We start from the raw sequence: 144,179 nt of genomic DNA on the forward strand, positions 1-144,179 counted from the left end.
CCACCAGGCTTAATGTTGCCAAGGTTGGAAACCCCTGCTTTAGAGCTCATCCTCCTTCTCTCTTGCACTATGTCACAACTATTGGAAAAGTGCATGGTTGCAAATTCCCTGGCATGCTGTCATGCTACCTTCACAAGTTACAGGGTTATTTTAATTGTCAGGTTTGAGAATACGTTGAGACCCATAGAAGTTTGAGAAAACATCCAAGTCACAATGAGCCAAACATGAGACTTAAACGGAGGCTTGAATAACAATCAGCATTTAATCTTTGATCAAGGTTTAAAGACATGATGGTCAGTTGTTCCCAACATACCCCAAGGATATGCAGGGAAGAACGACTCTTCAGAGAAAGTGTAGCTCCTTTTTATACAGTTAGAGACATCATAGAATAACATCCTCGCTTTACGATACTCCTCACTAGCTGTCAGCGTTCTAAGTATCATGTAGAATTAAATCAGAGTCCAAGGCAAAACGATCCTTAAAGTTCCAATTTAATAAATCAGACATCTTAGCACATCTGTGAAATCCCAATTCTGGAAATTATATCGGATTCCCATCCAGTTGAAAGTTCATGATCTTGTCCCCACACCCACAAATCCATCACATGGTCCAATCTTCTCCTTCCATGCTGGCATTTCCACCCAGCTGCTTCCGGTCAGGTGCAGAGGTGCGGAGACAAAAGCTGACCTTGGGCTTCTATAAAAGAATGACAACAACACATTCCACAATTCTACTCCTTTCTATTCCCCCCTCCCAACTACTACACTAATGAAACAGCATAACGAAATAAGAGAGAGTGTGGCAGGCCAAAGATCCTAAAAGGGATATAACTGCAGGCCTGACAGGCGGCATCTCCTCAGAAGAAAAACGTTTCCAGAAAAGAGAATAACATAAAAGTTAATTAAACACAATTAACCACCTCTTCCCCCCCCCCCCCAGGAGACCCTTTGGCTGATCAGGAACTTCTCATGGAATTGTTCTACTAACTTCTCCACTTTTAAGTTCCAGCTTTTCACCCAAGTGGCTTCAGACAAAGGGTAACCCTTCCATTGCACTAAATACTGTAAGCGACCGGTGTTCAGCCTGGAGTCTACAATCTTTTCCACCTCAGATTGTGGTTCCCCTTCTATCACTACAGGAGGAGGGGAAGCTTGGGTGGATGGTCTTATGCTAGACCCAATTACTGGTTTCAACAAGCTACAAAGAAATTCTGAGCCAATTTTCCCTAGACCTCTGGGTAGACTGAGTTGAACTGTAACTGGGTTAACTATCTTCACTATTGGGAATGGACCTAGACATTTTGGACCAAATTCCTTGCTAGGCATTCTTAATCTTATGTATTTGGTAGACACAAAAACTTTGTCCCCCACACGGAAGGGGGTTTGGAGCGAGTGGTGTTTATCAGCTTGCTTCTTGTAGGCTTCTGCCGCATCTGCTAGAGCCTTCTTCGTATTCTCCCATTCTTTCTTTAGCGTATCCATTCATTCATTACAAGACATGGAGGAGGGAGGTTCTCTAGGCAGCTCAGGCATGGCAACAAATTTCATGTCACTGGTAATCTGGAAAACCGTTAATCCCATGCTGCTATGGACCGCATCATTGTACGCCACTTCAGCGAAGGGTAGCAAGTCTGACCAGTTGTCTTGCTGATAGTCCACATAACACCGGATGTATTGTTCCACCACCGCATTGGCTCTCTCTGCAGCGCAATTCATGCTGGGATGAACCTCTGAGCTCAGTTCTTGTGTGGACCCAATGGATCTCAGGACCTCTCTCCAGAACTTGGCTGTGAACTGGACATTTGCCAGATATCTACAGACCCTAATAACAGGGCCACAGAAAGTCAATTGCAGGGAACAAAAGGCACTTGCAGCATGTAAGCATATACGTTACAAATACAAGGCATAATATATGTGTGTTACAGAAAACAAATATTTCTACTAAAACCAACAAGTTTGTATCCTTACTACTATTCCCCTTCAAAATGTAGCAGTGAATGTCACCATGTGAGTGGGAAGTTTTGGGGAATTGTTAATGGATTGGTTTTATTTATTTTTTTAACCTCTATCTTCCACCACATAATTTTCCTCGTAGCAAGCTGTCAGCTACATCTGACATGTATAATAAGTACAGGATTATAAGTAGGCAAAAATATAGTTTAGCCTAGGATTCTGCTTCATTTCACTTTGGGTACTTCATGGATTCTTTACCCAGGGTTCTCTGAAGAACTGTAGGAAGTTAAAACCCACCCCTCTCCCAGAAAAATGAAATATCCTAGGAAATATTGAAAAGGCAGAATATTATGTTTCCCTGGATGTGAAAAAGGAGAAAAGTTTTAAAGAGAAACTTCCTGCAGCTTCCTGCCTCCCGCCTTTTTGTCAATGGGCCATTAAGATGCCAAGCCAGTCTATTCACATAACAAAGACCCCAACCCATCAACTCCGGGGTGAGGGAATCAAGGCATGTTAGTATAAGCCCTTCACCCAACTGACCACATGGCATCTGAGAATTCAACTAAACCTGGACTCAGCCTAGAGAGTTGCCCCTGCATGGCCCCATGTGAGTCTGACAACCAATCAGAATACATTTCTTGCACAGGAGCAAGAGGCAGATAGGTGGGGCCAAACAGATTATAAAAAGCCCCGCAAGCCCCTCCCTCAGCCCTTCTTCTTCACCCAACACCTGGAAGCATGTGATCACCTTTTCCTCCAAGGACCTCAAGCCATGTGGTCCTGTGTACCATTAAACCATCTTTCTAAGCAGCCTCCATGTTTCCAGTGTCCTTTTCTTGGCATCCAGGTTCTGTTGTCAAAAAATGTTTGCAATGTCTACTGGTCTGTCTCAGGGTTTTTCCTCAATTTGATCGTTGGAATTGAATATGTCAGTGCTGACGGTGGGCTGTGGTCTACAACTGCAGGTTTGGCATATGTCCAATGAATCCAGGAATCCTTCTCAGCAACCCTGATGGCTGTTTGTGTGGTCAGCAAGACTTGGTAGGGCTCTTTCCACTTAGGTTGTAGGGCCGAGGTCCTCGTGAAGAATTTGATCCACACCCAATCTCCTGGTTCAAATGGGTGCAGGGCTTCCTCCAAGGGCAAGGTCTGTGTCAAGGCAGTTTGAGTCCATAGGATCTGCAATCTTTTGTGTAATGCTGAAAGATAAGAAGAGAGAACCATATCTCCCTTTTCTAAACAGAGGGAATGTGGGTCCAGGCCTTTTAATGTATCTCTGGGGGTCGGCCAAAAAGGATCCCAAAGGGGGAGACTCCTATATCTCATCTGGGCCTAGTTCTAATGTAAAAGAGTGTACCTGTGGCCAGGAAAGGTGTGTCTCCTGGCAGAGTTTGCCCAGCAGGGTCTTCACCTCCCTGTTGGCCCACTTGGAACTGAACCCAGAAGGATATTTCTTCCAACAGAACTAAATTTGCAAATATACGTTTTTTTACAAAAACTGGCAAGACCTCGAAGGGACACAGACAACAACAACTGAAATTGTATCTTATTGTACTTAAAAAAAACACAATAGCCATAAGAGCCAATTGGTAGCTTCTCGGTCAGCAGGAATCATAGTTCTGTGAAGTTCTTGGTGTGCTTTGAATTTAATTGTTTGGTTGCAGCTATTTCATTACCTAATTAGGTAACAACCTCAGGTGGAGTGGTGTTGGAAAGAAGTGGTGTTTGCTCTCTATTTAGGTACAGTACCTTACCCTGTCAGTGTTGATGAGGATGCTGCTTTCTTCTGAGCAATTCCAAGTTTGGCTGTTGTTCTTTTATTGCTCAGTTGTTTGTCTTCTGTTGATCGTGGTGTTAATCCCTAATCCCTTCTGAATGGTTGTTCAGAATGTACAGCTAATCTGATCTCGAAGCTTCCTGCTCTCTTGCAGTGTTGCCTTCTTGGAAGGGGAGATTTGGATTCCCTCTTATCTCTAGACCTCGTAGTGTCCACTGATGACATGTTTATTTATGTCCTCTGAATTCCTGCTCTCCCATTTAACGAAGTCTGGCAGGTTAAGGTGGAATCTTCTGGCCACTAACTGCTTTGATATCTGGCATGTGTATCAATGCCAGTGGAGAAGTTCAAAAACAGAGAGCGTTTCAGGTCGTATTCAACTGTTTTGTGAAGATTTTACAAGGTGGAAATGCTGTGGTGTAGAAGCGCCCTTTCTTTTTGTTAATCACTCAGTGATTGAGTTCATACTTTCACAGAGGGTTAGAGACTAAGTGGTCCAAAATACTGGGAATTGCCATTGATAAACTGATGCACATTAACTGATGGAAGTAATAAAAATATTGTTTCTGTGGATGGAAGTCAAAAGTATAGTGGTTTGTGGGACAGATCAAGTATAGTGGTATGTGGCAGACAAAGAGGGACAGCTGACATGTAAAAGATATGTCAGTCTAGGATGGGGGGGGTCTGGGAAAATTTTCAGAAAGGACCCTCTCTAGTTTTCCACAGAACAAAACAAAAGGAAGAAGAAATACTTTCAGTCTTGCAAGATTGTGTTAATATAACCTTACAAAAAAGACAGTTAATACTCAGAGTTGTGTTCCTAGCTTGAGCTATCTCCAAGGGCTACACAAAGAGATACAAGCTGCTTTGTGAATAATCGTGGGGAGTTATGGCAGAATCCGAGAGCAGAGAAATTCTGTCTGTAATAACAGCCAAAATGTGAACTTTCAGAAAACAGCTCAGGAGACCCAAAGAATCTGAAATGCAACCATAATAAAAGTGGAGCTTCAAGATAACATCCTTGAAGAAATATAAATATATAAGAAAATCGATGCTGGTGAAAAGAAATATTACAGATTCTGTAATAAAATCTGGCTGTCCAACAGTCAAGAGTGTAATAATGATACAGAATAGATAAAAAGATAATGAGATTCAATAAGCAATTTGCAGCTAAAAGCGTAATATTCCCTTAATTGCTCACCTCTGTTAAAGGTGATATTTGGATATCAGAGTGAACATAGCACTTTATAAGGATAAAGATTTAGGATAAATCACCAAGGGAAAATGATATTAATTGCACGTTAAAAATTGTTGACCCATTTTAAAAGGTCTTACGGGCTGAGGTTAGCAATGAAATAATTTCTTTGAAAAAGTAAACAGGAATTGAATACATTCAGACCAGATCTTGTTGCTGGTTTTTTTGTTTTTTTAGAAAAGGCAAACGAGAAGAGAAATCTTGCTACATTGGTGAAAGTCAATTACAATAAACCTACATAATATTATGCTGGCCTGTGAATCTAATCCTTTGGTACTAATACGATATGACTGATCTTGGAATACTTTTATGCTCAGTAGAATGGGAACAGAAACTTTATTTTACTTCAGAGAAACATTTAAATTTATATTGTCACTTAAATACTCCACAAGGCCCTTGTTTCAAAGATTTGTAATGATATTTTTTTAAAACAAAATGTGTCCCATCACTTATAAATTCATGACTTAGCTGAAACAGAACAACTGTAAATCATTTTATTGATTAATTAATTGAATTTATATGGCCACTCATCTCACTTGTATGTGACTCTGGGCAGCATATGCAATTAAAACACAACTAACTATCATAAAACTCAATCATTAAAGTCAATTAAAAACAGTCAAAAGCTATAATAACAAAAAGAGGGGGGAGTGCAGTCTGAACTTATAAACAGTACAATTGTTTAGAGTGTTTCACGCTTCCCAGGCCTGATGGCAAAATCAAGTTTTGATGGCCTTCTGGAGATCAACAGTTCAAATTCTCTTTATCTTTAATATAGATAAATAGTTCCCAATGTTTCCTTGACCATGGTGGTATGCCAATGATTTACTGAATAAGCTACAATACAAAATCACATGTAATTATAAACCAAGGTTTACAAACCCCAAAAGTCATATACAATATTATGATAAAACCAAACAAACTGCATTATGGATTACCATGATGGTTTTATATTCAACACAATTTACTAATAGGTGCTGGTACACAAAAGAGAAAGTGCAATGCAGTTTCATGATCAATAGGATTCTCAGAATTTGGCTAGTGTCTTTTATTTAAAATTTAGCAATTATAGCATCACATAATAGTGGTCATATCTAATTGCAACCAGAATGAATTCTTTGCACCTTGCACTACTTCCCCCTTTCCTCTCTGAATTTTATTTCCACTTTTATTTTATACATTACAACAAACTCTAATAAAAACTGTAGTGTGTATGTGTGTCTTATTAGAGTTTATTGCTTATATGACTGTATATTGTATTCAGGTTTGCAGTAGTTTATTGTGTATGGTGGTGAGATCTGTTCCTCCTAGTGGTACTGCTGGATACTGCCCACCTGCCAGGTGGTGTTGAGCTCAATACAGACCCTACCAACAGGCGACAAGCCAGTCGGGCAGGTTTTTTTGTCGCCACCCATGTATCTATGATCAAAATGCAGACATGACCTGGATGCTGTGTTTGATCATGCAAAATCTTATTCCTTGATCCAAAAAGTAGCTCCTGGGGGAAAAAGTAGCTCCTGGGGGAAAAATTCTAGGAAGGAGGAGGAGGAGGAGGAGGAATGATTTTATTGCATACATAATGATCTTGCTTTCATTTACTCAAAAGTAACTATCTGGAGTTCTACCCATTCCAGTTCAGAACTATTTTACTATTGAGATTGTAAAATTTAACTCTGGATACCATTGCTCAGGGTCTTTCAACCTATCAATTAAAATTAAAATTATAAAACAAAATTTTGATGCCAACAGGGTTGGTTGCTGGTTTGTTGGTTTGTTTTTGCTATTTTAATCCTATGTGAGAGAGTACATTTCAGAAACAAAATGACCGGGCTGGGAGGCAAGTTGCAACTTCCCATCATTGCAGATGATGGACCTAGCATCGCACTTGCTTTAGAATATAGTGGAACATCATGGGAAGGCTAACCTTCCATTAACCCCAGGAATTACAGCTAGGTATGTGTACTGATTTCCATCCAATCTAAACTTTCCATTTCGTTCTTAACTGTCAGTGGGAAAAAAATGAATATGAGTAGGTGATAAAGGATGGCAAAGGAAAGAATGCATTCCAGACAGCTGAAATTTACACCATTTTTGCCTTTGTCCTTAAATCCCCACTTTAGCTGGGCAGGAATAGCAAAAACATGCCACTATCACTTCAATGAGTTTTCCTCTGAGAGTAATTTTTAATTCCTTTCTCTCAGACTTTTAAAAAAAACATCCCAAAACCAAACAAAACTGAAGCCAAGTAAGGATATAATTCATTCCAACAATAAATAAAATTTTAAGTTATTAGCTATGTATCTGTCTTGAAGTGATTTTTTAAAATTTATTCATTTAAAATAGTGACAAAAAACAGTCAGAAAAACAAAATAAAGCACAAAAATAAAAACACATAATTGGCAAACAACAACAACCACTACATAGAAAGTGCTTTTTTAAAAAAAGAATTTAAAAATGTATAAACTGCCAGAATGCTTTCTTTGTATAATAAAAATGTTAATGCTTTTCCATGAAAAAAGTGACTTACACATACAGTATAACAATAGAAAAAAAAACATTTCAAATGCTATTCTTCTACTGCATGGAAATATGCTGATAGGTCTACTAAGATAAAAAAAAATCTACAAAAATTAATAAATAATGACTTCCACAGAAGACATGACAAACTGAAGACATCTCCACAAAAGCAGAGCTGACAAGCATGGAAAAGATTACAGAAACTATGGGTAGACTGGTTCTTCAGAACCTCTCTGAACAAGGAAAGGACAGGAGCTCACTCATATATCCTCCAGATGGCGGCTGCTCATGAGGAGACCACAAAAGAGTAGTTTTCCGTGAGTTTGAGCATCAAGAAACAAAGGGAATCATCCATCTTGCTCGCAACCACAATGAAAATTTTTAAAGAACGTCAAAATCACAAGGCTCCATTTCTAAGCACTTCATCTTAAAGCTATTAAAGACTTTTGGAACAATAGGTTTGAAAAGTCTTCATTGGCTGAATTTAGCTTCAATTCTAACAAAAGAAATTTCTATTATAAGCTTAAGAATTGAAAGAATTTGAAATAAACAGGTAAAAATGAAATAAGATTTTGATCAAAGAAAGGTATAAAAGATATAAGGGACTAGGTAAATTTGGAATGTTGACTTTTGTTACAAGATTTTGGAATATGTATTTGTGTGTGTGTGTGTGTGTGTGTGTGTGTGTGTGTGTGTTCCAACATAACTCTGGAATGCCTCAAGCAATTTCAACCAAACTTGGTACACAGATGACTTACTCTCTGGAAAAAAACATTGTGGGGATAAGACATTCCTAACACCCCTCGGGGTATGTGTTCTGTTAAGATATAGCCTGTTGTGCCTTAAAATGACTTCTACTGTACTGCCGTAAAATGGCTTCTACTGTACAGCACAGCGGAGTTGCCACATACTGTGTACATGAACCCACCAATTGTTCTCTCAACAAATTGCAGCTAGATAAAGCATGGATTAGCACGACAAAGAAACTCAGTCAAGATCTCCATGCCCTTAGAACCTTTGTGTTGTTTAGCTGCTGCAAACTTTCCATGCCATGCTACTCACGGTGCTAGTATCCAAAAGTACAGTAAAAAGCAGTTTGGTGACCCATGAGAGAAAACCACAGGCTGATTAAACAAACCTGACATTTACTGTCTGGCTATTAAGCATGCTGGGAAGCAAACAGCCTCTCCAGTGGCACTGAAAGTTGCATTTTGTTTCCTTCCTGACTGATTTTAAAAATAAGTCTGGAGGGATTGGGGAATATAAGTTGGTTTTTGTTTCCACATTCTTGAATGTAGCAGAAAAATGCAGGGTAAGTCGCTGATTAATCTTCGAACGTAGCATTTTAATGTTCTGGAAAAGAAAATGCATTAGTGATAAATATAGATTAAAAAGGGAGAAATTATGTGGAAGATAGAGGCTGCTATGGCAATTGAGGTGGGGGAAGGAGGAGTGATTTAATTTGTGAATAGCAGGATATCATACTATAGAAACAGGCTGCAACTGAAGAAGTAAAAATCCTGTGCTTTCCCAGGCTACTATCTGCACATACCATCTCCAAAATAATTGGAGGAAATTCTGTCTAATTTTTACACTGTTGCATTTCAGTGTCAGAACTTCATGACATAGATCCAGATTGAGTTCAGTCATAATTTCATTGTGTTTTACTGAATGGACTACAATTGACCATGTACCACTGAACCATAAACCACTGGTTAAAGGCTGTAGTTGCGCGGATCAAATATTGAATTAACCCAAAACGTTGCATTGGGCCAACAAACCATGTTGCTGTGGAGTGATCATGAACCCTTGACTTCAAAGGTACTACCCAGGAATTGAGGTTAGGCTGCAGGAGCTAACAATCTGCAACTTAAAGCCATTTGTAGCCCCTCGTCCCATTTAAGAGCACCTTCCATAGCCTTACTAAAGAAGCTCTTTGTAATTATTTAGACCTCTTGCAAGAGATTCTTCCTAGCAGGCTGTAGAGGACAGGGAGAGAGAAGGGACAAATAATGTTAACAAATAAAATGATAACAATAAAATAAGATGTCCAAAAGCAAAAAATAATAATCTGGGTTTTGATAGTGCATTAAAACTATAAATCACGCTTTACAAGCTACAGTAGCCAGCATTGTTTATCTCACTAAAATCAATTCAAATATTCTTACTTTAGTATGTGAGCCAAGCCCTAGTGTTGAAATATTCTGGAAATTTGCAAACTGGGCCTGATCAGGTACAGAAGTGCAGTGATATTATACTAAAGTCCCTGCCCCCCCCCCTAAAATCTTTGGAAAGGTGTTTGGCAGAGGCACTTGTAACCAGAGAGGTTGGGGATGACTAGCGAGTTACAGAAAGAAACCCGAGATTCCCCAAAGATGTAGAAAACCTTCTGAAGTGTGTTCTTCCCAGTCTCTTGAGTATTCAGGAATGGGGAATGAAAACAAAAACAGACTCTTAGGAGCTTCAGCCATCCAAACCAAGTACTCAAAGGTATGTTCCAAATAAAGTGCCCAACCACAGAGGTAAATGTCTATGGTGCGCCTCAGTCATGGTTGTCCCAAAGGTGCTTTTTCAAGAGGCAACTGGACTTTCTGGTTTTTCTTTGAAGATGTTTCGTTTCTCATCCAGGAAGCTTCTTACTCTCTGGTAGCTTCTTTTTTCTCAGAACTAAAGAGGCTTCTTGGATGAGAAGCAAAACGCCTTCAAAGAAAAAAGCACCTTTGGAACACAGAGGTAAAGTGACTTGGAGTACAAGGAAGCGCAAGTGGAGCATCTATCTAGAATGTTCCAAAGCAACCACATCTTTTCCAGATCTCATACCAAACATACCAAACTCAATTGCAGAAAATACAACTTCAGCAACAGAGTGGTCAACGCCTGGAATGCTCTATCCAACTCCACGCCCACAGAACCAGTAGTAAAAAAAATTGAATCCCATCACTGCGTTAAGCCAGAATCACTATTACTACATGACGGCTTAGTTTACTATAAAAAAATCAGCCATAATCACTTTTTTAAAAAGTCATCGGGTAAACATTTGGGTTTGTCTCACCAAAACCATGATTTTCTAGACACTAAAATCAATCTAGCATCAGGCAGAGAACAAGCCTTTTGTTAAATTCAGCTGCATAATTTTTGATATAGAATAAGAAGACCTTTTTTTTCAAGGCAGACAAATTGCTGTGATATCCTGGCCAAGAGCTCATCCACCAAATATAAATTTATAATGATAAAATAATTCTGATGACCTACTAGTAGAACACTAAGGTCTGTGGCATATCTGATATGATAGGCAGCAGCCCTTATTTAAAAATCAAGTTGTCTTTCTCTGCAATGCCCTTTTTCAAGTGCTAAAATGCTAAACAATCGAATTCTGCTTCCCATTAGACTGTGAGACTCCCAGAAGACTGTGGCGACAAACTAAGGTATTAGTTCTAATGCACTTTAACATCATGGTAGGTGCACATTATGAGAAAACAGGATGCATTTATTAAAGACACCTAGAGGTTCATTTTAATAGAATTCAATGGGAACCAGTTTGCACGTTCTGCCTCCCCTTTAGCATTCCAGGAAGGAAATGCGGATGTTAAAATGTTGACGTTAAAATGTTTCAGCATGTTCTGAAGCAGGTAGTATTAAATTACATTTAACTGCCCTTTCAAATGCCATAATGACAGGTCTTGGTTTCCATTGGATGTTTTGTTCCCAAGAGGTTAAGGAATCCCAAACCTTCTGCAAAATGTGATGAACTCTACTTCCAGTGCACTTGCTGGTAAGGGGATTGTGATCTGACAGCTGTGAGTTTGAATAGGAAAGAATTAGAATGGGCCGGAATCAGGCTTAAATTCAGCAGCTAAATATATGAGCCATATCCTTTTCCAGGCAAATGGTTTTCACCTATGGGAGGTTTCTGTCTGCGTTTGGGATGAAAAGACAACCTATGCTAAAATTAAACAATCCAACAGTGTCCACATGCTTCTGGATGAGCATAATGTAAAAAACTGACTTTAGCTACCACAGTCCTTAGCTCTCATCTGTCACAAATCCCATATTCTCTCTATGTATAGTTTTATTAGTTTATAATGTAACATAGAAAGAGAATACAAAAGCATATATTAGGAAAATTAGGGAGGGAAAATGGGAAATGAATAGTGGGGGAAAGGGAGGGAAAAAGAAAAAAAAAGGCATTGGCTTCCAACTCCTATGGTGCAGTTAAATAAGGCATTAAGATCTACAGTACATTCAACTTTTTGCTTTTTCATAATAATACAAACTAGCCATTTCTGTAATAGCAAATCTATCTAATCGGTAAAACCCAAGATCAAAGTTTCATCTTTTTCCACCTCAAGCACAAAGTCCAGAAGTGGTTTCCAAGTCGAAGTAGAGGTATTTGTGTTTTTTTTTCTTTAATCAGAGCAGTCAATTTAGCCATCTCTGCTAACTCCATCAGTTTTTGCAGCCATTCATCCATTGCGGGGGACAAATCCTATATTCTCAACTTCCAACTAACACAGATAGTAATACCCTTCACCAGCCCTACCACTGTTTACGTTTATGGGCTACACAAATACCATCTGTGAAGTCCCAAATTTGATAGGAAAATGGATGACTATTAAGAGACAGAAAGATAAGAGTGTCTGTATTTATTCAGTAAAATCAGTGAATAAGTTCGTAAAACTTACCAATAAGATCTTTATATTCCTATCGTTTCTTGTAAATTAAAAAATACATAAAAACCCAAACCAAAATAGATCTTAATGCCATGTGTGAACCTCATCTCTCTCTTTCTTTTCCTGCCTGAGATTTCCCCGTTTCCATCCACCCTACTCTGATTAGTTTATCACCAAAAGTAAGAGTCAGTGCATCAGTTAATTAAAAATGTCGGAAAGTGATCTTTTATTTATTCATTAATTTTACGTAATTTTAAATCCCACTTTTCTGATAATTGGGAGAGGAGGAACAGGGGAAGGCCTTGCCCTAACTTGGCAAAATGTACAAAAAAAAAAAGTTTGGAAGAAAAAAGAAAATCAAAAGTTAGCTTTCAAGGCCACAAATGAGTAATAAGTTCATCAACAATGATAAAATATAACAATTTGCTACCCAAATTAAAGTGACAAGAAAGTGGAGAAAACTTCCTTCCTCCTTTCCTTTCTTTTCCTTTCTTTTCCTTCCCTTCCTATGCATGCCGGCATTTGTTGACTGCATAAATTATATGGATGAGCTGAGAACAAATCTCATAGGGATTATTTTTAACTTTTACAACCATGATCACTAGTATTATTTTGTTTCACATAATGAGGACTGACATCACTCTAAATTCCAAGTTTCAGGGTAACGACTGTTTACCCAAGATGTTCATAAATTCTCAGTTGTTTCTCATCAGGCACAGCTTCCTTCATTCTTCACCGTTATTTTTTCCATTCCAATTGTCAAAAACCTAAAAGAAGGAAAAGAATAACCTAGTATATTCCTGTGGTGATACAAGTTGCAAACATCTGAGGTACTGACTTGAAATGTTTTTTAAAAAATGCCAATATTATGAATCATGGAAGAACTTCTCTCAACAAGAAAACTCTTTCATGGGAAGAAAATTTCATGGTTACATAACCTCCCCTAATTTAAACTAATTTTGGAAAGATACAGCAGTCACAGGTCCTTTCAATTGTAGACCTTGTATCTGTTTATTGCACGGGGAAAGAGGAAATCTGCAAATTTGGGACCACATTTTTATTAAACATGTCATGTAACTAAGGCCTCAATGTAAAGAAGCCAAGATAAGAATCTTTAAAAAACCAATACTGCAATGGTATTCCAACTGTATCATAATAGCCTTCATAGCAATGTTCCACTTGTGCTATAAAAGTCACATTTCACAGAATAGTAGAATTGGAAGTGATCAGATAGGTGATTTGTCCAATCCATTTATGTTATGAAGGTTTTCTTAAGCTATCCTTCCTCAACTGAGGTTGTCTAGATCCACGAGACTACAACTTCCATAATCCAGGGAATATTATCCAAAACTGAAAGTGTAGGGAACATTGGTGTGACATATTTGGACTGTATTAGCCCGAGGAAGGCTGCCTTACTCAGATCCATCTCATTCCCAGCAGTGAAAGGAAGGGGTGACTACTTATTCCTAAGATCAGAGGTGGGTTGCTCCCAGTTTGGCTGAACCGGTAGTGGTGATCTGGCCTGGGTCGCAGAACCAGCAGCAACCCAGGTTGGCCATGCCCCTGAATCGGTTCCCTGGTCTCTTCTGCCATTGCCAGCATGTTTCTGCGCATGCACAGAACAATTTTCAACTACACATGCACGAGCAACGCAAACTGGTACCAATCAGTACAGGAACCCACCTCTGCCTAAGATGGCCATATGGCTTCTGCTGCAAATAATATGTCTGTGGGAGTTACCATCATCCTTACAAAGCTATCACTAGCTGGGGATAATGGGTATTATTGGACAGACCAAGGTAGAGAAGTAATATTGTAGCTAGACAGAGCTACAATTTCCTTTGGTTGAAGCAAATTGTTGTAGTATCTTTATAGCATTGATTTTCAGAATTTCCACTCTCTTTTTTTCTTTTTCTGCTTTGATTGTTTAATGAGGTTCTCTATATTTAGTGTTGCTTGCCTGCCAAGAGCCATGTCAGTTGAGAAGCTGATTAGAACTGAATTCCAACACTTATAAAAAGAACCAGATTGAGAAAGGCTCTGCTGCAGAGCAAAAGTGGAGCCCTGTTTGCAACCAGAAGCCCAGGTGTGCTCCAGACAAACAGTAGGGTTTGTCTGTAATTATAGATCTGTGCAGTTCCCAGTGGAATCTCCCTGTGGTTGCACCGTGGGTAGCTTTTGGCACTGAACGCAATGGTAATCAGTCAAGAAAGAAGTCAACATAAGGTCATCCCATTTCACCTTCCTCCATCTTGGGGCCCAGTAGAAAGGAGACCATGTTGCTCTTGCTTCAAATACAACAAACTATCAGGGTCCCACCACCACAACAAAATATCTTAAATCTATACTGTTTTGTGGCCTTTATTCTAGACAACTGCTGCAAAGTTTAAAAAAGGAAGGCAAGTAGTGGCTACAATAAATCTCTGATGGGAGGGTTGGAAAAAATATTATTAAAGCTCTTGTTTATTATATTCGTGGCATATGTGCACTGCATATAAAACAGCCCTAACTATCTTGATATTTTTCTTCACCATAGTCCATGAACATCTATGCAAGGTATAGAGGGATGGAATCAAGATCCTGTGAAGTGTTAGTACCACTTTATAATGTCTTGGTAAGGCCACACTTGGAATACTGCATTCAGTTTTGTTGCCATGATATAAAAAAGATGTGGAGACTCTAGAAAGAATGCAGAGAAGAGAACAAAGATGATTAGGGGTCTGGAGGCTAAAACATATGAAGAACGGTTGCAGGATTGGTTATGTCCAGTTTAATGAAAAGATGCACTAGAGGTGACATGATAGCAGTGTTCCAATATTTCAGGGGTTGCCCCAAAGAAGAGCGAGTCAAGCTTCAAAGCACCTGAGGGCAGAACAAGAAGCAATGAGTGGAAACTAATCAAGGAGAGAAGCAACTTAGAACTGAAGAGAAATTTCCTGACAGTTAGAACAATTAATCAGTGGAACAACTTGCCTCCAGAAGTTGTGAATGCTCCAACACTGGAAGTTTTTAAGAAGATGTTGGATAACCATTTGTCTGAAGTGGTGTAGGGTTTCCTGCCTAGGCAGGGGGTTGGACTAGAAGACTTCCAAAGTCCCTTCCAAATTTGTTATTCTATTCTAAGGTAAAAGGAGGCCCCGCACAGTTTCATTTCCTCTTTTTTTTTTACAGCACCAGGGCATCCACAGCTACCGGTGCATGTAAAAAAAAAGTGGCAGGGTTTCAGTTGCATAGTTATGACTGCCATCTTAACTTTTCCAACTCTCCTGAGAATTCCATACAGCATTTTAATTTGTGTTTCCAGCAGATGAGACAGAGAAAGGAGAAATATGACAACATCAGAAAAGATGCAATGGAAAAGGCAGACATACAAGTAGTCATGCATTCACCATGAGGATAGCACAATTTAGTTGCTATAGAACCGAAATGGAATTTTAAAAATTTGAATAGCCAAATGTATGGTTTTTGATGACAGAACAAGCAGTGAGTGGTGCTTTAAGCTACAACTAGGAAAGTGATTGGGCTGGAAGTTCTTTGGAGGTCAATTTTTTAAATCAATTTTTTAATACAGAGAAATGAAAACCAAACATAATAAACCAATTTGTTTGCTCACCTGACTAGAAAACAGAATTCCATTTAATGCACTATGCCTGCACTCCAATAATACAAGTTTTCTTTTCTGAGTCATTCTGATATTATTTTATTCATGAACTCAGGGGGGGAAATTATCATAGTGGAAAGCGCAGACAAAAGATCGTTTAAATAATTTAATCACTGGTCATTGTATCAACAAAGGCATGGTCAGCTGAGAGATCAGAGTTCATAAATATATTATAAAAATGAGTGATTCTTTAACTTTAAGTAACAGTTTTCTGGGTTGGATTTCATATGTAAAATATTGTGCAAACACAGTTTCTGAAAACAAAATGGAATTATCATAGTCCAAATTCTGGCACACTGATGCTTTCTAAGTTTGTTCTAAGGGGTCAACAATTCTGGGACAAGATGAAATAAAGAATAGTTAAGCCATTCTATACAAAATATAGCCTTATTTTTTTCCCCCCTTTTAGAGCTCCTTCCTAGGTAGTTGGAGAGCAATTTTCTAAGGTATAAGCCTTTGGAAGTAGATCCCACAAGTAGACCACAGAAAGATCTCATACTTTGAGAATACACTCTAGGGCTTTCTAAACCTTTGTTAACATAGGTGCTAACCCATTTACAAAACGGCTGCTGTTATCAAACCTTGTACTAGGCACTGCAATGAAATGATACTCCAGATGCTCAACTTTGTGTTCAGATAAAGCAGACATTTCACATTTCACATAACATGGCTAGATAAATTCCTTTATTGCAGATAAGAAAGAAGACCTATGTGTGTAGAAGATCTGCCTACTACAATATCCCTATAATATGTCTGTTACAAGGTTTAAATTCTAGCCCTTTCCGCCTCTGGCTTCAAGTCAAGAGATTTTAACTTTCCCTTGGCCGTGAAAGACAGTGTTTCAATGTTGATGTAATCTTGGCTGAGAATCACTGGTTCATACCTCATCAGTTTCAGCCTTACGCCATATTTCTATATATTATCCCCTCTCCTTTAAATCTGCTGATCACAGATCCATAAAACTTCTATAAAACTTCTTCCTTAAGGATGAAAGACTATATTGGTCATAATGATGCAGATCTATCCATTCCCAAGAAAAAGAGAGCATGAGAAAGAGATGGGGTTTCTCCATTAAAGTGAAATAAAATTAAGGATAGTGCTATAGATTTATAAAGGGGAAGCAGCAAGGAATGCCTGCCTAAGTACATCTAATCTGATAGACCAGACCAACATTCTCCAACCAGCAACAAAATGTGAGTATCTCCTAAAATCCAGCATCTTAGTCAAACAGATAATTCAGCTAGATTGGCTGTAATGATTTTCTTTGGAATTCTGTGCGTGGAGATATTGTTGTCTTCTTCTTCTTTTTTTTTTAAGCATTCTTTAGCATCTAGAAATTTAATTGTATTAGTTTAATTAGGCAAAGTTGTTCTCCATATGCAAGTTATCCTTACGTTTCAGAGCTGAAACATGTTTTATTAAGTTCATTATTTCTGCTTTGGGCAGGAAGGTCTGAAGCATCATCCTTTCTATTTTCTTAAAACTGGGATGAAAGGAGAAATTCTTGCTAGAAAAGCTGAGCACTCTATAACTCAGTGTTTTTCAACCTTTTTTGTGCAAAGGCACACTTTTTTCATGAAAAAAATCACGAGGCACACCACCATTAGAAAATGTTAAAATATTTTAACTCTGTGCCTATATTGACTATATATAAAGTGTTTTTCCCACCGCACACCTTACACTATGTCACGGCACACTAGTGTGCCGCGGCACAGTGGTTGAAAAACACTGCTATAACTAAATAGATTAGACTGGGGCTGGAAGTTCAGCCTTGCTACTTTATAACTGTGGAAGTATCTTTTACTGTGGAATCTTTGTAACAAAAATTAAAAAAAAGGACTTGCCCATGAGATTTTAAATGATTGCGGTGTCTGTGAACTCAATCCCAAACCAAACATGGAGTTAAATCCACCTCAATTTTTATCGTTTGCTCATGGAAAGGATATCAGGTCTAGAGATAACCAAGGAAGCAATAGCAAGCCACTTCCAAAAATCTTTCCTAAATGATTTGCAGGGACTAGTCTAGGTACTCACTAGCATTCAAAACTGACTCTAAAGATAAGAAGGGCATGTACATTAACTCTTCTCGCTACTCTCTCTCTCCACCACTCTCTCTTTTACTCACACACACATAAATACACACACACACACACACACACACACAGCAGATGGGTCAGTGTTCTCATGCAACCAAGCAAAATGCCCACAGGTTCTTGGTACTTACTGACAGCTGAGAATTCTAAGAATAAATGAGCCAAGGCATGTATTTCATTTGAAGACATCTCATGGATGTCGTGTAATCAATTTGAAAGACCTGGAACCTCAAGTGAAAGGACATCACATTTCTGAAACACACATTTCTTAGTGGTTATCTTACTGAAACACAGTATTTCCCAGCCATTGGCCCCTACACCTTATCATTCTTAGACAAGATCAGGGGTCCCCTTTCATGTGGAACATTACATCATTAAAAGCTTTCAACAACTACACCATAAAATCACTTGCTGGCAGTTTGGTAACTGTGGTTCACCCAATCACACCTATCTCCTATCTATTCTCTGCAGATCCCCAAAATTCAAGATTTTTTTTTCAACGCAGCTGAAATCTTATCATCAAGATGTTGTTTTTTGCTTAACATTTTATTTGTTTAAAAGGGATAATATCTTGAGAGATTTGACAATTTTCTGAGATTTTTCTGTTTTAATACATACATACACACAAATACATACACACACCAGAAGTGGTATTTAGTTCTGGAGAACCGGTAGCGGAAATTTTGAGTAGTTCGGAGAACCAATAAATATCACCTCTGGATGGCCCTACCTCCATCTATTCTCTGCCTCCCGAGTCCCAGCTGATCGGGAGGAAATGGGGATTTTACAGTATCCTTCCCTTGGAGTGGGTGGGAATGAAAATTTTGCAGTATCTTTCCCCTGCCACACCCACCAAGCTATGCCACACCTACAAAGCCACGCCCACAGAACCAGTAGTAAAACAATTTCTACCACTGATATGCACCCAATTTTTTGCATCCATACCAGAGGCCAGAGTTCTGCTTATTAGTAGTCAAGTACTTAACATTCCAACATGAAGTTCACTTATTACAAACTAGATTCCCTTTTTCTTTTTTTGAGTAGGGTTAACATCTGCTTTGTTTAACCTGTAGCCCATCAAACAAACTATACCACAGTGGTATGAATTTAATATATCTTTAAGACAAGCAATTGGGCAAGGCTAGTACCCAAGAACTGAAATGAGTTCTCTAGAAACATGGGTGAAGATTCTATCCAGATTTGTTATCTGGGAATATTTTCAACAGTCGTAACTGTGAAAAAATGGTCATGTCACTTTTTTCAGTGCCGTTGTAACTTCAGTCAGTAAGCGAGTTGTTGTAAGTCGAGGACTACCCGTACTTTTCGTTTACATAGAAATAGAAATTGAAAACACCTGGAATGTATACACAATGTTGCAATGCTTCAGGAGTCTTACCTAAACAATAAAGCAATTTGTACAGAAATCTGAAGAGAAACAAAATTAACAAGTCACCAGACATTTGTATTAGGAAAAAATATGACATCCTACAAATGTATTAAGGTTCCGAAAACATTTTAAGATGTCACAAGTAGTTTTAGGTTGAATCAGATTAACAGCCTTTCTAGCTCAGTAGTATCTACTAAGGCCATGCAAGGCTTTGAATCAAAAGGCATAAAGTGTGATGACCTGGGGTGTGACACAAAGGCAACACAGCCAGAGAACCAGTATGAGTCCCAACTGTGCCCCCAACGTCACTTTCAATGCTCCAACCTGGAGAAAAACTCTTCCACAAACCTGTAACAGCTTTTGGCTGAAAATATGGAGTTCCAGAAGTGAAGTAGCACGGCAGTAAAGCAAACCAGTTGGGAGGATGCCAGGAACTCAGAAAAGCAGTTAACATCACATAAATTCAGTGTTTGTTCCCGATAATCACCGCCCCCATTTGCCTCTCCTTTAAACTCCATCCCCAGGTGTGCCTTGTGAAGGGAATTGGGTCCTTTCCTTCCTCATAAGCCATGCAACCCATGTTTCTCTCTTCTCCATTCTTCCCTGCGTACCCTAGGATGAGGAGGGGGTGGGCCTTGGTCTTCATCTGAACCCCATCTCCCTTGTTCTACCTCTCCTCTGCTCTGCCCTTCCTGACTTTGCCCTTCCCCAGTTTCCTCCACAGTCAACCGAGCCACTCTCCCGCTCTCTGTCAGCTGTTTGTCTTCCCCTTTGGATTCAGACTCTGATGGGGGGTATGACACAAAGGAGCTTGGGAATATAGGGTGGTTTTCACATAACTCCTATTAGCAGGGGTGTCAAACTCACATCGTCAGAGCATCATCACATGACATATTGTGACTTTTTCCCCTTTCACTAACCAGGTGTTGGCATAGATAGCATCTGGTCTGTGGCCCATGAATTTGACAGCCCTGTGTTAGAGATTCAAAAAGGCAGCTAAGTCTTTACCTGTGATCATGTAGCTACTCTCTGGAGTTGCTAAGCAATCCTGGGAAGAAACATGTTTGGTTGAAGGAATTATCAATGGTTGCTGTGTCCAAGTCCACATATGCTCTGAAGCACATTTTGCTCTTCAGTACTACATAGTCATTTTATTTAATTGAACTAGAAGTGACTGTCTAGAATCCTAGCTGGTGATACTCTCTCTTGCTTATTATTACGTTTCTTTTTATTAGTCAAAGGCTAAGCCTTTGGTTGTGAATTTACCAAAACTATGGGTTTATTGAAAAAAAAATCACTAGTTCTCACAATATCCTGCCCAATAATTTACAAGCTGCAATAGTCACTTCATTTAGGATGCTAAGCCTAAAACCAGCCACATTATGCAATTTAAGAACTAGCCAATAATTTTTAAAATCATTGAACAATTATGTTATGCAATTATGTTATCCTACTTTATAATAGGAAAATTGTGTTTTTGAATTAAAGACATAAATTAACTGCTGAAGATTCTTTTTTTAAAAAAATATTTAACTGTCTCTTATTCTGTCAATAGGAGAGATATTTTGAGTTCATAGGTTAACTTATTTTATTCATAATGAAAACTGTTAAAATAATTAGGCCATAAAATGCTTTTATACATGAATATTGCATGAATCATGGATCATTGTGTCTTATCACCTCAGGCAATTTCTTTAAAAACAAAGCTAAGCCTGGTTTCAATGAATCTGTTAAGGGTCAGTTTAAACAGTCATTCTGAAGGTTTCCTTTGAAAGTGTGAATTGGCTATTATGCTATGATGGAAAGAACTTGACATTAGGCTGTCCTCACATCTTCACTAAGTCTTTACCATGTTCTTATCATATTCAAACTTCAGTGAACAAATATGGAGGCAAGGCCATCTTATGTTTCTTATCCATCAAACACGAAACCTTAAACATGTTTATTGTATTATCATTTCCACAGAAATTTGCTTCTTCCTTCCTTCAAACCTTCATCATTATTTTCTATTTCAATTCTCTTTGTCTCCTTTCCTTTGTTCCTCTGTTCAGTTTTCATCACCCAGTAGATATTTCGAAACCTACCCTTTGGAGCTGTATGTCATTTCATTTAAAATATATCCAGGGTGGAGGTGAATATTGGTTAATGGACAGGACATGGGGGAAGCAGGACCAAAGTCTTCCTCTCAGGGCCCTCATATCTCTTTCTTATTCCTGCAGAAGAACTGAATCATTTTCTTTTTTCAATCTGAAAACAATGCCTAAGGTATGTGGGAAGTACACCCCAAAAGGACAGTGCCAGAAAGCTCACAGCACGAGACACCTCAGAAAACAGTGCCAAGAAACTCAAGCCATCCATTCCCCCCTTAAGAAAACCAAAAAGCAGCAGCTGAAAGAAAAATTCAGAGCAGCCTTGCTAACAGAGTTGACAATGGAAACACTTAAGTAGAGCCATTAAGATAAGGAGAATCAGGCTAAAAATAACTCACCAAAACAAAACCAGAACTCCCTTTTTCCTGCCCCCTGACAAGATTAACTCCCAGGATAGGAAAGACAAAGATCCTGGGCAGTGGTGGGTTTCAAAATTCTTCTATTGCTGGTTCAGTGGGCATGGTTAGATGGGGGGCATATGACTGAGTGGGCATGGCCAACTTGGCGTCACTCATGCACACTCAGTCACATGACCCTCACACTAAGCCATGTCCAATGAGATGATGGCAAAACATTTTGATTGGGGGGGGGGGCTCCAGCCTTGCTGGAGCTAAGGGAGCACCTGCAAACTACCCAGTAATAAAAAAAGGTTTTGTCCTCCTCGCCCGGGGAGAAATTTACATTTTTTCAATGAAGATTGTTTTGTGCATGTGTAGAACAGAAAATAAAGATGGTGGTGCCCAGGATAGAACCAGTACAATCACATGTCCGACCAAGTTACTACCTATTTGGCCGAACTGGTCCGAACTGATAGAAACCCATCTCTGATCCTGGGACAGGATTAACCCATTAAGGCAGGAAGATAGGATCCAGGGCAATAGCTTTGAGGCACACAAATAAACCCATCAAGCTATAGGAGCTTCAAAGGGGAATTAAGCATAAAGGGTTCAGACTCACCTCCCCGCCCCCAATCTGCTTGCAAGCCAGGAATGCTGGAGTTGTGTCACTACTTTTCTTGCCTTCCTGAATTAAAGGATCCCCTTTCTGGCAGCTGGCTTCCATGTCTATTACTTCTCAACATCGATGACTACTTCCTAGCTGGGAAATGAAGACAGGAAATTTCTTCCAACACGTAAGTATATAATCCTTTCTGAAAGCTAATTTGTACTAACCTTGCCTTATTTGTATCTCACCTTTATTATTTTTACAAATAACTCAAGGCGGTAAACATACCCAATATACCTTCTTCCTCTTATTTTCCTCACAAGAACCCTGTGAGCTGGGCTGAAAGAGAATGACTGGTCCAAGATCACACAGTTGGGTTTCACAACTAAGGTGGGATTTGAATTCACTGTCACCTACTTTCAATTCTGGTGTCTTAACCATTAGACCAAATTACAACAATTATCTTAAGAATTTATTATAAAGGTCTGGTTGGTTTCACTTGCAAAGTGCACAAATGTGACAACAATTCTCTTTTCTATATTTTACAGGTTATTATTTATATATGTACTTTTACATTAAGTATTTTTAAAGACCATTTTCCAGTATGGCATTTGGGTTTCAACTAGTCCAGCTTTGTCAAAGCATATGGAGAATAAAAGTAGGCCATGTAGTCTATAAATTCTTAATAAAAGTCAATTTTTTAAAAGAAAAAAATTCTATCTCACAGAGGAATGTTGGATCTTATTTAGACAATCATACAAAATGTGGACTTAGATCAAACTTGAGAGACTACCCATGTTTAAGAACAAACTAATTTGCAAACAAGAACAATGATTACTTACTAGATTATTGATAATTGGCTTAGAGAGTTGTGTTAAATTCATGACAGAAAAAACAGGAAAAAAAATTGCATTTTAAATCAACACCTTTGTACCAAAAAATGACATAGAATGGTTGGGCAAACATAAGAAATATGAGCCTGTTGTCAAAAACTAAAACACTCATTCTAATGAAAATATTATAGAATATTGTTACCTGATGATAGCATTCCAGATATCAGAAGCAAACCCCTTCCAAACAGGGAGTAAAATTATAGTAATGTATAGATTTGGATTAATTGGAAATTATTGCTTAGAGCCCAACATATGGTGCAATTGAGTGATATAAGGAGCAGGAAAGGAGCTAATTAATTCAACCCTTCACTCAGCTCTCAACTTCTTCTGCAATGACACCCTAGTTCAGGAGTCTCCCCCCCACCCCCGATCCATGGATTGGTATCAGGCTGTGGCATGCCAGAAACCAGGCCACACAAACAAGCAAAGTCTCATCCGCGGGATACAGGCAGCACACAAAACTATGTCCCCTCCGGTTTGTGGAAAAACCTGTCTGCATGGAACCCTTCCCTTGTGCCCAAAAGACTGGAAGCCACTGCCCTAGCTGATAACATCTTCTCATCAGCTTTCATTTTGATTACATAAAAAATGTAAGACTTAAGAGGAACAGAAATGCTACACTTATGATGTAGATGTAAGAGCTGGATAGCCAACCTACTCTTCAACTGATAACTCATGATCTCATGAAGAAACCAAAGGAAGTCTGCCTGGAAAGTCAAGGAAAAATGCTACAATTCAATGAAAGTGTTGGAAGAAATGTCCTTCCGGGCTCAGTTCCAAGTGGGGAAAAAGACACTGGAAACATGGAGGCTGCTTGGAAAGATGGTTTAATAGTGAACAGGATCACATGGCTTGACCTCCTGAGCAGAATCACATCGCTTGAGTTCCTGAGCAGAAAAAGGGCTGAGATGCTGAGAGTGTTCTGGTTTTCTGCCCACTCTGGGCCCCATCCCAGAGTTTCCTGTTCCTGTGTAAGAAATGCATTTTGATTGGTTGTCAGACTCCCAGGGGCTGGGGCGTCTTAGCTAACTTTGGAGGCTGTCCTAAGACCAAAGTTTGTTTGCTTTGCTGGCTGATGCCTTGTGGTGAGTTTCTGTTTGCTAGATGGGTCTGCCTGAAAGGGATAGATCTTTATTATGTAGAAAAGACTGGCTCAAGCCTTAATGGCCCATTGGCAAAGGTGGGAGTAATGAGTTTCTTCCTCCCTTTTAGGAGGAAATATCTTGCCCTTTTAATATTTCCCAAAATATTTCATCTACTAGTAGAGGGGTGGATTTTAACTTCCTACAAAAGGACAGAGACACAAGTCAGCAAAATCATTAATACAATCCTTCTCCCAAGCAAGTAAACTATGAATATTTTATTTTCTCCAAGTTCATTGCTTAAAAGACTATCAGTTTTAAGTAGTGAACAGCTGAGGAAAAGAATGGAGCCCGTGTGGTTGCAACAATTATATTTAACACAACTATAGAACAGAACAGAACTTCCCCCAGCTGGCAGTTCTTTTATATGTGAGCTGTCAGGAAGGTAGCCAATAGAAAGCCTCCAATGTTCCCGCCAGCCAGCCAGCGCACCAGGACCAATAGCCTCGCATCTCCTTGATTGACAGTCTTGGTTGGAGGCGCGAGGACTTAGCACTCCTTTCCCCTATTGCGCAGATGTAGTCTTGCAGATAGGTGGACCTTCGATGGCTCCGCCCCAAACATCTCAGTTCCGTGGGGATCGCTGAAGATGCAGGTTGTTCCAGCTCCTCCTCTGCTGGTGGGCTGTGCGGTTCCAGGCCGACTCCTCCATCGCTGGATGACTGGAACATGCAGGTACGTCCTCTGACGAGAACGAGGTGTTGTAGGTAGCTGAATAGATGGTGCGGGGGTGCACACTGGTCGGCAGGTGGCAGTGTTGGAGGGACATGATGCATGTGGCCTCTGCAGGGTCTGTGGTCTGTCTGATGGTTCTAGGATCATGCTGCGACACCGCAACTGGTCCACATGGCACCGCCACTGACGACCGTCCTCTAATCGGACCCCTTAAGAACATGGTCCAGTTACCTGAACAATCTGCCCTGGAACCCATTTTGGGTCTCCAATACAATTTCTCACAACTACCTCTTCCCGCAGTTTGAAAGCGCGGACCTGGCCGCTCGGTTAAGGTGTGGTGTTTGATTGGTAGGTGGGGTGTAAATGGTCGAGCAGTGTGCGAAGGTGCCTCCCCATTAGTAGTTCGGCCAGACTCTTCCTGGAGATTGGACAGGGTGTTGTGTGTTGCGCCAACAAGTAGGTGTTAACCTTCTGTTCCCAGGGGCCGGAGACCATGCAGCCGAATGCATCTTTAGCAGAATGCACAGCTTGTTCTGCCCGGCCATTACTGGCTGGGTGATAAGGGGCGATTGGTGTGTGTCTGATGCCTAAGCTGGCTAAAAATGATTGAAAGGCTGCAGTGGTCAGCTGAGGACCATTATTGGACACTATAGTATCTGGAATGCCATGCATCGCAAACATACGCTGATAGCGTGAATAGTGGAGTCGGAGGTGGTGGTGTACATGGGGCACAACTCCACCCAACGAGAGAAAGCATCCACTACTATGAGAAAGGAGCGGCCTTGGACCGGGCCAGCAAAGTCTAAGTGGAGACGGGACCAAGCACCCCTTGCCAGGTCCTGTTCCCTTGCTGGAGCAACCGGAGGGGCTAGTCTAGACATCTGACATGGAAGGCAGGACGCTACCCAGTCTTCAATGTCAGCATCCAACTTGGGCCACCAAACATAGCCATGGCCTAATGCCTTCATTCTGGCTATGCCAGGGTGGCCCAAGTGGAGGAGTTGTAAAACAGATGTGCGTAGGGAAGATGGCACTACTGCTATGTTTCCCCACAAGAGGCAATTCCTCCGTTTGGAGAGTTCCATCCATCTGCGATAGTACGGTAGGAATTCTTCAGGTAAACTGTGACTGGGCCACCCTCTGAGGACCCAATGTAAAACTTTAGAGAGGACAGAGTCTTTAGTGGAATGCACGGCAATGTCAGTGGCAGAGAAAGGCAGCTCTAGGTCATCAATTAAGAGAACTGTAGAGGCCGGAGAAGGATCTTGGACAACTATGGGAAGGAGACAGGGCCTTAATGCGTCCACATGTCCCATATGCTTCCCCGGCTTGTATTCCAGGTGGAATGAGTATGCCGCAAGGAATTCTGTCCACCGTGACATTCGCGGAGACAGAATAGTAGGGGTTGATTTATCCTCTGCCAAAATGCCAAGAAGATGCTTATGGTCCATCTGCAATAGGAAGTGGCAGCCATAAAGGTAATGATGGAATCATTTGATTCCTGCTACAGCCGCCACCCCCCCCCCCTTGTCCAACTGGCTGTAATTTCTTTCAGCCTTGGACAAGAAGCTTGAAAAATAGGCAATAGGAGCCTCGCTGCCGTTTGGGCAACAACAGCTCAAAACAGCTCCTAGACCATAGGGAGAGGCATTGGTGGCAAGGATCAGCGGCAGAGATTCGTTGTACTGTATTAGTACAGCAGATGACGTCAGGGGAGATTTGTCAGCCGTGAATGCAGGCACTTCACGGTGCCCCATCCCCATAACGTAGAACTGTCAAGTAGTCGATGCAAAGGCTCCACTTTTACGCTATATTTTTGCCTTGTGCTTGCAGTTCTGCCTTATTAGAGGGAGCTGGTATATTCTTAATGGCCTCTAGTTTGGATTGAGCCGGGTGAATACCTTGAACATACATATACAAAACCCTAGGAAATCCACAAAACCCTAGGAAATCCACAGCTGTCACTCCAAAGTGACACTTAGACCTTTTAAATTTAAGTCCCTTGTCCCTGAAGCGCTGAAGGATGGCCCTTAGCTTGTCTAACAATTTTTCATGACTATTTGCTACTATGAGCGCATCATCGAAGTAGGGCAGAACACCTTGCAGACCATGGAGCAGCTGCTCCATGATACTCTGAAAAATTCCAGGTGCCACGCAGACTCCAAACTGGAATCTGCAGCACTGGAATGCCCCACAATGGGTGACGATTGTCTGAGCGTCAACCGTTGCATCGTCAAGTCAACTTCTGATACGCTTGCGCTAAGTCAAGTTTAGCAAAGAATTTTCCGCAGCCCAGAGTGTGCAGCAGATACTGCACCACTGGAACCAGGTAAGAATGTGCCTGCAACGCTTAGTTAATTGTTGGCTTGTAATCGGCGCAGATCCTAATGGGTTCATCCAATTTGATAGGGAGCACTATAGGGGTTTCCCATTGAGCAAAATCTATGGGCTCTAACACGCCCTGCTGTAATATTTTGTCGATTTCTGCATTCACTTTAGACTGCAGACTTTAGTCTGATAAGCATAACACTAGGGTCTAAGGTAAAAGCAATAGGTGAACCTGTATATTTACCCAGAGTATCACTAAACACATCGCTAAAATCTCTGGTGAGGGCATCGAATTCCCCCGAGGCCATCGTGGCATGGATTCCTGCAATAGAGAGGCCTAAAGCCTCAACCCAGTCTAACCCCAGTAGGGTTGCCCTCGGGCCGGCCACTACGACCATAGGCAAATAGCCCTTAAGTTGGTTATGTTCCACAAAAAGATATCCCTTGCCTACAAAGGAAATAGGGTTATTCTGGTAGTCTTTCAAAATGCAATTACACTGCACCAATTGGCGCTTAGAGAAAGATGGCACCAGACACTTGAGGGTATCCCATGCAGTAATGGATTTAGCTGACCCGTGTCAATTTCCATTTTGCATGGGGCTCCTCAATACGAACGGTCAGATACATCTTGTTGGGTCCTTCGGCAGCAGCAGACACTGTATTGATGGTGGCTTTGCTCCCCTCCATGTCAGGATCTATAGCATGGGAATCATTGTTGACTCTGAAGGGGTACCGGTTAGCAGAGCAGTTGGAAGCACAGGTAGGCAGCTTAACAGTAGAGGCTGGCAATGGTAAGGTGGCCCGGCACACGTAGGAGAGGTGTCCCATCCTTCCACAGCGCTGACAGATAGTGGACTTAAAATGGCAGGATGACCACAAATGGTTTCCTCCACAGCTTAAACAGCCTGCCTGAGGTAATTGGGCTGGTGACTTCCAGCGACTGGTAGCTGTTAACTTCAATCTGCTCACATCTTCGGACAGCCAGAATTCGTCATCTTCAGCTACTTCTTGCTGATTAACAGGGGACGAAAATGAGGTTTGGCTGTGGAAGGCTTGGTATTTTTTAATTTTGGCTGCCGACCAGTCAGATTGTTCTGCTGCACGTGCCTCATCCAGGGCTATAGCAATATTTAAATCTGACCTAGCTAATAGATGGTGTTGCAGCTGTGGGTCTTTGACTCCACAAATAAGTTGTTCTAATAAAGCCTTGTTGAGATCAGAAAATTCACAATGAATAGCTGCGTTCCTAAGTGCCGCCATATACTGGCTTACAGTTTCTGTCTCTCCTTGAATGCATTGGTGGAATGCATAACATCTGGCAAAACGAGATGGCTTCGGGGCATAATGTCCTTTAAGTTTAGCGAGTAAGGTCCCAAGGTGCTGCATGAACCTGAGACGGAGCAGCTAATGCTTGGGCCGTTGAAAACATTTCTGGCCTGCATGAACTGAGGAAATATCCCCATTTCCTTTCATCAGAAATGTCTTTGAAGTCGTTGGCAATCAAAAAGCACTCGAAATGTTTGATGAATGCTTCCCATGACTCCCTCTCAGGTGAGAACACAGCGAAAGGTGTTGTAGCCGCCATTGGAAATCTCAGTCGGTATTAATTTCATTCAGTGTGATTATTCAGGCCACGAGGTGGGTCTCTTCCTTCAGAAGCCCACCGTCACCAATTTTAAGTACTGAATGGCTGAGGGAAAGAACAGAGCCCATATGGTCGCAACAACTTTATTTAGCACAACTATAGAATGGAACAGAACTTCCCCCACCTGACAGCTCTTTTATATGCAAGCTGTCAGGATGGTAGCCAATAGAAAGCCTCCAATGTTCCCACCAGCCAGCTGGCACACCAGGACCAATAGACCTGCGTCTGCTTGATTGACAGTCTTGGTCGGAGATGCGAGGACTTAGCACTCAGCTCCCTGATTCTCACTAGCTCTGGTCCTTTCTGCTCTTAGTTCTTTCACATGGCAAATTGGAACACTCAGTAGTTGAGATTGGATTTTCTGGGGCAACTTTCAATCTGAGGTACATCATGAATAGCAGAGCAAGTGCTGCATCTCTTTGACACAAAACACAAGGCATAAGGCAATGATTTGTGACAGTCTATGCCACTCAGCATTAAATTATTGTCCCATTAGTATCTTGTTGACATTTTCCAGTCTCCAACTCTTATCTCTTCTTACTTCTTGAGATGCGGCATTCCAGCATGTTTGGTTAATGGGCAATAAAAGAAGGTCAAAGAATATCAACAAAAGAACGGCAACTATAAACCTATTTGTTTCTCTAATAAAGCAGCTATTTCATGCAATCAAGATTAACAATCAAATTTGAGGATAACAAATTACTAATGTAAGTACAACAGTACCATATTCTGAAGCTAATAGATCCTGTGAGTACAGCTGTTTTCTGTTATAGAAGGTATGTTAGCAATAATTCTTTTAACATTTCTGTCAATCAAAGTTACATACCAGTACCAGGCAAAGGCAAACAACAAGAAGGTAAAACGTTCAGGATGAAGTATATTTAGGGCATCCAAATTAAATGAAGGCTCAATATCAACAGAGTACTTGACTGTACTCCAAAATGATTTTTAATAGGGTCTCTCATCAAAAACAAGTGGCCTTTTAAAAGGTGGGATTAAATATTTAATTAAATGCATAATGATATTACTATTCCATACTACAGGGGAAGTTGGTGATCTTTACTATTGTTTAATAATTTTTGAACATCGCCTTTGACAGATTGTAAAAATAAAATAACTTATCCTTATCAAAAACTTTAACTCAGCCTGTGGGTAACAGATAATAATGCTGATAAGTAATAGAAAATGTAGTAATTTTTATCTTTTCTGTATCAAACCTACTGTTGGAAGAAATGTCCATCTAAGTTCAGTTCCAAGTGGAGAAAAAGACAATGGAAACATGAAGACTGTTTGGAAAAATGGTTTAATGGTGGACAGGATCACATGCCTTGGAGCTCCTGGGTAAAAAAGGGAAGAGATCCTGAAAGTCCCTGGGTTTTATGCCCTCTCTGGACTTTGAACTTGCTGGGGCACAGGAAGAGTATCCTGACTGGTTGCTGTCAGAGGTCACAGCTAGCTTTGTAGGTTGTCTGTGTGCTAAGTTTGGTTGAAACTTGGTGGGTGGTGCAATGAAGGGCAATGAAATGGGGTAAATCTTTGTTATGTAGAATAGACTGGCCCAGACCTTAATGGCCCATTAACAAAGGTGGAGGGGTGAGTTTCTGCCTTTCTGAGTTTCTACTTCCCTTTTTAGGGGAAATATTCTGCTCTTTTAATATTTCCTAAAATATTTCATTTTTCTAGGAGAGGGGTGAATGTTAACTTCCTACACTACTAATGTGGAGTGAGAGAAAAGACACAAACTACTCAGTATTGGTAGATAACTGGAGGATCCATTTGCTGGAAATTGGCAATTACCACATAGTTATTTGCTATTCAATAAAGTTCCTAGGATAAAAGCTCCAGTTTACCCACAGCGAAACTAATAGAAGGCAATGACTTAAAAGGCCACATATATATGAAAATCTGCAAGCTAAGCAGTAAAATGGCCACCGCTCTTGAAATCAGTTACAGGCTAAACAATAAACTCTTCTCAGAATCCATTTGAAATGATTTATTAAAGATGAGGGCATCTTGTGAATAAGTGTTACAATAATTACCTTATATTAGAGGTTTTACTATGAGCCTGCTAGGTTTATTATTACATTTGCTTTAGTCTATGAAATACTTAATGCCATATTTAGAAAAAATAACGAGACAATATTCAGAGTGATTCTTACTTATTTATTTACAACTATTATAAATTATTTGAGAGCAGAAATGACATTTCTTTAATGAAAACTTGGCAATAGAGATCAATAGCAAAATGAAGCAAAATAAAGTAAAATATTTAAAACAGCAGTTAGTAAGTTTTGATACTACATACCAGTTTCTAATAGATAGATAGATAGATGGATGGATGGGAGGGAGGGAGATCCCAGTGGTGATAGAAGCAGTCAGCCCTGTGACTCCTAAGCTGGGGGAGTGGCTCCAACAGATCCCAAGAAAAACACTAGGGCTCTCTATCCTAAAGAGTGCAATATTAGGAACAGCTAAGATCCTGCAGATTTCACACATAATCATGGCCATACCTTTAAGGTGTTTAACCACAAAGATACTACAGTGGGCTGTGCAACTAAACTCTTGGTTTGAATTAACAGGAAAATTGCCAATGTGGTTCCTACCTTAAGCAGTTATCAATGACACACACACACACAGTGCCTGGTTTAGGTGTTTGCCATTAGCTGTTTTTTTAATCAGTTCTACAAATGCAGTTAGCTATAAACACATTTGTTTTAGGTCATTGTTCCTTAAAGTATGATAAAAGGACCACTGAGGGTCCCCCAAGAATTCTCTCTTTTGCAAAATCAAAATTATTTGCCGCCTACGTTGAAAAATTAAAACCCTATTAAAATAATGAGGTGTGGTAGTGGCAACCAATGCGTCAATTTTAATTGTTAATACAATAAATCTTGGTAAGTATAACACAAACAAAAGCTTTTTAGAGGTCCTATGCAAGTTTGCAAAATGAAAACAGGTCCTGGGATAAAAAAAAGTTTAAGAAGCACATTACATACTAGCATCCCTTTTCCTAGAAAGCTAGCAATAATAATGATTTAAACAATTGTCTTTCACAGTGATTTTCTGACAGATGGCCCCAAAAATAGAAACCTGAGGAAACCCAAATACTAAAATAAGAGCATTATAAAAGCATCAGTTCATGTGATAAAGTACTGACATACTTTAGATATGGCAGCATCTGCCACAAAGGTGTGCGTGTGTTAAAAAAGCAAGAGGATAGTTGCAGCCAATGGACTGAATTCCCACGGTTTTGTATGTACATGCCACACTGATGCACATGCAAAAGATTTAGTTGTGCTGCACCAGCTCCTGTATTGCATGCCTTGACTTCCTCTGCAGATACTGATGGATAAGGAGTCGATGATATGTGAGGCCTAGGACAATTGCCAACTTCTTTGAAATAGCTCTGTGAATAAAGTGCAATTAATTTTAAAGAAACTGAATCAATTATGGAGCAGGAGCTAAATGAAATTTTTGAAGTTAACCAGAATTGACCAATTCACCACCAAGATGGATTAAAAAAAAAAAAAACTAAAGTCATCTTCACAGTCTTATCTACATTGTTTCCTTAGCAGGAGTAGACAAAATAGTTTGCTATTGCCTTCTTCAATGATGTTTCCCAGACTAACCAATTGCTTTGATGTTCTGCGGAAGTCTCTCATCCAAGGACTAAACTGGTCAATCCTGCTTAGTTTCCAAACCTAAATACAGCAATGTTGGCCAGCTGCTGCCACCTGCTGAGAATAAACCCTTTATCTGTATTTTTGAAGCTGTAGCTTGTTACAAAAGTTACAATTTTGTTAGCCTGTGAAAGGACTTTTTAAAAAATAAGAGCCACTCCCCCCTCCCCCAAGCTTCTTCCTAACACTTGTTCACAATTATTGCCAAGTAATTTCAGTTGAAGGGTATGAAGGGATAATCTGCTTGGGTATGAACAAGATTTACTTAGTGGGATTGGGATGAGAAATCGTCTGGTTTTACCTTTATGAATTTTAAATAACCCATATTCATTATTTCTATGTTTTCATAGTAATTTACCTAAGCATTGTTTGTGTGCATCTTACAGGCTTTGTGTCCCAGATCTTTCAAGGGTTTAGCAACACAGAGGACATCTTGACTAAGAAGAGTTTGGTTCTGTCCATCAAACAAAAAAGTAGCAGCTGCAAGGGGTTTGCTTTGCTGCCAAAAATAATAGACAAGCCTGGGACTCAAGAGGAGCCCATTTTTGCCACATCTGTGAGCCAGAGCAGTTGTGTATTGATACTAGTTGCCACTCTGGGCTTTACCTGCAACACTTTTCAGTCCCAAAGTAGGGAGTTGGAATAAATTCTTAAACGTCTGAGGTTAATACTGATGGTACACAGAGCGCTTCCATCAGCCCCTCAAACGCCAACTTTTGCACACCTCATTCATTGCTGCTTAAGAGGCTTTCCCATCTGGGCTGAAAACGCGGGAGCCTGCAAAAATCACGATGCGCTTCAGCTTTCTAGGAGAATCTAGGGTACCACAGAAACGCAGGTACCTCGGATTGGGCTAACACTGATTTTTTCCCCCTCCTTCGCTGCGTGAAATAAGACCTAGAAGAAGGGACGCCAACACGAAGTTAGCCGCGTGGGTCGCTCCGGCGGATGCCAGAGGACCCGGCCCCCACAAGGGCACCCCCAGCCCCGCGGATGCCGTCCAAACCCGGCAAGCTTCTCCCACCACAGCCAGCCGAGCGTTGGGCTTCCCGGATCGGGGAGTAGGCGGGAGGTGAGCGAGCTCGCGGCGCTTCTCTCCTGTCGCAGTTCAAGGGAGGCAGTGCGCCTGCGCGCCGCAAAAAACGGAGGAGGGCGGGGCCGCGTGTTTGGAGCGGCTCATTATTTGGCAGGAAGGTGCGGAGGCCTCTCTCCTGGCAGCGGCTCCAGCGCAGGCAGAGGGGAGGCTCCCAATGTGGCAAGAGAGAGGAGGGCTAAACAGCGGCGGAGAAGGAGGGGGCCAAGCGAGACAAGGGGAACCGCCGCAGCAGCCGCCGCCGCCGAGGAGCTGAGCGGCCTGGACGGGCGAACGGGGGTGGCGAAGCTTCTGCAGCTCTGGCCCCACCGCCTACGCCACCCCCCCGCCGGGCACCTCACGCCTGCCCGGGCGAAGGCGGAGGCGGCGGAGGAAGCCGCCAAGGACGAGGCTCCGGCAGCAGGTGAGGGGAGAAGGCGAGCGCGGAGGAGAAGGGAGGGGGGAAGCGGGAGTTGCCGCGCCGCCCTTGGCTCGGCCAGTCAGTACCGGTCACAACCGCAGGGAGTCGCTGTGGGGGAGGTGCCGCTCCCCTCCCTTCCCCTCTCCTGGGGCTGGAGTTAATTTATTATTCATTCGCGACGGCCATCCGCTGCCGCTCCTCCTCCCCTCCGCTTCTCCCTCGCCCCCTCCCTTCCGGAAGCTGTCCTCCCCCCCCCAAGAAAGCGGGAGCGGAGCCAGAGGGGAGCCCTGGGCGACCTGGCGGGGGAGCGGAGCAGACCCTCCGCCCCCCCCTTCGCGCGGCGGCTCTAATTGCTCCTCCTCTGGGGGAGGCGCCAGCGCTGCCTTCGGTCTCCCCCATTTCCCCCCTCCCTCCCTCCTTCCCTCGCGCCCGCCCGTCGCCTTAGTGCTCTGGTTCCTCCCTGCTATTGTGTGCCAGGCGGGGGGCCCTCGAGGGGCGCCCGGATTCCCTGCTTCTTCTGTCCCCCCTCACAGAAGAGCTGTGGGAATTGTTTCCCTCTTGCCCTCGGGAGGGTGGGAGGAAGGGGAGTGGGCAGACGGGGAAGGGTGCCTCGGGCAGGCGGGTCGTGGGGGAGCAGGAGAACTGTTGGTGGTAGTGCCCGAGAGAATGGGCTTCCTTCAATCCACCCACCCCTTTCCCGCTCCCCGAGTAAGGGAGCCGAATCTCCGTGTCAGGAAGCAAGCAGACATTTCCACAGTTCCCTGACGCTGCGGCTGTCTTGTGTGTGTGTGTGAGTGTGTCTTGTCAGGCTTTGCCGAGTTCCTTTGTCTGCTGCTTGCTGGCTTGCCCGTCTCTCCTCCCTTCGCTCTTTTCTTTCTGCCTTTCTCCCTTCCTGGTGGCTCTTCCTCTCCTTCCCCCCCCTCCTTTCTTCCCCTCCCTTCTTTTTCTTCACAGACTCCATGAGCTGCCGCAGCTGCAGGTTTGTAAATACTGGGGATGGACAGGCACATACATGCTTATGCACACACAAGCAAAAACATGGCTGACACGGCTCCCCTTCTCCTCCTCTCCATCCCCCCCCCCAAATTCCTTCCCCCCATCTGCATCTTAGTCTTTGTATTCTTTGCTTTTATCTTCTCCCCCCCCCCTCCACTGTCAAAGGGAAAGGATAGCTGTTTGTTCTCTCTCTTTCTCTCCCCCACCCCCATTTTTGTGGTTGCTTATCGGGATATAAGGATTTTTCCACTGAAGCTTTACCCCCCCCCCCTTTGGGTTGGTGTAAAAGTATGATGAACTGGAAGCCCCATCAGATTCTGGGAGCTTAAGAGAGGCCTGGGGGAGGGGTGAGTGGGGCGACCTCTGCCGAGAAGCTGGGCTGGAATGTATCTGTTTTCCTAGGTATGGGGGAAGGGAGGCCAATGCACCAAAATGTTAGTGATGGTTAAATGGGTGTTATGTTAGCAAAAATGCTCAGGGCTATTCCATTTCTTGCAGGTGGGAGGGATAGGCCTCATTATCTTATAAAAGAAACATACATAAAGCATTTTGTTAAAACAAGCTATGATTTTTTTGATTCCCCTCTTAATAGTGTAGGTGTTAATGTCTTAGCTAAGCCCTTGTGCAAAACAAAACTTTGAACTGCCACTTCTAAAATAGTCACTTCTAAAATAATTTACCACCCTTGTAGCTCTGGCCTGAAATAGGGGCCTGTAACAAAGAATTGTGCCAGGTCCACATATCTAAGCTTCTTCATTCTGTGTTGGATACAGTAAGGAAACTTTTTATCCAAACTGTTTTGCCCCTTCCCTCAAATCAAAACCTTGGGCAGATTACAGCACCCCCTTCTGGCTTATACAAAACATCATAGAACAGATTTGAGCCAAATGTTTTTTTTTTAAATCTTCTGCCTCTCCTTCTTCCCACCCCTGTACTTAGTCAACTTTTTTTTTGGGGGGGGGAATAATGAAATGACCTTGAGTATAATCGCTGTTTAGTTTTAAAGGATGACTGCAGGGATTCATTTTGTTCTTCCCGTGGGAAATTGTGACTGATAAAAAAAAACTATTTCGTTGTGTTTGTATGGATTTTTCACAATCTGTACTGTAATAGGATTTTATCCCTTTATTTTATTCAATTTTGCATAGATGATTTATAAGATGAATATTTTTAAATAAAAAGACTATAACCATTAGGAACTTACTCTGTTTTATGTATTGATTTATAAATTAAAAATTGGAAAATAACTTTGTGGGACTTTTTAACTGTTTTAGGAATTTTAAGATTTTGGATTAATTATGTTACTTAAGTGATATATTTTTTAATAAGGAGCTTAAGTATTCATATCATTTTATAAAATATTTTCATAGTGATATGATAAAATATTTCAAAGTGGGCAGACACTGTATAATGATCTAAAATGAAATAGGGCCTTAACTTTTTCCCCTTTTCTCCTTATCTTAAGTATTTTTGATAGAGCCATCAATTGTGAAGATCACAACTGTATTGTGCTTCATTTTGGGGGAAGATTGTTTATCATATTTCCTTTAATCCTTATCTATCTTCTAAAATTATAGAGTGAATAACATTAGAATGAAGTCTGTAAAATAAAATCTCATTGTAAACATGTTGTGAATCTCTGCAGATGAAGAAAAACAGAATTTCATCTAACATGGTTGTAGTGATACAACATGATTTGCAATTTCTAATTTGATTTAAGGAGTACTCTATAATGGACTGCTTTCTGTTTCTGTAAAGATTGTATCTTTTAAAAAGCTGTGACATGGCTTGATTATATAAATATTTACTATTTATGAGTTAAGGGAAACAGCAGAAGAATAGATTTAAAATTATAAAGCTTAGGTGGGTGTGTGCTGTTTCTTCAGCAATTGGGCTCAATTGAGAACCAAGCTAAAGTATTTGCTCAGTAACTATTCTGATATTTTTAGTGACATTTAGATCATTGTAAGAAATGAGACGAATTAGCAGCTTGCATTCTTGCTTTTTATAAATTTTGTTAGTGACTATATTCTTGTCTAGCAATTCTGAGGTTCTGTTTAGAAGTTGTATTTGCCCCAATAATACAAACAAAGGTGAATATGAACATGAAGCAATTAAGAGTACATCTTGGGCTGGTTGGGAGTGCAATTTTAAACTATTTTGGTCCTTCAGGTTTTGTTAAAACTACCTTTTAGGTATCACTGTGCATAAATTCCCCCTACCATCCTAAGTCACCGTTTTACCTTAACATCTTGTCACCATTTTACAATTATAAGTTAGCACAATAATTTCTTTGTCCTGTTTCTATTAACTATATTATTTCATAAATTAATGAAATAATTTCCAAGATTTACAGTATTTAATATAATCCTAAAACAAGTTTAAACCTCTGCAATGGAATACTTTTTCCTGTTCTGCTGTCTGACTGTACGCTAAAATGACCAGAAATGTACCTACTATATATCTACCAATCTATTACTTGCTCACTGGAATCCTTTTGCCCAATGGGGCTTACAGGGCAGAGCCAGGAGTGGCATAATACTAGGAGGATCCCTTTCTTGGAAAGACATTGAGAGAACAGACACATTTGCTTACCAAAAAAAAATGATTCACATATTTTAAAGGAGCAGGTATCAATCACCACAAAGCCACAACAGCCTACCTTTCACATTGCTATTCTCTGATAGTAACATTGTTTATTAATTGAGATTGTTTCATGCAATCATGAGCCAACATTGTTTTCATTAGGCCTCAAAATTATCCAAATGAGTAAGAACCAATGGTTTCCTTGGAAAAAGTAGTTGACATGGCAAAGATTTTTGTTTCCTATGAATGATTTGTAACCAGCTCTGGGATATTTCATATTTATATAATTTATATACAACTTATTGTAAGCAGTAAAAGATTTAATCTATTCTTGAACAGAAGAATACACTTTTAAGACTCTTTTGAGATTAGTTTAATGCTTTATTCATGATGCTTCAGGCAGTGTTTTTAACTCTGCTTATTATTACTTTGGTCTATATTGCTGTCATAATTTACTGCTACCTTATTTTCACACTTATCCTTATTCGCGTGCTAGACAAAACTAGCTTTAAAGAATGTTAAACAAAGCCTTGAGTGAGTTGAAACATATTACAGTACCTTTTGTTCTCAGTCCATCCTGATAAGTTGCTAGCAACATTGCAATTGTCAGATTTCATGGCTCCCAGTAAAAGATATCTCAGTCACCCTCAAAAAGCTCATCTCTTGGGTGTTTTTTCCCCTCAGTGAGGGGATGGGGATAGGGTATAATCAGAGGTATGGGAAGATGAGGACATTCAGTCTTTTGACAAAGAGAACACAAGACAATTTCTAAATCTTGGGTATAGAGCAGAGGTTCACTACACCCATGAAATCAGGTGTAAAAAACTGTGAGAATAACCTTGGGCGATAGAAGGAATAGCTACAATCTAGGCAACAGTCTGATAAGAGAAATCTGAATCCAAAGGAGGGATGATGATGGAGAAAGTGGAGAAACTAATGACTTCCCTTAGTTTTCTGAAAAGTAAAAAGGGGGGGGGGACTCTTTCGGATTTGCAATGTTTTGTTACTGTAATCTTAAAGTAAATGTAGCATTGATACTCCAAGCTTTGGTTTGTTTTCTGAACTACCTCAACAGGGCTGATACCAATCAACAAACACTTCTAAGAGACATTTTTAAATTTCGGCAGCACACACTTTCTCCTTTTTAATAAACCCTAATTCCTGAAAAGATACAGGTAGTTCTCAATTTACCACAGTTCATTTAGTGACCATTCAAAGTTACAATGGTACTGGAAAAAGTGATGACAATTTTTCACAGTTACAACTTTTGCAGCATCCCCATGATCATGTGATCAAAATTCAGATTCTTGATAACTGGTTTATACTTACGACCATTGCAGTGTCCCGGGGTCATGTGATTACCTTTTGCAACCTCCTGACAAGCAAAGCCAGAGTCACTTAACAACCAGGTTACTAACGTACCAACTGCAGTGATTCACTTAACAACTGAGGCAAGAATTGTCATAAAATGGGGCAAAACTCACTTAAATTTTCATTTAACAACAGAAATTTTGGACTCAGTTATGGTCGTAAGTTGAAGATTACCTGTAATTGTGTCACTGGGTAATGAAAAAAAGTGAGAACTATTTACAGACATGGTCAAAATCACTACTGTTTATATAGAAGGGAAGAATGGACCTCTAAGACTCCAAGGGAAATTGCCTCTCTATTAATATAGGATTATCAGACTTCTTTTTTCCTACAAAACCATAAAACCCCAGAATCCCCCTTCCTGTTCCATGCCTATTTAGATCCTTTTATGCTAAGTTGCTGTTTGAAAGAAGGATGGTAAAATCTAAAAAGTCCTTTACCTAGCTAGGTCAAGTACTTGACCTGTTGAAAAGTAGATGAAAAAGTTGTTCTTTCACAATATCACAATTGTTTAGTTTAAAAATAATGATGGGAGAAGAAAGGAAATTATAGAGTGGTTTTTATTTTTATTCCCGGATCATCCATCCATATTAGAGGGTGAGAATGGGTTGTAATGTTTATGTGCATGCCTTATACTGTATACCAACTGTTGATGTAGTAACGCAAACAATACCTGTACTTGGCACAGTACTGGCAGCCATATCCCCAAAGCTATTTTCTTCCACTATCTAAACAGTGAATTATTATATATAGGGGCAATTGGATACATAAACATTTTTACACACACACACACACACACACACACACACACACTGTTGTGGCTGGCCATCAGACCTGGCAGCAGATTCACACAGGAGGTTGGGGAGGAACATGAGCCCAGTCCTGGAGTCTGGGGAAGGCTCTGATGAGGGGTCTGTATTGGAGGCAGAGAGGGGGCCAGAGCTGTATGCCAGTTATCAGCTGCAGACATCAGTGAGGCAGATAAACAGCTGGAACCTGTTCCCAATGTGCGCATGTGCAGAGTTGCCAGACGAAGGGAACAGCTAAAGAATAGGGGTTTACTTGGAAATAAGGTCACAGGTGAACGATGAATGGCCCCTCCCAGAGGAAATAAAAGAGAAGCTAAAGGGGAGTGGGGCTGCAGGAGACAGTTCACTTCATTGGTTCATGACTCTCCGAGACTCCTTGCCAAGTTTTGCAGGTATCGGTCTGGCAGTTCTCCAAGCCAGATAAGGTCTGTGGCTGTAAATTCTCCCTTGAAAGACTTTGCTGGATGTGAATGAGCAGAATTCACAGTAAAGGGGGTTTTCTTGGGACAAAGAGTTTGCTTCATGCTCTTGGGAAGCCTAGGTTAGAAAACACACACACACGCACACGCATGCACACACGATATATCAGACTTTGAAAGAAAAAAGACAGGGACATGGCTTGGTCACCAATTCTTTTTGCAAGCTTGATTGGCTTGCAGACTAGAATGAGATCAGATTAAAAACATAACTTGATGATCCAAAAGTGGTTTTTCAAAAGTGGTTTTCATGGAGCAGAATAATAACACTTTTAGGGCTGCAGTAACATTTGTATTTGCTTATAAGACAGGACAAGGGATCTCAAGGCTACTTTTCTGAAAGAGCATTGCGCTAAATACTATGTTTTTAACCAAATAGCACCAAGATAACCTGAAGAACTAATGCAACTCTATAATTTTTTTCTAGATTTGTACAATATTTTTTGAAGTAAGAATTTCAATTGACCTTGGGAATGTATCATATTTTGTTAATAATCCTGGCAAAAACTACATGTAATTCCATTTTATAGAATAAACCTCAAAAGTAGATGTTGCATTCAATCATTTTTGTCATATGAAGCAATATTATTGGAAAGTTTTGAAAGGCCCCTCTGAAAGTAGATGGAGGTCATGTAAACATTTCAGTAACATTTTAGAGCAAGATAATTTCTCTCCTAATATATTCTAAACATCAGGGGCATCAAGTTGACATATTTGATTAGATGAGTTGATTGATCCAATGGCATTCACATATAATAGCATTGGAATTAAACTATAAATATTTTCATTTGTAGGTCAAAAAAGGGAAGCAAATCACAGGATGTCCATCTAATGGAGGTCAATAAGTGTTTTTTAAGTAAGTAAAATACTATTATTCATAATTTTCTTACCTAAGCCTTAAAATATGGGAAATTGTTACATTCTAACTAAAGTGTGATGCTCTGCGGTGGTTCTGCTTTGACTGTATGCGCTAGGAAAACCAGTCTAAAGGGGGAGACCAAGATAGTATGAAATTCTAGTACTTTGGTTGAAAAGCCATAGTATAATGTTTAAGTTATACTCCTAATACCTGGTGTCATCCTATAAATTCAGATTCATAAATCAAAGTTTGACACACTTACTCAAAGTACATGATCAATGCTAATAGTTATCTCCTTAATGTGAATTCTGGTAAGGAAATATTCCTCCTAGCAGAAAGTAAGTAGATAGAAAGTCTCCTTTTGTATTGTCTTGTCTTGTATTCCCCTCCCTATAAATTGTAAGCCGCCCTGAGTCCCCTCAGGGAAAAGGGCAGCCTATAAATAATAAACAAACAAATCCTTTTGCCAAATTCTTATTCTATAACAATGTTGCCAGTTTGTGCCTTCAGTGTGAGTCATGGTTGACTAGGCATCTCTGCATATCAGAGAAATGACAGACCACTGTGAAGAACAAAAGACTGGCAAATAGATTTGTCTTTCAAATCTCAAGGGATTCGCCATGAGTACTCTGCATGGCAGCTCCTAGTGAGGAGACCCTCAAACAATGGTGGATTTGAGCACAAGGTTCCAAGGGAGACCTCATCTTTAGCAATAGCAGTTAGACTTATATACCGCTTCATAGGGCTTTCAGCCCTCTCTAAGCGGTTTACAGAGCCAGCATATTGCCCCCAACAACAATCCGGGTCCTCATTTTACCCACCTCGGAAGGATGGAAGGCTGAGTCAACCCTGAGCCGGTGAGATTTGAACAGCCAAACTGCAGAACTGCAGTCAGCTGAAGTAGCCTGCAGTGCTGCATTTAACCACTGCGCCACCTCGGCTCTTTGCTTTCAACAGCAACGGCAAAGCCTTTCATAAGGACATTAAACTAGATACTTTCTAATCACATTTAAAAATGCTCAGTTTAAACATTAGAGATCTTCAAATAGAAGTTTAATTTGATGCCTGTTGAATTTTACGTTCTTTGGATTTATAATTTTTAAATAGAAAGAATTTAAAATAAGGTATAGTCGCAAATAAAAAATAATTTTGATTTAAGAATTGCATATATTGGACACGTATTTGGGTTATTGGTTGTTTTTACTTTAGGTCTTGAAAAACAAGTATAGAATTAAATAATATAATTATGGGAAATGTCTAAAATGAAAATAAACTTGAGTCTTAGGAACTGAGTCTTGATGAAAGTTGGAAATGGACAATAGAAGAAACTAAAGAATCAGGCAGAAAAATGTTAAAATAGCTAAGTCAGCTATAACTTTTTTCTTATTGTAAAAAAAAAAGTTTTGTCAGAGTGACTACTTTGAGACAACCCAGGAGCAAAATATAGTAAACAGAGATTTGCCTTTCAAATAGTGGTTCATCTACATACACATACTAGGCAAAGTCAGGCAATCAATCATCAACTATAGCATGGAAGCACACACAGAGAAACAGATACACGCTCATAGAGCCTCTTATATTACAGCATCTTAAAGCAGTGGCAGTCAAATAACCCTGCTGACTCACTCCTGTTCTTATATCATTGTAGCAGCTGGTTAGCTCTTAAAGTATTTCTCTGACAAGTTTTTTGATACATGGATTGAACTATTAATAATTAATGTCTCAGAATGGATGTAGATTTTAATGGATAAATTTTGAAAATGGTGAGAAAATTTTGAAATAAAAAACAATTTGCCTGACATAGATGTTATAGAGTCTGAAGGCATAGAAGACAACAAAATTGCCAAAACAATATATAAACACAAAGGATTTGGAGAGGAAATAGCTGGAATAAGAAATTCTGGATGATGGCTCCTTGTGGGATTTACAAAGTAGGCTGGTGAAAGTTTCAAAATCTTTTAAATGCTAGAGTAGTGAAGGATTGATTTCTGTGATGCCATAATAATTATTTAAAGGTCCAAGTTGTGTAGAACAAAAAAGAAGGAATATAAAGGTAGACTATTTGACCAAGGACAAAATATTTGCTATTTCTTGTAACAGGTAATTGACTTTTTGCTGAACTAGGATGATAGGATGGTTATTTTTGGTTTGCATATAGATAAAAGGCTATGGGAAGAAAAAGTATTTTTTTTTGTAATTTTATAAATGTGTTAAAAGTATTGTATATTAGCTTATGCTTAGCGTGATGAAGGTTGAAAGCCAGTTCTTTATTGTCAGAGTTATGATGATAAAATAGCTGACTAGCTGCTGTAATGTTGTAATAATGTACCGCTCTAACGATGATGCAATGGTAGCAATGGTTCAGCAAGGTTATTTGACTGCTACCTCTTTAAGAGGCTGTAATTTAAGAGGCCGTGTGAGGGCGTATCTCTCTCCGTGTGTGCTTCCGTACTATAGTTGATGATTGTTTGCCTGACTTTGCCTAGTACATGTATGTATATATTCCTTGTAGATAAATCACTATTTGAAAGACAAACCTCTGTTTACTGTATTTGCTCCTGAGTTGTCTCAAAATAGTCACACTGTCCACATACTGACATTTATTAATGTCTTTGTTGCATTTTTTTTATAGGTGGTCCCCGGGTTAAGAATGTCCAACTTACTGACAACTTGTACTTACAAACAGGCTGCCTATTACTAAAAACCAAACTGTTCTTCCTCGAGCTGATGAACTGCTGAAAGTGTGCAGTGTTTTAATACACAGTCCATTTTCAGCAATTCATGAAAGGAAGATAATTCTATCTGCCACTTTAGTAATTGTTAGTCTGTTCATGAGTTCCAACTTAACATACAAATTCAATTTAAAGACAGACTTAGGAGTGGAACTTGTTCTAAACCCAAGGACTGTCTATAATTTTTTCTTTTAGGTTTTTTCTCTTTTTTTCTGCATCTTCTGAATTTTAATTGTTCTTTTTTTCTTCTAGTTTAGTTTGTATTTGTTTTTACTACATTTCTTAAAAATCTCAATAAAATTATTAACAAAAAAGCCACACCGTTTGCCAGTGTGATATAATGGTGAAGTTGCTAGATTCACACTGAGGAGACCTTCAAACACAGAGGTTCAATGCATTACCTGGCACCAGGTATTTTGACTCAACCCAATCTATCTCACAGGGAAGTTGTGAGGAAAAATAGGGAAAAAAATATACTCACAGCCTTGAACTCAAATAAAAACAAATTTAACAAAATGGGGTTTTGGATTTTCAAAATTTTCTGCATAAATTTTAGAAGTTTGAGAAAATAAATATAACTTCTTTTTCTAATTCCAATATTGTGAGACAAATTCATTACTACATTATGCTTTAGGGAGGGAGGAAGTTTGAGAGATTGGGAATCTCTCAATGCAGTGAACATTGTGGATGTTTGATAGCTATAGATGGATGTAAAAGAAAACAGTACCAGATGGGAGAGTAAAATCAACTGTTGTTCCAGAGGACTTGACTGGCTCACTGAAATGAACGTTCTCCACAACAGGGAACAGAACTCTTGTCCAATAATTCTCTTGAGCCTGAAAGTTTGAAGTTACTCTTCATCTTTCTGTATGGGCAAAGAGACTTGACACTAGTCATTTCTGCTTTGACACTAGTCATTTCTGGCTTTGATAGGCCTGCTGGTCACATGCATGCATGTCATTGAAATAAGAATGCATAACTTACATGCATGAGTGGGTGAATGAAGTATGCAGTTAGTTCAGTACACACAGAACAATATCTTTTTCCTAGATAAAAGCTGGGTGATAGTGATATTTGCCAGCAATGGTATTTACATATGTGATTCACATGTGAGTTCTATTCCATCTACAAACTCTGTTGGGAAATTTGTAAAGTTATTTGGTGTTAATTCTGCCCCGTGGGCAGACCACACAAATCCAGTTTGTTTTCAACTATAACAATATTAACACATTCATATTTGATCCAATCTTCCTTTTGTTATTCATTTTTCATTTCTCATTTTTGGCCTTTAACCCAAACTCCCAAATTAGGAACTAAGCGTAAATGTTACGTGCATTTATTCAATGTTGATATTCTCAAGATATGTGATAGCAAATTGATTTTATTGATTACAACTATAAATATAGCTGCTCAGAGTTGCCTCAAACTGTGAGATGAGCAGCATATAAATTTAATAAATAAATGATAATATTCTTGAAATGTGTTTGAATATTAGTAGCTGGAGTACATAGTTAGGCTATTGGTTTGAGCTGCGAGCTTGACAATTTGGTTCCAAACGTTTCATCATTCAAGGAGACATCATCAGTGTCTTTTGAATTGTGCTAGTCTGTCAGAACACAGGTTTTTAACCTCCTTATGAGTTGTAAATTAGTCTGAATGTTGTTTGTTTGGATAGTTCTGACAGCCAAGCACAATTTAAAAGGCACTGACAATGTCTCCTCAAATGATAATGAAACATTTGCAACCAAATTGCCAAGCTCACAGCTGGACCCAAAAGCCTAAGATAATATTCTTATTCTAAACATTACAAAACTCAGTTTATAAAATTAAACTTTACATTTCAAATTATGCATTCCTGACAAAGGAGCTCACAAAACCAGTTCATGAAACTGGTTGAATTTAATCCTGCTAATCAAGGGAAGGGATGTTTCTGAAAGGTTAGGCAATAAGTCATTTAAAATATATTTGCCCAAAAGTGCAGTCATACTGATAAGGGTGTTTCTGAGTGTACCCCACCCCCATTTGTTAACACACATACATGCAGTGGCCATGTTGTAGTCAATTTAAAAATAATAATAGTTATGATTAGCATTATACATGCACAAGAAAAATTATTCTCTTTCTGGTGAGCAGAACCTGTTTCTGAAAAAGAATATTGGAAGGTTCTGTTTTCCATTCGATTAACTGCCATCACAGTTAACACAGAGGTACACATATATTCTGTTTTGAAATTAGAAATAATGATGTGCAAAAAAGACTGGGTAAGAGATTAAAATTATGTTAGTTGGATAAAAGGTAATCTAGCATGGATATATGTATGATTTTTATAAAACGAAAAATCTGACAGACATCTAGAGATCAGAAGGAAGTTGGAAAGGATGCTATGTTAAAGACAGCACAAGGACAAGAGAATATCTTCACCACAGACAAGTATGGAAGGGTTATATGTTATATATATCTTAACCAACAAGTCTTTGGGCAGCCAAATATCAAATATGTACAAAAATAGAACTTTTATAGAACCAAATCAAAATGTCCCAAGAGAAACAGAAAATGGATGTAGAAAAATTACCAAAAAATAAAGGATGAAATCTTAACTAGGACAGAAGAAAGCCAAGAGCAAAAGACTGAGAACAGGAAATAAAGTTGTATAATATCAAATGAGGCCCAAATTGAATCCTGATACATTATTAAATATTTCAAAAAGAAATCAAATTTCTGTAAATCTGGATTTTATTCTATGATTAATAACTTGAATTATTAGCAGGTAATATTTTGTTTTCTATAAATACCAAAGAATAAACAAAACAGAAATTGCTATACAGGTAGTTCTCGACTTATGACCATAAATGAGCCCACAATTTTAGTCATAACTTGTGACAGTGATAAAGCAGGTCATCATGTGACCACACTCAATTTTACAACCACTGATTTTTGTGGTGGTTGTCAAGAAGACACCACAGTCGTTAAACAAACCCATTGTTCGGGGACATTTCTGCCAGAAACTGGAGTAAATGCCAGTTTCTGACAAAAATGTTGTAAATTGAACTTGTGGGACATGGAAATGGCTGTAAATGCAGGCAGGCTTCCAAGTGCCCAAAATGCAGTCATGGGGGGCGGGGACGGACGGACAACTGTCAGAACTTTGAATCTGGATCATAAGTAGCTTTTATGGAATCCATCGTAACTTCAAATAGTTACTAAATGACTGGTCATAAGTCAAGGACTATACTGTACTAGATACAGATTCAATTTTTTCTTTTGACAAGAGTGCAGCATTGCCTAGAACTAAAATCAAATAACAGACACAGCTATCATGGTAAATGTTACTATCTTATTTTACTTAAATGTATTGTAATTTCCTATCTGGTGTCCTTTTAAAATCTGCTTACATGGTTCATCCTCTGCATACCAGTATTCTCAGATGTTCTGTCTTTGAAATAATTAATTTGCCTAAAGACTCATTAAGATTTATTTCTAGAATATTTCAGTGCTGAACTAATATATACGTCTTTGGCAAAAGTGTCAAACTTTGAAATGTAATTAACAATAGGTTAAATTCAATATGTGAAATGAAGAGATTTTCCCTGATAGAGGAGTGCTTCAGTTTTGTTATCTGAATAGCAATCTAACCTAAGGTTATTCTCTAAAATTATTACAATAAATATTTTCCAAAATGTACAACTGCCTGTTTCCTTTAGCATATAAGATAAAATAATGAATTAGTGAGAGTTGAATTAGGTTTTTTGTTTCCATATATGCTCCTTTGGTTTTTCTTGCTTCAAAATCACCCTTCCTTATCTTTTTCTTTAGAAAAGTTCATGTAAAACTGAACCATTGTGGTTCTAACAAGTCAATTTAGAAACCCTTGTGGTAATAAGATTTATTATTTATTTTTGTAACTGTTCAGTCATGTCCAGTTCTTGACGAATTAATACATGCTACCCTGTCAAGAACAGTTTTCAGTTGTTGGATGTTCATCTTTGTATCAGTTTTGATGTTACCAAGACGTCGTCTTTGCTTGCTCCTTTTTCTTTTCTTGTTCCATTAGCCATTCCTAGCATCATTGATTTCTCCAATGAATTGGCATGCATAACATGGCCAAAGTAAATCAGATGTACTCTTGTGATTTTGGCTTTTAGTGAAGTAATTGGTTTTATACAATTCAGCACAATCATATATCATTATAGGGAAGATTATTGCCCTAACTATCTTGCTTTCTATATTTATATCAGTATTTCTGCTTTTCCAGATCGTATTCATATTAACCATTGCAGTGTGGCCTAAGGTTATCCTGCATTTGATTTCAGGAATAGAATTGCCATCATGAACAGTTTTTGATTTAAGGAAGTTAACTTCTCGAACCAATTGCAGCTATTGTCATTATCTTTGTTTTTCCAAAGTTAAGACTCAATCCTACTTTTTCACTTTCATCCTTGATTTTCCAAAACATTTTTTCCATTATTTTCAGGCAATGGTATTATATGATCTGTGTACCTCATATTATTTATTGTTCTTCCCACAGACTTCACTCAAACATCAGGCAGTTCCAGATCTAACTTCTGCATGATCACTTCAGCATACAGATTGAACAAAATTGGTGATAAATACATCCCTGTCTAATTCACCTACTGATTCTAAAAATCAGCTTTATATATTTGTTTAAATTCTGTTTTGCTAGATATAATACAATTCATAGGTAATAGATCCTTAGCAGTATCTCATGGGGAGGGGGAGGAGCCAACATCACGACGAGATGGATATGCGGTCTCGATGCTTTGAGACCGCATCCAATACTTTTGCCGCTGGGTGGTCCAATCGGACCTCAACCGTCCCGAAGAAAGGGTGAACAGGAAGAATACGTCTTGCTGACCCTCAGGGATATCGCAAAATCCCTGAAAGAAGCAAGAGAAGTTCTTCAAGACTGCGACAAAAAAATCCAGCCAAGGCTGACAAAGTCGGGGCAGCTCCAAAACGGAAGGATACGGAAAGAGAAAGTGTTTCCAGCTGGTGAGGAACTTTTATTGTTTTAAAAAGAGACTGCCTATAAAAACCTAAAATTAATCTAAATTGGAGAAGAATCAAGCGGCGGGATTAAATTTGGAATGGTTTTGGACAGTGGTTATCTTTTTAAATGCTATTTTCATGGATGGAATTTATGCAAGCCTTTTGAAATGGATGGATTAAGTTTTCTTCTATTTTTTCTTTTATTCTCTATAACCTATGGACTAAAGTTTTTCTCTTTCATTGCTGTGGGTATTTTTCTAATTCATTTAAAGTTTCGACTCTTTTTTTCTAACTTGAAATACAAAAAGATACAAAAGGAAATTAGATTTTCAACAGTATTAACGCTGCTCAGAGGCTGGGAGGATTTGTTGATTGGAGTTTTGTGTATTGAAAATGGAACACGTTTTTTCTCTACGGATTGTTTTGACTTGGAAATACAAGGTTTTACTGCTTGGCTACAGAGAATGATAAGAAGAGAAGCACACAGATGTCCCTTTGAAGTGTATTTCTAATCAGAAAAGTGAAAACAACATTCTTTGTGAATCTATGCTTTAATTTTATTAACCTTCCAAGCTAGAGCAGCTGTATTTGTTAGAATGGCACAATTTCAAAAGAAAATAGAAGTTTCAAGTTGCAAAAGATACTTTTAGAAATACAGAAATTATCAAATACACATGAAAGAATAGAGAAAAAACTGGAATACTTAGAGCACATAATAAAATATGGTGAATGAGGATGTCTATCAAATGCAAAATGGGGTGGTTGAAACTCAAAAAAATCGAAGTGGAAAATGAATATAAAGAGATTAAACCTGCTGATATTTATCATGATTGGTTTGTCTCTGAAAATGGAAAGAATGGAATACTGAAAGAGGAATTAAATGGAGAGGACTTGAACATTGGGCACTATCTAATAAAATGAAATTCAATGGTGAAAAGAGAAAGGTTCTACATTTAGGCAAGAAAAATCAAATGTACAGATATAGGTGGTAGCTCAATAGTAACTTGAAAGAGATCTTCGAGTCCTAGTGACAATCATTTAAATATAAGCCATCCATGTGTTTCAGCTGCCAAAAAAGCAAATACTGTTCTAGGTTGCATTAACAGAGATCAAGATCATGTGCAGTTTTAATACCACTTCGGTCAACCAGCCCCAAAGGCTGTGAATCTCACCAAAGATTAACATAATAATAATAACAACAACAAACACCAACAGATATTGCTCAATTAGCTGAGAAAATAAAGCATCAAATGGAAGATGCTGTAAGAACATGTTTGCCAAAGCTGAACCAAGTGAACCGGAAAGACTTGAGAAAGGTACTTAAAAAGGTCAATGAGGCTCTGCAAACCATTCAAACTACTACATTAGCTGAAACAAACCAGCTGATGTATCTAGCAGCCGCCTTCATAACCACCAAAGAATTGGGTTTGAAAATACAAAAGAACCAAAGAGGCAAGAAGAGGAAGCCTAAATGGAAAATTTGGTTAGAATTGAAGATCAAAAAATTTAGTGGAGACTTGAGCAACTTGAAGAACCTAAGGCAAGGTCAGCTAAAGAACAAACAGGTCAAAAACAGCCTGGAAGCAAGATACAATTTGGAGAATAAAGAGATTGCGATAGTAATCGAAGAGCTGAAGCAGAGGGTTGTTGCCATTGCTGAAAAGATTAAAAGATATGAAAATCGAGTAACTCAATTCAAGGAAAACTCACAGTTCAGAGCAAATCAGCACCAGTTTTATAAGAGCTTAGAAAGTGGAGGTGGAGTAACAACAAATGAAAAGCCTGATAAAGAGAAAGCTCTGAAATTCTGGAAGAATTTGTTGGAAAGCAACAAGAAGCACAACAGAAATGCAAAATGGATCAAACAGATTGAGGATTATATTAAAGTGCATAAAATGGAAGATGTGAAAATAACAAAAGAAATGGTGCAAAGACAGTCAAGAAAAGTGAAGAACTGGAGTGCACCTGGACCAGATGTGTTACATGGCTTCTGGTTAAAGGCACTTACAAGTGTGCACAAAAGATTGGCAGCCCAAATGAACCAGATCTTAAAAACACTTGAAAATGATGAATGGATAACAACTATAAGGACATTACATCCAGAAAAATGAAGAACCAATGATTAAGGAAGTAAATAAAGGAGGCCTTTTAAAAACAACTAAGTCAAAAGCTGAATATAAGAAGTAATTGAGAAGCGAGCTGAAAATTGGAAAAACAAAGCTATGCATAGCCAATACTTGAAAAGTATTGAAGGCAAAGCTGACCAAAAGCTAACTTGGAACTGGTTAAGATCAGGAGCACTGAAAAAAGAAACAGAAGGCTTTATTTTGGCAGCTCAAGAACAAGCCTTAGCCACAAACTGCATGAAGGCAAAAATTCAACATGTTACCACCAACAACAAATGTCGCTTCTGTAATGAGAAAGACGATTCAGTCAACCACTTGATCAGTGGCTGCAGCAAAATTTCACAAACTGACTACTACAACACCATGACCGAGTTGCTAAGATCATTCACTGGAAATTGTGCCAAAAGTTTGGATTTTAGTACAGCAAAAACCACTGGGAACATCAGGTTCAGAAGGTTTTAGAGAATGAGAAGGTCAAGATCTTGTGGAACTTCAGAATTCAGCCTGACAGGCACTTGGCCCATAACACACCTGACATAACAATAGTTGAAAAGAAAAAAAGTATGGTTCATTGACATTGCAATACCTGGAGATGCATGAATTGAAGATAAACAGCAAGAAAAAATCACAAAGTACCAGGACTTGCAAATTGAAGTTGAGCGACTGTGGAAAAAGAAATCGTGTGTTGTCCCGATTGTAATTGGAGCCCTTGCAGCAATACCTAAAGGGCTACCTCACTATTTGGAAATTTTAAATTTATCAGACTTGAACATTCTGATTCTACAAAAAACCACCCTACTTGGAACAGCTTATATCCTCCGACGTTACCTTAACAGTTCCTAGGTCCTTTGTTAGGACTCGAGCTGTTGAGCTACCAACCAGCCCCAAAGGCTGTGAATCTCACCAAAGATTTACCACATAATAATAATACTACCGTATTTCTACTGAAACACGACCCACCCCCAAAAGAAGGCCCAGCACTGTTGTGCGAATGCGTTAAAATTAAGCCCTACCCCCCCCCCCCAAATGGCCTTATTTAAGCACACGAGTGGTTGGTTCATGAAAGAAGCCGGCCGGTGGCCAGGCAAGGTGCGCTGCTCACTCTTTTTGGCCATGATAGAAGCGGCCAGGCAAGCCGCACAGCTTGCTCTTTTCAGCCACAAAAGAAGAGGCCTGTCGGCCAGGGAAGGCGTGTCACTTACTCTTTTCCACCACGAAAGAAGTGGTGAGGCGCATCACTTGCTCTTTTAGGCCGCAAAAGAAGTGGCCAGGCAAGGCACGTGGGGGGGAAATTAGGACACCTCTTGAAAAGAAGTCCTAGCAGTTTTTTTTGGGGGGGGGTCAAAAGAAAATAAGACCCTGCCATATTTTTGAAGAAACACAACAATAATAATAACATAAAAATAAAATTTTATATGTAGACATCATGTTTATACTTTTCTTCCTCTAGCATTTTCATGAAAGTGTGGGTCTACATTTTTTTTATTCAACATAGTTGATCCATTGGCTGTGACAGGAATTGACCCGCAGACTTCTTACCTTTTCCTGATATTTGTGATTGGCCCAAAGTCATCCAGCTAGCTTTCATACCTAAGATGGGACATGGAACTCTCAATCCCTTGGTTTCTAGCCCAGTATCTTAACCACTATATCAAACTGATTTTCATTTTATATCTGCATCAATAATTTTAAGAAATGTTTAAATCTAGTCTAAATTTTGCAAATATGATTTAATTAAAAACATGTAGAGAGTCATTTTAACCACCTTGTAATTTTCCAGATGTTTATTATAATGGTAAGAAGCTTTTCTGTACATAAGAGTGAAGGTAAATGTAAACCTATTCTTGGATGCATATTTTAAGTTTAGACTGTTTTAGTTGACAATATGATTATTCCGCTGATTTAGAATGCTGCATGATTATGGGAAGCAAACTATTAGAGCAATTTCATCAGTTACTAGTTTGTTCTTTGCAATATTTTGAAAGTCTCTTTCCATAACCTAAATTGTAAATGTGTTATCATTAGTTTTAGCTCATTAGGATTGCTTGGATTGGTTTGGTTTGATTTTGCTTTATTCTTAAATGTATTATACTTGTGATTGTGAACCTATGGTATGTGTGCCGGAAGTGGCATGCAGAGTAGTCGCCTGTTCTTCCAGGTTCTGGCGCACCGGCCAGCTGGTCTTCACATACGCGGGACTGCCAGAAACCTAAAAAGCAACCACCTGTTGCACATGTGCACACCGGGAAGATGATCTTCCTGTTTCCGGCACACATGTGCGTGCAAAGGCCAGCTGCCAGTGCACATGCATGTGCCAGAACCCACAAGGGAGCAGAGCTGCCAACTAGGACAGGCAAGCCAGGGCTTCCTTCCCTCTCCATCTGAGCGGGCTTCCTGAGCAGCTCTAGCTGCAGCTTGTGGTCCAGAGCACCTGGCCAGCTTGGGAACACTGGGCAGTGGGGGCAGTGTTGGCTGGGTGGGTGACTGTCCTACCCACTGCTCCTGCCGCTGCAAGTAGGTGGCAGCAGTTGTTATGCTGCTACTTGCAGCTGGGATGCTGGAGCAGGAAAAACAGGATCTTGGGAGTCGCTGTTGGGGAGGCAAGGTTGCCCAGGATCATTGGAGGAGAGTGCAGCATGGAGACGCTGCTGAGGGGTAAGAGATGCACCAGCTGGGAAGTGACTGGGAAGGGGAAAGGCTGTACTGGCTTCTTCTTGGTAGTGGGCTGGTGGGGTGCTTCTCCTGCCTGCTGGCCCCACAACCCGAGTCCCAGGAACACCAACACCCCTTACCTCCAAGGCTGGGAAGGGGCTCAGGCTTTCCAGTGGAGGTGGAGGACCCCGAAAGGTCAGGCATAGCTGGCGCATGCGCACTGGACAGCTGGTGTTCATTTGCGCATGCATGTGCCAAAAACTGGAAGGTCATCTGCTTTTCTGGTTTCCGACATGCTCCCATTTGGCCAAAAAGGTTAGCCCTTACTATATTATACTGTATACTGTTTATTATTACTAGCTAATTTGGGTATTTAGCAGAAAAGGGGACTATGAAGAGAAAACAATCAAATGCAGCATAGAGACTGGGTGTTTCTGTCCAAAATAGTTGACTTATCTATATCTTGTGCAATTTATATTTAGTCTGAGAGAGATGGTATATTTTCAGAAATAATTTATAGCTTGATTTGAACTATATGTACAAAGATGTACAACCTATATCTTGTCTTTAAAAAAATCAGATAAATTTTGCTGTGCAAACTTAAAAGATTTGAGATGATGCTTGAAGTTATGAGTTATTGATCAAAGACGTTGGCTTATGTGGGCAAGTAGACTTTCAAAGAGAAAATGGACAGGCTGCTGTTAGATGGTCATCACCATATAATTTGCTTTTATATGCCATCCTTTTCATATAAAAGGAATATGAAATTAGTATTGCAATTCAAAATAAATTCATTTTGAAGCAAATTAAATCTTCATATTAGATTTTGATTTGAAAATGCTTGGTTACCTATTTATGTGGTCAGGAAGAGTCAAATTATCTAGGTTTTAGAGTCAAAATAAATGGTATATTCTAGTCTCATGAAATTATTTTTCCATGTTATTATCTCTGTAGTATTACTGGTTCATAAACCCCAAACTATATATTTCCCTGTAAATATGTCAGGGAAGAGGTTCCCTTACAAACATGTTAGGAAAGAGTAAATATACAGAGTACAGCTAATCCCCAGGTTACGAGTATTCATTTAGCGCCAATTCAAAGTTACAAGATAAGCACTCCCTAATGTTTATGAGCAAGTCCCAAAATTATGAATGTTGCAGCACCAGAGCCGTTGTTCGCCCTTACGAACAACTGCACAGATCTGCAATATTCATCCTACTCGCCCCACTCCCCACAACTGCTTTTCCCTCCCATACTGCCACGCCGGACTCACGAGACCTGCCTCCTCTCTGCCGTAGTTTCTTTGCTTTTGAAGGAGAAGACAGTTGATGGAAACTCCTGGGTGCCGTAATATCATATGAGTTCAGGCACCCATTCTCTTTTGCAGAGACTGGGTGCCTGAACTCTCACAGGCTCACAGACCCCAGAAACTTCCATTCTCGGTACAAAAAGTATTTGCAATGCCTGTCTCCTGCTCCTTTCCCCCCCTCAACTACTTTTCTCTCAGATGGAGACCTGACAGAGACTGTGCAAATGGGGCCTTTGAAACCGGAGAGATTTTACTCTGTTTTGAAAATCCCTATAGGTGTCTATGAGGCCTTTGAAAATGGAGGGAATCCTTCTGTTTTCAAAGGCCCAATTTGCATGCAGATGAAGCTTTCAGTCTCCATCAGGACTCCGTCTGGGCAAAAAGTATCCTGGTGATGATGGAAAGGAGTAGGGAACAGCCACGACAGGGAGGAGACATCTTTGCAAGGTAAGTGAGTCCGACATGGCAGGGAGTGGGAAGCATGAGATATCTTAGTGGGTTGGGGAGGTGTTGGCCTGTTCCATCACTATGCCGCACCCTGAGATGCCTTTGCCACCCTGAGATACTGCATATGCACTTAATGAACTCTACATTTGCCCACGCATTAACGAATGTATGGGTGAAAGAGGGAGTGATCTCGTCCAAAGTACGAGATTCACTTCCACGAATCCTCGAGGTACGAATGAATGGGCAGGCTCCATTACATTCATAACTCGAGGACTACCTGTATTTCAGTATGTGGAAAACCCAGGAGATTATATTTGGAGCTTAAATCTTACTGCTGTTCACCTACACTGCTATTCTCTAAGGAAAATAAAATTAGTTATTATACTGACCCCAAAAATAGGCTGTTTAATAGCGTATGTATAAATCTTGGATCATGTAAGAAAGTGGATTATTTACATACAGCATACTAGGTTATGCACTTTAGGAGGCATATAACATTAGATTATAGCATTTAAAATATCAGAAAAGATTAAATAAGTTTAAAATGTATAAAATGTGACCATGTTTAATAGTACTGCAAAAAAACAACAACATTGAAAATCACACATAGAGGCCAGAAGCCACATGTCCTGACAACCATAAAACCTTAAGGCCACAGAGACCATGAGATACTAGGAGGATCATTGTCTAAGGAATGGTAGGAGATTCCCCATTTGGAAAAGATTAGCTGATATAGCTGTAGAAAGTTGCCACAAGAGGGTGCCCAAATGCTATGTTTTAAAAGTATAGTTTGAGTCAAGTATACTGTCTTGCCTATGTATGTATTGCCTATGACTGTAAAAGGTTAAATATCCTCAAACATGCAGTATGTAATTATATGCTATCTAATGGCATTCCATGTCCCTCGCCCCTCCCTTGTGGGTTACCATAGGGATTCTCCCCCCCCCCTCCTTTTTAGTATTTATATCAAACCATTGTAGGTCACAGATCATCCACCTGTATGGAATTCTGCATCATCAGTATGCTGATGGTACTTGTGTCTTTCGACTCCAGGCTGGCCAAGTGGGGCTACTGAGATTCTGTCCTAATGCCTGGAGCCTGTATATGTTTGGCTTGGTTGGAATCACATCTGACTCCTTATGGATGGATAGATAGATGCCTTGATATTGAGCAGCTTACAAGGTTAATAGTTACAAACATAACCAAAAATAACCATATAAATCAATAAAATCATTTAAAAACTATTAAAAACCGAAAAACACAATCTGTGAGATAATACCATTTGTTTTCCTAGAAATACAGCCATTTAGAAATACGCCCATTTCCTAGAAATACAGCCATTTAGCAGGCTCTCCACCAACATCACTGATCCCCATGATGTCATTAGGTCCTCCGAAAAGCCCACAAGATCAGGGCCAGTTTCACTTGGGAGATGGTGTGGGCCCTCTCCTGGGTCTTGCCAGATGGCCCATCATAGATAGGACCCATAAATTACTTTTCTTCCATTTCTGTGTCATTTCACAGCTTGACTACTGTAATACACACTATGTGAGGTTGCCCTTGAATACCACTGAAAACTTCAAATCGTCTAGATTAGAATGCAACAGCGCAGGCAGTGATAGGCATGTCTGAGTATGCCCAAGTTAACACCTCTGCTTTGCAAGCTGCAATGGTTGCCATTTTGTTTCCAGGAGCAATCCAAGGTTGCTATTCATAATGGTATAGGTCACTGATAGCTAATCTTCTTGTTGTCGTGTGCTGAAATAACGCAATGCGTGCATGACCCTCCTGGGCTCTCCTGCGCATGTGCGCGTGACCCCCAATGCTCTCCCTTTCCCCTACGCATGCCACAGCAGAGCTCTACAAGCCAGGCCAGCCAGTGGGAGCCACATGCGCAGTGGAGCTGAGCTGAGGCAACGGCTCACGTGCCTGAAGAGGGCTCTACGTGCTCCTTGTGGCACATGTGTCATAGGTTCATCATCATGGGTGTAGGTCCTGGTTACTTGAAGTACAGAATAGATACCTTGCTTTTAGGTTATGCTTTTTATTCTGTCAGAATAGATTTCAATTATACTTTTCCCCCCACAAATGTTCCTTTTGAGCAATTTCCTTGCAAAAATCTAGAGGAATTCTATCAACTGCACCATTGTTACATTATAATAGCTTTGGGTGCCATGATTTGCTCCTCTGTTGCATCTTACTTATTTTCCAAATCATTTTCTACCCATTAAGAGCAAATGGATTACCTGGATCTTAACTTCTCATTTTGCAAGGTGGATTGAGTTGCTCATCACCTCAGAATTTAACCTAAAGAAATTCCTCATGCCTTCTCATCTGTCCTCGTAGATTCTTACATATTGATTGATTCTGTGCTATCAAGTCAGTTACTACTCTTAACAGACACATAAATAGCTTTTCTCAATGATGATATGTAGCTAAATGTAAATCCTTTGAGGACTTCATACATAAGCAGCACTGACTCTTTACAAAGCCAGATTCACTAAATTTGGGTCTGTACTGTAACATGGCTCCTCTCATATAAGAATATATCTAATACCATTTCTTCTTTCCACTCTCCAGCAGACAGTACTCATTTTTTTTCCAATAAGAATAAAGTGCTTCATAAGTTCTAACTTGCCTATTCCCATCATTCTGCCTGGAAGATCTTTCTTGTTTTCATGTTATCAAATCTTTCAAGCCTTACCTGTATGTGGTCGAAGTCCTTCAAATTGACCCGCAAGTCAATTGCCATCATAAAAGATGGCATTGTGACATCAACTAACCAGCTGAGAGTTTTATTGCCTTACATAGATGTGATCCTTCTTTAATTTTCATGGGGCAAGAGTGTCCTTCTTAAATTTGCTTTTGCATTCTACTTGGATTGGGCTATTAAATTGCCTACTGTGGTTTCCCAATTCTTCGAAACTGAAAGAGAAACAATTTTCTTGATGTCCAAATAGTGATTGACTTTCATTTGAAACTAAGATTGTGTCTCTCTTCCCAATGTTTGTCTTAAAGGATAAAGATAATGAAGCTTTAGAATTGGCAAAATAACAGTGATCCTTTTGTATTAATTGTAGGGCGAAAGCCATTTTGATCTACAGTGACAAAAAAAAAATCAGGAGCATGGTACCTTTTTTGACTAATACAAGTTTATAAAAAGGTTTTTGTAAACCTCACTTTAGTTCATCAGATGTAACTGGAACTTTTCATTGGTTTCCTGTGAATTCAAACAACCATTCTCCTACATCAGTGATGGCGAACCTATGACACGCGTGTCAGTGCTGACACGCGTAGCCATTTCGGGTGACACGCACATGCTCCCCAAACTTGTTTCAGCGGCAGCTCTCAGACTGGGCGGCAGCGTCACGCAGGCTGTGGAAGGAGGAGGAGGAGGGAACCAACCAAAGAGAGGCTTTTACCGGGTCTGCGCCCCACAGCCAGGATCGTCCTTGTGCCTCAAGCCGCGTTTCTTCCTGCAAAGCCCTTCGGGCAACCCGAGAGTTCCGCTTGACGCCAGAAGGGCTTTGCAGGAAGAAACGCGGCTTGAGGCGCCAGGACGGTCCTGGCTGTGGGGCGCAGACTCGGTAAAAGCTCTCTTTGGTTCCCTCCTCCCCCTCCTTCCACAGCCTGCGTGACGCTGCCGCCCAGGCTGAGAGCTGCCGCTGCCGCTGCTGCACAACTGAGGGAGGGAGAGGGAAAGCAGAGGTAGCCTCAAATTCCACCGTTGGGACAGGGGAAAGGGCTTGTCCCTCAAGAGTGAGGGGGGATAGAGGTGGGAAGAAGGGGCCCGGCCTGTCCCCAGCGCCCCCCACAGACGGATTACGGATCGAACGCTTCTCTCTCTGCAGCCTTTTTCTGCAAGTCCCAGCTACTCAGCGGGGCATCATCATTTCCGGGGGGTTGCAGTTTTCCAGCTCAGATATCAGGATCCGCCGGGATTAAGTGGGAGAAAACGCCGCTGGCCGAGCGGAACAAACACATCCAAAGGTTAATCTTATTTTACGAAAACACAACTTCCAAAAGTCGATCGTGGCCTCCGTCAAGAAGCTCTTCCCCCACCCCCCACCCATTCTGGGGTCTTGGTGTCCCTCGGCTAAGATCCACCCCGGAAAGCAGAACGGGGGCAGCCCTCCTGTAATTCTGGCTGGGTTAAAGAGCAGGGATGGAGGAGCCATATCACACCTTCATTCAAAGGGTGGGGAGGGGGAGGCCCGATAAAGTCCCTCCCTTGGGGTGTCTGAAGTCCCAGCTGAAGCAGCCGAAGGAAAAAGGATAAGCATCCGTCGCTGCCCAATGGCGCTTGGGGTAACCCCGCTGGGCAGAGCCAGTCGAGGCTCATCCTGCAAATGAGGGTTTCCTTCGGGGAGGGCCAGGTGGTTTCAAGCACCCCAAACAGCCAATCTCTCTCTCTCCGTCCCCCTTCCTTTGCTCCTGGGGCTGCAGAACTTTCCATGGGCTCAACAGTAATTGAGTAAAATTCTAAGCCACTGCAGTAGCTGCTTTTTGGTTTTATTTTTTTTAATATTTATCAGTCTCTCTTTTAGTTGAAGAGTTGAAGTCCACAAGGCTTAAAGCTGTCGGGTTTGAAGACCCCTGGGGTTTTTTTCCTAAAGGGTTAGGGGTGCAAGGTTCTTGTAACTTGACAGCTTTAAGACTTGCACGCTTCAATGCCAGAGTTTCTGAGCCAACATTTTGGTTGCTAAGCAGGACCGTTGGTAAGTGATACTGATAATAATATCAAGGGCAACATACGAAATCGACTGATGAACAAAGAAGTTACTAAGCAGCTATGTTAAATAATTTGTTTTTGGTTTATTAAATACAATTATATTGCAATTATATATTTTTGTAGTTTAAACTATAAATTGCGCAAAATTATGTTTTTGTCGAAGTGACACACAGCGCGAGTTATGCTCGATTTTTTGCCGATTTTTGACACACCACGCCAAAAAGGTTGCCCATCACTGTCCTACATGTTTGGTGTTCAGTTTCACTATGTTGTTCATAAAAACTGAGGAGAGTTAGCATAGTCAAATCATGCTACAAATTCATGGTACAAATGGAGCAAGATTTCTTCCAGGAATACGATAAGCTAGTGGTTCTCTCCCTGTGGTTCGCGAACATCTTAGGGACTGCCATACTGTCAGAGGGTCCACAAAGTCTTGAAGAACTGTTATGATTTAAATCTTTATTTAAGCTTGTGGTCTCTGGCCATGATGTTTGGCCATAAAAAGTATGTAAAGAGGGTCTGTGATGAAGAAATGGTTGAAAACTAAAGCTATAAGCTATATTTAATTAACTGTGCAGAGACACATGACTCGTGTGTTTGAATTCATAGATTGTCACTCCAAGAACCATCCATCATAGATGAGTAACAAGCTCTTTTGTTTTCTTTCCATATAAATTTAAAAGAAGACTTGACGGTATTTTAAGAATTACCTGGTTTTGAAAATATTAGCTAAGAAGGAGGTACTCAACAAGATGATGGGAATAAAGAATTTTTTTTGCTGGTCTAAACTTCAAGAAAAATAATAAATTGTTTTTTTAAAAGTCCAATTAGTGAGAACTGATAACTTTGTTCAATCCAAAGAAAAATAAGAATGATGACAGCCTTACTGTACTACAGTCCTTAGTGATTCAACAACATGTTGGAAAGAGGTTGTTGTGTCTAGAGGTCCTTCATCAGTGGAGTCTGAGGGAAGGAATGAGGAAACCAAGTAATGAAATGTGTCATGATGTCACAACACAAACTTTGCAACTTATGTCTTTGTCAGGCATCATAATACATATGCATAAGGATGGAATTTGCAGTGTGAAGGCATGTGCAGATTGTTTTATCATTATGACTTGGTGTGGATATCTATGCCTTTCATTGGCCCAATGGTTGCACATAATCTCTTATTCTATAGACTATTTACTAATTATTTTTTTTCATTTGCAGAATATTATAATTGAAGATCATCAAGGGAAAATAATCCCATTTTGGAGTTTGGTGTTGTTATTCCAAGACAGAGAAACCTTGCAGCTCCACACAGAACTGGATTTTCACCCTAGTTTTGCAGCTTTGCTGCTCACTTAAATACTGATGAATGAAGACCCCATTTGGAAAGGCACCAGGTCAGCGATCCAGAGCTGATGCAGGTAGGTAGCAATACTATCCTACATCCCAACAGTGGATAGCAAACATTGATGGCTGCAGATCCATATCTTGCATTATGGTGCTTCTAGGTGTTGGAGGCCAGATGCCTGTACCTGAGAGTTCTGCTAGTTTCTTGCGTTTGTCACACTAGACATCCACTGCAAATGTAGACTGGCACATTCATTCTGGAATGCTCAACATGGCAAGAGGGACGTAAGAGGGTAGGTGATGTTCCTGCTGTTCCTTTAGAACTGTTGGCTACTGAACAGGAGATTTAGATTGGTTTCTCATGAAGCCTCTTTGAAAATTCTGATCAGTTTAAAACTGATTGTCCTTCCTCTTCCTCTTTGTATATTGTCTTGCATGTGCAGGTGTCCGCCTAAATTTGCTTTGTTCTGATAAAGGTTTGGTCCTTTTTAATCAAAAACAATGTGAGAAAATATTTAGGCAGGCTTTGCTTACAGTCTGTAGAAAGCATGAATTAACTATGGTGAAGGACATAGGCCAGCTGTACAATTGCAACTCATTCCTCATGCACAGTTAAGAATGTTTGCTTATAGGTATAGAGGATTTATGCTGTCCTCATATTGACATAATTTGACAGAATGTCTTTTGCTATTTATATCAGCCCTTAAATCATTTCTGGCAGACTGCATTGTATAGTGTAATATACTGCATATAAATATTTGGTTATTTCAGAGTGTTGTTCTACAATAAGTTTAAAATGTAGGAACAGGAATGGTGCTGGATTTTTGACATATATAGGTAAGATTGTCTGTGTGTATCTCTCTGCATTACTAAAATTCTCATGTCTGTAAACTTTAAGCAGGCAAAACAAGGTGCCTCATAGGGCAACTATTTTTGAACCAAGGTACCTTAAATAGATGAACTTAAAGAGTGTGTCTGAAGGCTAGTACCTTAATTCCAGCTAATGAACGAACTTTAGTCAGAGTCATATTACAGGTTACTTCATATGGAATTATCTATTTCTGTTAAGATTTAGCAACCTGAGTCTGACAAAAAAGAAGCATGCTATGTACTAAAGTTTTAACAACTTAGATCAGATAAAAACTTGCCAGCCAAAACAAATGTTAACCACAGATAACAATTGGCATAGATCAAGGTTGGGCAATTGATCCTAACTCTCTGAGACAAATTGACAGTCCAGATCATGAAAAGGTTAAGTGCTGTTATCCAAATTCTGGATAAGGGAAGCTTCATGGAAGCAACCCACTGACTTTCAAAACGAAAGGGGTGAAGGAAAGCCTTTGGGTCCAATTTGGACCAAAGGAAAGGCCAGGACCATAGACAGTGGCATGGGTTTTGCCAGAATAAAAAAAGGAATGAAGTCCCATTTGATTGTGTGTTGAAAAACTGGATGGAGGGGACTCCCTAACAAACATTAAATTGATTCATTTTTCTTGAAGATGAGTAACTTCATTATCAATCTAGTAGATGATCACCAAAAGAAAGCCTGGACTATAATGTAATGTTGCAATTGCTACTTTATTGTAGGAAAAAAATAGTTGGAATACGTGTATGAACATGTGTTTTTAAGTTTATAAGGAAAGAAACTGATTTGCAGGATAACTGTTGTGTAATAGTGACAACAGAGAGTGAATGTAGCAAGTATGGAAAAGTTTTAGTTGATAGTGAAAATCATTTGACCATCCTGCATGATAATTTCAATCTCTCTAAGAAAACATGTCCACTTTGAAGGTGAAGACAAGTAGTCTATCACTTTCACATTCTGATTTAAGATACGTCTTTGAGACCCCCAACCAGAATAATATCAAAGGAGGGGTGAGTTAAAAAGATGAACTGGAAAATTAATGAATTAATTACTTGCCTTTAAAATAAATAAAGTCCAAAATCCCAAGCCTCATATCTACCATTTAATTGAAATTTGGCAATTTTATAAAACATTTTATGACATAATTAGCATAAAGCATAAAGCATTTTATGAGATAATACAAAATGTCATGAACCTTTTCTGTGGTCATATATAAACTACTTTCAAGGCAGATACATTACTGTATATCTCCCTGAACTTTTAAGAACTTTTTCAGAACGAATGAAGCTCTGCCATTGTTGAAGGCATTGAGGAATCTGGTAAGGAAGTATCTCTGAAACAATTAACTAATGGATGGGGTGTGTGTGTGTGTGTGTGTCTGTGTGTGTGTGTCTGTGTGTGTGTGTGGTAATGAATATTGCATGTGGCTATGGCTACATTTGAATATTAAGTTTTGATTATTACAGGTTTAAAATGTAGGACCAGAGACAGTGCTGGATATTTGACATCACTACATAATTGATCTTCAGAAGAGCAGCACTAATTAGTTTATTTCTGGGTTCAATTCAAAGTGTTAGTGATCATCTTAAAGCCATTTCACCCCATAAGGGTGTCTGAGGTTATTATCAGTTTGCCTTGCCTACTCTTACTAGCTAATTCTTATTAGAAATGTTTAAAAATACTTTTTAGATCTTTTCCATTTTTAATTTGTATGTTTTTAATGTTATAAGCCATTCAAAGCATATATACATGGGATATAAATGTTAATATAAATATTCCTTATTGATCAAGATTACTCAAGCATTAAGTTATCAGGATAGCCAAATTATTTTTGTAACTTAAACTGATTGTAACTATTGTAAGCCAGAAGGGGGAAAAAGTCACCATTAGTAAGCAATTATATTAGAGGAGATAAAGGCATTGACATTTTAAAATGAGGGAAATGTTTGTGATTTTTCATGAATATTTACTTTGATCATAGCTGCAGTATAAATCTATATAAAACAAGAACTTAAAATACAAAATTATAATATAATTTAATTAAAATATATTTTAAGAATTATCTCAAAATTATAATATTCAGAGTTTAAATCTTAGTATTAGATTTGTGTCTAGTTTCCCAGGTCCAGCAAATAAATGCACAGGATGTAGCTGTTTCTATACTACCCAATCAACTAGCTAAAAACGTTTATATAAAGATGACGGAATTGTGCAGCAGCTGTCCAGGTGAAGTCAGAGACACTGACACAAACTTGTAGTCTTTTGTATAAATATAAATATATTTAACATTCAAATTTGTAGCAGTTTTTGTCGTCATCCAGAAAAGGAAGAACATAAGATAGTCAGGAATATCATGAGGTAAATCTGAACAGTATATAGAACAGGAAGAAGAAAAAGGAGGGAAAAAAGGGAAATTCCCCCTTTGTACTTACAGCAACCAATCATTGCTTAGATTGCATCATGCATGAGTCATCACTCTAACTAATCATCTACAACTGTAAGTTAGGCCCATTGTACACTTTATTGTTCGGCTACTAAATTCATTATCCTAACAAAAGACCACTGCTTAAGAGAACTTAGTCCACTGATTTTCCTGCTCTAGAACCACAAGATAAAAGAAAAAATGCAGTAAGTTTGTCTATTTTTTCATTAATCAAAAAACTGCTATTATTTGGTTATTGTTTTTTAATTATCAGAGCACAATATAAATATATCTGGCTTGAATAAAACTAGCATGGAATAGGAATTGATAGTCATTGAAGCCCAATGGTGGAAAAGGAAATATAATTATGTTTTGTTAGATTAGCAATTAACAGGTGATAAAATAAGTTAAATTTTAAAATGTGTTAGAGGCTTAATCTGTATAGAAACTTTCTATAGTATACTGTTTTCTATTGTGTATCCACATGTTATTGCTTAGATCCATTTATAGTTTTGTGAATGAAGATAAGATGCACATTTGTGATAAATATTAATCAGAACACACATGGCATTTACTTTGTTTTCTCTATTTAGAAGATCCAAATGCTATGGCTTTTTCAAAACAGTGACACACCCCCTTCCATACTCATTTCATAAATGCTGGATGTATCACTATAAGTTGCCTTCCTAATAGTTATGTAAAGTAATGTACTGTGTTGTGTTGTGCATTAAATCAGTTGTCATCCTTATTGTAGTGACAATCTGCCAGAAGATAATCTTTGATAATTAAATGAACACTTAAACTAATGATAACACTAGATAACTATGATAGAAATTCTAACTGCTGCATATGTTGCTAGTATGAAAATATCTGGCTTTTGCCGGCCCACCCACCCAAAAAATTTAAAGGCAAGGTTTATTCTTTAAGTTGAATAATGAGAGAATCTACTAATGTCTTCAGTCGAATTATATGACAAGCTCCTTTTATAATCGAATCTTCCTTATTGTGTTGTTGCTATTAAATCTTCTAGGCTTCTTCGAAGTCTTTTTTCTATTCTACATGAATATTAATAATGTGTTTTCAGTCCTATGGCCCATCCTAAATGTCCAAGTAGCCATATGTTACTTTCCAAAGCTGTATTTTGGGCCATAGACTATATCTTAACTGGAGTGTTAAGTATTCAGCAATATGTCTGGCACAATTTTAATAAAAATGGTTTTATTAGTAGTAACTACGTTAGAATATCAAAGCCGTGGCTCTGATATCTTGCTTTGAAAAAGTTAGACAGTGAATTGTTTGCTTGCTCTTCATGATTTCATTTGATTATAAACCAGTACCTAATACTGTATATGCATTTCAGCTTTTTTGTCCTAACTGATCCTGTGTTTCGGTTTAGCCAGCCTTTGGGGATAAAAATGAAATTTCTAATATTAAAAAAATGTGATGCATATCTTAAATTGCACTGCAGCTGTTGTCCTCGATAACATTAAGGGTTTCTTTAGAAGGTTGAAGATTGTATTTTCTGAATGCAAGTCTGTTAGCTCCCAGTTTTGGTAAAGAGAAAGGATTACTATTCAAGCAGATACTTGGTCTAGCCCAAGCAGACTTAATTGTTTGTGTTTAATAGCTTGTCAGAATATGTTAATACATTTCTTGATATCACATTAATTTCTTTTAATATGCTTTTTTGCCAATTTTGAATAATTATGCTTGAGACTTTTGTGCAAAACAACTTAAATACTAGGTTATTAGTAGTGTACTGAACAAATGCCTATGAGTTGTATCAGTAGTCCTCAATTTATAACCACAATTGGGACTGAATCACTAAGCAATGCAGTTGTTAAGTAAATCAGCACATGACCAGACCCAGTTTTAAGACCATTTTTACTGTGGTCATTAAGCAGATTACATGGCTTCTCCAACTGACTTTGCTTGTCATCTGGGAAATTCGCAGATCATGATCATGGGCCCTTGTGACTCTGCAACTTTCATAAATGCAAGTTCGTTGCCAAGCACCCAAATTGTGATCATGTGACTGCAGGGATAATAGGATGGTCATAACTTCAAGGGTAGATTATAAATTACTTTTTCCAAGACTGTTATAACTTTGAATCCATTAGGCTCAAGCCCAAGAGACAGAGACCCAAGTGAGTCCAATCCTTTATTTGCTTATACCTAATAGACAGAATCTTGCCAGAGTAAAGCTATAATTTTCTAAGATTCTAAATATATCCTGAAAGATTCTAGGACACAGGTGTCAAACTCGCCACATCATGTTATGTTTCGCGATGTGTTTCCCTTTGCAGAGCTGGGGTGGGGGTGGCCTGTGCATGACACATCCTGCTCATTTTTGACAGCTCTGTTCTAGGATGAGGCACCTCTTAACCTTTTTCTTTCTCACCCCTCCATCTCAGGACTATAAAGATCTTGATCCAGATCTCAATCTGGGAAAGTTCTGAGTTGGCAAAATCTTCCCCCTCTGCTGCTGCAGGTGCACATTCCATCACAGAACCATCATAAAAGAACAGTTATAAGTGGAGAGCCACCTATCAAACTATATTTGCAACACCTGGCTAAAGAATCTAAATTATTTGTAATCACAGACTAAAACAGCAACAAATTATAATAATTCTGGAATAAAAGACAAAACTGATAGGCTTGCATTAAAAAATCTCATTTGATATAATGACGAGGTTGGTATGCCACTATGCCAGTATTTAGCTACCACATTCAGGTTACAAAGACGCACAGTATTTGTCTAAAATGGACATTGTCTTGCTCTTTTCGAATTAAGAAAACGTTTTGACAGGATAAATACTTCTGTACAGTTGACCTGTTCTTTGATAAGTCAGATTTACATTATATTTGCAGATATATTGTATGGGGTATTAACAATGCCTAGGGTTCCTAGAACATGACTAATCATTGCCATATGCAAGACAGACTTGGGATATGTTTTAAAAATAATTTCCTATAATTTCAGGTTTTATCAGATATTTTCATTGTGCTCATGGAGATAGCCCAAAATATTCTTCATCTGCAGAAATTGATATCTCTTTTACTTTTGATAATTAGCTCTGTAACAATATGAGAACCAAAACAGCTGTGTTAGAAAGTTGTCTAACCATAATATTTGCCTTAATTTGGAATATAAAATCCCAATAATGTGAAAGATTTTTTTTTCTGTGCAAGGACCTAACCAAGTCTAGTTATAGATTCTGTCTTCTGTCATTGGAGACAGACTGTATTTTAGGGAGAGACAAAAGACTAACATTATCTGGCAACATGAATGTTAAAGCACCAGAGTTTATTTGATAATTCTACAGTTTATAAAAGAGGGGAGGTTATTCATAATGGAATAGAAAATGTATGCTCTTCTGCTATATTCAGGCAGGGGTAAAATTTTAATTCACTGGGGCTGGTTTAAATTAGGATAGATTAGATCAGTGGTTCCCAAAGTGGGCGGTACCGCCCCCTGGGGGGCGGTGGGATGACTTAGGGGGGTGCTAAGAGGCAAGGGGGGTGCTAAGAGGCAGGGGGGCGGCAGGCAGAGAAGGAGCTGCGCTGAGCCTACAGCTTCAGCTGGCCAGCCTGCCATAAATGCCCCTTCTTCGTTGATCTATTCGATACTAACACTGCTGCTTCTCATTGCTGCTGCTGTCTGCCACAGCGACTTGAGCAACAGCAGAATCGATCCTAATTACCAGCAACCTCAACCACTGCCCAGCGAGAGAGAGGGAGAGAGAGAGAGAGAGGGAGGAAAAACATACAGTGAGCAACTAAATAGGAAGACACCAAGCCATTCCCACATGGCAGCTAGGCACACGCCGCTCAGGGCTTTCCCCCCCCTATCCAGACTGAGCGCCCCTCAGCCTGCCACAGACATGGGCTGCTCCCATCCTCCCCGTCCTGTCGAATGGTTGCTTCTGGCCTCTTGCATACCGCACATTCCTCAGGGTAGCCAGTCAGTCAGCGCATGCTCCGTCAATCCGTGCGCTGTGTGCCAAGGGCGGCAGTTCCGCAGGCAGGGAGCCCTGTTTTCTGCTAAGGGCGATCCTGGAACCTGGGCATCCCCATATGTGCGTGTGGCAACTAAAATCCTCCAGTGACACAAAAAAGGGAATGGTGGGTGGTGTTCCTTGGGTGGGAAGGGGGCAGCAGGGCAATGGCCAAAGGGAATTCCGACATGGGCGACGACGAAGCAAGTTTTTCATGAATTCCAGAGGAAAACTGATAGGAAACGGGCCACCCTTTTTAAGTGTCTTTTAAGATAAACCATCAACGAAAACTACTGGAAACTAGAGCCAGGAGTTATTGCCACCGAAAAGGCTCCTCTGATACCGTAATATGAGAGGAAAACAGTTCTGATGCTTTTAGAGCAGTGTCTCTCAACCTTGGCAACTTGAAGATGTCTGGACGTCAACTCCCAGAATTCACCAGCCAGGGAATACTGTATAAGTTGCCAAGGTTGGGAAACATTGCACTCTGCTAAGTGACTTAAAACCAGACATTGGGAAACTGGTATCACTTCATCAAGCCCATCCATCACATTAATAATTTACTGAACAGTGGAGTAATTACTAAGTTACTAGTTACTAAGGTTCTTGATAAATGACTATCAGACTTTGAAAACCTGGTATCACTGGATCATGTTCAACAATTTCGTTGAATTAACATTAACTAAAAAGGTTTTTAAATTGGATTTTGAATAAATGTGCAATTAATTGTTACAGTTTTGAATTTTACTGTTACTATCTTCCTTCCGTCGTGCAAACCACCCAGTCACATGACACCCCCCCCCAGCAAAACACACCAAAATACGCCCACAGAACCAGTAGTAAAAAAATTTGAATTCCACCACTGGGTGGGGGGCACTGAGGATCAGTTTGTAGCACCAATGCGGCGGTAGACTGAAAAAGTTTGGGAATCACTGGATTAGATTGATATGCTCTGTGTATAACCACAGCAAATGCTCTGTGAAATAAGAATAAAGTTTAAACCTTCCCATCATGCAACTTTGCCTCTTAGTTCTTGTTTTCTTTTTTCTTGAGGGCATGCAGGTGTCTCTGCCAACATGATGAAGAAAAGAGCTTCCCACAAGTAAGTAGTGTTGTCATTTTAATCTCATGTTTTCCCCTTTTTTGAGAGAGCTGCAATTGTAGAGTTTCGTGAAGAGTAGCTGTTCCTTGTGTGATCTGCAAATCTTCTGCTTCTCAAAAAGCTAAGTTATCTGGACATTTTCAGACTTTATCCTTTATCTAACTTAGGCATTATGAGAAGACTTATCTCTTCTTGTGTACTGTATATACTCGAGTATAAGCCTAGTTTTTCAGCCCACTTTTTGGGCTGAAAAAAGCCGCCTCGGCTTATACTCGAGTCAGTGAAAAATTTGCCCGAAATGGAGGAGAAAAAGGGGCGGGGCCATGCCGCTGGGTGACACTCGTGAATGGCCCAGTGCCCCTGTGAGTTTCCCCTCCCTCTGTGTCAGTTTGCCGCGCAGCGCGCACCGCACCATCCCCCCTCCTCACGTTCTAATGTAATGCAGGGCTGTCTTACGATTCCCCTTCCTCCCCCTCCTGCCGCTCTGCAACGATGTCCCACCTCCTCCTTGTTATGGCAAGCAGCCACATAGCGATGTCCCACCTCCTCTGGTACAGTGATCCAATGATAGGAATCACTGTGCCGTGTGTCATAGGAGGCGGGACATCGCTCCCGCGGCTGCACGGGACATCATCATCACAGCGGGACATCAGCATCATGAGGTGAGTGAAGTATTTCATTGAATACACCGCTAGTTTACTGTTTTTCTTTGAAATAAATATTCAAAAACATTATTGGTATCTATTTTTATTTTTGAAATTTACCGGTAGCTGCTGCATTTCCCACCCTAGGCTTATATTCGAGTCAATAACTTTTCCAGTTTTTTTTTTGTGGTAAAATTAGGTGCCTCGGCTTATATTCGGGTCGGCCTATACTCGAGTATATACGGTATATCAATTTTATCATGTGGTCCTTGTGAAAAAAAGTGCTAGGGAATGTAGAATATGAGATGTATAAGATGGACAACAATAAGTTAATAGAGTTGAAAAGTATTTTTATCCCATCCCAACCTACCGCTATATAATAATTTTAGCAAGAAATAAAAACTATTATATGACCTACACTAATTTGTGTTAAGTGACATTGGTTATTCATGGTAAGAGTGGTAAAGTTTTTCTGCACCTCTAAAATCAAATCTCATATATTCAAGATTAAGGTATTTTCAGCATGGAAACATAAGGCTGTTAGGTTTTTCAAAGCCTTGGCTGTAATTTCTCATATACTCAAATTGTCTCAAGTGCTTCCCAGCCCTGGGAGGCTTTTTTGAGAGAATACAAACCACCTGTCAAGTTGCAGGGTGAGAGAGAATAGGGGGGAAATGTTTTTAATAAATATGGAATCTTATGCTTTGGAGCCAAAGACTCTGGTAGAATTCATACTTTTGAAACTAGATAGGTAAAATAAATTTATATTAGGTACAAAACATATTTCTAAGAAAAGACTAGTGTTTCCTTGGCCATGATCAGAGCACTACATTAAAGTGGAAATTTTCTGGAGTTTAGCCAGAGTCCACTTCTGGGATAATTCTAGAATCACATGAAATAATTTTAGAAATATCCAAGACTTCATCTTTCAAATGAGGACATATTTGGAAGGAGATATAGCCATAGTTTCATTTACTGAATGTATTGCACATGTACTGTGGAGTTGGCTCCTTGCTGAAAATTGTGTCCATGTTTGTGTATTAAATAACTACATTTCCTAATAGGAAAGAGTAGTATGAGATGCTACATATGTTTTATTAAATTGATCTGCTGCCACTCTTGCAGTTCCAAGTGACTCTGAGCAGCTTCTACAATATAATAGAATTTTTCAATGTATTTACATCTTAATGGCTTTATATACAAATACAGAAAGCATCGAAACAACGTGGGACCAAGTAAACCCATTTCTCAACCCAGAAGAAATATTGTAGGCTGCAGAATACAACATGGATGGAAAGAAGGGAGTGGGCCTGTGACACAGTGGAAAGGCACAGTCCTAGACCAGGTTCCTGTAAACCCCTCTCTCTTCCTTATTAAATACGATGGATTTGATTGTGTCTATGGACTAGAACTGCACAAAGATGAGAGGGTTTCAGCACTTGAAGTCCTTCCAGACCGAGTTGGTAAGTATTTTGATGGAGACTAGAAGCGTTGGGTGTCAATTGTCAAATAGTTCTATAAAAGTGAATGGATAATGCTTTTTTTCTGCACCAGAATGTTAGAAAATTTACTGTTTTAAAAATAATCCCCACATATCTTTGTGAACAGCTGCCAACTGAAAATCGTACCTGTTTAAAGTGCAAATATAAACACTTTCATATCCCACAAAGCAGCAAATTAATGTATAAAAATTGTTTGGCAAATGATAGTGAACCAGTTTACTAAGAATCATAGCCTATCCCTTCTGCTGAATTCTTACCAAGTTCTTGTAGTGAACCTTTTCAAGGATAAGCTTTACATAATAAAGGCAGTACAACAGAAGTATCCTTTTTTGCCAATAAATTAGCTTCTAAGAAAGCACTTCCAAATAATATTATTATAAATGTTAATGGTTGTGGTAAAAATGAACAAACTTTAGATAAGTCATTTGTTTGATTTATTAAATTTATATCCTCTGTTCCTGCTTAATCCAGTGTTCAATGAGACTAGAAATAGATAAATTAAAGGAAGAAATATTTGTAGTATATCAGTTAAGCATGCCACACTTCCGAGTCTTTACTCACATGTAGGTATAAGTGGAGATCACATATATATTTCTTAGAACCACTTTAATATTCTGTCAACAAGGCTCTCACATTAATAAGCAGACCATTACACTTTAAATTAATTTTCAAGTACTCTTCGAAAGTTGAGATGTATATAGAATCCATACATATTTTTATCCTAGAAACTTTAAGAGACCTATTTATACTTTTATTCTTGCTGTTAAAAACATGTGAGCCCACCTGCCTTTATCTACATTATAAAAGCAAGTACTTTATATCAATTAAAATGAAGAAGTACAGAAATTTAATCAGGAAGCAATATTTTTAAAAAGAGCCAGTTTGGTATAGTGGTGAAGATACTGGCCTAAAACCAGGAGATTATGGATTCTAGGCATCCCTTATGCATGAAAGCTGGCCGGGTAACTTTTCAGTTTTAAAATCATTCTTTTTCAGCCCAATCTATCTCACAGGGCTGTTGTTGTAGGAAAAGTAGGATGCAAGAGCATTAGGTATGTTTACCATCTTGAGTTCAATATATAAAGGCGGGAAGTTGTTATTGTTATGGTGTTGGGGGGGACGACTACTTTTCAATACAGCCATGCAATTCTTTGAAAGTGTATATTGCCTTGACAAAGGCTCAGAGAAGACCCTCCCTGAAAACTATTTCACAAACAGGTTGACCTCCCATCCCAAAGAGCAAAGGGAATCAACCGTAAACACCCCCAGTTCCTAATTTTCCCCCACCCCTGCTTAGTCTGAATTTATTCTCAGTGTTCTAGAATTATTTGCCATGCAAATAATAATTGGAAATTTTGGTGGAGCAGTGGCTACAACCATAAATTGCCAAATCAAAAGCTGGGATTAGCAAATCCTATGTCTGGACACGGTATGATTATGCAGCTTCTAGTCTGATGAGCTACTCTGAGGCCTTTTATGATGAATATGATTTTCCCAAGATTTCTAGATTTATCTTTACATATGATTAAGTTCTTCAATAGAGCTGTGATAGCAATCTTCCTTCCTTCAACCAATACTAATACCCATGGCAAGAACTGTATATATAGACTGCATCCCAGTAGTCTAGAACAAGGCAGAAGAAGAGACTATGATTTATTGAAAACAGCCTATATTTGTTTATGGGAAATCACTGGCAGAAGATTTAATGATGGTATCTGCATAGAGGCCTTTAAATAAAGACACTCTGGTAAACTGTTACTTAATACAAAGCAGGCTGGAGATCTATCAGATGTGCTATATATTTATTGGATCCTGAATTCCAGTTAACGTGCTCCCTTTTTCAATTCAGTCAGTAATGACTGTTTCTAATGAAATAACTCAAAATCACATTCATCAAGCTTTACTGAATCTTAAATACTAATAATATAATTCAGTAAGCTGTTATAGATTGTTTCTTAAAACTTTTATGCAGTCTTCATTACGTTATTTGAATTTCAACCATTTTGCCCTATCTCCGCAATCTTTTTCATTCAGCAGCAAATGTTTTAATAGGCTTAAAATGTTGTAGAAAATGGGGTGAATATTTTCTAACACTAAAATTCAATATTTTTTTCTTTTTTGTTATTGAAGAAACTTTAAATTTATTTAGTGCTTAATGCAAAATTTTACTTTAATAAATGTTTTCTTCAGCTTTTAAATGTGATTGCTGAATATCCTTCTTGCCTAAATCTCATACAGAGAATTTTTAATTATGTTAATCTTGAATAAAATCTTGAATAAAATCAAGTATTTATCTAGTTTTAAGGTCAGGCAATGCTCAATTGCTGCATTTATTCTATTTTTCTGGTATCTTAAAGTAGAATGGATATAGCTTATAATGTTAACCAAGCATTGAACTGTGTCTTTCAGCTTCGTCTCGAATCAGTGATGCCCACCTGGCAGACATAATGATTGGCAAAGCAGTAGAGCATATGTTTGAGACAGAAGATGGCTCAAAAGATGAATGGAGGGGAATGGTCTTGGCTCAAGCACCTATAATGAAGACATGGTTTTATATCACCTATGAAAAGGATCCTGTCTTGTACATGTACCAGCTCTTAGATGACTATAAAGAAGGCGATCTCCGTATTATGCCTGATTCTAGTAAGTTGATCCATGTATAAAAATCAATTTAAAATTCTCAGTGTGCTAGAATACAGGAATTTTTAAAATAAATTTTATCACCAATACAAATAATAATTCTTGTGAACTGATCTGAGAACTACACAAAGTGGAGAAAAGAAAGGTTTTCAACACAATTGTTGCATATTTTGAATGTTCTGCATTCAAAATAAATCTTTAGGTTTCCATGAAACATACTTAATTGGAAGGGAAGGCAAAAGAGAATTGACTATTACAATTGGCAGAATTCACATTATGGCATGTGAATAGTTATCTAGATTGTGTTTAAACTTCTTAAATTTCTATTTTCTTTTTCCTTTATGGAATATAATGTTATCTTGTGTCCTATATTTACATCCTGCTGTAGAAAAATTCAAATCCCACTATTTGGGAATAAGGGAAGATGAAGTTTACAAAAATCATGTAAATGAATGTAGTGCATTTGTTGGGGAAGGTACAAGAGAGCCATTAAGGTAGAAGACAAATGAGGGAGCCCTTGAAAAGGACTTGCAGAAAGGTTTGCCTAGTCCAAGATAGAAAGAAGAGTAAAAAAGAAATTCAAGATAGTCTTGTCTTGATTTTATTTGGTACAAGATGGAGCAACCTTGGTCAGGCTTTGAAGATTCTGTTATTTGAACCTAGTATAATGAAGAGTTTTCCTGAAATCCGTGTAATATTTGTTTTGTTATCTGCCCTACCTTAAAGGACTGACAGAAAACGAGAATACTAGTGAGGCTATGAATATCCTAAAAGGGGCAGGGTTTAAAGAGAGGCTGTTGAAAATAATGAGAAGGTAGGGCAGCACTGTTATTGCAGTTAGCACCATTGAGGTAACCTTGGCTGATCTTCAAAAAGCAAAGCAGTTGAACATAGTACTTTACTGGAGACCAACAGAAGTTCTAGGGCTATAAACAAGATTTGGAAAATGAGAAATACTGCTAGAAGATAATGACAAACCATTCCTACGTCACTGCCAAGGAATAATACGGATGTGCCCGTCAAGTCGCCAAATGTCAAGCTTAATAAGAGATTTTGTTCAGAGAATAACACTGTGTAACCTTACCCAGGATGGGAGAGAAAAAGCAGGAAAGATACAAGCTTGACTGTGCTTTGTGTAATGGGAGCTTGTGAGAGGGAATCTCCTGAAAAAGAAAGAATATAGGCTTGAAAAGAAATGGGGACCAGGAGTCACCACTAGTTTGCCTGCAGATATTCATGATTTTTTATAATGCAGTTGTTTGTAACAGTGCCAGCAACAGTTCCTCAAATTACCACGGTTCTCAAAAAATTAGCAACAGTTCCTCAAATTACCACAGTTCTCAAAAAATTAGCCTTGTTTATAGCAGCTTTGAAGTTTTTATAGTATATGCATAATAATTGCAAAATGAATGGTTTTCTTTAGACAGTGACTTCACCATTTGTGATTTCTTAAAACAATGTTTATGTTTTTGGATTTTTCCAATAGGTATGCTGGGCTTGACTCCCAGTGTACTTTCAAAGAAAGTCACTAGCATTTAACATTCTAGGTTTCCCATCCGCTTCTGTGGCTTAATTTCCAGTGGGATATTTCAGCTTGAAGAGCATGGTGGGAAGACATCCTATTATTGCCTTCTCTTGCAACTGCATACAAATTGCCTTCCCTTATTGCAAAGTTTCCTACAGCTAAAAAAGACTACTATTCAAAGACTTCATTGTTTATTGTGTCAGTTTGAAGCTTAGAGAGAGAAAGAGAGTTATGGAAATATTGGACATACTGCCGTAATTTTTAAGCCTATTAAGCTTGAGTATTTGTTAGGTTAAGAAATTACTGTTTGGGTGAATCTTTTCAATTCAGTTTAGCTCAATTTCTTCTTTTTTTTTCAGCATCCCATTTTACATCAGTTTTCAGTCTTTTCTGGAAATATACATATGCATTTTGTGCTTTTATTTATGAATTTCATTACAAAATAAAAATTGAGACTCCAGTGAAAGTATGCATGGATGTATGTGTCTCTGTGTGAGAGAGAATGTTCATATATTTGCAGAGTAGATTTCCTCACTATCCTTGCTTGGGGTATTGGGAAATCATGTACTCATTGTTTTTAAGCAGAAGCATTTGCAAAGGTCAAATGATTATTGGCACAATGAAACAAGTTTTTTTTAAGCAAAGTCTATACTTAAAACATTACAAAGAGGTAAGACGACAGATAATTTTTTTTATGGATATTTTGTCACATGCTTAGTATATTCATAATCTTGAACTGGTAGTTTAATTTGTTTTGGTTCTTTTTATTAAATAAGATTATTAGTCCAAAAACATGTTATTTTATTTTAAGAATTATGATTTGAAAATAGTAAGTTCCTATATATTCTATTATATGTCATGCATGTTTTTTGAATATTGTGATAGTATCCCAATCTTAATAGATTTTTTATTCATTAATGTTCCATTTTTATTAGCATTTTAGACTTAGCTGAGCTATAGGCCAGTGATGGCGAACCGTTTTTTTATGGCATGCCAGAATTGGGTGCGCGCACATTATTGCACGCACCTGCGTGCTCACTCAATTCCCCACCCAATTGCGCATGTGACCCACATGCATGCGCATGCAACCATTCCCCAGGCTCCGGAAGCTTTCCTGAATCCTGAGGAGGGTGAAAACGGCCTCCCCGCCCCCCTAGAGGTCCTTTGGAAATCAGAAACAGATCGGTTCCGAACTTCCAATTGGCCAGTTGGGGCCGTTTTTTGCCCTTTCCAACCTTCAGAAGCTTTCCTGAAGCCATTTACAACTTCTGGAGGGCCTCCGGGAGGCTGGGGGAGACCGTTTTTGCTCCCTTACACACACACACACCGCTTGCTGACCCGTGAGGTGAGCGTGGCCAATATCCCTGCCTCCTTCCTCTGAGAACCACGGCAATGGGGAATCCAAGGCTTCTTTGCCAGCCTCCCTTACACAGAGAGAGAGAGCTTGCTGCCGTGTGAGGTGAGCACCGGCCAATATCGCTACCTCCTTCCTCCAAGAGCCACGGCAATGGGAAATCCAAGGTTTCTTTGCCAGCCTCTCCTTCTCACTCACCGGCAGCAAGCGGTGTGTGTGTGTGTGTGTGTGTGTGTGTGTGTGTGTAGGGAGGCTAGCAAAGAAGCCTTGGGAAGCAAGCACCGGCCAGTATCCCTGCCTCCTTCCCCCGAGAGCCACAGCAGTGGGGAAACCAAGGCTTCTTTGCCAGCCTCTCCCTCTCCTCCCGATTTCTCCCCGCCAGCCCTCAGGCGCACATGGGCCACTCCGGGTGCTTTTTGGGCACCCAGCTTGCCAGGCTGTCCCCATGCCCTTGCAGCTGCAACAGCGGCGGCTTCAGAGACGTTGGCTGGTGGGGAGGGGGAGGCTAGGTGAGCCATGTTAACCCCCCCCCCCTCCAGCCTCGGCTCCTCTGAAGAAGCACCACGGTCGCTTCCTTCTCTTTGAGAGCCACCTTGCAAAATGGTATTTTCTGACATTTTGCAAGGCGGCTCTCAGAAGAAACCAGGGGTGGGTTCCTGCCTCCACAAATCTACAGTGCCATTTAGAACCGGTTCCAGCTCCCTCCCCTGCCTGTCTGCACATCACCAAGATGAAGAACGAGAGGAGGAATTCTGGGAGTTGTAGTCCACAAGTTTTAAAGCTGTCAAGTTTGAACACCCCTGGGGTTTTTTTCTAAAGGATTAGGGATGCAAAGGTATTGTAGCTTGACAGCTTTAAGACTTGCACACTTCAATGCCAGAGTTTCTGAGCCAACATTTTAGTTGCTAAGCAAGAGCGTTGTTAAGTGAGTTTCATCACATTTTACAAGTTGGCCACACCCACTCAGTGACATAACTGCCAAGCCACTCCCACTTGGTCACATGGCCAGCAAGCCACTCCCACAAAGCAGGCCACACCTACAGAAGAGGTCCTAAAAAATTTTGAAACCCACCATTGAAAGGAACCGACCGCCAGCATTACTCTGGGAACTTGGCCCATGGAGTCTGGAGTTCCAGGGGGAAGGAGACTCCGCCATGGCCCACTCCCACAGGAGGGGCTCGCCCCATCCAACCGCGGCTTCTGCCTCTTGCTCCACTTCCTAACCAGCAGTATGCAGCGGTGCGGCCGAAGAGCAGGCAGGTGGCTGGGTGGGAAGCCAGTGGGCTGCTTTGGAGCCTGAAGCCCCAAGGAGCCGGCATGAGAGGTATGCGGTTCCGAGTGGAAGGCAGTGTCTTCCTGCAGTGGGGGGCGGGGGCCAGGCCGGGCTGGACGCTAATCTCAGAAGGCTAGCAGGCATGGGGATCAGCCGGTAAGGCCATGTGGAAGGCAGGGAAGCATGGCAGGACCGTGGGGAAGGGGGAAGGGCTAGCTAGCTAAGCCACGACTCACAGTCTTACCTAGCAGGGGCACAGCACTTCAGGCAGGCAAGCTGCAGAGTAGAGACTGGGTGGGACAAGCGAGCGGTGACCAGGTAACCAGCTTGGGGGAGAAAAGTCCTCCCCTGGTCCTTTGGAAATATGAAAAATCAGCTAGGCCGCATGCGCATCGGAGCTGACGGCTGGCATGCCACTCAATATGGCTATGTGTGCCACCTGTGGCACGCGTGCCATAGGTTCGCCATCATGGCTATAGGCTAAATGTGTTGTTATTTAGTATTTAGCATATGATGAGAATATGACAGAAGAAAAGTAAACAATATACACAGTCTGCTAATTATAAGAAAAAATTCTATGGGGATATGGCATCATAACTGGATTTCTAATTCAGCTATCCAGAGAATTACATCTGGCATTACTTCATGCAGATTTTCTAGGAACCAGAGAATGTGTGGCATGGGCTATCTTGCACAATATGTCTAATAGTTTGCATATTAGCACCACAATCTCAACAAGGGGAATCTTTGCATTCCCACTGATACAGGACACTTCTTCTGGAATTGAACCTAATTATGTTTAATTTCAACCAAAGTGAGGCAGGTCAAAACCAGGTAGAGAGATCATTAATGGCCAGGCCACAAGAAGATACTTTAGACCATTAAATGTATACAAAGTATTGATAATTGATATCTTTCTGTAAAATACTCATATAGTTTATAACATTTTAATGTGATATTATTAATAACGAACTTTGAATGTGAAGTTTAAAAAAATTTAAATGAACAACTAACAAGAAAAATTAACAAGTACCAATTTCTATTTATTTTCTATCCTAGACAATATTTAACCAATATTAAAAAAGAATTTGTTACTGTTCAACCTGAGTTTAAGGAGAAATAATTTCGACATTTGAAAATTTGGCTATACTATACTGCATAAAGTAGAATATATTTATTCTACTTTGTACCCAGGTTATACTCAGTTATTCATTTGAATAAGACTTTACCCATTCAATCAATGCAATTAGTCTTTGATAAAAATTTTGAGGACATCCATTTTGTCTATGTATGCCATAAACATAGTTTTTGTTTTAAGGTTTTTGAAATGGATCACTAGGAGAAACTTGGTAAAAGGAGTATCTCTTGAACAATATATTCCTGGTGTTTAATTTTCATTTGTAAAGAAGCAACTTCTCTTTTGCAAAAAAAAGAAAACATTTTGCCTTCTGCTTATCATTAGAAGTGAATAAATTGACAGTGGTAACGTAGATAATTGTCATGAAGAAATGGACTTAAGAAGGATTACATTATGTTAAACGCTGTTGTGTCTTAATATAAACTTTGTCTTTGCAGACGATTCACCTCCAGCAGAGCGGGAGCCTGGAGAAGTTGTGGACAGCCTAGTTGGAAAACAAGTGGAATATGCCAAAGAAGATGGCTCAAAAAGGACTGGCATGGTCATTCATCAAGTTGAAGCCAAACCCTCTGTCTATTTCATCAAGTTTGATGATGATTTCCATATTTATGTCTATGATTTGGTGAAGACATCCTAGACGCCACCATGCAAACTTTTGCCAAACTTGTGGAACCTTGAGTGTAAAATTTGTAGACACAGAAGACTTAACTGCTTTCCAGTTTATTTGAAAGCTTAGATGTCCCTGCGAGCCCACAATCTCTGCCAGGAAAATTATTCCATTGTGAACTGTACAAATAGACTTTGATGTGAACATGACACATTTTATGTAGGGGAATTCCTTTTCTTAGAGGAAGTCTTGTTGGGGGGGGTGGGGTATCTGGATAAAGTTAGGACAAAAAACCAGCAGCTGCAAATTCAAGCTGTGTAAAAATCTAGCAATGTAATCATTAATCTGATTTCTCCCCCTCCCCCAATTATAACTTTCCCTTGGCTTTTCACTTAACTTTTCAACTGCCAATGCAAGTGTAGCTTGATATTAAATTGCTTTCCTCTATGTAATATTAAGTTTTCTTGTATTAAACATATTACGTCCTTGTTTTGGGGGTTTGGGCAGAGATGATTAAAACTATTTAAGCAGTGTTAAGGAGTGCCTAAACCAATTAATATCAGCATCCTATGTTCCAGATACTATTACGCTTCTGTTACATGAGAATGTTGTACATTTTAATTACAGGATAATAGAATATGGTATACATGTGATGCAGTTGATAAGAAAAATGCAGAGCAAGTGTTTATCAAATGTAGGACCTGAATAAAATTAAAGCAAGGATGCCTTCAGTTCTCAATATTGTTGTTGTAGGATTTTTTGTTAACTTTTAGCAGAACCCAGGTGCTTGGTGCCGTAGCAGCTTAGTCATTCATGTTAACATTAAAGAATACTACACAGCAACTATTGGGTGTCTATCAAGTCTAGCAACTTAGATTCTTGTATGTGGACTAAAATCTGTTACATGTAATGACAAACCTCACAAGAGTCCTCATACATTAAAGGCTTGTCTTACCGAGAAAGAAAGTCATCTGTTGCCTTCTATTTTGATATACTGCATTCCTTCTTGTTTCCTTATCTTCTGCTAAAGAAGGCTTCTACCTTTTTTTCTCCTGGCCTTTCTTCTTTGGGTGAGTCCAGACAAGACGTGCAATTCCAACCTATTGTCGCCTTTTGTGCTGTACATTGTATTTGCTTGAGGTATGCTGTTTAATGTGAACTACATTAAAAGAACACTAGGGCTCTGCATGCTAATGGTGCACTATCTAATGGAAGCTAGGCAGTCTCCATGGTTCAGCCATCTGCAGCCGAAGATGGATGTAAATAAGCCGCCCGCAGCTTCAGAATTCATTCTTGGGTCATTTTTTTTCTTTTTCTTTTTGTAAAGTGGTAGATTGGCGTGGCAGCTTTTTAAACCAATCAGTGGAGAATATAACCAACCAATTTGAGGTGGAGCATTGCAGTGACTGAAGGACTGCTTTGCACAAGTAAATGAAAACCAAACCTCTTTGCTTAACTACAAGGCTGAGGAGTTTTAGAAAGTGTTGCTGATCAGCTATTTGAGGTTAAGTTTACCTCTGGTGTGAGTATGCATATTAAACTACATGCAATTTAAACCTTTTTTTTTTTAAAGTTTTGCCTGAATTCATATTGTAGCCTTAAGGCTTGTGCCTCATTATGCTCTTTAATGGTAATACTCACCGTATATAAACAGTATCTTAAAATTTCTTGACCATTGCTACTATTGCATTATGTCCAGTATTTCATCACAGGCAACCAAAGGCAAGCTGTTGTCTTTTCCATGAAGAGCTTTTCCAATGCAGTTTTTAAGCCCTGAGTACCTGAGTCATGATGTTCCTGTGTTCTTGAACAAAGTGAGCAGATTTGCGACCCAGTGTTTTTCATCCAGCAGATCTGTATGTTTTCTATTGACTCTTTAGAGTCCTGCATGTAAATCTCAAAGCTGAGCCTGGCTCCATGAGCCCAAGTTGATATTTGTGGCACAAGAATGAGTGTGTATTAAACATACACAAGAGAACCACGTAAATGTAGTACTTTGAATTGTGGGCTACATAAACTATAAATCCAGAGTATATCTCAAGATACTTGCTAAGGATTAAGTAGAACGAAAAGATCATGTTCAAAGAGCTTGTGATGAGGGGATTTCTGCAAGTCTCTTAATACACCACATTCTGCCAGTTTAGAGTAATCTATATTCTGTATAAATTTTATGGGTTTTTATGTGTCCACATTGTCTGCTTTTTTGATAGCTTAGACCACCTTTTTTGTTTTTGAGCTAGAGACTTAATTTTATACCCTGCCCATCTGTTTTGGGCTTCATTTTAGGCTCATATTTCAGATCTGCATGCAGTGCTGGTCACCCTGGTAACTAATGTTGGTCCTTTGCTCCAGGGATTCAGCATTGGTTTCCAAGTTATTACAAGCTTGTGGTGGCACAAGCTATGGATCTGTGTATAAAAGTTACTGGCCTTTCTCCATTTACCTGCTGTAGTATTGTATATTGTGTGTTTTATGTGATGTCAGGCTGCCCTGTAAAATTTTAAGACAAAACTTAAATGCAGACCATCCCTTTTTTGCATGCTTAGAAGGTAGAATGTTCAATGTAAGAAAGTTAAAGTTGCATGTTTAAAAAATGTTTAGGTTTTTAGGTTTTTTTAATTTTGTTTTTGTTTTTTTGTGAATTTGCTTATTGTGCTGTTTTAATGGTGGTAGTAGGATTAAATGCACTAGTGAGGCAAACATAGTGCCAACAGGAGGTAACTTTCCAGTTGTATGTGTCATGCAGCGTTTGAAGGGACCATGTACTTTGTTCAAAAAAAAAAAATTAGTTCAAATTAGTACTAGGCTTTTTTTGTGCCAAATCCTAAATTGTGATGAAGTAGAATCATATTAGAAACCCAGGCAATAGTGCAAAAAGCTATTTTTGCTGGATAATTTTTAACTTCCTTAAATTGGTGCGTTTTAAAAATTAAGACTTCTCCATGGATATATTAATCGCAACCATTTCAAAGAACCAAAAACAAAAAACAAAAATAAATGTGTGGTTCCTTGGAAATGCTGTGCTTTTTATAGTTTTCATCATTAGTGCAATTTGGATGGTTCTTGCTATGTGTATAGTTCAAAGGTCTTCGTGTTCACATTTTAAAATTAGGTAAATGACTTCATCTCTAGAGCTTGGTTTCTTTTTTTTTTAATGATGTAGACAGTTCCCTGTTCTCTGCATTTAGAAGTATAAACACTTTAAATCTTTAAATCTGTTACTTAATTCTGTAAGTAATTTTTATAATTATGATGTAACTCTATCCTTAAAACATTTAAAATAAACCCTTTATGTGCAACTTACGACTGTAAATCTTGTTCTCATAAGACAAATGTGATGTGTTCAAATTGAAGAGAAATTTCTTCCATTTTATAATTAAAATGAAATTTAAAAAAAATACTCCATTTTGTAATTAAACTATTTTAACAATGAAAAATTACTATGCTGATAAATATTAGGCAATGCTTTATAAAACAAAAATCATACAAAACACCAAACAGTTAAATGCAATACATCAGCAGTTGAGCTGCATTCTTTAAATTGTTGAAACCAAACAGCTGAAAAGATAAATGTTTCATTAACTTGTCCCTGTGTTATAGTTAAATAATATAAAGTTGTATGCAAACATTTAGGCATCCTTAGTAAAACTGTATGTTCAAGTGAATCCTCAAGTGGACAGAAGTTGATACATCTGAATGTACAAAGTTTAAACACAAATTTTCAGATTCAAAAAAAAAGTGACCATGGCAGTTGGAAACCATTTGAATCACAACTCCTTTGTAACATTTTTGGCAGAAATAAAGGCTCCCAAATGTTTCCTGCAATGAAATCATCTTGCTATTTGTTGGATTTTTCCCCTCACTCTTCCTTGCAGAAATTCTTCTAATATCAAATTATTCTTGGGACCGCTTGCATATATATGTACCAATAATAATCAAGCCTGGGGATTGTGAAGACTACTCCAAACCCTTTCTCTTTTTACCTGTAAGTACTTCATGGTTGATTTGGAGATACACTATATTGCCAAAAGTATTCGCTCACCCATCCACATAATCAGACTCAGTTGTGAGCAAATATTTTTGGCAATAAAGTGTATTCATTTATTTTTAGCTATTGCTAAAAACATTGCACTCCAGGCAGCTTACAAAACATACAGAATCGGGGTAACTGCACCCTAGAATCTCCCAGGATATATCTAGTAGCTTAGAAAATTATAGCTTTAGTTTGGCAGGATTCTAGCCATTAGGTGTAAGCAAATAAAAGGGTTGGACTCAAATGGATTTCACTGACTTATCTCTTGACTTGTCACTCTTAAAAATGCATTCAATCGTCATTCATCTAGCAGTTCTTACATTTGCACTCTGATTATGGATTCAATACAGGCATATATTTTTTTTAAAAAAAGCTTCCTAGACCATTATATAATAGTTGTATGCAAAAATGTTGGCACTGATAAAATAGCATATTTCACTGAATCCTCACATGAAGAAAAATGTACATGGTAAAAACTTTTATGTTCAAATTCACCTGGGAATATTTTTAAGATGCCCCCAATCTCACTAGATTCTGCCTGGCGAGTAAATAACACACCAGAGAATTTTTTTAAAGATAGCACACAATAAATCAAAATATCTGTAGATTGGAATAGTGTGGAAATGAAACATTTCAATGATCAGCAGGCACACACAATTGGAGTAGAGAGCAGAAGACACATTGATGGTACAAAATAGATTCAACCAGGATTTGAAGGGTCTTAAGCTATGTTTACCCTACTTTGGGACTATATTTTTCAAGTATTACTGACTTCAAAATAGCATTAAACTATGTCATTGGTATTTAGCCTGTGGCCAAAGTTAGGCCATCAAAAATAGACTTGAGGGCCACAATGGCCACATTCGTGTAACTTTTTGACGATCAAAACTTCCCTTTCTTTGAAATAGAATGTATTTTCATTGAATGGGTTTGATATTGCCCTGTGCTATGAAACTAAAGAAACTCAGATCTTACATTTCCTTGCTTTTTAAAAAAAGTGAAACTGGAGCTTCACTGCTAACTTACATTACAGAAAATTTAAAAATTAATCACTTATATAGGTTGTGTTCCAGTAATTACATTTTCCTGCCACTTTATTCGAAATACTAATATCTATCCTTTCTATCAGTGCTACTCAAAAAATTTTACGAAACAAAAATGCAACCTTTAGGAGCCAGTAAAATTATGAACTTAATTTTTCCCCTAAAACAACACATAGTAGCCAGTAAGCAAAACAGATTAAAGACATGAGTAAGTAAGGTCTGTCAAATAAATGTTTGACATATATAGAATAAAGAGAGTAAATTGAGGAATTAAGGAAAGAGTCCTAAGGATGGCTATGGAACCTAAAAGCTTTTTACTATTTCCAAATCAAATATGATTCTGATGGAGCTCTATTGTTTCTGTACGCAGTATTATTAAATCTTCTTTTCCAAACAGTTAAGAACTGGGAAGGAAGCTTAAAGTACTATGAAGTTTTTTAAACAGACATATTTACTGCAAGAAGGCAATAATAAATGGCCCTCATGCTTTGAAGAATGATGTAACAAAAAAAATCTGATAGTCTATTCTAGTTTGGAGATGTACCCTGTTTATGATTGTATTGTAAAGTAGGGTTTGAGTAGAGGCCTTCATCAGGGGCTTGGTAAAAAGGCCATCAGCTATTTGTTAGCAGGAGAATAAGAAATTAAATATATTTAATTATCAAGAAGCAAGCTAAATTCAATATGCTTATTTGGCGATTCTTGGTCTGCGTATCCGAAAGAAAAAAAGGGGGAAAGATGGGTTTGTTGCAAAGTAACTAAGTCCGCCTCACTATTTTCACAAGATTTGCCTCCTTGGAAAGAGACAAATGATAATCGACAAATTTCCCCAACTAAGTCTCTGATGGGCATAAAACTGAGGAAAGACCGTTACGGTACAGATTTGGTGTAATTTTAAAGATGTTTTAAATTTTAAACGATGTTTTGAGGAATAACATTTGCGTATGCCACAGAAACCCCCCCATATATATTTTCAATGAATAAAGTAACCCCTTTATCGGCCATTTCCCTTTAAAACTGTAACAGAATGAGAAACACTAAGTAAACCTTGGACCAGCAATATTCTAAACCAAATATTCTGGTTGGCTGAGGAATTCTGGGAGTTGAAGTCCACATGTGATAAAGTTGCCAAGGTTGAAAAACAATGTTCTAAACTGCCTCTCAGAGAGTTGGATTTTTAAAGAAGAAAGAAACCGTTGAAAGGTTTGAAATGAATAACACTTGTTATATTTAGTGAAAGGGGGAAGAATATGGACATTACAGTTCTCTGGAACTGCACTAAATGGCAGATTGTAGAACTGATTGGGTTCAGATGAAGGGAAGATTATGAAGTAGCTTTAAATCAAAAGCTGTCTGACAATGGGAAATGTGGATTACCTTGGACAGAAATCAGAGACAAATTCACAAATTTCATTTCCTGTATGGGAAGCTGAATTATACTAAGTTTCAAACTTTGTTGGAACCCAACTTCCTAAAATAAAATAAAAAGTATTAATCTGGAATTATGAATAATTATGCTGTCATTAGGTTGGGCAAGAAACACAATTTTTAATCAATATTTCAATAGTTGAAACTAGTATCACAGAAGTGTTTTATGTGCCAAGGTTAGAGCTTGCACAGGCAAAATGCTCAGGCTCATTTGGAACTTACCTAGAAGCAAAAATTAGCAAAAATGGCACAAAGCTTTAAAAATGTTTCCAGTTTTCTTCTGCAAAACTCCCAAATGTTACAGCCAGTAAGATTCAAAATTTCTTAAGGAAACAATTATAAATGACAAAATATTACAGTTGGGATTTCTTCCAGCAAGTTAATTTTTGCAGACAGGGAACTTTTAAAGAAAAAAGAAAATAAAGAATTCTGGGTTTTGGGAAACATACCTTAGATGGCAATCTAGTGGTTGGTTAACAACAGGTAAATCTAGATTGAGGCTATAGATTTATCTCATAAGTGAATTCAAGTGAGAATTTTAAGTAAAAACATGTTAATATTTCAGTGGACCTAAGTCTTTATAGTTGTTCCTATTAAGTTCCTATTCCTATTTGCTTTTAACGAATAATAATTTAATAGTATTGTGCTAATTATATATGTATGTATACATACATTATTTAATGGAGGGAAATTCCAAAACTATGAACATGGAAAGTGGTTGGGATTTTTCAAAGGGAAAGTTGGAATATTTTCAACTTTCTAACAGGATCTTATTACCAAAGAAATGTGGAGTGGAGTGTATGTCCTCTGAAGATGCCATTCAATTTTATGTTCTGCCCATTCAAGTATTTTGAAATATGTCAAAATACATTTAAAATACAGCATAGAAATCACATGTTGTCAATCATTCTACTAGCAATTTTCAAATGTGAATATTTAGAAAGACTTCAGTATTATATTGGTTCATTATACTAAAAACCTGTTCACTAAACTACATAAAAAGAGCAGAATTTTGGAAATGTAATAAACTGTTAACCATGTTTCCAGCAATCTTTTGGCCATAATGTAAATTATCCTCATTTTGACAAAACCAATTATTCATTACAAGAATACAGCATCTGCTCCCCTATCAAAAGTATATTTTTGAATTCAAACTGTTAATTTCTAAAACCTCTATTTTATAGGAGTCAAAGTTATGTTTACCAGTTTTACACTAAGAAGCAGAAAATATTATCTGTCTCATGCTAAAGTTAATTTGTTCCCTTGAGAAACTATTAGGAACTCGGGTAAATTGAGGTCTGATGATAAAGCTTGTAGAGGTTTACTAAACCAGCACCAGAAAAAATAAATATTAAAAATGCCTTAATAGACCCAAATAAATAGCATACCCATCAAGAGCTTATAAATGCCTAAAACTATTGTTGTTTCAGTGTTTATTTCACTTATCTGCTTACAGAATACACAAAGTGACTACTAATAAAACACGTGACTAGTAAACATATTCTGTACCTACAGACAAAACAAAAGAAGATCCTCTCCCATCGAATCGATAAATATACTTTGGAAAATGGGCATCTCCAAGACACTTACCCGTATTTTTCGGAGTATAAGACGCACCCTTTCCCCTCAAAAAAGAGGCTAAAAATCTGGGTGCGTCTTATGCACTGAATACAGCACCGAAACCCCGCCACTTCACCAAATAGCTGTGCATAGCCTTTAGGGGGCTTCCAGAGTGCTCCTGGGGGCTGGCGAAGGCAGAAATGAGCGAAAAATGGGCCACTTTTTGCTCAATTTCCTCCCCCCCAGCCCCCAGGAGCACTCTATAAGCCTCCTAAAGGCTATGCATGTCCTTTTTTTTTTTTTTTTTTACAAAAAATGGGCCCATTTGCACAAAAAATGGACCGTTTTTTGCTCATTTTTGTCCCGTCCCCCCGGAGCACTTTACAAGCCTCCTAAAGGCTATGCATGCCCTTTTTTTGAAAGAAAAAATCAGGGCCGTTTTTGTGAAAAACCATTTTGGGGAGGTTTGAATTTGCTTCTTCAAAATCTTGGTGCATCTTATACTCCGGTGCATTTTATACTCCAAAAAATACAGTACTTTTTCAGATCTTAACATTCAAAGAGATTCATATTGATACATCAGATTCATCTGCTTTCCTTAAGTTAAAAAAAAGCAGTATAGCTGATCCTTGCTTAATGACGGTAATTGGGACAGGAATTTGTGTTGCTAAACAATGCAGCCATAAAATGCAATATCACATGACTACATAGCACTCAACATTGTTAAGTGCGGATCATAAGTTATTAAACAAGAACCACATGTGACATAAAACTTCCTGCTAGGTTCAATGGAGTCAATTCAAAGTCAATGGGGAAGCCAGTAGGCAGTCACAAGGAAGCTAGGATGCTCACTGCTATGTCTGGTGGGCCATATGTGATCCATGGGCATAAGACCTACAGCCCTTAAATAGGGTCCCCATATATAGCATATTTTTTGCTGCAATCTTTGGTTGTCTCAAGTTTTGCAATTCAGATATTGTAACTCATAGTTGCCTTAATATAGATTCCCATAGTTCTTGAAGCTGCAAAAAAGTATGCCAGGATAACTTTGAAGCCCTGAGAAGTAAGTTTCTATTTGCCGCTACATAAAGTTGTAGGTAGTTCTGTTTGTTTAGTTTTCTACAGACAATTTTGCAGCATTTTTAGATCCCCCTGCCCTTTTTCTTCACAGTCAATGTCAACAGCTTATGGGTGGAGGGGGGAATAATTACTCTCCTAAAAGTTTGTGGGATTTGAGTAATTATGGATAGGTTGAATGTTTTAACTACTTTTTAAGTTATGCAATAGTGGTGTATGTCTGTAGCTCGGGTATAAGATGAGGGTGAAGGGTCGTTCTCCGAGTTTGTGGGTTGGTTTCTGAACATTTCATTACCAGGCTAGGTAACATCTTCAGAGAAGTTTAGGGGATTTCCTAAACTCTGCTGAAGATGTTACCTAGTCTGGTAATGAAACGTTTGGAAACCAACCCACAAGCTTAGGGAACGAACTTTCACCCTCAACTTTTCAAGTTACTTGAGCAATAGATGGATGTGTTGTGCCCTGATAACCTGTCACTCTGACTATTCTGAAGGCATATCTAACATGCTTCTGGAAACCCAAATGATAAGAATGGAAAGCATTTCTCCCAGCCTAAAGATTAGCAAATCTCTGCTCAAAAAAACCCCATCTGACAGTTCGGTGGAAAAGAGAAGGGCTCTGAGGTAAAGCCACCACCCCCCTTCTTTCTGCACATCTCCAGCACATTCTATATCTGCTTTGGATGAAAGTTTATCAGTCTTCCAGAAAACCTGTTGATAAGTTTTTACTATTCTTCTGATACTTGAGCTAAGAGGAGAAATGGGCAGAACTCTTCAGTTTCCCCTTAGATACTAAATCAGTGATGGCGAACCTATGACACGCGTGTCAGTGCTGACACGCGTAGCCATTTGGGGTGACACGCACAGGATTTCATGCGATTCATCCTCGGCTCCTGCACGGCCGCCGAGGATGAAAGAATCTGTGCTGGAGGAACGGGGGGGGGCGGGACGTGTGATCTCCCCCGCCCACACTCACTTACTGTATCACCGCCGCCCCTTTCTGAGCGCAGGGGCTGCTGGTAAGGGGTGTGTGCCGTGCGCACACATGTCATCAGCGCGGCGAGGGAGGACCCGCAGGAGAGGAGCGTGGGAACAGTGCGCGCCTCTCTCCAGTCAGGCCAGCACAGAGAGTCTACTCCTGGTTAGTTAAAGAATTCACCCTCCCCCTCACTTATCTCAGTTCACGGCAGGGCTGTGGAGTCTGCTGCTTCCAGCTCCACGTCCTCATCAACATGCCGCTCCGGCCTGCCCCCGCTATGAATATTCATATTCTTCACCCTCGCGTCACTAGGAATATTCATAGCAGGGGCGGGCTGGAGCGGCATGTTGATGAGGACGTGGAGCTGGAAGCAGCCGACTCCACAGCCCTGGTTCATGGCACCCCAAACAAGTTCAATAATATCAAGGGCAACATACGAAATCGACTGATGAACAAAGAAGTTACTAAGCAGGTATGTTAAATAATTTGTTTTTGGTTTATTAAATACAATTATATATTGCAATTATACATTTTTGTAGTTTAAACTATAAATTGCGCAAAATTATGTTTTTGTCGAAGTGACACACAACGCGAGTTATGCTCGATTTTTTGCCGATTTTTGACACACCACGCCAAAAAGGTTGCCCATCACTGCACTAAATATTTCAAATTTCAATAAGGTGAGTATTGGCAGTGAGTGGTTGCTGTTGACAGCAATCAAAAGTATACTAGGAGGCTATCACCTCACAAACCAGCTACAGGTAGTCCTTGATTTATAAGAGTTCAAAGTTACAACAGCACTGAAAGGGGGGCTTATGACTATTTTCCTAAACATCCCCTTCAGATGTTTGGCGACTGGTTCATATTTATGAAGGTTAGAGTGTCCCAGGGTCATGTAATCCTCTTTTTGCGACCTTCTGACAAAGTCACTGGGGAAACCAGATTCACTTAACAACTATGATACTAACTTAACAACTGCAGTGATTCACTTAACAACTGTAGCAAGAAAGGTTGTAAACTGGGGCAAACCTCACCTAACAAATGTTTCACTTAGCAACATAACCTTTAGGCTCAATTATGGTCACAAATCAAGGACTATCTGTATTTGGTTTTTTGGTTGCATTATAATATTTCTCAACCATGTGAGCTGGGAATTATGGGTGTCGGTGTCTAATAAATATACAAAATGATTATTTACCATTTGCTCCTCCAAGAAAATGACATTTTATTAAACATCTGCAGTATATTAAAATTAGCCTTTTCATCAAATATTCAAGTAAAATATATGTTTTTGCTGTTTAATAGTTCTCAAGGGAAGATCTATAATTGTGTTACAATTATTTAATTGCTAAATGTAACATAAACAAGCAAAATCTACTTTGTGGAAAGCTGCTATATTTACAGTTAAATATCTTATAGTCATAAATATTTTAGACCTATAAGTGGTCTTTTGTTAACTGCATCTCCACAGAGTACAATAATCCACTTTTTCTTAGAATCATGTTCGATGATTTGGTTTTGTTTTCCTTTAGAAGAAATGAGATAACTTTCACTCTCTAGGGTCTTCTTTTCTAAATCCCTAGATGATATTAGCTTTGCACTCTACATAATTAAACTGCACTGCATATAATTACCAGACTGTTAGAAAAATACAAGAGGCGGGAGACTTCTATAGCCGCGTATTATTTCTTTCTTATGCATATGTAGTGTATGTTCCCAGGGCACTTGTTTTAATCTCAATAACTGTCTGTAGTAGGATGGGAAGAGAGATAATGACTAGCCTAAAATTACTCAGGACATTCAGGGTGAAGGAAGGACTTGAATTTGATCTTTCTCTTCACAGACTAACGTTCAGCTTTTTCTCATCTGGCTACAGGGACTGCAATCTCAGAATTCCCAGCTGAATTCCCCGTGACTATACTATAGAAACAAGAACTGTAGGCCCTTCCACCTGAATTTGTCTGCTTCTAATCTGTACCATTCTCAAAGGAGCACTTGCTGTGCAACCAAAGCAAAGCTTGACATTTTCCACTACAGTGAGTACTTGTAAGATGGAAAGAGTAAGGCAAAAATTATCAGGAGAAATTTCAGGCACGTCTTTAATAAGGCCTGCAGCTTTTTAAAGGAAATTGAGGGATATGAACAATTATGCTAGGAGTGCATGGCTGTGTCTGGTTTTTTTTAAAAGACTTCCTTAATGGCCATCATTGATGGAACTTCCTAGAGTTACACTCAAAAACATTGGAAGAATTTTTTAATTATTATTAATTATTCAAAAAACCTGGTTAAGGCAATGCTCATGTACCTGGGCATACAGATATACTTTCTGGCTGTGAATGTACATGCAGCGGGGAGCAGCTTGCCCTTTAAATAATAGCTTTATCAGCCCCAAAGTCACCTGAATGGACAGCCAAAAGTAGAAGTGATAAACTGATTGGGAAAGGAAGGAGTAATGGCAGCACTTTCCAGTCACTGAAGGGTGCAGTAGACGCAAAACAGAGTTATCTCACAACTGCAGTATCTAAGGGAGGAGCAAGTTCAGGCTGAGGCACCTCATCCCAGTCCAAAATCGCCTCCACTAATACAAATCTGAAAGGGAAGACTACATTGTTCCCCTCAGTCAAACCTTTAGATCAGGAGTCCCCAAACTTGGTAACTTTAAGACTTGTGGATTTCAACTCCCAGAATTCTCCAGCCAGCCAAGTTTGAAGACCTCTGCTGGAGGTTAACGTGATTTTTGCAATTACTTTCACTGCTCTGTGCCAGCTTTTAACCAGTCCTTCCCATTGTTCCCAGTTCTCATTCAACGTGGTTATGCTGATTGAGAATGCTTCGTATTGGCAATATACTAGAGTACCTGGCTGAAGAAGACTCCTAGGAAGGTTACTGGGGTATTTGTACTTGAGGCTTGGAGATGCTAGTATAGTGCAACGCGAAAAGGCAAACGCACCCTGTTCTCTAGGAGGGTACACTTTACTCCCACTCATAACAAGCTTCCTTCCTTTCCCACATTTTGCAGGACTGAGCGACTGAGTCGACCTTCTGCTGGCCTATCGTTGTGGTCTTGGATTTGAAGGGCGAGCATTAACTTGGTCACACTTGTCGCTCCGTCTTCTCCACCGAGACACGTCCCTTCGCGGTGCAATCGGGTCTGGGGAATATTCTTGAGAAGATGCGCGCTTTCCCAACGCTCCTCTAAGTCTGGCTTTGGAGGTCTATTTTTAAAAAACGTCATCTCCATTTATAGCTCAGGCAAATACATTCGCAAGCCTTTAATCCCGCTCATCGGATTCTCTGAGCCCGACGTTCATTTTTCTTTCTCTCCCGTCTACGTGTCTGCCCTCCAGGCGTCGGGGCTTTTATTTTTCTCAGGGCGGTTCTGGGCAGAGATCGGATCCGAGTGACTTCGCCCCGCGCCTCCAGTCGCCTCCCAGGGCGCTTTTGTGAGCGAAGAGCCTCCTTGCAAAGTTAGCAGTAGCGGGGAAAAGGACGGCGCTCATTTTTCCCGCCGTCGGGGGGAAACGTTGTCCCGTGGATGTTTTGCGAGGGTCGGCGTAAGCAATTCAAGGGCCGTCTGTCCTGCAGTTGACTCCTTCCCTTCCTACGTAGCTCCTCCGAGCGGCCGCTCGTCACTCGCCCGCCCTCCCGTTCTCAGCATGGTGGATTTGTTCAGCGGGCGAATCCTCGTGAACCTGGACGGCAGCTTCGTGGACCCCGAGCAAGCTTTGGAGAACAAAATCGTGGGCTTGTACTTTTCGGCCGCTTGGTGTTCCCTCTGCAGGGACTTCACCCCCACGCTGTGCGATTTCTATAGCGAATTGGTGGATGTCGTCACAAATCCGGCCCCTTTCCAGATCGTCTTCATCTCGTCCGACCGCAGCCGGGAAGAAATGTCGAGCTTTATGTACAAGATGCACCCGGGCTGGCTGGCCTTGCCCTTCCACGACCCACTTAAGCAGTGAGTAGGGTTGGGGGCGTGCATCCTCCCCCCACATCGGTCGTTTGCTAGAGTTGAACAGGCAACTTTCGGTCAGCTCCTCCGATTTGGCGCCCTTCAGATGGCTCGGTTACATGTCCCATGATTTAAATGTTTTGTTAGGGAGTTATGGGACTTGTAATCGTAAGGGTAACCCTCTCTTACAATAGTTCGTTTAGTGGCCGTTCAAAGTTACAACAGCACTGAGGGGAAAGTGAGTTATGACCATTTTTCATACTTACGACCATTGCGGCATCCCCATTTGATCACGTGATCAAAATTCAGATGCTTGGCAACATGACAGATACAGTATTCCTGGATCATGTGATCACCTTTTATGACAAAGTCAATAGGGAAGCCAGGTTCACAATCTTGTTACTGTGATGGTGGCAAATCTTGTCACTAACTTAACAACTGCAATGATTCACTTAAGAACTGTGTCAAGAAAAGTTGTAAAATGGAGCAAAAGCCATTTAACAAATGTGTAGCTTAACAACAGAAAGGTTGGGCTCAATTGTGGTCATTAGTTGAGGACTACTTGTTAAAAACACATGAGATGCAATCATGAAGGGACTATGGGGAGCTCTAGCCAAGGTTCTTTGAATGGCTGTCCCAAAGTTGCTTTTTCTAAAAAGCAACTGGACTTTCTTGTTTATTTTTCTCTTTGAGAATGTTTCACTTCTCATCCAAGAAGCTTCTTCATTTTAGAATTGAAGAAGCTTCTTGAATATGAAGCAAAAAGTTTTCAAATGAAAAAACAAACAAACAAGAAAGTCCAGATGGCTTTTTGAAAAAGCATGATCTGGATGATTGAGAATCTCCTTTGATTTTGAATAGCTGTTTCACAAGTTCTGGTCCAGTATTTATTCATCATACCAATTCTTGTATCCCTTATAGTCATGTACTCCTTCCATACACTTCCTATGCCTACAGCTCTCGGTGCTCTGTAAAGTTTTCCAACAAAAAAAGAGCCCATATTAGGGTATGTTTCTGTCTCGACTGAAGTAGCATTATTATTCAGAAGCAAATAAGTCTGTTGTGGTGCACTCATTTTATCATTTCTTAAATGCCTAACCATTTTTACACATGCATTTGTGATGAATGGCTCCCCATAGTATATGTCAGTGCTGAAAAGAAAGAGAATAAAATATGTGGCTATTGGCCAGAATTTAGTTATCTGCTCTTCAGATTTAACTCTTCTGCTGGAAGAAAATAATAGAACAAAATTAAAAAATTGGCACTGAAGAAAGAAGCCAGGATGCCCAAGGCACTTGAACCAGTAATCATCCATTACTTTCAGGCAATCATATAACTCTCACTTAGTCAAGTCATTAACATTAACTCAAATATTTTACACTGCTATGTGGAGAGCTGTTTTGCTGCTAGGTACGACAGAGAGCTTGCAATCAGAAAGATTAATTTTACCCTTGTGCAAAATCTTATGAGAGGTAATAGCTCCTGAACTCCTTTTAGCCTCCAGATTTTACTACAATCTGGGATACATTTTGAAGCTTCACAGCATGGAGATCCACCCTGAAGTGCCTTTATGTGGGTCGTTTGCAAATAAATGGGCATGTAAACAACAGCATGGAATACTGTATTCTTTGGGGCTATAGTTCCCCATTTCTTGCAATGGCCATCATTCTTCATGGGATCACATTTACCAGAATAATAGTTCTTGTCACTTTATAATAGTACACTGATATTTATTTTGGCTGATTTTATATGTAGCACCCAAACTTTCCTTTTCCCACCAGCTTGAATATAGTAAAATGAAGGTTGCCTGAGAAATGATAAGCTTAAAACACAGAACAACTAACTATCTAATGAATTTGGCTGAGGGCTTCTTTAAATTCAGAACCAGATATTCTGATTTGGAAAGCAATGTTCCTATACAGCTCATCAAATTGAAGGCCATGTGTTGGCAATAGTAAGGCAGGACTAAGGCAAAAGTCATTCAAGTGCAAGCTTCCTTTTCTCTTTGTTTTTCTCTATTCTGTCTTTTTTCCCTGCCCACCCCATCACGGCACACAGCAAATTTTTGCAGAAAGGCAGATTTGTTTTTTTAAAACATATCCACCATACAAGCAAACATTTATTGATATTGTTCACATTTCCATCATAAATTCAAAGTGCCTTTATACATTCTAAATTGTCAGAATCAGGACTAAATGTTAAATTCCTGTTAAGATGATTTATTGGTCATGCGTCTACACATAAGAATCTGATCCACTAATGGTCAGCACTAAAATGGCACTAAATAAGAGTTAAAGCAATTCAAAAGGGGTTGCTTTGTGGAAATGTAATGAATCCCTGCTGATTCATCTATTGACTCCACCCTCTTACTCTACCTGTTCGTCTCTTACAAGGATAATTTCTCTGGTGACAAATATCAATGGTACATCAATTTATCAAAATTCTCTTTAACACGAAAATACAGGGTAAATTTCAGTCCTTTCAATCACGTTTTCCCATTGAGCCACTTGTACATTGTAACCAGTGGTGGGTTTCAAATTTTTTTAGAACCTCTTCTGTAAGTATGGCCTGCTTTGTGGGAGTGGCTTGCTGGCCATGTTACAGGGTGGGAGTGGCTTGCCGGCCATGTGACTGGGTGGGAATGGCTTGCCAGCCATGTGACTGGGTGGGAGTGGCCAAGATGATGTCACTGAATTGTAGGAAAACGATTGACAAGTATATCCTTCTGTTATCAAAACATCTCTTGATTTTATAATCTTGAGAAAATTCTAGTACATCACAGTAATTTAACCATTTATGTTTGTTTATAATTTCTCATCTAGAAAATGCTTCTTGTGTTGGGATTCACAAAGTGTTTATGGGCATGACTTAGATTTGTATTTATTATATACTCTAAAAAATGGTCCACCTGACATAATGGTTTTTGAAATGTACATTAACCTTTATTGTTCATTATTCAGTTGTTAAGTCATGTCCTACTCTTCACGGCCCCATGGACCAGAAGGATGTCAGGATCTCCTAACTTACACTGTCTTCTGGAGTTTGCCCAAATTCATGTTCATTGCCTCAATGATACTATCTCATCATCTCATCCTCTGCCATTCCCTTCCCCTTTTGCCTTCAATCTTTCCCAGTGAATCCTGACTTCTCATTTGGTGGCCAAAGTATTTCAGTTTCAGTATCTGTCCCTCCAAAGAACAGTCAGAATTGATTTCCTTTAGGATTGATTGATTGACTCTTCTTGCAGTCCAATTTCTCTCAAACGTCTTCTCCAACACCGCAATTCAAAAACATCAGTTCTTTGGCATTTAGCCCTCTTATGAGCCATAGTCATACAGTACTACTGGGAAAACCATAACTTTGAATGTATACACTTTTGTTGACAAGGTGATTGCTCTGCTTTTTAATATGCTGTCTAGATTTGCCATAGCTCTCCTCCCATGAAGCAAGTGTCTTTTAATTTCATGGGTGAAGTCACACGTACAGTGATTTGGAGCTCAAGAAAATAAAATCTGTCACTGCTTCCATTTCTTCCCCTCCTATTTACCAGAAGTGATGGGACTAGATACCATGATCTTAGGTTTTTTTAAATGTTGAGACATTAGCTTTGTCATACCATAGATATCCACCCAAATCTCCTTCCAACTCCAATAGCCTTATACTATTTATTCCCACTCTTATTCAAGTTAAAAGAGCAGATGGCAAAATATAATTTCAAATCCTCTTTCCTTTGCATCTTGAAATACCTTATACATAACTTGGGGTGTTTCCCTGCCATACAAATTTAGATATATCCTTCTGACATTTTTAAATGGTACATCAGTTATCAAAAAAGGGATTGTCTGAAACAAAAATAACATTTTAGGTGAAAGTTTTCATCTTAATCACAGAAATTCTCCCCAACAATGACAATTGTACTTTATCCCATGTAAACATGTCTTTTTTAACTTCATTCCATGTCGTAAAAATAACATACAATTCTCATTTGTCATAATAATACCGAACTATTTTATTTTTTTCTTAATTTTAAAATCTGTTTTATTAACAGAAGAGGAGACAGTGGGCAATCTTATCTTGTCCCTTTTTTTAAATCTTAGTTAAGTTTTCACATACAGCTATTTATGCTATTTGTGAAATATAAATTGATTTCCTCTCTTTATAACATTCTCTCCAAAATTCTCTAAACAAAAAAGTTCACTTTGTCAAGAGCCTTCACTGTGTCGGTGCACTTGTTTTTCATTATGTTGTTCTAAATATTCCAAAACATCCAATAAACTTGGAACATTATCCTTTCTGCCAAAATGGCAATGGGAGGCAATTTTCAGTGCCCAGGTAACAACAGCTGAAAGTAGGCAACAAAAACTAAAAAGATCTTAATCCCTGACTGTATCTGGAACCAGATTTTTAGTGATGTATGCCAGATTGTATTTATGCTAAAAATTATATTGGGATGAGAGGAAACCAACTACTTTAAAACTGAAATAGCCAAGTACAAGTTTAAGCTATGTCAACTTTAAACTGAAGCACAGGCAATGTCATGAGGACATGGCAGAAAAATGCTGTTGGCAAGGCATCTTCATGTTGTTCCCCAGAGTCAAGTGCGGAAATTGTCATTTAGATAAAAACCTACTTGAGCCTCATCAAAAAAATGTGTATAAAATTATTTTCAGTTTTTCAGCTAAAAGTTTTATAAACAATTTATAATCATTATTCAGTAACAATATTGGTCTGTACCCTGTTTCCTTGAAAATAAGACCTCTCTGGAAAATAAGCCCTCCCTGAAAATATTGCAACACAGCAGCAGCCATGAGGTGACCACGCTCACCGCCTCCAGCACCGCAAAAATAATAAAACTCCCTGAAAATGAGGCCAAAAGAAAATAAGACCCTATCTTATTTTCGGGGAAACACAATAGTTTCTTGCTAAAGTCAAATCTTGTCCTTCTTTAGATATTAATATGCATTAGCCTCTTTCCAAGTCTCTGCCATCCTTGTAATATAGAATTCATTGTGTTTTGTAGAGGCTGCAAAGGTTTATTCTCAAAACACTTTTATTGTAATACAAGCTTGATAATCCATCTGATTCAGGCACTTTTCCTGATTTATTTTTAAACTTTTTTTCTTGTTGTGTTACGTTATGGTCTATTCCTAATTTGTTCCACTGTATTCCACAATTGATTTTTTTCCCTGAGATATTCATCTATTTTCTCCGATGGAACAGTATGTCTTCTATGAAGACCTGGTACTTTAATCTTGGTCCAGTGAAGTCCTGGTCAGTAAAGAACATGTCCTTCAATTTTAACTTATAAAAAGAACCTCAGGTAGAACTATGTGTTAAGTTACTCCATAGTGAATTAAGTGCTAGTTAAACAGAAACTTTTTGCAAAGATTCAGCAAACCAGCAACCTAGATCAGAGAAACGGAAGTTTGCCAGCAGATGCTAAACCACAGATAAGAATCAACCATGGTAATTGCTGGAAACTGCAGAAGGCCTAGACCACATAGAGGAGGCATTAGTTTGATGAAGAGATGTGGTCAGTAAACAGTTCTGGGAAATATTGCCCATTACTGAAAAGTAGTGTGACATTTAGCTTATAGCTATGGGCAGAATCTGGGCAGGAGTCCAGATCAGTACGCCCAGGAAATGATAAATAACCAATGAGTGAGACTGTAATCTTGTGCTTCTTTGTGCGAAAAGTCTAAAAACTAAAACATAAACATGACTCTTGGGCTCCTTTGCTGAAGTTTATTTAATTGGTCAGCAGAGGGACACTCTTTGCCCTTGCGCACAAATAAAGCAGAATTCCACTTACCGGTACCTTGATTCTGTGTGAACTACTGTCTCAACAGGTTAATAAAATATTTTTTTTGTGTAGCCGTGTCATCCATTAATACATTTCCTTCTTGTCATTTCAATATTTTATTTTATTTTTGTAATTTACATGCTAATTTATCTTGCAGGCCTTCATGGCAGCCATGGGCTTTTGGATGTTTTTTCTTATAGCTCAGAAATATTCTTAAGTCTCAATCAGAAAGATTGGCGGTTCGAGTCCCTAGCGCCGCGTAACAGAGTGAGCTCCCGTTACTTGTCCCAGCTTCTGCCAATCTAGCAGTTTGAAAGCATGTAAAAATGCAAATAGAAAAATAGGAACCACCTTTGGTGGGAAGGTAACAGCGTTCTGTGCTCCTTTGGCATTTTGTCATGCCGGCCACATGACCACAGAGACGTCTTTGGACAGTGCTGGCTCTTCAGCTTTGTAACAGACTTGAGCACTGCTCCCTAGAGTCAGGAACAACTAGCACATATTTACCTATGATTAAGGCTACTTGAGGAACTGTCTCACCCCGCTGGGATTGGCCCTTCCCACTCATGCCAGCAAAGGAGGCATGTTGTGAGTGGAATCAGCTTGATTATTCCCGCTGGTGGGGTCCAGAAGGGGGGCCTTCTCTGCTGTTGCTCCTGCCCTCTGGAACATCTCCCCCCCATGTAAGTTTGGCCCCAGCCCTCCTATCCTTTTGTAAGGGCCTCAAGACCTGGCTCTGCCAGTTGGCTTGGTATCCCAATGGGGGAACAGCACAAATGGAGGTGGTTGATTGACAACCGATCCCACCTTCCTCCACCATGCCACCATGTCATTAGATTTGAATGCCTGGCTTGAATTTATTTATGTTTCAATATACTGTATAGATACATTTTTTTGATTGTAAGCCATCCAGAAGTGTCTTGTGATAAAATGGGCAGCCAATACATTTTATTAATTAATTAATTAATTAAATTGCCTTGCAGAATTTCAGTAATATAGAGACTGAGAAGGTCATTCTCAATTTTTTTTCTTTTTCTTTCCAGGAATTATTCATCATAGGTTTGAAAATACAGTTGCAATCATTATCTTGCTGAAATAATTAATCTGTTTTGAGGTTTAATTTCTTTACTGACTGTTGAACATTAGCTTGAAAACTAAGATAATGTTATGCTAGAACTGCCCCCAAGATGGTTAGCTATGCTAAATTAAACCAATAATTCACTGCAAATAAACTGCTGTAAACCTTAGCTTAAAATGGAGTAGATATTCACAGATCCACCACGCAGTATTTCATGTAACAGATTTGTGTTGGGCAGCTGTCAATATTTTTTACCCCTTCAATTTAAATGCAAAATTCATTGTCTCAAGTATGTACAAGAAACACCTGACAAGTCTGAAACATTTTGTAACTCTGATCAAATTAAAACACAAGTTACAGGTGAAATTTGAAAAATTAGAATATCGTGCAAAAGTTCATTTATTTCAGTAATGCAACTTAAAAGGTGAAACTAATAGATGAGATAAGACTCATTACATGCAAAGCAAGATAGTTCAAGCCGTGATGTGTCATAATTGTGATGATTATGGCTTACAGCTCATGAAAACCTCAAATCCACAATCTCAGAAAATTAGAATATTACATGCAATCAATAAAACGAGGATTGTACATAGAACAATATCGGACCTCTGAAAAGTATAAGCATGCATATGTATTCAGTACTTGGTTTGGGCCCCTTTTGCAGCAATTACTGCCTCAATGCAGCGTGGCATGGAAGCTATCAGCCTATGGCACGCCTGAGGTGTTATGGAAGACCAGGATACTTCAACAGCGGCCTTCAGCTCTTCTGCATTGTTTGGTCTCATGTCTCTCATCTTTCTCTTGGCAATGCCCCATAGATTCTCTATGGGGTTCAGGTCAGGCGAGTTTGCTGGCCAATCAAGCACAGTAATCCCATGGTCATTGAACCAGGTTTTGGTGCTTTTGGCAGTGTGGGCAGCTGGAAAATGAAGCCAGCATCCCCATAAAGCTCGTCTGCGGAAGAAAGTATGAAGTGTTCCAAAATCTCCTGGTAGATGGCTGCATTGACCCTGGACTTAATGAAGCACAGTGGACCAACACCAGCAGATGACATAGCTCCCCAAATCAACGCAGACTGTGGAAACTTCACACTGGACTTCAAGCATCTTGCAGTGTGTGTCTCTCCATTCTTCTTCCATACTCTGGGTCCTTGGTTTCCAAATGAGATGCAAAGGTTGTTATCATCAGAAAAGAGGACTTTGAACCACTGAGCAACAAACCAGGTCTGTTTTTCTTTAGCCCAGGTAAGGCACTTCTGACGTTGTTTGTTGTTCAGGAACGGCTTGACAAGAGGAATACGACATTTGTGTCGTGGCTCTTGTGCACTGACTCCAGCCTCAGTCCACTCCTTGTGAAAGTCCCCAACACTTTTGAATGGCCTTTTCCTGAAAATCCTCTCCAGACTGCAGTCATCCCTGCTGCTTGTGCACCGTTTTCTTCCACACTTTTTCCTTCCAGATAACTTTCTATTAATGTGCTTTGATACAGCACTTTGGGAACATCCAATTTCTTTTGCAATTAACTCTTGAGGCTTTCCCTCCTTATGGAGGGTGTCAATGATGGCTTTCTGCACAACTGTCAGGTCAGCAGTGTTTCCCATGATTGTGATTCCTACTGAACCAGAAAGAGACTATTTAAAGGCTTAGGAACCCTTTGCAGGTGTTATGGCTTAATTAGCTGATTAGAGTGGGACACTTTGAGCCTAGAATATTGCACCTTTTCACAATATTCTAATTTTCTGAGATTGTGGATTTGGGGTTTTCATGCACTGTAAGACATAATCATCACAATTATGACAAATCACGGCTTGAACTATCTTGGTTTGCATGTAATGAGTCTATCTCATCTATTAGTTTCACCTTTTAAGTTGCATTACTGAAATAAATGAACTTTTACACGATATTCAGCACTGAAACCGCTTTGGTCACCCTGACCAATGATCTCTGGCGGGCCAGAGATAGAGGATATTTCTCTATCCTGGTGCTTCTTGACCTCTCAGCGGCCTTCGATACCATCGACCATGGTATCCTTCTGCGACGCCTAGGGGAGGTGGGAGTGAGAGGCATTGTTTTACAGTGGTTCTCCTCTTACCTCTCTGACAGGTCGCAGTCGGTGTTGGTTGGGGGGCAAAGGTCGACCCCTAGGCCCCTCAAATGTTGTGTGCCACAGGGTTCGGTCTTGTCCCCCCTCCTATTTAACATCTACATGAAGCCACTGGGTGAGATCATGCAAAAGCACGGGGTGAAGTACCACCAATATGCGGATGATACTCAATTGTATCTTTCTGCCCCGTGCCAGCTCAGTGTAGCAGCGGACGTGATGTGCCGATGCCTGGAGGCTGTTAGGATCTGGATGGGAGTGAACAAACTTGTGCTCAATCCCAATAAGACTGAGTGGCTTTGGATGCTGCCCCTGAAGGACTGCTTGGACAGTCCATCCTTAACCCTGGGGGGGTGAAAATTTACGCCCCTCAGAGAGGGCTCACAATTTGGGAGTCCTCCTGGATTTGCAGCTGAAACTGGAACATCATCTATTGGCTGTGACCAGGGGGACCTTTGCCCAAGTTCATCTGGTGCGCCAATTGCGGCCCTATTTGGATCGGGAGGCACTTCAAACGGTCACTCATGCCCTTGTCACCTTGAGGCTGGATTATTGCAACGCGCTCTATAGGGGGCTACCTTTGAAAAGCGTTCAGAGACTACAGTTAGTTCAGAATGCGGCCGCGCGAGTGATATTGGGTGCACCGAGGTACACCCATGTTACACCTGTCCTCCGCGAGCTGCACTGGCTACCAATTGGTCTCCGGACACAATTCAAGGTGTTGGTTATCACCTTTAAAGCCCTACATGACTTAGGGCCAGAGAACCTTCGAGACAGCCTGCTGCCACATACCTCCCAGCGGCCAGTAAGATCCCACAGATTGGGCCTCCTTCAGATGCCGTCAGCCAGACAGTGTCGGCTGGCGGGCCCTCGGAGGAGAGCCTTCTTTGTGGCTGCTCCAACTCTCTGGAACCAGCTATCCCCGGAGATCCGGACCATACCCACTCTCATGGCCTTCAGGAAAGCTGTAAAAACTTGGCTGTTCCGGCAGACCTGGGGCTGTTGACCTCACTGTTGAGGTCCAGCCCCGATTAGAATGAATGTATGAGGTGTTGCTGTTTTTAAACTGTTTCTTTTGTTATGTGTTTCGTTATGTGTTTTTTCTCTTTATTTTTGTAAGCCGCCTGGAGTCCTTCGGGATTGGGCGGCATATAAATGTGTCTAATAAATAAATAAATAAATAAATAAATAAATAAATAAATAAATAAATTCTAATTTTTCAAATTTTACCTGTATTTGTGTACAACATTTCAAGTCATATTTGGAGAAACACAGGTGAAATAGCATCTTTCTAATCATTAAGGACTCAGGTGGATTGATTATGCTTTCAAAATCAGTTATAGACAAATGTCACAATTATGGACAAATGATGATAGGCAGGGGTGAAATTCAGCAGGTTCTGACAGTTTCTGGAGAACTGGTAGTGGAAATTTTGAGTAGTTCGGAGAACCGGTAAATGCCACCTCTGGCTGACCCCAGTGGGGAGGGAATGGGGATTTTGCGGTATCCTTCCCCTGCCATGCCCACCAAGCCACACCCACAGAATTGGTAGTAAAGAAAATTGAATTTCACCACTGATGACAGGCCTAATTGTTCATTTACTTATATACTCATAGTATAGCCAATTTTTCTCTCTTTTTTTACAGTGAATTGAAGAAGAAATACAACATAACAGCCATTCCCAAACTTGTGATTGTTAAACAAACTGGAGAAGTAATTACCGATAAAGGGAGAAAGCAGATCCGTGAGAGAGGGCTCAACTGCTTTCAAAACTGGCTTGAGGGGGCTGATGTCTTTCAGAATTTTTGTACCTGAACCAAAATAGTATTTTCAGACTTCAACAAAACAATATCTTTGCTATCTGCAACTAGACTTAGAGGAGAAATTACATTCTCCTTTTTTAATGTTTGACTTGCTTAATTCTGAATCCTATATGACTGGAATAATTAGACATAGTGTATCTGAGTCTTTCATAGTTCTCCCTTCTATATTACTGCTATTTATACTTTTATTACATAGAAGAGACAAAAGTAGTCTTAATATTATTGAATTGATAAATTTGATTGATAATTTATTGCTAAGTTATTTAATGTTTATATTTAGCTCTTTAAAAGAGTGCTCTCTTAAATCTATGCAAGCACATCATCTTTGCAAAGATAAAAATTTATAAATAAAATATAATTCTTGAAAATGCAATCTTTTTGCATGTGGATTTAAAATGTATATACTAGTATAATAAAATTAGTTTTAATAAATTTATAATTTGTCTTTGCTTTTTGTGCAACAAACTATTGAAAAGTTCTTTGTCTAATGCTGTTACTTGCTTAAGCTTAATGTTTGGGGTACAACTACTCTGGATCATAAAATCAGCTGCATTGTTCTATTTGCAAGATTTCTATTCCTTTAACCAACTGGGATTGAAGACACTTCACCAAACTATCTACATCAGCGTTTCTCAACATTGGCCACTTGAAAATGTAAGGACATCAGGTTCCAGAATTCCCCAGCCTGCATGAGAAACACTGTTCTATATTTATTGGATTAGTTTATCTCTTCAAGGCTGAGTGATTATTGACTAGCTTAAGGAAGACTGTACTGATGTTTGTATTTATGAAATTCAGAGAGATGGTAGCTTCTAGGTAACCTTGATTAATATGGAAAAGTTAATAGGGTTAGATTTGCTTGTTTTTCACTTGTAGTTGGGATAGTCTGGGACAGGGGTCAGCAACCCACGGCTCTGGGGCCACATGTGGCTCTTTTATCCCACTGCTGCGGCTCCCTATTGCCGGTCGGTTCCACAATTGATAGGGCTTTCAGTTTGGACAGGTAGAGAAAAAAAGGATGTCGCACTAGTAGGAGACTCTATGGTGGGGGAACCAGACTTCCAGTCGGCTCCAAAATTGAATGTGGGGCTTCTGTTTAGCTCTTTGAGTGTTTAAGGTTGCCAACCCCTGGTCTGGGGCAATGACAATAGGTTAAAAAGTAAGGGTATCGCTACAAAGTGCAAATTTAGCCATTTTTTTTAATATGTAGAAGTTAAAACTTCTACTGGAAAAAAAAATAGCTAGAAGCATATAGAAGTTTGTTTCCAGTATATTTAACTTGGGAAGGAATGAGAAAACTTTGAAACATTGAGAGCCTCACACAGTGCTGTGTGTACTTTGGCTCACAAAAAGCTTGGCCTACTAGGATGAAAGATTTGTATTTTTTTTTCTTTTGACAACCTTTATATTACCAACTGTTTTTAAATGCCTCTTGGTTTCAAAAGTGGTGTGTTGTACAGCATCTGGGACCACTGACCAATCAAAAAAGAAAAGACAATCTAAAATCTTTATTTGACTCCTAAAAGTAATTTTATAAACTCTGTGGCGCTGATGTGTGTCAAAATCTTGCATCACAAAAATAACGTGAAAGATCCCATAGATTTCTAGACCTGTGATACTGTCAGCCTTGAAGGGCAAACCAGATGAAATAGGTCCATGTTGGCGAACCTATGGCACCCGTGCCCAAAGAGGGACGGGGAGTCATGTCGCCTAGCACGCGTGGCATCCCCTGTTCCTCTTCAGGGTTTCTGGCATGCATGTGTGTGCGACTATCAGCTGGCTGTCATGCGTGCAGTAGTGCCGGAAACTGGAAGCTGGTCTTCCGTTTTCTGGGGTGAGCATACATGCCAAGCCAGCTGATTGTTGCGTGTGTGTTCTGGAAACCGGAAGTTCATTTTCCTGTGCGCGTATGCCCCCTGAGCAGCTCCCTTTTTGGCACTCTGCTGAAAAGGTTCACCGTCACTGAACTAGGTAATTCTACTTTATTACAAAGCTACATTAAAAGAATTTTGCAAATCTGACAGTACAATGCTCCCTGTTAGGTAAGCTCCCTGTTGGGAGAGCGAATACGTTCAGCGAAGCGTTGTGAGAGTTGCGTTGGAGAACGCACAAACCAGCAGAGACACTGCAGTTTAAATAGGCTTTTACTTTTGTGGAAATAGAGGTATCAGAGTCCATCAAACAGTCCAAGTCATACACGGATAAGACAGTCAGTCATCAATGTCTTTCAGTTAAGGGATAATCCAAATAACATAGTCCAGTAACATATAATCAGTCCAGTACACAAGTTTGCTAACAGTTGCAAAACTTACAATAGCTCACGGCACTTCCAGATCAGCCCAGCATCTAACAAGCAGAGAGCTAACAGTTATTCTGGCTCCCTCTTATGGCCGATTGAGGAAAACAGCACCCAATCACATTTTACAGTATGCTTTAAAGAAACAGGTACAACATTGTTACATGATTTATATATTGCCAACCCAACCATTAGAATTATATTCCTAACACTCCCCACCCCCCTTTACAGCCCAGTAAACTAGAGAGACTTTCTTCTGAGTCTCTTGCCCCATTCGCTATCCAGTTGCAGGCTAGGCTAGCTCTTAATATGACCATTCTCTTGGCAGCATCTCTGCCAAGTCTCCTAAAGTCTTTCTCTCATACCCTTATAGATACCTTATCTGAGATAAAATAATAATGTTTCCTTTGGGTTAAGCCCATATCTATCTTTCTTTGGCCACTTTGTTGGAGCGGTTTGCAATTGCTTAATTCTAAGATTTATATCTGTATCTACATGTGTGTGTTTTAATTTCCATACTAGCTAAAATCCTGATGCTTTCACATTGAAATCCAGCTCTGTTTAGTTTTTTGAGATCAGCCAAGGTTAAGTAGGGGTTTTCGGTTTTTACTAATTCTACCCCAAACAAAATAATGGTAAAGAAAAATAAATGAATACACAATAGGAAGCCAGAGCAGCAGAAACAGAATTTAATGCTAAATATTTAGATGACCATATTGGAATGCTAAAAATGCAAGGTTTTACAGAATCTGCAAAATTCAACATGATTAATTATACCATTTTCCATGTGATTGATAGATATCCCTAATTAACATAAAACCAAGACTCTGGTATTGTCAGACGCAAGAACCAGAAACACTGATGGATAGACTCAAGCGAATATTTAATTATTGTTCACTTATATTATAAAAATCTAGACAGATTAGTTGCCTTCCTTTGGGAAATGGCAGATTCAGACCTAGGGATATGACTTCAGACACTTTCTCCCCTGAACAGATTCTTAAACTGTCTCTTTACCCCTTCCCCTTCAACAGTGGTTGTACCATAAATACTAGTACATCTGTCTTGCTTCTGGTTTCAAATTCGCAGACAGAATCATTATAGACATTAACAGTTTGCTCAAGATCAAGGAGATTACAGCTGACAAGGAATGCAAATTAAAACAGTCTTTGAAAAGAGAAGCTTGTCTGAGTGGTTTTGCTTTTAGTGGCAGCACATAGAAGAATAATCAAAACCCAGTTTTCCAAGAATCAGGTCAGGACTGTCATCTAGTCCAAAGGTCAGATTTTCACATCAAAAAACCACATGTATATTACCCCAGAACCAGAGATCAGATAGTTGGTTCCATCAAAATATCATTGTCTCTCAATTGAATCATGGGTCAGAGCTGCCTGTTAAACAGGCTGCAGCCAACTGCTTTTAATCAAGAGATTTACTCCCTTGTTTGGCAAGCAATCTTATAGAATGTCTTCTATAAGACTGCCTTCACTTTATTTGCCATTTGAGGGAAGGGTAGAGGCCTGACATCATTCTCTGGCTGCTCCAGCTATTCAGGTGACATCTGTTTGATCAACCTCAGGTGACTCTTTGATTTGTGTTTCTTGAGGCTGGCATTCCACAGGTTCTGCCCATGAGTATAACAGATTTCTCAGGTCCAATTTTGCTCATGGCTTGAATGAACTCCCTGCAAGATTCAGAATTATTTCTTCTGGCTTGAATTCATCTTATATGTAATGCATAACAGTTACCTATTCCTGCCAAAACAATGGCAGTCAAGATATGAGAACTCAAAAACTGAAACTGATTACATTAGAGAATCACTGCCACATTATGTATTCAGTGTGGGAATTACACAAGCTCTATGCTTACTACAATATACATGTGCACAATGACTTCAATTTATGATCCCACTTCTAATCAATCAGGAATATCTAAAAAGGGGTCCAAAATCAAAATGGTGGCCTTCACTGCAGTTGAAGCTGCTAAAACCATCTTGATTTTTTTTTATCCTAGTTGGATGTCACTGATATCCATAGAAAACTCAACATGGCTAACAGCAGTCAGGAAATGTACAAATTGAATTGAAATATAAAAAAAGAGTTTTTGAAAAGTTTAAGTTAAATGCTGTGAAATTTTAGGAAAAAACAGAGCATTATTTTTAAAAGTTTGTTTCTTCATGCACTGTGAATGGAAGCACTCCATTGCTTGCTTTATATGTGTGAATCTAAATAAATCTTCTGCCAGTCTAGCAGTTTGAAAGCATGTAAAAATGCAACTGAAAAATAGGAAACACCTTTGGTGGGAAGGTAACAGCGTTCCGTGCGCTTTTGGCATTTAGTCATGCAGCCACATGACCATGGAGATGACTTCGGATAGTGCTGGCTCTTCAGCTTTGAAACAGAGATGAGCACTGCCCCCTAGAGTCGGGAACAACTAGCACATATGTACAAGGCGAACCTTTACCTTTATACACATAAATACATAAATACACCCAGAGAAACACTCATTTTTAGGTAATACTCACTGGCTTATCTTACTTGCAGGACAATAACTAACAAGCTTTGATTGTTAAAAATGGTTAATTTATAAAGATGTTTGAACTAAGAGTTAAAGCTGATGTTTTCCCTCATTTTGTGGGGCGCTGCAAATCCTTGGCTTGTCAAACTAAAGACAAATATACCACTGACTGAGGGAAAAATTTATTACAGTCCTCTTTCTCCTTGTTTTACTGTATAAGATATATATATATCAAATGACTTGGATATAAAACACGTTTGATTATTATTTTTGGCTTTTAAAAAATGACAAATGCTTTTCTGAGCAGACATAAGCGGAGAGGTTGGAGAGGTTGCTATGGAAAATAGCCAGTCCCATAAATTAAAGCATATTACAGTGTTCTAACAACATGTATATATCAAATAATCTGAAAAGGTAGCTTTTATCTTTTGCTAAATTCTGGGGCACCCAAAGGACATGGTGAGACCATAGAAAATCAGTTGTTTTTATTGGGACATAACAGAGTTTATTTCCCACCATTTTAAATACAGCAATTCACATAAATTCTTGAGATCAAATTATAGAAAGAGAATCTAAGCATGAAGCTGTCAAGACATATAAAAGGCTGAAAAGATAAATTGTAGGGTAATCTCTGCATTATATTCATAACTGTAGCCACAGAACTTGTAATGTAACAGACTAAAAGACCTAACAAGACACTAAAAGAGAACAGCTGCATTCAATAAAACTGCAAAAATGCTTCACAAATTAAATTTTTTATAAAACTCAGGGTTTGTTTGTTTTTAAAAAAAAACAACCCACCAGTATATGAATGGTAGTACAGCAGATGTTGCATAAGATTAGACTGAGCTTTGGGGATTGATGCCATTGTAATTCAGCACATCTGGAAAGCATCAAGTTGCAAAAGGCAAGATTATACTTATGGCATATATACAGCCATATGGAACCAAACCCAGATCACAGCACGTTCACCAGAGAAACAAAGTTATGGAGCCTTATGATACTCTGCTCATTTAAGGAATTATCCTGAATGCTGAGCTTCTCTGAGAACTCAGCCTTCAGGGCGAAATTCTCATACTTTGTGTCTTGTGTCATTTTAAGGAGATTTTGCAACTTCTTAAAAATGACAAATGTATTTGTGTAACCTTGTCCAAGTTCACAGCTAGCGTTCACATACAAAGTGTGGAAGAAGGCTCAGAGCAAGTTTGACATTGTTTCCATTTTGTATGCCCAAGCTTGATTAGGTTTTTAAAAACATATGCAACCACAACACCACAGCACAACATTGTGCGTGACTGCCCAGGAGAGCTTCCTGAATCAGTTCAGCCCAAATTTGACTGATCCACAGAATCAAAACAGCCTTCAAGAGATTGTTCCTAGGGTTAGTTTAAAAAACACAATATATTGCGGGGTTCTTTCTTTCTCTTCTTAGTAGATTTTTTTTAATGGTAAGAAAAAAGTTGGAAACATGAAAAATAGATGGCTTTGGCTAAGTTGAGAAAAAGTTTGCATTAGGCAGGCAGGCAGATATCATTAGTATTGTCTGCTATCTACACTTCCTGCAGTATTACACATTTGAAAACTGCTGATGAATACTCTCAGACATACATAGAACAATGCTGCATTAAGATAAATATAGGCAATATGAAATTTTATTAGGAAACCAACTAGAAGCATTTGAACCTCCTATTTTATATGTACTTAGAAACACGGTTGCTATAAAAATGTAGATCAGATTTGTGGACTATTTTGCCTTGTTGTGTTAAGAAATCTGACTGCTGAGAGCCTGCGGACAATTGTTTGTTTGTAGTTACTTATCTACAAAGTTTTCACCAGAGACATTTCCTTCGAGGAACACAAAACAAATGACTTTAATCCCACTAGGGAGGACCTTTAAAAAGCAATTGCTTCTTTGGGCCAAGGTAAAGCACATCTCCAAGTCAAAACAATAAACAGGCTCAAAGGATCCTTGTTTCATTGGGGTTTTTTTCCTAAGGATTTTTAGTCCCCTATTTTTCCCAGGGGTGGTATTGCTGTCTAACCTGCACTGTAGCTCACTTTATGTAGCTGATCTAAGAGAGAACCTGCTTTGGATTCAGATCAGAATGTTGTCCCTCTGTGGAGTTGCGAGGACTAGGCATGAGTATTGCAAAAAGGATTCCAAAATGCAATGTTCTTCATAGCACTTTGAGTTTGCAGATCTCTTTTTGGGGGGAGATTCTCAGCCATCTTGGGTAGTGGCATACCAATAAAATTTGCTCCTCTGATACTTCTAGTGCTGGTCTATATCATGGTGGGGCAGAGGAGGCCATCTGGAGCTCAGATGGTGGTAACAGTGGTAAGGACAGTGGCATCACAAGGGAGCTGCTTTGCTTGTAGTAATCCTGCATAACCAAACCAAGTGTGCTGAGCAATCATTGTCAAGGGAAAATCACCACCTAAAGCAAACATACAACGGAATAAGATATTTGCTTTCAAAATTGAAGCAGTGAAATCACAGATAGAAAAAATTAAAAATGTGTTATGTTTGGTTCCAGATTTCAGATGATCTTGAAAGTCTTTCACACAGATCTCTTTTTTTGTGGGGGGGGGGGAGATTCTCAGCCATCTTGGGTAGTGGCATACCAATCAAATTTGTTGCTCGGATTCTTCTAGTGCTGGTTTATATAATGGCCTGGTGGGGCAAGACGAGACCATCTGGAGCTCAGACTGAACAGTGGTGAGGACAGTGGCACCACAAGGGAGCTACTCCACTTGTAGTAATCCTGCATAACCAACAGGAGTTCCATCAATCTAGTCTCACTCCAAACCTTCTCCATGAATCCAATTGTTGAAGCTTATTGGCCAATTCAGCTATGTCACTCACTGACTGTCTTCTCAATTACGGTATCACCAGAGTCAGCTGTTGCCCAATTTTAGACAATATATCAAAAGAATTGCATAATGGTAACGGAAACTGGAGTTTTAAGAATATCAATTTTTAGCTTTAATCCCTTATGGCTGTTATGTAAAATCCCTGAAATGACCAGTCCTTAGTGACTTGCCTAAAGATTTGCCCAAGCCCATATCATTGAAATAATTAAATTTTCTCTGCAGAATTTCAGATGTATCTTAACAGTGTTCATCAAACTAAGTGTGCTGAGCAATCATTGTCAAGGGAAAATCACCACCTAAAGCAAAACATACAATGGAAGAAGGTATTGTTTTCAAAAATGAAGTAATGAAATCACAGATAGTAAAGATAGAAAACATTAAAAATGTGTTATGGTTGTTTCCAGATTTTAGATGATCTTGGAAGTCTTTCACACTTTCTTGTTGAACTATTTTCTCTTGACAGTTGTTGTTTTCTGCTACCATCAACTCCAAGTAAGTGTCTGGGTTATTCTGCCCTGCCCCTTTGGCAACATGCTCAATCTCTCATCCACATGTTTGAACAAGTGAATGGTAAGGGTGAATAGAAGCATCAGACTACTACTTGTTCATCTATTCTTAGGGTATTCCTGGATGTCTACTTGCTGATTGGAGAGCAAATAGTTGGTTTTATCTCCCTTCTGTCTCCCTAGGAGAAGCATTATCAGGGTGGACAGCATATGCTTATATACAATGCAAGAAAGACAGAACCAATGGTTGTGTAGAGTAGTGGCAATTCCTCCTTCCCAGGGTTCCTTGATGCTCTCTAAGCTTGGTTGATTTCTAGCAGAAGTTTCATTACCCAAACTAAGTAACCTCATCAGTGATCTGATGAAGCTCTGAGATGTCTGCAAGAAAACAACCAAGCTCAGAAAAAACCAAGGAGCCCACATTTCAACCCTAAGCTACAAATACTTTTTCCTTCAATTCCTCCTTTTCTTCCTAATCTGTCTTGGCCTGAAAGAAAAGGTATAAATGAGTTGTACAGTGAATGGGAGCCATAGCGGCCATAATAGTGGGCTCATCTGTTTTTGCTAACCAGGAGACAAATAGGATAGGATAGCCTTTATTGTCATTGTACATCATGTATACAATGAAATTGGTTGTATAAACAAATACCATTCCTTGTTAGAAGATGAAAAAGAATCAAGAATGGAGGGAAGGAGAATGGTTGAAACAGGCAGTGGAATGTATAACAAAGATAGGAAGGAGGAGGAGGCATGTTAGGTTTGTTGCTGGAGCCCTAAAACAGGGGCAGAAAGTGATAGCTCTTGAGAATGATCAACAGGGGATCGCTTGAGGCCATGGCTTCAGTAGTAGCGTCTTCATTTCCATTCATCCAAATATCTGTGAGGGTTCCAAATAGCATCCAAAAATAAACCAGAGTCCAAGGCAAATTATTGCCTTGCAGCCATATTTTCTTTTGGATCTTTGGCCTGCCAATATCTTGGATGTTTTTTTGCATCTCAGACCATGAAATCTTTGGAGTTGGTGAGACAGCAAATTAGACAGGAATCTATAAAAGCATTACACAAACCCTGCATTTATACGCTGTCATGTAAACAAATGACATCACCTATTAGTTCCATGAGAGTTTGTCAATAGATACAAGTCAGTCTATGTAATCTTCAAAGTTCAAGTTGGTGATATTTCATTCCTCCTTTGAAGCTAGATGCTTTAATTGTGACCAATTAATCTTTCAGTTTTCCTGTTAATTAACTTAGGTAAACGTGGAGGCAAGGATTAATTTTAGCATGCAGAATTTTCCAACTGGATACGCTAATTGCATATGTAAATTGATTACCTAGAAACATCAGTTATTAATGCATGTAAATCTGTATCTGCAAGAGAAGAAAACTATAATTACAAGCAAGCTGGAAGACAAATAAACTGTTATCAAAATATCCCAGATGTATAACAGTTGTGGCCCAGCAGGAGCCATCGGAGCTGCCGATGGACTCCGATAGCGAGGAACCCTATGAGTCTGCTATGGAAGATGTGGAGGACCCTGGGCAGGGTTCAGACTCAGAGCAGGGACCAGAGAGGCTAGTTGGCCACCAGGAGGTGCCTGAGGCATGAAGCAGTGGAAAAGATCAAAGGGAGTTTGTCCCTGACGCCAGGCAACGGAGGGCAGAGAAATGGAGGCAGCAGTTACGGAGACAGACTCATAAGAGATAATCAAGGCCAGGTGGTTGTGGCTTGGCCCCTCCCAAGAGAGTATATAAGAAGAGACTTTGGGAGGAGTCCACAACTGTTTGTACTAATCTGGAGAACTCCTTGTCTGGTCTGCCTTGTATTCCCGTGTCTGTTGTGAGTCTGGGTTGCTGCCAACTACTTGCCAATGAGTCGTGTCTGGGCTTTCAGCCAACAGGATTATAATTGCTGTGAATAAAGAGTGGCAAATAGCTAAGCCTGTGTCTGCGTTCATTACCGGATGGAGGGGGGGCAGAACATATAGCTATGTAATATTTTGAATGAATAAACCATAACTGTCCTTTTGCTGTCCTTGCCATTCCATTGCTTTTAATCTCTCCCTGTGTGTGAGTGCCACTGTGTTTTCATCTGTTGTATATTTGGGGCTGGAGCTGGATTTAGGCATATTTAGGTTACAGTCACTGAAATCTGGGGCTACGAGAGCTGGACTATGATATCATTTCTCAAACTGGCATTTTTAGATCTACAGTATCTCAATGCAAAATCAAAAACTCTTTTGCCAGATAGCAAGAAGGCAGAGAAAATTCTAATTCCTTACTGTCAAGACTTTTGCATATTTAGTTCAATAGTCTTACAGAAATAATTGCTTTTGACCAAAACTGGATACAGTTTTTTGGGTTGGGTTGCATGTGCTACTAAACCCTGGATAACCACAGTTTATTAAATAAAGCAGATTCACAAAACACAGTTATAATCATGGTTATCAAACCACAACTGCTGGATTCATACATCTGAAGCCTAAACATTTTGGTGTAGCATGATTTGTATTTACAAATCATTCACCATAAGTAATGCTACAAGTCAATTATGATTTAAACTGAAATGCAACCAAGAGTTATGTTCAATTAGACTCATTTTCAAACAAGTGAGTTATCTTAGAGTTAGCATGGCCAGGTTCATCTGTTTTGGATTAGAAGGCATTTTTTTGTAATATAGTACAAAATATGCATGGAAAATAATCTGAACATTAATAAAAAAATAGTCAGAATTTGAAGTCCATAGCATTTTAAAAATACAGCAGAGTAAAAATTCTGGCAATTTGGAAAACTCTATAAAAACAAGAAAAATGTTCAAATATTAGGACTATGGTAAAACTGATTGGAAGGGACTCAAAGGAAATTATAAGGATTAAAACATTGAAAAGAGAAGTTCTGAATTGTGGAAAGGTCAAGTGGTTAAAGAATAAATAAATTGGGAGCCAATTTAGTTAGCAAATGTCAGTAATAATAATAAAAAGTTCATCATTATACAAGCAATCCAGAGAAGAACTGATCCACAATAAGGCATACTCATAGTAGAATAGTATAGGATATTTCAATTCCAGATGTTATAAGTAGCTAACCAGTGATAGCCTGATGGGCTAATGCTTCATGTCAATGCCCTATGAAGCAACACAAGATCCAGCTTGGTATAGTATATTAATTAAGGCACCAAGCTAGAAACTAGAAGACCATGAGTTCTAGTCCCACCTTGCATGAAGCCAGCTGACTGACTTTAACCCAGTCCCTCTCTCTCAGCCACAGGAAGGAGGCAATGGCCAACTACTCTCTTTGTGTGTGTGTGTGTATGTAATTATATTTTATATATTCTGTATAAAATACAAATAATGAAATAAATTAAGAATGTGATTTCCTTAACAATAGTTTACTCAAATCACATTTACTGCATTCACAAAACATAGAAAAGCGTGTTGTTTTCTGTGTGATATTAACTGGACTTTGGATAGGATATTAATGGTATTAGATGAGAGTTTAAATAAACTCTTTAGAGTTTATCAAGTATATCAATGGGTCTGTAAGAACCTTATCTCTAACGAGAATTTGAAGAACACTGGATTTGACAGCAACTCTTGTATGACAACATGAATTATCTAATAGTAAGAAATCAAAATCAGAAAGAAGAAGAAAAAAGAATGCAGAACAATAAATTGAATATATATTCTACCATGCTAGTCTATGAATACATACTCTGCAATGCACATAAAAATAGATGTTTTTCATGCTCCTAGTTCCAGGGCTGAAAGAAAGTGACTGGGCCAAAATCACTCAGCCAGTTTCTGTTCCTAAGGGAATACTAGATCTATGTCTCCTCACCCCTAGTCTAGCCCATTAATCTCCCCTGATAGTAGTAGTAGCAGTACCAGACCAAATCAGTCCACTGAAGGATAAAGTCTCTTCATTGAAGGTGATATGGTTCGATGAGATATGAGATGATATATCATAATTCTGTCTGTGTGTATATGCATGTATGTATCTATACATACTGTACATACATATATACACACATACAGCCTGTGAATCATATATTCATTGCTGCAACAATTAGGCAAAATAAAGAAGCTGTCAGGAAAAGGTAAACACTACCAGGAAATCTCTTCTGTGTCTTTTAAGTTAACTGCTTTTGCCCAAGGATTCTTAAGGTGAGATCTTTGTATACCTATAAAAGGGAAGGGAAAATCTAGTCTTTATTTTCAAATTTGAAAAGCCTCTACTTCAGTTCTTATACTGTTTTGCTACTTATTCAGCCACACGTAAGATGCCAACAGACAAGGCAGAATCACATGTTATTTTAGATTATATTTGGAAAAGAAGAATGCAACCGCTATAATGTTTAAGTTGGAAAAAAGAACTCATTTGAGAATTAAGATAATCAAAAAAATACTTGGTAAGGTTTTTCAGAAACTATCAGACTGATGCTGAGGGCCAGATATTTGTTCTGATAATCTGGTTCATCTTAGATCACACTAGGACTAGTTCAATCTGACTAAATCCCTAGATTACAGTATCATTTTTCCAAAATAAACAGCATGAAAAGCTCATCCACTTCAGGGATGTTTGTGTCTTCTCTGGTTTTCATTTGACAAAATGGCAAAAACAAAACTGCTGTAATATAGTCTGGCTCTTTTTTTAAAAAAAATGCCATCCTCTGTTTAGTAATTTCTGATCAGAGTTTTTAGAGATACCCAGCACAGTACTCAAGATTATCAAAGTTGCGTGTTGGCCTTGAATGTCAGGTGTACTGAATACCTGGGTTTCAGTGAACACCTTTCATTTATGGAATTGAAGGTTCTGGAAGTTCTGGAAGTTAAAAGTCGGGAAATATATGCTGAAAGACATGAATTAAGCCTTTGGACAATAGGAGCATCGAAATGAAAACTCATATGACAGTATTACTTCACCAATAATCCATCTCAAACTTTAGGCATAAGTAAAGAAGCTAGCAATGCAATTAATATGTAAGGGGGGAAACTGAGATAATCCTGTTAGGATTTCTCCTATTCATTCACTAGCATCTATATTTAGCATGTGTGACTAGAGCCAACCCCATTAAAAATAATCAGAAACAGATGCTGAAGGTCAAATAGATGTTTCTTGAAGAAGTTACATTCTGCAATAGAAAGCCTACTTCTAAAGTTTCTGTCCTCATAGTAGAGAAAGGAGCTGCAAAAATCTCTAATGCTTTCCACCTAGGAACTTTATTCTAGGAAACAATAAAGTACTCCTTCTTCCTTTTTGGATACAGGTTGAAGAGGAGGAGGAGGAGGAGAACAGCAGCAGGAGGAGGAGGAGGAGGAGGAGGGGGAGGAGGAGGAGGAGGAGGAGGAGGAGGAGGAGGAGGAGGAGAAGAAGAAGAAGAAGAAGAAGAAGAAGAAGAAGAAGAAGAAGAAGAAGTTTTAATAATCACAGAATTGCCAAGCACAGAGTTAATGTGTTACTTCTACAATAACCTAAAGAGCTCATGCATAATGAAACACTCTTCTGTATATCTGTGTTGATTATTGTGGAGATCATGATAGTAGTGATTAAGATGCTGGACTAGGAAAGGCCAGGCTCTGATTCTCAGGGATAACTTTGAGCTAATTGTGTTCTCTCAACCTCAGATTGGGAAGTCAGCAAATATCTTTTTACTAACCCACACCGAGCCAGGGTGACAGATTGTGGTCCAAAGCTTTATTAAAAGGTTTCATTCTGCAGTGAATTAATTAAGACAGTTGCCTCAAATCTTTTGGGCACCAGCCAGGGGCCAGTTCTGTGGAGAGAGGTTTTTCCATGGACCAGAGGGGGCATAGTTTCATGTGCTGCCTGTATCCCGCAGATGGGGCTTTGCATGTTTGCACAGATTTTGGTATGCTGTGGCCTGGTGCAAGTCCACAGACCAGGGGTTGAGGACCCCTTCATTAGACACTAACAATAAATGAGGCATCCTTATAAGGGCAATCTAATGTACATGCCTGAAGAGAAATTGTCCCTATCTTATATAATCTTGGGACCCAACAGTTTCCCAGTTCCTGTAGTCAGTTGTATTATTCACAATCCAAATATTAAGCTTCTCTGTTTATGAGTTCATGTCATGAATCATAGCAAAATAAGGAAGCAAAATTCTTTTCTGAAATTCATGCCAGACTTCTCATTAAAATCATTCTCATGTGAAGGAAAGGAAACCTTTGAACTTTAAAAGTGTAAAAAGGAAGCTGCCAATTAATTCCAGTATCCTTTTGCATTTGATTTGGGGTTGTTTTTTTTTTTTTTTGGCTTTTCTGTCATTTATGCAATATCTTTTTCATCAGGATACCATTTGTTCTCAAAGCCATACAAAGTTACTGATATTTATTCTTCCTCCTTACGGTAAGCCATTCAGAGCATTGATCTCCAAAACGGCCAAGGCTGAGCATATCCAGAGTTGCAGGCACCAAAAAGCTTTGATTTAGAATCTCAGATGCCTTAACAGATTGGATAGAAGTTGGCTAGATGAGAATAAACATTTTTTCTCACAGCTTCCACAGTTTAATTGTAGTAGTCATCCACAAGAGGGCAATGTCATTCTTAAATTTGACATCTGAAAAAGCGAAAAATGCCTCAAAGCAGTAGAATGCTTTAAAATACAATGCCTTTATTTGTGATTAATATTAATACCATGCCAACTTCTTTCTTGAAAGATTTGTTTTATCTTTCTGAAAGATGGGTATTATTACTTGATTGGTCTATTCTTTTGGCAATCAGTGCAGGAAAAAAAACATTTTCTTTTTTAAATGCTTGAAAGTTCAGGCTTATTATTTTTTTAAAAAAACCTGTCACATATTGTGGTGAGCACAAATTCAGAAAGTTCATTCATGTACAACTACAAGCTTGTAGCTGCATTGCTTTTTTACATGCAATGTGTGTAAAGAAAATGAGGCTCCAGTTGTGTAGTAGATGAAGTAACATCCATCCCAGACATCCCTCTATAGTTTTGTTTTCCCCTTTTTAAAAAAAATCTGGTTTTTTAAACCAGATTTTTTAGTTGTATGAAATGGCCATATTTTAATAAAATTTATTTTATGGCATTTACAACACCCTGGAGGTGTTTTCCTCAGGGGGTATCCCATGTGCAGTACATCTTTTGTTGCCCTGGACACATGACTATGTCAAACAAGAAAGCTAATATCCTTTTTCCTCAGAAATGGATGCACCCTGAATATGCATAATTCTTTAAACACATGAACAGTAAGTGTCATATACAATCTAATAGACATATGAAACTTCATTAAATAAAAAAGAAAGACTTTTCTTTATTGAAGGTGTTGAAAAATAAAAGTAGCTTTGAAAGTGGTTTTGAAATAGCCATGAATCTCAAAATGGCCAATGAAACTTGCATTTGCCAAAGTTCATCTTTTGATCTTAAATCACTACAGTCCAGTGGTGGGTTTCAGCCGGTTCGAGTCGGTTCAGGTGAACCAGTTGTTAAATTGCTGGCTGGCCCCATCCCTTCCTGCCCCGCTCCTTCCAGGAGTCCCCCCGTGCCCTGTTTTGGCTGCCAAGTAAGTGCAGGGAGGCCTACTAGAACCAAAATGGGGCACGGGAGGTGTGGCGTCCTCCCCCCCCCCGGCAGCCCATTTTTGCTCCCAGGGGGGTGCAGGAGGTTGAGTGCTACTGTCATACCCCCTGGCCATGCCCACCATGGCTACACAAACCCACACGGTCATTAGGGCAGAGAATCGGATGTTAAATCATTTGAATCTCACCACTGCTACAGTCCCCAATCTACTGTCCTCCCCATCCCCAGATGGTCTTTGGGAATTCTGGGAGTTGTTATCTCAACAAATAATGAAAGTCGTAGATTGGAAGAAGCTACCAAAATGATATGACCTGGATCTATGTATATCTCATGCTTCAAGATATACTTGCTATAATAAATAACCTTACTTTTCTGCTGCAGCAGTTACCTATACAAAATGAAGTTTTCAAATGACAACTTCAAGCAATTTGTTCCCAAAAGCAATAGAACTTTGTTCAAAATAAATGCGGTCTGGCATTTTAAACAGAGTGTCTGATCATTTAGGAATTTCTTCCAAATTTTGCAAAACAAACCATTGTTTAATTTCTATAAACTTTCACACAAATGATAAATGGGTGACAATTCAGCAAAAATGTGTTTATTATTATAATATCCGTACATTGGCATAATGCTGGCAAGTATAATTCTGCCCCCTCCAAGGTAGAAAAGACCTTTAAAGTTTAACACTGTTCATTGCATTTCATCATTCCTGAATTTTCTTTCTTTTGATCATTGCTCCCATCCAGTGATGGGTTTCAAAATTTTTCAGAACCTCTTCTGTAGGTGTGGCCTGCTTTGTGGGAGTGACTTGCCAGCCATGTGACTGGGTGGGAGTGGATTGCCAGCCATGTGACTGGGTGGGCGTGGCCAACTTGTAAAATGTGGTGAAACTCACTTAACAATGCTCTTGCTTAGCAACCAAAATGTTGCCTCAGAAACTCTGGCATTGAAGCACGCAAGTCTTAAAGCTGTCAAGTTACAAGACCCTTGCACCCCTAACGCTTTAGAAACCCCCTCAGGTGTGTTCAAACTTGACAGATTTAAGACTTGTGGACTTCAACTCCCAGAATTCCTCCTCTCGCTCTTCATCTTGATGATGTGCAGACAGGCGGGGAGGGGGAGCTGGAACAGGTTCTAAATGACACTGTAGAATTGTGGAACTTCTTCTATAGAAGAGGTTAGAACTGGCAGGAACCCACCCTTGCTCCCATCTCTGGGGCATTCAGGAGAGACAAGGTAAAAAACAAAAGTTAGGATGGTGGCCAAAGCCTTATGATTAATATGTGCTTTACCTGCACAGTCGCTGCCAACCCCTTGACATTTTCATGCACACATCCATTGCAGACACTTTGCAAGTGTTTCAGATAATCCATTAGTATTATCCCATGAGTTCTTTGGGCCGTCAAATATCTTTTTTTCAACTAGGATGTACTCAAAATTAAAAAATGAGGTAACAGTTACCTGATACAAGGTGTCATGATGTCCAAATTTAGAAGTTCTGCTCTAACTACCCAATTTATCATATATTGCCCAGTCACAATAATGACTGTAACTAGACAACATTCACATAACTTCTAAAATCCTCTGGTGATTAGTCAAACTAGCATTCAGCCAGAGAGTTTCCATGTGTCCTGTATGCCCTTAAAGTTGCCAAGGTTGAGAAATACTGCCATAGACATTCTGGCATTCCTTTTTATTGAGATACTGTATGATCACTAGAGGGCAACAATGATTGATGCAGATGAACTACAATCTTTCTCTCCCCCACTCCTTCTCCTCCTCCCCCTTTCCCTCTCCTTCTCTCCCTCCCTCCCTCCCTCCCTCTCTCATTATTTCTTATTATGGTATTTCTTACCATTTTATGATCTCGCATGGAGCAACCTGAACCTATTTGAAATTCAGAAAATTTGCATTTCTACTGTATTTACTGAATAAAAGCTCTTCCCTTTGACCTGTACTTGTTATAAAATGATAATGCTGACTTGACGCATTGAAACAACCTTGATAATACAAATGCAATGCTGTCTGATTAATAATATTCCAAATTCTCATTCTTACGCAGTCAGAATAATGAAATAAAACGCTCATTTTATATCTTTCTGCTCTGTGAGTCAATTTCATCATAGTAATTTATGCAACCAACCAAGCAATCAACAGGGGAATGTAATAATATCTTCTCATGCCCTGTTCAGTAACAATAAACTTAGCATTAAATGCTCATATACAGCCCTGAACAGTCTGTCATTCCCAGATTTTCCCTGCAAAAATAGTGCACAACATCCTTAGGAATAGCTGTTATCCTTTGAAATGATATGGCAAAATCACAGTTCAACTACTGGATGGCCAGATTTTATGGCACAAAGTGTGTGTGTGTGTGTGTATATATATATATATATATATATATATATATATATATATATATATATATATATATATATATATATATATATATATATATATACACACACACACACACACACACACACACATACATACAACGACAGCAGGTATTTTAATCAAAAAGGACTTCTTTCAGTAGTTTTCAATTGATTGTTAACCCAAAATTGAACTGATGATTAAACAAAATTCCCTTCATTTTATCAATATTGTGTAGGAATATAGAGATAGCAAAGGTACAATGTGACCCAATGACACAGCCTTGTTTATTGTGTATAATCCCTCTCTTTGGGTGCACTCCTGATCATATAATTAAAAATTGGATGCAGGAGTGTTTGTGGCATAAGCTTGTATTTCAGCTCTGCTTATCTGCTGCTAAGGGTGAAGTCATTCTTATCTATTACCCTAAGTTTTAAAAATAAATCATGTGAGATAATGCTGGGCTTTAAAATTCTGGGCATGACTGGAGGTATAAATCAAAGGTAAACAAAAGTTCAAAATGATTTGTTGCTCAATACTTCCAGAAGTATTGTGATGCCATTCGATAGTTGTGTAATCTAACACATTTTCACAATAAAAATGGGATACAAATTAGAGATTGCTTTCATTCTAATATCTAGTCATTGTTAGGGACCATTCTGCAAATAAAAACCAGAAATGCAGAAGTGGCTGACAAAACATTTTCAAATACAAAAATAGCATAACCACTATTTAGAAAAGCAATTTTGCAGACACATACTACAGTTCTGCTCTGATAAAAACCATTCAGTTTTACACAAACATAATAGTTAGAATGTTATCCTGGTATCAGGAAAGTCTAATCATCAACAAAGCTTTTTGGGTAATTTATCACCTGCACAGAGCCATTGGAGGAAATAAAACAATATAACTGTATGTCTTAGAGCAGGGGTGTCCAGTCTTGCCAACTTTAAGATCTAGAGACTTCAATTCCCAGAATTCCCCAGCCAGGATGGGTAAATCTAGAAGTTGAATTCTACAGGTCTTAAAGTTACCAAGCATGGAAGCTCTGCTCTAAGACATTAGGAAAACCCATCACTGATCCAAACTACTAAATGCTCCTGTCTACAGACCAATATTTTATAGTTAGACACAACTTGTTTTACTAAACTAACAAAAACCATTTTTGAAGAAAGAAGTTATTTTTGAGTACAACTTGTGTTTATGGAGATTCTCAGTCATCATGGGATGTTTTTTGCTTGAAGATGTTTCACTTCTCATCCAAGAAATGAAGAAGCTTCCAAGATGAGAAGCGAAACCAGAGGTGGTATGCTGCCAGTTTGCACCGGTTCAGGCGAACCAGTAGTGGCGGCGGTGTGAGGCTCCACCCACCTGACCTTCTGCACATGCCCAAACGTGCGCACTCCTGCTACAGAACCGGTAGTGAAGAAAATAGAATACCATCTCTGAGCAAAACTTCAAGGGAAAAAATGTTGCCTTTTTCAAGTTGCCTTTTGGAAAAAAAAGGACCTTTGGGAGTACAAGTTGTGATAATTATGTAAACAATCAGATTTTTAGTGTTATGTCTTATTTATATATTTACTTGATAAATCTGTTATTAAAATATTTTATAGCTACAGATAAATGAACAGTAGAGAGTGGCATTGAAGACCATTCATTATAAGGGTATAATGATTTGAGAAAAGATAGCCACTTTGAATTTGAATTTGTTATTGTTCATTCACGGTGTAGGGTTTCCTGCATAGGCAGGGGGTTGGACTAGAAGACCTCCAAGGTCCCTTTCAACTCTGCTATTGTATTGTATTTGTTCTCTCTTGCTTATTGGATTTATGCTTATTGTAGTTTCCTTGATTCTCCTTTGCTATCTCCTCCATCATCTCTCTAGTTCAGTGTTTCTCAACCATGGCAAAGTTAAGATTTTAATTCCCAGAATTCCCCAGCAGCCTGGCTAGGGAATTCTAGGAAATGAAGCCCACACAACTTACATTTACCATGGTTGAGAAACACCAAATTAGTTTATCCACTGAGCTGCAGAAGTGCTTGGATTTAATTGTATGACCTTTTACAAAGAATCTGGCAACTGATGTCATTTCAAAGGAATGGCTTTTGCATCTTGGGATTCTTGTAGTCAGGTATAAAATGCTTGCATACAAAATACATATGTTGTAATGCCCACTAAGGATTAATAATATCTGGGTCTCTTCACACCTGGATTTATGCAAAAGTGAAATGACCAGTGATGTTTATCTTGGGTTTAATGATAATACTCTTTGCTGAAAGAATAATTGGTATAGAAATGGTTTAAGCTGAGATTTATATCTTATTGCCATAAACATGTAGATCGTTGACAGATTATAAATTATATTTAAGTTTACAAAGGCCTAGACATGTATGATGATAATTAAATAATATGCCTTTCATAGCTAGACCTTGAAGAATGAAAGTTACAAAATAAACATCCATGATGTGCTTCAATGAGGAGAATAACTAAAACTTAGAAAGAGCTCCAATGAACAACTTGGGAATAATTTCCATTTGAAGTGCAAACTCAAAGTTCCCATTAGCGGTGTCATTAGTATAAATCTGCCTTAGCCAATCTGATTTCTTCCAGATGTTTTGAGATCCAAGGCCCATCATATAACATCCAAAGATATCTGGATCTTAAGGTAAAAGGAGCAGATATACTTGTTAAAGTCCGCCAAATTGACATTGTCATAAGTTTCCTTTTATCACAAATAACGCAGACTCATCCTACTACTACTAATGTATTTGAGTCTAAAAATATGTTTTGCAATGATGCACAGAAAGCACAATAACCTTTAACTTGAATTTGGCTGTTTTAAACTGCATTGCATAATCTTTTTTTCTTCCGTTTCTTTTGTTCTTTCTTCTTACAAACTTTATTCATAATAATCAAAAGTCATATGACATGGGACAAAACAAAAAAGAAGCAGTCAACAGAGGAAATGGAATGTTCCCACAGCCCAATACTGAAGTCTTGCTTTCCATGCAAAGCAATGGGGAAAGCCTTCTATGTTTAATGCTTCTTATTGATATTTAATTTATTGATCATTATATTTATGACAGAAATATCAATCAATCTCAAATGCTCAGAAATAGCATGAGTATCATTTTATTTCCAGCAAAATTCCAGAATTCCACTTATCAGATATAGCCTCAAGCCCCATGTAAGTTCATCAACACAATTCACCTGCACATTGACACCTGGAGATAAATAATTAGTGTCTGTAAAAAAATAATTAGAGTTTGTGGCTCCTGCAGTAATTTCTGATTAGGACAGAATAAGAAATTTAATTAGGAGACTTTTCACTGTTACCTTGAGCAGGCTTCCAGTTTATGACATCCTTCAAATCGTAGAGTTCAAATCTAGAATTCTCTAGTTCATATGAATATTTTTGAACATTCTGGAAATTGGAATCTATGCATCTTAAGTTTTTGAATCCAGATTATGTGTCTATAGAGATGAGTTGAATATTAACTCCCATCATCCTACAACAATTGTAATAGTGATATCACTTCTGACCCCAAATATCCAGGAAACACTCTGAGGAAGATTTCATTAATTTTAGTTATATTTATATTAAATATATAAGACCACCCAACTCCATAATGCTTCTGGGCAACATTCAACTATACAGTAGAGAAACTGTGTAACAAAGGGGGGAAAGCAATGTCTGTCCAGAAAAGGAAAAAAACATGAGCCTAAAATACATGATCTATAAGAGACCCACCCATCCTAAGTCAAAACTTAAGAAAAAGCAATGTTTTAATCTTCTTCTAAATGAAGTTACATGGATCACTGGGAAAATGCTATTCCAGGGATCTGGCAGAGCCACAGAGATACTCAATTTCCTGTCCCATCAGGTGATAGTTTAATAAATGAACCAGGAACATGCCAACTTTCATAACACATGATAGGCAGAGGTTATTGAAGATAGATGATCCCTAAAATAAACATGAATGACTCTACAGGTGGTAACAAGCATCTTGAATTCCTTCCAGAAGCTAACTGGCAAAGAGTTAAGATTATAAAGGAGAGATGCCACGTAGGTGCACTTAGGCTAAAAAGGTTACCAGATAAACTGTTTCCTCCAGGGCCTTTTAAAGCCACAGTACAACCTTTCCTAAAAAGAGACTGAATGAAAATTGCCCATGACTTTTGAGTACAGCAATTGCATCTTGAAAATAAGTCACATCACTTCCAGTTTCAAGACAGATATAACCAGCCCTATTCTCAAGGAAGTTAACATTACTGTGTGGCTCCAACCACATGTCACTTCCCAGGCAGTCTTCACCAATCAGGAGGACATGGATCTAATAAAATGGTGGTCAGTCTTAGATATTCTGTCCACTTCCTCAGTAGTAACAAGTTCAAACTCACCTCTGTCAATTTCCCCAGAGTATTCATTTTCCTAGATTGTGTGACTTTGTGAATAAACCTTTTTTAAGTAACTAACCAGTTAATCAGACATGTTTTGTATCTTTCTCCTTGGGTCTCATTTAAATCAAGACACTTAAATGGTGGTGAAATTTATTTCTGAGGCCACCCTTATTAGGAAACAAATGGGACTCCAGATGATATATAGCTTTTTTCTGCAATTCTGTTTGTCAACTGTATGTTATCATGTTTGTAAAGTTTTATTTCTCCATCAATGGATGAAAACAGAATCAACGATCCATCCATCCTGATGTTTAAATCAGGAACATTCAAGGAAATTGAACAAATGAAAAACAGCTTCCTCTTTTGATCCCAAACTCAGCTGCTTTAAAGAGTTCAGGTAGGATTTCTAAATATCCTTTGGAAGGGAATCCAATGCAACGTACAGAGCTTTAAAAAAAACCCTAAACAAAGCAAAATATATTCAGAATTAAAGATTTGACTCAGAGATCACTATTATCACAGCACCCCAATGCCTGGAACCCTTAACTATGTTAGCAAATGAAGATAAATCAAAGCAAGTAGAAATGGAAATACCCATTGATTAGAAAGAGGAAATTACTGGCTTCTTCAAAAGCTAGTTCTAATGAGTGACAGAACACCGAATGATGCATACTGAAAGCAGCAGGCTAATAAATGAGTGAATATTGGATAAATATACAAGAGAAATAGCTTAATATAGGCAATGCATCTGTTTGCTATTAACTCTTCTCAAGATAAGAAAAGGTCATTGTTTTTCCTGGTGGTATAATTTGAAAAGCAATTTGGATTTCCTGTCTTCAGCTGGGGGACATTCTTGGTATGAGACCAAAAAATAAAAAAGTCTCAGCCCTCCAAATCTTATATTTCACAAAGGAAAATATCTAAATATATTTCTATTGGTTATCATAATAGCAGAAGGAGGAGTTTAGGACAAAGAAATGCCATTTTCTCTCCCCCCCCCCCGAGAATTCTCGACAATGAATGAACTTCCTCTTTTGTGCCAAACAGAATCTAACCAGAGGAAGAAAAAAGCATCTCAGTATATATTTTCAGTAACTTCTGTATAATAGCAATCCATTTATCCAGATGCTAAGATTATTCAGTGGGGATATGAGGAAAAATTCACCAAGCACTTTAAGTTAAAAACCACGGCTTAGGACTGTGATGGCAGACCTATGGCACGGAGCCCTCTCTGTGGCCACGGACACCGTCACTAGCTGCTCTTCTGGTTTACGGCATGCAGGGTTTCCAGTTGGTCTTCATGGGCACTGGAGCACTGGAAAAAAGCCTGAAAAATGGACAAAAAACTGGCCGAAAATGCCCAAAACACAGGCTGTTTTTAGGGCTGTTTTCAGGGCCTGTTTTGGCCCGAAAATGCCCCCAAAACGGCCTGAAAATAGCCTGAAAAAAGGCTGAAAAACCCCCAAAACAGCCAAAAACAAGCACACTTGTGCCAGCCAGCTAGTCTTCAGGTTTCCGGTGCTCCAGCATGCACACGCGCACATGCATACACATTCCGATTTGGACACTCGGTGCCGAAAAGGTTTGCCATCACTGGCTTAGGATATCCGCTTGTGATATGACTTTACTTCCCCCTCCTTCATCTTCTGTAAGCTCACATTTTTTCTTTAATTATTCCCCATTGTGCTGCTGATTCTATTGTTGATTATTATTATTAATATATTTGTTGTGGCCCAACAGTGGCTGGCTGAGCTGTTGCTGGACACTGACAGCGATAAACACTATGGGACGGCCCTGGAGGCTGAGGAAGACTCGGGGGGGGGTGTTCAGGGTCAGAGCAGGGACTAGAGAGGCCTGTTGGCCACCAGATGGCGTCTGAGTCAGGGAGCAATGAGGAAGAACAGAGGGAGGCTGTCCCTAACAAACGTATGCGTAGAGCTGAGAGGAGGACGGAGCAGCTTTGGAAAAAGGCTCACAGAAGGAAATAGGAACAGGTGGCTACTGATTGGGTGGGGCGACGGGAGGGGAATTTTGCAGGAAACAATAGTTTACTAATCCAGGCGTAGTGAAAGAATTTCGTGAGTTCAAGCCTTGTTTTCATAGAGATAATTTTCTGGGCTCCTAGCCAAGGGGTTGCTTATCTCCCTCCTCGCGTGGCACTTGGCAGCGTCAGAGGCCCTCGACCGGATTGCGCCACTGCGGCCCCTCCGAGGCGGCGGATCCCGGAGACCCCCTTGGTTCACCGAGGAGCTCCGGGAGATGAAGCGCCGGAGGAGATGCCTAAAGCACCGTTGGAGGTCCGATAAGTCCGCTTCGAACCGAGCAATGGTAACCATCTGCACCAGGGAATATACTAGGGCACTTAGGGCAGCTAAAAGATCACACATAGCCTCCCTGGTCGCATCCGCTGAGTCCCGTCCAGCCGCCCTGTTTAGGATAACCCGCTCCCTATTGAACAAAAGGGAGACGGGGGAACCCTTGCAGGGCAGAGCTGAAGAATATGCCCAATTCTTAGCGGACAAAATTGCTCGGTTTCGGACGGACTTGGACTCCACACCTGCAGTTCCAGCCGAGGCACAGGGGGACCAAGTAGAACAGCTCTGGGTTGAGTTTCAGGAGGTTATCCCCGGGGATGTGGACAAGGCCATGAGAGCTGTGAGTTCCTCCACCTGTGTCCTGGATCCGTGTCCCTCATGGCTGGTTTCTAACTGCAGTGAGGTGACACGAGGCTGGATCCAGGCGGTTGTAACCGCCTCCCTTCGGGAGGGGAACTTCCCCGCCGCACTGAAAGCGGCGGTGGTGAGACCCCTCCTGAAGAAACCATCCTTGGATCCAGCTGTCTTTAACAACTATCGCCCGGTCTCCAACCTCCCCTTTCTGGGGAAGGTTGTTGAGAAGGTGGTGGCCTTCCAGCTCCAACGGTCCTTGGAGGAAGCAGACTATCTAGACCCCTTCCAGTCAGGCTTCAGACCCGGTTACAGCACAGAAACCGCTTTGGTCGCATTGATGGATGATCTTTGGAGAGCCAGAGATGAAGGACATCCCTCCATCCTGGTCCTCCTTGACCTCTCAGCGGCTTTCGATACCATCGACCATGGTATCCTTCTGCGACGACTGCGGGAGGTGGGAGTGGGGGGCACTGTGTTACGGTGGTTCTCCTCCTACCTCTCGGACAGGTCGCAGTCGGTGTTAGTGGGAGGGCAGAGATCGTCCCCAAGGCCCCTAAAATATGGGGTGCCGCAGGGTTCGGTCTTATCCCCCCTACTATTTAACATCTACATGAAACCGCTGGGAGAGATCATCCGTAGGCACGGGATCAGATACCATCAATATGCGGACGATACTCAATTGTATCTGTCCGCCCCGTGCCAAATCAATGAAGCGGTTGACGTGATGGACCGGGGGCTTGAAGCCGTTATGGACTGGATGAGGATTAACAAGCTTGTGCTCAACCCAGAAAAGACCGAGTGGCTGTTGTGTTTTCCTCCCAAAGATTTGGCCAATAATCCAACACTCAGGCTGGGGGGTCAAATTTTACACCCCTCAGAGAGGGTCCGCAACTTGGGAGTCCTCCTGGATCCACAGCTGTCATTCGACCATCATATAGCGGCTGTGACCAGGGGGGCATTCGCCCAGGTACGCCTGGTGCGCCAGTTGCGACCCTACCTGAATCGGGAGGCCCTCACAACAGTCACTCGGGCCCTTGTGACCTCTAGGCTGGAATACTGCAACGTGCTCTACATGGGGCTGCCCTTGAGGAGCATCCGGCGACTTCAGCTAGTACAGAACGCAGCCGCGCGAGTGATTGCGGGTGCACCCCGATTCACCCGCATTACACCTATCCTCCGCGAGCTGCGCTGGCTACCTGTCGATCTCCGGATGCGCTTCAAGGTGCTATTGATCACCCATAAAGCCCTACATGGCAGTGGATCTGGATACTTGAGAGACCGCCTTCTGCCAATTACCTCCCTACGACCTATAAGATCTCATAGATTAGGCCTCCTCCGCACTCCATCGGCCAGCCAGTGTCGGCTGGCAACCACAAGGAGGAGGGCCTTCTCAGCAGTAGCCCCGACCCTTTGGAACGAGCTCCCCGTGGAGATTCGTACCCTCTCCACCGTCCAGGCCTTCCGCACTGCCTTGAAGAACTGGCTCGCCCGTCAGGCCTGGGGATAAGGATTCCTACCCCGCCCGAATGTTGTATGCATGTTGCTCATTATTTTATTATGTGTTGTTGTCTCAATGTTGTATTTCCCCCTTCCCTGGTTTTCTGTGAGCCGCCCTGAGTCCCCTCAGGGAAAAGGGCGGCCTACAAATGCAAATAAAACCTCTAAAAAAACCTCTAAACCTCCTTAGTTGTGGCAGACAGCCAAGTCTGTGTCAGTATATATTAGAGGCTTGGGACAAAACAATATTATGGTTTTTAATCCTGATATGTGCATTGCCTTTGTGAGTGAGGAGGCATATAAATTGATATACTGAGACTGATTGGCTGACTGACACAAAAGGGAATCTGCTCACTTGTGGTAGTGATGGTTGGCTGTTATTACTGTAATTAGCATTCAGATAAAAAATTCTGGCATTTCCATTTCACATTGTACCATATTTCCAGAAATGAAAGTCTCATGCCAACTATGCTTAACACAGTTAAGCATCATCGTCATCATCATCATCATCAACAACAACAACACATGACCAAGTTGTTAAATTAATCCACTGGTCATTATGTAAAAAATACGACTTACCTACATCCAAAAATTCATGGGAACACAAAGTGGAAAAAGTTGCCGAAAATGAGAAGGTGAAGGTCTTGTGGGACTTTCGAATACAGATGGATCGTCATTTGGAGCACAACATGCCAGATATCATGGTTGTAGAGGGCCAAAGTGTACAGTTTATTGATATTGCTGTTCCAGGAGATGCCGGAGTCAAGAAAAATAACTAGAAAAAATAATGAAACATCGTGACCTGATGAAGCATGTAACAGTGATCCCCATTGTCATCAGGTCACTTGGTACCATGTCCAAGAATTTTATAAGATACATCAACAAATTGCAGCTTCCTACAATAACACCTTCGGAACTACAAAAAACTGTGCTACTCGGAACAGTGTATATTTCAAGAAGGTACTTGGTTGATACCTAGAATGCTAGCAGCAACCCGTATCAACCATTAGCATCAGTCAATGGTATTTTTGTTACATTTTTGAATGTTCAGTTGATTGTGTTTCCTGTTTAATGAATAAAAGAAATAATAATACATATTAATAATCAACAACAGTAATCAGAAGCACAATTCAGAAGAATTAAAGAACAATTTGAATTTACAAAAGACGGAGAGGAGTAAATCATATCACTACCTGATATCTATCCTAAGCCATGATTTTTTTACTTAAAAGTGCTTGGTGAATTCATTTTTATTTTAATAAAAAAGGGGTAGTCTAATTGTCCCGGTGGAAAACATGAATTTCTTCAATTTATTATTTCTCATTCACATTAAACTAATCAAACTGAGCTCCTTCTGCTTCCCTGAATACCAAGACAGAAAGTCTGACACCAAGAAAAGATTATTCAGGCTGACATTTCAAACATCCAGAGCATCAGGGGTGGGGGGCTTGAACTGGACATGGTGACATTTTAATGAGTGTGTAATGAAATTGTAGTCTCGGATTTGTCTAAACATACTGAGATAATTTACATGCATTTTCCAGAAGATGACAATATTTATACTGGATTTTGTATTGCCATAAAAAGACAGCTCAAAAATGAGTTTTTATAAATAAACAGCTACGTAGCTACGGACTGTATGGAGCATCTAGATGTCTTGAACTGAACTTTCTTACATGCTTGAATTTCAGGCTGCCATAAATTTAAGCCATACTTCCTTAAAAAAAAGAAAAGAAACTAAATCATGCTCACTGATATTTACTTTAGGAATTACCCATGTTGGTATCAAAGTTATAATATGGCAACAACTAGATGGGGCGTACTTTATTTGTGGATGTATGGGTAAGAATCTCAATATGATATTTTAAGTATAAAAATCAATGCCCACAAATTCATAGGTTTTAGCTTGATTGGATAAATCAAGCTACTAGTATTTTTGTTTAATGGGGGGAAAGCAGGGGTGGGTTGCTGCCGGTTTCACTACCGGTTCGCAACCCGTATACAACCCGCCCACATGTGCATATGTACACTGTTCAATGTAAATTGTTCTTCGCGCATGCCCAGAACAATTTACAGTGAACTGTGCATGCGCAGTCACTAAAAACAAAAATGGTGGTGGCCCAGCAGCAACTGGTTCCGGGGGTATGGCAGGCCTGGGTTGCTGCCAGTTCTGCGATCCAGGCCTGAATTCCACCACCGGTTCAGCCGAACCGGGAGCAACCCACCTCTTGGGAAAAGGTCTGTCCTATTAATATGCATTAATGAACAAATTATGTGTACAGGTCGCCTTCAGCTTACGACCACAACTGAATGCAAAATCTCTGTTGCTAAGACAGTTGGTAAGTGGTTTTTTCCCCGTTTTACAGCCTTTCTTCCCACCATTGTTGTGAATCACTGTAGTTGTTAAGTTAGTAACATGGTTGGTAAATGAATCTGGTTTCCCCATTGTCAGAAAGTTGCAAAAATGATCACATGACCGCAGGACACTGCAATCATCATAAATATGAGCCAGTTGACAAGAGTCTGAATTTTGACCATGGGGATACTGCAACAGTTGTAAAGTGTAAAAAACGGTCATAAGTCACTTTTTTCTGTGCAGTTTTAACTTCAAACAATCACTAAACAAATGCTTGTAAATCAAGGACTACTTTTATGTAAAGTATCCATATGAATGTAATGTAGTGTTGTGGAGAGCACTGAATTTAACTAGCTTTTTTTGCAGGAAAAATTGGACTTAATTCTAGGTCCATATCAACACTGCAGGCATTTACTTATATCTCAGTTCTCTTACTTATATCCATTCCTCTTACTTATTTTTTCAGTGTGGTTTTCAACTTATAGGTACAATTTTGTACATTTTTGTCCAACAATGTGCAGGAAAACCAGTTAATCTGTCTTTGAGAATGGCTGCCCAGCCTCTTCCTAAAACCCCCCAGATATGGAAAACCCATAATATGTATAGATAAACTCTCCTACTATTGCACAAATTTTAGCAACACAAAAAAATTCCTTATATTTAACTGAAAGCTAAGTATTTGTAATTTACACCCATTATTTCTTGTCTGATTTTCTATGGTGAGAAAAAAATCGTTCTTTTCCATCATCCCTGGAGTTTTCTTTTATATACCTCCATTCAGCCATGAAACTTACTGGATGAGGGTTTTTTTTGCCCTTCTTCTCCATAACAAAGGAAAACTGCTTGGAAACTCCCAGCATAAAAATGATGTAATTAGTGATTAGTCATGACATGATGGATTCTGAAAAAAATGAAACATCAAGCCAAAGAATTGAGATGTCTGTTTAGGAGATTAAACCTTTGCTATCAAAAAAATCTTCCTCTTATGAGGCACCAGGGGATATTTCTGTTGTTGAAAAAGAGTTGTTCATTTGCTAATTTGTAAGCAGTAGGGTTGAAAAGAAAAGATCCCTCCATCCTAGTAGAAAAGAAAGAATCCCTCCATTCTGATTCACTTTAATTTACGGTTTTCTGTCAATGAAAAAAATAAACACAGAATATAGAAAAATATTATACACTGTTTTATGCAGGGGTGTCAACTCAAGGTCCGCAGGCCACATCCTGCCCACGGGCTGCTTAGATCTGGCCCGCAGGGCTACCCTGGAAACAGCGAAGGATTGGCCTGCGGTGCCTCTGCCAGCAAAAACAGCTCTGTTTTCTCTGACAGAGGGCTGCAGGAGACTGTTGCAGCCCAAAACAGAGCTGGGGACAATGGATCTCCCCAGCCCCGCCCGGGCCAGCACAGGTGCCCCCGACACAAGTGATGCCGAGCTGTCCACACCCACCCCAGCCATGCCCATCCAAAGGTCAAACACAACCCTGATACGGCCCTCAATGAAATTGAGTTTGACACCCTGGTCTAGTTTGTTGATCAGCTAGGCTGCAGGCACGCCAAGAGAAAAATAAAATGCTATGGATTTTCTAATGGTCTTTTAAGCAACCCTCACCCTCAAAATATCTGAATCCCAATGTAGCCCAGTTTTTTTCAATTTTTCAACCCTTGTTTTATTTAAAGATTAGAGTAAAGGTGTGGAGTGGAGTGAAGCTGGTCTGTATGCTTTTCTTTGCTAGCTATTTACTGGGTGACTGGCATGGCCTCAGTTTCCCTCTTGCTCATATGGTGCTGGCCTTGTCTTATTCCCAGACTTTCAATTCGCACTTTAAAACAAGATGGAGGGGACAGGGAAAAAAAAAGAAAAGTTAACATAGTGCAACAGCTTTTTCTGATCTTAGGATGGAGACAAGGAAGAAAAGTTCCACCAAATAGTAGATTCCTCATTTATAATAAGTGCCATTTGAATACCACAAAAAAACCAACAACTATTCTGCAGATGGTTGTTTATGTAAACTTCTAGAATGTAAACTTGTAGAATGCTAGTTTTGAAATAAAAAAGCTGTGGGTCATCATTGTTTTATATCCATTTTTTTAAAAATCCCCAAGCAGTTTAAACAAATCTGCATTATCCATCCCTCATATCCCCCCCGTCCTTCTTTTCTTCCAAATAATTCTGACGGTTCCATTTTCAGCCCCCTTTTGTATGTTTTCCCATCATATGGTTCTTCTTATACAGAGGGGCCTCACAGAGTTTCTTCAAACCTTTCTTTCCTCATTGTGAGAAGGAATGCTAGTTGTGCCCTGTAGAATTAGAGAGGCATTGCGTCAAGATTCCTGAGGTATGAACAGCATGCTGTTTCCTTCTGCAGCCTTTGATGACAAGAATGTGTTCCTTGGGACAACTTATTTGTTCCACATTTTTTTCCTTTCAGATTGGAGCTGAAAGAGCTTGGTCCAATCTTGTCTTGTCATTTCTGGGCATCAGGTCTGATTTTTTTCCTCCAACAGAACAAAAAAGAAGAGAAAATATATATATATATATATATATATATATGATTCTCTCCTCCCCCTCCCCCCTATGTTCATAATGGACACATGAGTAATTATCTGTAGACGAGGAGTGGTATTCTACTGGTTCAGACCGGTTTGCCAGAACCGGTAGCGGAAATTGCAGGTGGCTCCACGCACCCATTCCGGCTCTCTGGCATCTCATTTAGGCCTCTCTTTTTTGCCAAAAGTGCACGCACATGCTCACATTTGCGAACCAGTAGGGAAGATAAGTGTATACCACCCCTGCTATAGACCATACAACTGATGCTAGAGTATGTTCTGGGTGACAAATTGTGGTCTTCATTCAACACAAGGCAGCTTCTCTTTTTACAACCCCCACCCCTCAATTGTTCAACCCAACCAATTAAATCAGCAAGTGATCCCCTAACTATAATCCAGACTCAGTCATGCTCAATGGTATTTATGAGGTAGCATGGGAACAATCTTCTGTATCATGTGTTTAATCTGCACTGCTCTAATCATATAACTCAAGGAAGAAGAAGTCAGGACTCTAGGGCAGAAAAGGCAGGTACACAGTTCAAACCATCTTGGCAGGTACAGCAAAATCAAGTGAAATATCTTGGCAAAGAAGGTTTGTTTTCAATACTTGATAAGTCTGACATGAAACGTTTGAATATACATGACTACACGTAAATTTGGTGAATGGCCATGCTCCCATGTTCACAACTGACATAGTGCCTTTTTACGCAAATGCTCCACAGAAGGTAAAAAGTTGTGGCATTTTTCATAGAATCATTGAATTGGGAGGAACTTCAGAGTGCACCTAATCACATCCCTGATTCTCTTTAAAATATTCTGGGCAGATGGCTATCTAGCATCTATTTGAATATTTCCAGTGAATAACATCCTTCTACTTCTGTCCACGGGCTAACAGATCTTATTCTCTGCAAAGTTCTTAAACTACTTTCCTATAATTTCAGCCCATTGTTGCTTGTTCTGTTTTTCTGAACAACAGAGAACTACCATAGCCTATTCAGCATCATAGCATCCTTACCTAGTGTGAACATCAATGCATAATTTCCCACATTTCCCTTCTCTGTTCCCATTTGTTCTTTGGTCACCAATGTGCTAGGAATTATCAGATGTTACAATTATTGATTCAACAATCATCTTTATTAATTCTTCGCTATCCTAGGATGTATTTCATCTGCATGTGGAAACTTGAATTTGTTCAGAATAAGTTAGTGTTCTTTTATGGTCTTTTACTTGTCTATCCTAAGCTGTAGCTGTATCTTTCCATTACAGGGATAATAATGGTTTTATTTTATCTTCTGAATGTAGACAGAAATAAAATATTGAAAAATGAGCATTCTCCCCATTCTCCATTACTAATCCAACCCTTTTCAATTAGCTCATTAATATTTTCAGTGGCCATTACTCAATATATAGTTGGCCTAAGTGAATTGGTCTTGGTTTTTTTTTTTTAAAAAAAAATGAAGATATGGATTCAAAAAATATTTGATCAAGAAAGATGTGAGATATGATTGGGGGTGGGAGAACACTTTAGAGGCTTAATATGCAGCTATTTCATTGTTTGACAAGGTAGGATAAAAAAATAGGGATAGTTCTTTTAAACCACACTATCTTTCCAAGGTTTAGCTAGTTTCTTATGAGATGGGATGGGAAATGGAAAATATATCCTAAGGAATAATAAAGATGATTGTTGAATCAATAATAGTAACATCCGGTAATTCCTAGAGTATTTGGTGAGCCCCTAGAACAGTGGTAGTCAACCTGGTCCCTACCGCCCACTAGTGGACGTTTCAGCTTTCATGGTGGGCGGTAGGGGTTTGCTGTAACTCTGCTTTATAAATTTTATAAAGTAAAGTTACTTCCCTACTTTATAAATCACTATTACTGTGGAAACTGTGGGCGGTTAGAAAATTTTACTACTAACAGAGATACAAAAGTGGGCAGTAGGTATAAAAAGGTTGACTACTCCTGCCCTAGAAGACAAAAAGCAAATGCATTTTTACATACATTTTTAAAGGTATTTCTCCAGTACTTTTTTTTAAAAGTAGGGACAGCAGGAATGAGGAAAAGACAGTATTTTGTTGTAGTTATGGTCTATCAAGTCAATTCTGACTCCTGATGAAAGTCCCTGCAGTTTTCTTAGCAACATTTTTGGAAGTGGCTTGTTATACCTTCTTCCTAAAGCTGAGCAAGAGTGACTGGCAGCACAACCCCTAGTTGACTTCTAAGGCAGAATTCTCATTCTTTACATTAGGTCAAACTAACAACACAGCGGTCTCCAGACTGTCCAAAAAAAGAATCCATGCTCAACCATTGCAGAACATGCCTTTTCCAACTTTTTTTCCTTCCTGTTGTAGGACACTAGGTTTGGCATGCTCACTAATTTGACTTTTTAACGGCTGAGGTTTTGTGCTGAGGGGAGTAGAATAGTTTGTTGGCAAGGGTCCCCCCCTTCCTCACTTTCATGGAATGTAAGGTTATGGTAGAGAACATTGATGAAATGTGGCCTTTTCTGGGTAGGGCTTACAGTAGTTGTCATGATTGTGGTTTCACAGCAACATTCTGTGTCAGCAACTTAGAAGAAGCATAAACAAGTGAACTGCAATGTCATAAATCTAGACAGACCATAAGATGACCAAAGGAAGATGATATTGAAGAGTCTTTGGTGCTCTCTGAGTTTGGTTGTTTTCTTCCAGATGTTTCATGACTCAAACATTGTCAGTGCTGTAGGGGCTGGGGTTAGGTCTCATAGGCAAGTTGATAGAAAGAAAATGAGAGCTAGCCTTATTTCCTACCAACACTGATAATATTACCTGGTTTCGATAAACATCTGAAAGAAAATGACCAAGCTCGGAGACCACCATGTTGATCTGCTCATGGAAAATGTATTTCTTCTATATTATATGGCTCAGCATACTTAAATAATCTAGCACAGGGGTGTCATGGGCCGGTTCTTGCCCGCGGTGTGCTTAGATCTGGCCTGTGAAACCACTCTGGAAACAGCAAAGGACCGTGATGCCTCTGTGAGTGAAAATGGAGACTGGGTGGGCCACACATAGCCTCCCCAAGCTCTGTTTTCGCTGGCAGAGGGTTGCAGGAGCCCACTGCGGCTGAAAACAGAGCCTTGATGAGTGACGTCGAGCTGGCCACACCCACCCTGGCCACACCTCTCAGCCCCTGAGATCAAACACAACCCTGATGTGGCCCTCAATGAATTCGAGTTTGACACCCTTGATCTGGAACTATTATTTTATGAAGCAATTTATTGTACTACCTGTGCTGTCTATTGCAAACCTAAGTCTAGACCAGTGCATTTTAAACTTGGTAACTTTGAGATGTGTGGACTTCTGCCTGAGAAATTCTTGAAGTCTACACATCTTAAAGATGTTAAGTTGGAAAATGCTAAGCTACACTAGGCAGATAGATTATGGGAAAGGGAACCAGTTGAAGGTTTTCTGGATTAGTGTTAGAAAGTGCCATGTTAGACTACCCTGCTGGGAGACATAAAAAGGGAGGATGTATATATTAGAGATAATTTTAGAAATCCAAAGTTCCATCTTCCCTGGATAGAATGGAAGGAATTCTACCTGTGCAACTGTGCAACTATTTTTCTTTCCATTTTCATCCCGAAGTGAGGGAGGGAAAAAAAAACTGTTGAAAAACTGTATACTTAAAAAAAAGAAATCACAGACTGGCACATTTATATTTCTGGCATGTGGCTGTAGAAAACAGTGTTTGGATAGAGAAAGGCAATGTTAGTGAGTCTGCTTTATGCTCAGCATTCCTTTCAACTACCAGTCAGTTCCAGTTTATTATTTAACTGCAATCAGATAACACAAAGGTTGTGCTTAAAAAAAAACACCTTATCTAAGCTGTGAATGAAACTTAAATGAAGCTATTTGTTATAATAGTAGAAATGTGATTATTTATATATTTGATGCAATTTGGATGGCACCTGTTCCTTGTTAATGACAGAGAATTTCATTTCTCTTTTTTTGTCCTTTGAATGCTATGAATATTAGGATACATGAAAGGAAGAAATAAGTTGTATTTCCCAATGGCTAAGGTTTACTGTAAACTCTCCTCATTATGAAATACAATTTTCTCCTGATTGCATTCATTATATCTTCTTGTCTTTCATAATAACAGTCAAATCAATTTGTCTTGCATAGCTATCTCCTATTAGGTACTACCTGTCCTTGGTTTGTATAGCTTTGCTGAGATGGAATAATTACTAGTGCTTTGAGGTTCTTTATCCTACCTGTGGATGTTCACGATCCTTTCATTATGTGTGACCAAGAATGCAATTCTTTCCTCCAAGCTTTACAAAGCCTCTTTTTACCAAAATGAGAGCTGCTGGTGTAAGAAGTTCCACCTACCCTGAAGTCCATTTTACTGAGGGAAATATCTGTAAGATGAAAACTATGGTAGGATGTGTTGTAGCCTCGTAAGTCCGAGGACTTATGAATGACAGCTCGGCAGCAGCCAGGCGCGTCTTAGCCAATCAGACGCGCCTGCAGGTTGCCGGGCTGTCATACAAGACTCTATTGGCTCGGCCGTCTGACAGCTCAGTATAAAAGGCTGTCAGACGGAGGAGAGGTGCCGGTCTACTCACAGTTTCTGTTCGTTCCGTTCTTGCTTGAATAAACTGTTGACAGGTTACCTCAGACGCCTCCGCGTAATTACTGCCACCGATCTAACACTGGCGACGAGTGGTGGTGACTTCGGCTCTGAGTACAACCTAAAGAGCAAGCAACGATCTTATTATTAGGCGCGTAGACCTGACAAACACCGCGCCTAACATCGCCTCAGCCGCCTCGCAAAAATTGCCTCAGCCGATAACTTTATGGCCGGCATGCCAGCCTTCGCTCCCTTCGGAGCTGGCGGAGAGTCCTGGGAAGCATTCTTGGAGAGATTCGAGTGCTTCCTCATCGCCAACAATAGACAGGGATATTCTCAGCCTAGAAAATGTGGATTTTCCTAACCGCCTGTGGTCCTGAGATGTTCGCAACGGCCAGATCTTTTGCTGCCCCTAGGGCCGTTTATGATTTAACTCCCTGTCGTGCAGCATCTGCTCCACTCCTTGGGGCAGGGCTGCATTTTCTCTAAACTGGATATGGCGCAGGCCTACCAGCAGCTCCCTGTGGATGACGATGCGGTGGCCGCCCAGACCATCGTCACCCACCGGGGGGCTTTCCGCTGTCACCGCCTCCAATTTGGCGTATCTGTTGCCCCGGGGATCTTCCAGAGCCTCATGGAGCGCTTGCTCCATGGGCTCCCTGGCGTTGTTCCCTACTTTGATGACGTCCTGATCGCTGCAAGCAGCCGCTCAGACCTCATCAAAGTACTCAGGAAGGTCCTCGACCGTTTTAGGGGCGCGGGATTGAAATTGAAGCGCAGCAAATGCTCCTTTGCTGTGCCCCAAGTGGAATTCCTGGGCTTCATGATTGATGCCCAGGGAATCCACCCCACCCCTTCAAAAATTGCCGCCATAAGGAACGCTCCCCCCCCAACCTCGAAGGCGCAGCTTCAAGCATTCCTCGGCCTTTAAAATTTTTACGCGCCATTCATTCCGCACAAGGCGTCACTAGCCAAGCCGCTGCATCGGTTGCTCGACCGATCCGCGGCCTGGTGCTGGGGCAGCCGCGAAGCGCATGCGTTCATGGCTGTCAAATCCCTGCTGACGTCAGAGGCAGTCTTAGTCCAATACAGCGACAAGCTGCCCCTGACTTTAGCCTGTGACGCCTCCCCTGTGGGTTTGGGGGCAGTTCTGATCCACGTCCTTCCCAATGGCTCAGAAGCCCCCATAGCTTTTTACTCCCGGACACTTTCCTCCGCCAAGAGGAACAACAGCCAGATTGACAAGGAGGCTCTGGCTGCGGTGTCCGGGGTTAAAAAGTTCCACGATTATCTATATGGTCGGCACTTTACCCTCTACACCAACCACAAGCCGCTCCTTGGGCTTCTGGCCGGTGATAGGCCGACCCCACCCATCCTATCCCCTAGGATGACCCGTTGGACGGAGTTCCTGGCGGTGTACTCCTACGCCCTATGCTACCGTCCGGGCAAGCACATAGGGCATGCAGATGCCCTCAGTCGCTGCCCCCTTCCTTGCGAGGATTCCCAGTCGGTTCCTTGCCTATCAGTCCTCTCCATTGCCAAGCTGGACTTGCCCCTGACCTCAACGGATGTGGCCTCCCACTCTCGAGCTGACCCTGTCCTGTCTCAAGTAATGGCATGGGTCCTGAGAGGGTGGCCTACAGATACTACGCCTCTAGACTGCAGGGCCTTCAAGTCCCAACAGCTGGAACTATCCCTCCACTCAGGCTGCCTCCTCTGGGGCGACCATGTGGTCCCGTATTCACATAGACTTTGCGGGCCCCTTCCACGGCCAGGTATTCTTGGTGGCAGTAGATGCGTAGTCTCGCTGGGTGGAGTTGATCCTAATGCACTCCACCACAGCCGAGAGCACTGTGCGGGCCCTGCGACGGTTGTTCGCTACCCATGGGTTGCCGGACACGGTTGTGTCCGACAACAGCCCACAATTCACTTCTACTGCCTTCCAAACATTCATGGCTGCCCAAGGGATCCGCCATGCGCCTGTCGCCCCTTACCGTCCGGCCAGCAATGGCCGGGCGGAAAGGGCGGTTCGATCGGCCAAGGAGGCTTTGGGCCGCATGAACCAAGGCGACTGGCAGGCAAGGGTGGATGCGTACTTAATGGCACAGCACTCCACTCCTTGCCCCCTGACTCAGAAAAGCCCCGCGGAGCTGCTGATGGGCAGGCGCCTGCGGACCACCCTGGATAGACTGCACCCCCTCTATTCAGGAATTCAGCCTGGCAACCTGGGGTCTCCCTCCCGTTCCTTCCTTCCTGGGGATGTAGTTTGGGCTCGCAATTACTCCGGTGACCCTCGATGGGTGCCTGCACCATCATCGAGG

General features: G+C 39.7%; 2 protein-coding genes across 4 annotated transcripts; both read left to right on the top strand.

Annotated features, from left to right (window-relative positions):
- The first annotated feature begins 33,954 nt into the window (after window positions 1-33,954).
- Window positions 33,955-84,072, top strand: SPIN1 (spindlin 1). 3 transcript variants are annotated; one of them, XM_032212768.1, is made up of 8 exons: window positions 33,955-34,266; window positions 41,296-41,357; window positions 61,578-61,777; window positions 61,865-61,996; window positions 70,042-70,090; window positions 71,944-72,197; window positions 74,646-74,879; window positions 80,604-84,072. In XM_032212768.1, the coding sequence occupies exons 5-8, from the start codon at window positions 70,065-70,067 to the stop codon at window positions 80,801-80,803; spliced, it is 714 nt and encodes a 237-aa protein (XP_032068659.1). In that variant the 5' UTR covers window positions 33,955-34,266; window positions 41,296-41,357; window positions 61,578-61,777; window positions 61,865-61,996; window positions 70,042-70,064; the 3' UTR covers window positions 80,804-84,072. The 3 variants fall into 3 exon arrangements, with proteins under 3 accessions (XP_032068659.1, XP_032068660.1, XP_032068658.1); XM_032212769.1 differs by having other exon boundaries at window positions 70,051-70,090; XM_032212767.1 differs by lacking the exon at window positions 61,865-61,996.
- A 7,873-nt stretch (window positions 84,073-91,945) lies between these two features.
- On the top strand, window positions 91,946-105,841 carry NXNL2 (nucleoredoxin like 2). The gene is made up of 2 exons (XM_032214067.1): window positions 91,946-94,850; window positions 105,472-105,841. Exons 1-2 carry the CDS (start codon window positions 94,549-94,551, stop codon window positions 105,638-105,640), a joined length of 471 nt encoding a protein of 156 aa, XP_032069958.1. The 5' UTR covers window positions 91,946-94,548; the 3' UTR covers window positions 105,641-105,841.
- The last annotated feature ends 38,338 nt before the right edge of the window (window positions 105,842-144,179 follow it).

This window comes from Thamnophis elegans, chromosome 3, assembly GCF_009769535.1.
Source record: "Thamnophis elegans isolate rThaEle1 chromosome 3, rThaEle1.pri, whole genome shotgun sequence".
Lineage (NCBI taxonomy): Eukaryota > Metazoa > Chordata > Lepidosauria > Squamata > Colubridae > Thamnophis > Thamnophis elegans.

Excerpts from the sequence above, each read along its gene's own strand:
- SPIN1 (XM_032212767.1), top strand. The coding sequence starts at position 61,726 with ATGAAGACCCCATTTGGAAAGGCACCAGGTCAGCGATCCAGAGCTGAT. Across the intron at positions 70,091-71,943 it reads AAGAAAAGAGCTTCCCACAA|AAAGCATCGAAACAACGTGG; the intron begins GTAAGTAGTGTT and ends ATACAAATACAG. Across the intron at positions 74,880-80,603 it reads CCGTATTATGCCTGATTCTA|ACGATTCACCTCCAGCAGAG; the intron begins GTAAGTTGATCC and ends TTGTCTTTGCAG.
- NXNL2 (XM_032214067.1), top strand. The coding sequence starts at position 94,549 with ATGGTGGATTTGTTCAGCGGGCGAATCCTCGTGAACCTGGACGGCAGC. Across the intron at positions 94,851-105,471 it reads TTCCACGACCCACTTAAGCA|TGAATTGAAGAAGAAATACA; the intron begins GTGAGTAGGGTT and ends CTTTTTTTACAG.